The following is a 144,179-nucleotide window of genomic DNA, read 5'->3' on the forward strand; positions in this document are numbered from 1 at the left end:
CAGACCATATAACTCCAATTAACAAAATGTTGGTGAGCTGCTGCCAGCTATTGAGAACAGCTGCTGTCACCATGGAAACTAAGTGTGTACATATATATATATATATATGTATGTTTGTAACCTGAAGACTGTCTTCAATAACGGCGTGTCTCTCTTGTGACTTGTGCTCATGCATGAGTTTCATCAGTTCTGGCGTTACAACTGACCTTACACTGAAGTTAACCTGGTTGTGTATATTTAGTGCTATTAGAGTTTACTTGTCTGTCTGTGATACGCTCCCTCGTCCAGAAACCATGTGATCTCTTTGGCTGCATTCATGTCACTGATTGCTGAAATCTAAACATGGATTTCCATTATTGTTGTTATTATTATTATTATTATTATTACATACATACATATGTGTATATATATTTATTTATATGTATGTATGTGTATATGTATATATACATATACATGCATATACATATATACATATATGTGTATATATAATAATAATCTTTTCTTTAGATATGAAGAACAAGCCACTTGTGTTTTTCTGTATGTTGACTGGTTGGATGCAAGCATGCTTCATAAATGTGTGCTTTCAAGATTACCAACTGTTGTAATGACACCGGGATGCTAAGCACAACAATAACCACTGGTAGAGATTAGAAAGTATCATCCAAACTCACAGTGACATGACAACATAATGGGAAAATAAAGCACGTTAATGACGGCAGATGACGTGCACTGACGCCTTTATAGAGGATTGCTCTTCATGATTATGACACAGCAGACGAGCAAACCACATATCTCTATTGGACCATTCTCTTATCTACTATATAGATATATATAGATATATATATATATATATATATATAAAAATAAATCAGGTAGCACAATCTCGAGGGTGTGTATACATTACATCACCCATCGGCATTCGCACTCTCATACATGCGTACGCACAAACAGACACACCTCTGAAAATGTCAATGACTAAGGCTAGGTTTGGGAATGAAGGGCATAAGTGAGTAGCTTATAGGCCTCTAGGTCCTCTCCTGTATCTCCAAGACTACAAAATGAACTGGGACTCTGTAATGGGACAGTGAGCAGCTGGGATTTTTTTTTTTCCATAGAGAATATAGAGGCACACCCTATGTTGCTAAGACCACATCATTCAATTGGGTTACACCGACGTCAACCACAAAACTATCTCTCTCTGATGACTCTGTTTCCACTGGGATCTCCGAACAAACCTGTCAGCAACATGGGAGTGCTCCTTTTGTTTTGTGGTTGTGGAATACTGCTAATAGGAATGAGCTGAAGGAGGGGCAGTGACATTCTCCCATTTGGAAATGTTTTTCTTTTTTCTCCCAGAGTATTCACCACAAGTGTTTGCTTGGAGCTTATTGCCCAACGGCATGCTCAGGTCATTTGTGAAATGTCATGGTGAGACCCTTGTTTCTCCTTCTTCCACTGTCTCGGGCCTATGAAGTGTTTTTAGTCCGTCCAATGTCCTTACCACAAACACTCCCCCCGTTAGTCTCTGCTCCTCGTACCTCAGAGGCCTTTATCCAAAGTGTTTTGTCGCCCTCTCTCAACCTTTGGTCTGTGTGTCATTTCATGACTTATGTGATTCTCATGCGCTAACCCACGAATCCCTTCAAGGGGGAACAAGCAATTCTGGCCCAGCATTTTCTGAGCTGCTTCTAAATGGTTGGCGCCCCTTTGGTAATTGATGTTGATGCTGTGTTTTGGGCTCGATCCTGCCAACAGACGATCCGAGGGACTTGCATCGGAGATGTCGCGGAGGTGCTCGTCGTCGTCTGTGTCGGCGTCGATGTATTTGTTGATGGAGGAGTCGTGGAAGGTGAAGACACTGGGAGCCAGGGTGGTGCTCTCTGGTGACTTTGGTGGGGTCCTGCTGCTGGCAGTGGTGTAGATAGAAACTTCAGGACTTAGCAGAGAGTGGTCTGACAGGACCGAGCTGTCTGACAGTGGGGACCGGCCTGAGTCCCCATCACTGCGGCAGCCTACTTTAGGGATAAGGCTTTTTGAGGAGTTTCCAGAAAAGAAGAATTTCCTTGCATTCTCTGAGCACGAGGGCTTTGTGACAGACATGGGAGTCAGCATGGGCTCAAGCTCCCGAGTGGTCTGCTGGCCTGTTTTCGCACTGCCGTGCTGAGACAAAGCTGTAACTGGACAGTGGGAAAGTCGTTTGCTCTCCTGAAGGCTGAGGTCCATTGCTGGACTGTGAGGGAAACGTGTATTCTCCTGGAAGTCTGTAGCACAACTGATGTAGCTGTCAATGCTGGACAAGCTTTTCATATCCCCTACGCCCTCTCTGGTCCCTAGCACCGGTGGCCCACGATCCTGAATGGCGCCTAGCTCTATCTCATCCCTGTGTTTGATGACTCTGGAGGCTCTGTCTTTAGAATTAAGGTTCGGTTGTGACTGTGTCTTTGCCATCTGGTTGTACATCTCCTCTAGCTTCTGCACATTGAGCCTCTGGGGACTTGTAGCACAGGCTTTGCTGGGAGAACCTAACTCGTGGGCATTGAAGGAATGATTTGAGCTCGTCTCGGACGCAGCTCTCTTCGGCGTCCATTTCCAACGACTTGGAGATAGGTGGTTGTCATGAGGCCGCTCACTTTTTTCGATCACCACGTCCATCAGCTCTGCGCTCCGAGCAAAAGCCTCTTTCAAGTTCATTGAGACAATGCTGCCGTTTCGTTTTGCTCTCTCGAGTGCCTCTCTTCTTTTAAGTGCTTTTTCCTGCCTCTTCTGCTCCTTATAGAATTCAGAGAAGTTATTTACAATAATGGGAATAGGCAGAGCAATCACCAGCACTCCCGCTATACAACATAACCCTCCCACAATCTTGCCTAATAGAGTTTTTGGGTAAATATCTCCATAGCCTACAGTGGTCATTGTAATAGTAGCCCACCAGAAAGAAGCTGGAATGCTTTTAAACTTTGTATCCTCCTCGTCCTTTTCAGCGAAAAACACCAGGCTGGAGAAAATCATGATTCCCATAGCCAGAAAGAGGATAAGCAAACCCAGCTCATTGTAACTCCTCCTCAAGGTGAAGCCCAGAGACTGAAGACCCGTGGAGTGACGCGCCAGCTTCAGAATGCGCAGGATCCGCATGATGCGGAAAATCTGAACGACGCGGCGGACGTTCTGAAACTGCAGCACACTCTTGTTGGATTCTGTCAGGAATATGGTGATATAGTACGGCAGGATGGCCAGCAGATCGATGACGTTCAGTGGGCCCTTAAAGAACTTCCACTTGTTGGGGGAGGAGAGAAAGCGGAGCAGGTACTCCATGGTAAACCAGGCAATGCACACAGCCTCCACGTGGGCCAGTTGCGGGTTGTCTGTGGACTGGCCGAACTCATCTGTGCCCTGCAGCTCTGGGAGGGTGTTCAGAGACAAAGCAATCGTTGACAGCACGATAAAGAGGATGGAGATGATGGCCAGGATCTGAAAGACACATTTAGGGTAATATTAGTAATGATTTCAGAACCAGACGCATATCAGGTTAAAATCAGACATGCGTTGCATATATTCTCATTGTAATTAGACGGCTAACATTTACAAGGAGATTTGAATACACCAAGTAAGCACGGACAATCTGTGAATTCCAATAACCTTACACTGTGAGGGAGCCTTCAGTAAATGCCAGGTGACGTGTGGGATTGGCTGAGAACAAAATGGATTGGATTGACTTGAACCGCTTATTTATTCATGACTCGGTTCCATGTGAGTGACTGTGCGCTAATGGAGATTAATGTTTAGCAACCAATAATGAAAAGCAAAAACACAAAATGTACAGTATCCGTGGCTTGATTTTTCTGTATCTCAAACGGCCAAATAAGGAAAATTGGACGGATGATAGAGGGTTTTTAAAATAAATATGAATATAATTTACCAAACTGCAGTCAGGACATTATTAAATTGACATTTTACAACCCAACAACAAATGAGATCATTCACTGGAAATGATGGTGCTAGAAAAATCAAAGTTACTTCAGTGTATCCTGCAGGGAACATGAAGTACATCCAAACCTCATGGTGGCGCTAGACAAGAAGTCAGGCGATCACCAAAGTCACACTGGGGTAATTAATAAGAATACAGTATTTGTTGTGATGTTTTTCCTCAAATCTGTTCTCACAAAACAACTGAAAGACGTTCTCAACACTTCCCTCAGCACTCCAATTAGCATTAAGTGGCTCAGATAATTAGCACTAATAATAATAATAAACAAGCCCTCCATTATCAGGCAGAGATGACCTTGCAATCAGGGTCACGATGAACATTGTTAGTAGTCAGAGACTCTGGGGCTGTGATCATAGAAAGTGGGATTATGAAGAAGGTTTTCCTTGTGTTGTTTCACTCAGATTTGGGGAGTGGAGGCGGTCGCTGTGTATTTGGTGCATTCCTCTATCGTGACAGCAAGTGACACAAAAACATGCAACAGTCAGAGGAGCAGGACGTCCCCGAATCCACTTCACGACACGGTGCTTGAGAACAGGGAAGTCTGACACACACACACACACACACATTTATACACATACTGCCCCACCCACAATCCACCAATCTTTCCCAACATGCAAGAGCGTAGTGTTAGACTACACCTCTTTAGGGGAAAACAAATCCCCGCCTTTGCTTTGAAGTGTATTATTCGGGAGCTTGTTTGATCCGAACAAGCGACTCCTGCTGTAAACCACGACGAGAGATAACGGAGGGAAAGTCGCACTCTTCTCCGCTATCCCATCAGCATGCACAGCGCAGATGAAAGACTCTTAATAATATCCAGAATTCATTTTTTTTTTCACTCCAGGTGCCAAACAGCCCCGAGCGTGGTGTAAAACGTATTTGCTGGTTTTCAGATGTAATTTTCTCATCCAGTGCCCACGTTGCTCACAATTTTACTCATAAATAAAAACACACCTTGATGGGGGAACAGTATGTGACACAGCACAGTTAACATTTGCATATCACTGGCTGTTTGTTTACTTTTTCCTCACAGGTGAAAGCCAAATGTTGGAGAACGGCTTCTGTGGTGACTGGTTTTGTTATTTGTGGCCTAATGGCCAGTAGCTAAGACTGTGGTCAAGACATGATTATTCTAAGGAGTCCTATTGTGCTATTATGCCATATTATTGGCTATTTTCTTGAAATGACCTTACGTTATCTGGTCAAAAAGTGGCCTCACACTGACTTTGCAATAGAAAAGCTGGCAGGGGAAGAGTCCTTTTAATATCTAGTTCATCTTCAGCAATCTCCACCCGGGAATCAATAGTATTTCTGATGATTCTGATCTGATTTTGAACAAGTCTAGAGAAAAGTTCAAGGTCGTGTGCATGTATGAAAACAGCTTTCTTGTTTCTCTTTCACAGCCTCCCTCTGGGTAAAATAGTGTGGTTCCAGTAATAGAAACTGCTCATGCCAACTTCGGTTTAGAGCTTAACAGCCAAAAGAGAGCGCTGCAGAGATGAAACATTTCACTCTGTTTCACTGAGTAAAAAGCCAATGACAACTTTTTTCCACGGGCCACTGATGAATGTAAAACAACCTTTGAGCAAACTAAAGTTTGTGACAATAGTCTATGAACAAACAAGACCAAGGCTGCAAAACTTCATTGTCACCACCAAGTTTCCTTCCTGTAGTTTAAGGGGCAGAAAAACTTTTCTCTAATAGTAAATAGTTCTAAAAATAGTACAAGTTTGGACGAGTGTAAGGAGAAAAACACTCGAGCGAAGGCCGTAGTCTGACTAAGACAGGCAATCGGACAACTTTCCGAGTCCACGTATACATGCGGAGGAGAACATCAATTTATTGGTGGCGTGCATCATGAAATAATTTAGATGGAGCTCTTGTGGTTGTCACATTGTCCGAAGAAAGACACCGCATGATTTCCAGCAACAGCAGTTTACACGTCGTCTCCTTCTACTTCCGGGTCAAAGATCGGGGAGGACATTTTGGTACATACACAGAACGCCAAGTCCGACTCTAGTCCGACTAAGCGCACACATGCAGGAGTAATCAGACTATGAATCACATTATCCCGGTATGTTAGTCCGACTAAGACTAGCTCTATTTTAGTCAGACTAACTTGTTAACATACAAGAAAAACTGAATTTTCCTCTTAGTCCGACTAAAATCGGACTTTTAACATGCATGTAAACACACTGACTGAGGTTGTAGATCTGCACTCTCATTTACTGACTTGATATGGCATTTATCTTTTACAAGACAACTTAAAGCAGAAAAACACACAAGTGGGTTATTTACTGATGATGTATTTAAAAAAAAAAACCTGCAAGTTTTAGGGTCCTTTTTAAGTCTGTCTGTACAGTATGGCTATTTTAAATAAGACTGAATTTATCAGTTCATTTTCCAATTGTTTCGCACATTCGATGATATTTGAAAGTTACAGACTACAGCTTTAAGGCCTCATACTGTACACAAATACTTCATTTATACGTTACTTTGCACTTGTTTATGTTCACCCTGAACGACTCTTGAAAAAAAAAAAATCCACTTTGAGGATGAGTAGGAGGCTGTAGCTGCAACACAGCCTGTTTTGGCAAAAGCCCACACAGATGAGGTTTTGCTATATGATAAAAGATATCACGTACTCGTCGAAATACTTTCCTCTCAAACTGAGTGCAGCTGAGCCTTAAGCTGCATCCTGAAAAGGCATGAGGCTTTCATAAGACACCCATGTGACAGGACAAATGGGAAAGAAATGAATTATTTCAGTGAGATTTGGTCATCCATGAACTGGATCTCCATGGTTAAACACAGGCATCTGTGTAAACAAGCAGAGCAGAGCACACGATGCAGGGTTCCCCCCCTATAAGACTCCCAGAGGAAAATAAGGCGCAGAAGGAGAACAGGACAACAGGAGGTGACTGACAGCGTGGGCCTTGACAACAGCCTAATCATTTGAAATCCACTCCCAAGAGTAAAAGTGATGGCTAAAGAGGCAACCTTATCTACAACCAATCAGAGCAGGAGGACACTGTTTCCATAGCGTCAAGGCAGACATGAATAATGACCCTTTCTTTTTCTTTTTTTTCCCCCTCCTGCTCTGGAGGAAATCTATTTGAATCAAACACTTCAGGAGCAAAGTGTCGGAGCAGGGGAGGGGAGGGAGGGAGGGTGTTGCTGAGAACACAAAAGTGATGAAGGGAGAGGAAGGAGGAGCAGCACTGTCGAGAATGGAAAATTCTGACCAACTGTACAAAGTAAATCGCTGTATATTTATTTATTTATATATATATACTGTATATATATAAATAAATATATATATACATATATATGTATATATATCTATATATATATATATATATATATATATATATATATATATATATATATATATATATATATATATATATATATATATACATATACATATATATATAAACAAGCCATTGTACAAGACACAATGAGTTGCTGACAAATCACAAACTTATACAATGCTGCCACAGGACTGAGGTGCTATAAAAAGATGACAAATGGAGACTGTTATTTCTGACAATGGTTATGAGGTCAGGTTCCAACATGTACATTTCCCACTGGGCTACTGTACGTCCTGGTGGCCTCTGCCGTCACTTCAACTTGCTGTGCTTGGCTTGACCCCCTTTCTTTTTTCCCTGTTCCTGTTTAATGTCAATCAGCATAAATTTAATCAAACTATTGCACTGACAGACACGGAGATTGCACGTAAAGGAAGAGAGAGAGACAGAGAGAGAGACAGAGAGACAAAATCATGTACAGAAGAAGGTGGGGCAGGGTAACAGACACGACCGACCGTAATGTCATGAACACATTTACAGGCTATTTATGGGATCTGTGTGGATGCAGTCGCACAGATAAAGAAACGGATGTTGATAGTGGCCACGCAGACGTCGTTTTACACGAGCTTCTCTTTGACAATAATGGAATGTCAAATTTCTTTTTGCGATTAGTAGTAAATAACACACACTTTTTTTTTGTGCGTTATTTACGACTGACGCTAAACAATAAAGGCTATATAGTAAAAGTTTCCCAACACTTTCTGTTGAAACCACACATTTAAGGAAGCACAAAAGGAGAGGAGATATTTATATCGAGATGACGAATGTGTAAGAAATGGACAGAGGGAGTAAATGAGACAGGAAATGACTGTGGACACAATCAGATCACATTGGTTGTGGAGCATCATTGTGTAGCTCAGCAGACATAACCGTCAGTAAGATTAGATTAAATTAAACAAAAAAAAATTAAATTAAAAAAACAAATTTTGTTTTTCTGTGATTTCCGTGTCTCGATCTGAGCTAAACATTGTATGAAAGATGCCAAATTTAAAGTATTTCATATGTGGAGGAGAAATGAAGCTGTCAGACGTGACATTCACGGCACACACAGACACTTTTCTCACACACTGGGGATTTGGCGAGGTGGAAAGCTTGTTCCTGGGTTTCTCGCTGTCGTTGTACTTGGAGTTTGCTCCAGGAGCAGCAGCAGCAGCAGTAGAAGAAGCAGCAGCAGCAGCAGCAGCAGTAGCTCTTGCTCATTTACGATGACCTGATTTTATGTTGGCTGTGTTCCAACAGCTTTGATTAATTTTCTTTGTGGTTCATCACGGTCACGGCGATTAATCTGTTTACCCAGTGCTCGTGTCACGAGGACGAAACCTTGAACTTTGCACTAGACGGTTTTAAAAATAGACTTTCTTTTTAAAATGCGGCCGATATTTATAAATCAGACGTTTGTCACCAAAAATGCGATTTTGCACATGGACCAACATGAAATTGAAGGTCACTGATCATTAGCAAACAAAGAATAAAGTAGACTTTGTAAAAAAAAACAAAAAACTCCATTAACCTTAGCCTTAGAAGCAACGTTAATGGATTTTCTTCGCCACTCTTCAGCTCATCGGGGGAAATATTCCACTTTTTGCCTTCTAATTGAATGAATTATTAACATAGTGGATTATACTGGACACAGCTAATTGCTGCAGCTGATTAATGCAGTGATACTGAACTGAAAGGCTACAAGGACAAAATAATGAGCTGAAAGACACTTAAAAAAAAGCTTGGAATAATGTGTCATTTGAGTCATTTACAGAATTCTAAATGTAATTCTCTCAAATCAGCCACTATCGCATGTGACAACTGTGGAGTTAAGATAACGCCCTAGTTTTAACCAAAATGTTTCTTCACCTCCGTGTTGGTGACAGCTTGAGTTGAGGCTGCAGGCCTCATGATGTGCTGGACTTGGTTAGGTGCAGATATTGACTCTCACACTGGCGGCATCCCATGTGACTAAAGTGGAACTCCCCGACTCCCCGTGCTCCGCCTGGCACCTTCCTCATTAGCAGCGACGGGAGCGTCGGGCATGCTCCTGTGTTTTAGCAGTGGACGTTCCGGTTCCTGCGAGTCCTAACACCATTGTCCGCCGAGTCTCCCGGCTCTCGCCCGGGGAAACACATTATATCTGCGTCACAATGTTACTTAACTCCTCAATAAGCACGCGTTGACAAGGTTTTTTTTTTTTAGCAAAAATGTGCATCGTGTCAATAAATCCTGGTCCTTTTTTTAGTCACTAAGAATCCATTGACTTGCTGACTATTTTTTTCCCCATCATCCCCTGAGCCACATCCGAGGCCACAGGGATACCATGCAACACTTTCCCAACCTCGATTGCCAGCCACTGTCACCATGACAACCCCCTTGAAGCTCGACAGGAGGTGGCTACGTGGACCTGCTTGTGAAAAGCAAGTCTGACAGTCTCCTTCTCTCCATCTTTCACACCCCCTTCTCGCTGTCTTTACGTCAGTCCCTGACTTCTACCTCGTTTGAAGCTTGGAATCATCCGCACTGTTCTTGTCCCGTCTGTCTGTACGCGTCTCGCTCATTTGCGTCAGAGCTTCAGTTGCATTTTGTGAACAACTTCTTTAAAGTGCCATCCTTTCGGTGCAGATGTTAGCGCACGTGACCACACAATAATTGATTTTCGCCTTTATCACAATGTAACGGTCGGTGGTTTGGTTTGCATGCGAGTCATGCTGTGAGCGTTAAAAAAAAAAAATGTGTGAAAATTCACACCTCAGATGCTAATTGTAAAAGGGCTCTGCCTCTCTGCCTGAGAAAAGAGATGGGGTTTCCATGGAGACGGGAGGAGACTGTGTCTTCCAAATGATAGCTTGAAACACACACATTTGCTGGAGTGGCTCAGCTGTAATCTCCCCGCATCGCCTCCGCCTCTAACTTTGAATCGCAGATCCTCGTGTCACTCAGTCTCCTACTTCTTGCCCAAATGAATAACGGCCCTGAGATTGAAAGTGGTCACCTGTGATTGTGACCTATGACCTATGACCGACGTTGCTGTCTCCACATTAAACAAATCACTTCCTGTAGCGATGTCGTTGGCCAGCACGCGATCTGAACACCACAATACAGAGAGTCGTGCGGAGATGACAGACGATCGGCTTAATCGTTTGTTTTCATTGAACGGTAAAGCGCCGCGGCTTTAAGATGACAGATTCTTAGCCTCAGCTCTAAGTGTAATGCACACCAGTATAATAATGTTGGTAATCTATCTATTTCTTAATTCAGGAGCAGATAATCTCTGTGCGGTCCATCCGTCTCTTGAATGAATCCCACCTCATCTCCTCTCCCGCTCAATTATTCATGCATTTCAGATGAAGAAGAGAATCCAGACTCAGCATCTATATTTAAACTCTGGCTGGTCTATGATGGCTGTATAAATAGAAACAGTATAGGACCTGGTTTTGGAGCACCAGAGGACGGCCTTTTGCATTTGGAGGACACCGCGTTTGTGACGCGTAGAAAGGAAATGGAACACCTTTGTCTGCGTAGTGAGGCATTTCTGTAACGGGAAATATAAATGCTTATAATAACCATTTGTTTCTCCTGTTTATTCATGGCCTACAGAAGCCACACGCACACACACACACACACATACACCCTCGTCTTGGCAAAAACATAGTCTGCCACATTATTACGGAGTTTAGCTTCCATATTGGTAAATAATAAATGTATGATGCAATTCACACAACAGTCTTGCAGTATGTGATAGTTTATTTATCAGAGAAAACTGGAGAATGTGGCTGAGGAGGAGTCAAAGTGTAACTGATCCTGAAGAACACAACCCGGGCCCTGATTCCTGTGTCGTTTCTGTGTGAACGGGACGTGTGAGCGACGGTCATAGAGCGTCACTGTACATGCACACGCTTAATGCGCTTTGTAGTGTCATTTATCATTTAAAATGTACACACTGCAGACAACGGCAGGAGGAAAAACGAGTGGAAAAGATGGAGCGCACACTCACAAATGTGTGCGGCTTTCCTTCCTAAACATACAGCTTATACAGAGGCTATAAGAATGTGCAACATGGAGTGTCTTATATCCTTTTTTTTTCAGCACAACCTAGAAAATGTATTTTTCACCAATGATACAAACACACCCTGAGCAAAAAGTACTCAAAATGTTTAAAATTGGATTGAATTTGTGAAATTTGGAAAGTTCAATGTTCACTTGGCTCATTTTTATGAACAAAAAGCAAAGAAACAAACAAACAAACATGTCTATTTTGTGACCTTTGCACAATTATTGCTACTTTATATCACTATTTGCTACTATATAACCCATTAAGACTTACTCTAACCTTAACCATAATTACTACAGGCCTAATCCTAATCTTAACCCTAACCTCAGCCTAACTTTAAAACATACTGTATCTTCACCTTAAAATGTAGTAATTTACATTATGGGGACTTGCTTTTTGTCCCCACAAGGAAGAAAGTCCCCATAATGTGACTCTGTAAACAGGTTTAGGTCCCCACAACATTAGTAATACCTGGACACACACACACACACACTGTCTCCGGCCTTCACACTTTTCACACAGTCATACGTTTACCTTTCCACACGTCTCGCTAAGTGGACTGAAATCCCCCTTAATGAGGAAAGCTGCATCAGCTTGTTCCATGTTGTTCTCTGTACACACGTACACATACAGTGACAGAAGTGTACACTGTATTTACTGTAATCGCGACGTGGTCGCTCTGCTGCGTGGTAATGCCCTCGGGGTCAACTCCGCTGTGGTTGTCTATAGTACATAAAAAAAAAGGACTCACCTTTGAACCTAATTACGTGTTTTGTGTCCGGTAAATGACTGTGTGTGTGTGTGTGTCAGATGTGAACCGTCATGGTGTATAATGTATTAGACTGTATTTCAGGAAGATGAATGGGTTTGCATCACGCGTGGCAGAGGTAACATATTTAACTTGCAAATAGTTGACAGTTTCTTTAATGGATTTCTAAAAAAAACAAACCTTGGTTTTACAGTGTCATTGCACTCTATGGGTGCAAATGGTGACTGTTTTCATTAACATATTGATCACTTTCTCCAGAATAGAATACATGTCCTCTCTCTCTGTGCACCACAAAGCCATTACAAGTGCACAAATACACTATTTTCTTTCTTTAGAATGGATTAGTGGTGTTGTTGAATCTCTTAATGCTTTGGCATCATCTTATCTGTCGGAACGTCTTTGTCTTTACGCTCCATCCCGAGCTCTGAGGTCTGATAGTGTGCTGCTTTTACATGTTGCTAAATTCCCTGACTAAAAACCCAGGGCCTTTTCTGTAGCGGCCCCTAAACTTTGGAACGAGTTATCCATGGAAATGAAATCCGCGCCCCACCAATGATCATTTTAAATCACTTTTAAAGACACGCCTCTTCTCCTTGGCCTTCACTTCGGGATAAAAATAGTCAACCTGGACACTTCTGTGTAGTTTTTTTTACCATTTTATACCATTTTAATATTCTATTTTGTCACTATTTTACTGTTTTACTTCTATTTTTAATTGATTTTATGTGCGCTTTGTGTTGCTCTGCCTTTGCTCATCCTTGGTTGTTTTTTTAAATGTGCTCTAAGAATAAAGTTGACTTGACTTGATTAGATTACATTCAGCAGCGGAAGCGTTCATTTAACACACAGGTCTCAAACTCAGTTTTTCTTTTTTTTAAGTAATAGATTCATTTTGCATCATAAACACTTTTTTTCTTTTATTGTGAAATATACATCGTTCCATGTCAACACAGGCGCTTTTAATTTGAAATTCTGTGAAATATCTATCATTGGAATTTTGTGGTGTAATAGTTGGCCCCCGGGGCCTCATTTGAGTTTGAGACACCTGATTTAAAGGAAGTATTATATATCGGCAGTGGGCTCGAGCATAATTAGAATATTCATACAGCATTGTTGTACTCAGACTTCCATTCACATCACAATTATCCAGACAAAAGGGAAAACTATTGCTGCCACACTAACTTTCCAAAAGAAACCCCTGCAAACACTTTAAGTTTTTCCACTTTGGACATGTATTTCACATCTGATTTATGCCTAAAACATTATTCCTCTGTCCTCAAACTCCACGGAAAAGCAGCATCAGTGTTTTACGGCAGTGATTCACAAAGACTTAGAAAGAGCAAGCAGAATAGTTTTAGTAGTTTTTAATAGTTTTTAGAAATTTTATGTCATTTAGCATATGTCATTTTCGGAAAGTATTTTAGTTAGTAAATCACAATTTGCAATGATTCATTGATCAATCTATTATAATAATAATAATAATAATAATAATAATGATAATGATAAATTACCAATCTAACGTTGATTTCCATGTCTAGTAGACACAGAATTACTGTGATGTAAATACACTGAAAAAAATGGGACTAAATATAAAAATGAATTCCATTTTTCCCTAATAATGAAATATAATAACAATAAAAAAAGATCCCTCTCTTCATTTTCTTGTTCTCTGGCTCAGATTCAGCCTCCACGTCTCACAGTAATTAGTTTACGGTCTCTGACTCTCCAGATCTCTCCAGATCTCTCCATCTCAGTCAATCTCTTCATCTGTCTCTGTTTTCTGCTCCTCAGGCTTCTCGCCCTCACCAGCGTCCCAGTGCTCGCGTAAAACAGCTCGACTCCATAATGAAGGAACAGAGCAGCTCTGTCTTAGCAGATGTGCAGCGCTGTACTAAACCCTGCACTATTGACGTCTGTGAAATAACTGCCTGGACTTTACGCCACTGACTCCGCCCTTAAGTCATGTACAACACACCTGTAGATTTGGAACTGCAATAGTGGAGAAACTCAGCTCAACCATTTACATCAGGGGTGTCAAACTCAAATGACCTGGGGGCCAATGAGCATCTAGTCTGGTCAAACAGGGGCCGACATAGAGGACAAAAAGTGGGAAAAACAACTATTTAGTAGCTGGTGAGCAATATAAGAAATTCATTATGATATTAGACAGAATTGCAAAGTAAAAGTGCTTGTTTTGATACAAAATGATTCACAATAAAAACATATTTATGATGCACAAAAACTGAGAATTAAATTGAAAATTTAGTAAATAATGTCGAGGATAATTGTGATTAAAACAGCTCAGATATATGTAATTTCATGTTGAGTGTAATACATTTAAAAAAGCAATGATTACAACAGAATGTCTTATTACTATTATAAAAATATTGCCGGCAAATACATTTAGTCTTATATTCTGTCTGGCACAGTGATGGGCGGGCCGCGTGTAATCGATTGGAGGGCCACATGTAGCCCCCGGGCCACCAGTTTGACACATGTGATTTAGATAATCGGGCCGTTGTACATCATCACAGTATCACAAGAGCAGTGGAACGGTCATTCTTTCCATATACAGTTGCAAGAAAAGGAACGTAACTGTGAATGTTTACATGTTGTGTTCACGTAATAAACACGTAAACATATAACTGTTGGTGAGGTATTAGTTCAAGAAGACTGTGTTTGTCTGTCTTTGTGACTTAGATGAAGATCAGATCACATTTTATGGCCAATTTATGCACAAATCCAGGTTAATTCCAAAGGCCTCACATAGTTTTACTTGCAAGTGTACAGAACAACCGTGACCACTTAAAGGAAAACTTCACTTCAGTCCTGACTGCGGAGCGCTCTTTCCTCGTTAGACGAGCGTCACAACCTCTCAGCGGCGTTCTGTGCTCGTGTAATAACCTCTCCAGCGACTTCCTCCGCTCTCCAGAAGCCGCAGCCTCACTCCGACACCAACAACGGGGGGTTTTAATCCAGTTAAAGTTGGACATTTAATAAGGAAAAAAGTTCAAATGCTCGTGTGTCTGACGCAGCTCTCTCTCCCTCACTGTACAGAGAGAAAAAAATACTTCACTAAATTAGTCACTAAAAATGAGAAATTATTAATGTGGCTCTTTCAACCCGCGTGTTTGATGACATGCGACTGGATTTTGCAAAACAAATCGGTCGCCTTATTTCTCAGGAAAAAGAACTGCGTACGTTTTGGAGCCGCTGTTCGCCGCCACTGACCACAAATATTTAACTATTCAAATCAGAGTGTCTCTTGACCAAAGCATTATGTTTGTGATGTTCATTCATGCAGCCAACGGATAGATTAAAACTAAAATAAAGAAAGAAATCCGTCCAAAAATAGCTGCTTGTGTTCTGAGGCTTCAGACATCTTACGGTTTCCTGCCTCTGTTCTTCATCACAAGGATACATTTCTGCACATTGCAGTAATTCATAGAGCTAAATAATGTGGTTCGACTCATACGGACAGTGAGTACGTGGTGGAGACATCGGCTAAAATGCTTCTCATTTACTTCTCATACACCTGTAACGTTCAGGTGAGGCATTAGTGAAGGTCAGCATGTCCTCAAATGTCCTCAAACGCAAATTAAGATGCAAATGACCTTTTTCTCACAATGGCCTTGTGCGAACTAGTTGTCCTCACGGTCACGTGGTCATAAGCCTGATCCCAAAGAAGCAGAACCTCAACTCCTGAAACTCGAGTTACATTTAACCCTTAGAACATGGATGTTGTATAAACGTACAGTTTATACAGAGGCTATAAGAATGTGCAACATAGACTGTGTTCTATCCTTTTTTTCAGCACAACCTAGGCAATCTGATGAAAGAAAAGCACATTTTCACCAACTATATAAACACACGTGAAATTTGGAAATATGTCACAGTTCAAAGTTCACAAAAAGCAAAGAAAAACCACTCTATTTTGTGACTTCTGCACAATTATTGCTACTTTACATCACTATTATAAAATGAATCATAACTTTGACTCAACAACACATAAGAAGACGGAAAAAAACCATGCATTTTTTTAAAGCCTGAATATGTGACCTATCAACACACACCCCCAGGATGCCCATATAAGGAGTTGTGTATTATTCCCACGGCAAATTTACCATGGGTGCACCTGTGGCACAGATCCGTGCCGCAGGCGAGCACTAAGGGTTAATAACACATTTGTGCCGAGTCATTTAAAAGATCATATTTCTCCAACTGTGGAAGAAGAAGTGAACAGGCCAAACACGACTCAGCTAAAATGCTTTTGCTGTTTTTTATAGACATTTTTTTTTTACAGCATATGCGATATATAGTTTATACTTTTAGATTCTACATTTTTGTGTCCGATATCCGATCCAGTGATTTTGACCAATTCCTAGTTTAGGGTTGGATTTAAGGTTTTGGTTAGGGTTAAGGTTTTATAGGTTTTTGGTTAGGGTTAGGGTTAGGGTTAAGGTTTTATAGGTTTTTGGTTAGGGTTAGGGTTAGGGTTAAGGTTTTATAGGTTTTTGGTTAGGGTTTTATAGGGCTTTGGTTGCAGGGTTAAGGTTTTTAAAAGGGTTTTGGTTAGGGTTAAAGGTGAAGGTTTATAGGGCTTTGGTTAGGGAGGGTTAAAGGTGAAGGTTTTATAGGGCTAGGTTTTATAGGGTTTTAGTTAGGGTTAAGGTTTTTATGGGGTTTTGGTTAGGGTTAAGGTGAAGGTTTTATAGGGTTAAAAGATTTTGGGGTTTTGGTTAGGGGTTAAGGTGAAGGAGTTTTATAGGGTTTGAAAGTTGGAGTTAAAGGTGTGAGAGAAGGTTTTATAGGGCTTTGGTTGGTTAAGGTTTTTATAAGTTAAGGTTTTATAGGGTTTGCTTAGGGTTAGGGTTTATAGGGTTTTGGTTAGGGATTAGGTTAAAGGTTTTATAGGGTTTTGGTTAGGGTTAAGGTTTTATAGGGTTTTGGTTAAGGTTTTATAGGGCTTTGGTTAGGGTTAAGGTTTTAAAGGGTTTTGGTTCAGGGTTTTAGGTGAAGAGGTTTTATAGGGCTTTGGTTAGGGTTAAGGTTTTTATAGGGTTAAGGTGAAGGTTTTACAGGGAGCCCAGTTGGGGTTAAAAGGTTTTATAGGGTTTTAGTTAAGGTTTTAGGGCTTTGTGGTTAGGGTTAAGGTTTTAAGGGTTTTGGTTGGGGTTTAGGTGGTTGGTTGGTTTTATAGGGCTTTGGTTGGGGTTAGGTTTTTATAGGGTTTTGGTTGGGTTTTGCCAGGCTTGTAGTTGGGTTAAGGTTTAAGGGTTTTGGTTAGGTTTTATAGGGCTTTTGGTTGGTTAAAGGTTTTAAAAGGGTTTTTGGTTAAGGTTTATAAGGGGCTTTAGGATTTAGGGTTAAGGTTTTAAAAGGGCTTTGGTTAGTTAAGGTAAGAAGGTTTTTAGAGGGTTTTGGTTAGGGTTAAGGTGAAGGTTTTATAGGGTTAAGGTTTTATAGGGTTTTGGGTTAGGGTTAAGGTGATGGTTTTATAGGGTTAAGGTTACATTCTCTGAATAAATGGAAGTCAATGCACAAAGCTGTATTTGCATGCACACATGCTTTGTGTATCATAGATTTGTGTATCATATTTCCACATTTAACTTTTTCATAAGAATCAATTATTAACTGTGAGGATGTTGCACCATGCAAGTGCAGATCGCTGTGTGTGTGTGTGTGTGTGTGTGTGTAGACTCTTCATAGTGAAAAAAATCCCACCGTTCAGAGCTGCTAATTCGCTCCTCAGTGTCCACAAATCTACTCTACTAACAGACATACTGTATGGACTAACAGTACGAGGTGTAGGACTTTATTTCAACGTAACATTTAGAGGTCACAGAAGCTTTTTTTTACTGCTGCGTTTGAATGTGACTTCGGGCCGAGTTAGAAGAGACGTAACCACTCGGAGGCACCGCTGTCGAAGAGGAGACAGTGTGACGGCCAGAGAGAGAGAGCGACCGACATGAAAGCCGGCGCTGAGGCACTCGGTGGCTGAGTGCACATGATCCCCCCGGTTTATATCTGTGCCGCACACAAACCCAGACATAATGGATCAACAACCTGGGGAACCCTGATATGATATTTCCCCTTAATCCGCCATCAAGTACACATTTTTGACTTTAGTGATGTCTGGTCACACTGTAGCTGTCTGCCTGTGAGTTACTACACAGCCTCACTGTGTTACTGTCACTGTGTTACCAGCGAATGAGGACATTTGATCCAGCCCACACAACAATTCATAACCACTCAACCGTTCAAAGATAAAATCATAGACTAACATCCCTGGGATGTGTCTTCTAGCGTTAAGTCTGTGTCAGGTCATGATCAGGGTGAACGTGACCGAGAGAGAGACACAAGGTGAGACTGTGTCCCCTGCTTTGTCTGCAGTGATGACAAAGACAGCTGTCACGAAACAGGAAGGAGGACAGGAACAGGAACAAGAAAATGTTTATTTCAGGAGACGATAGTTTGACTAAGCATTTAGGCAATCCTGTTTTTCTAAGTCATTCAAAAACATCTTAACCCACTGTAGGAGAAAAAATGCCTTTATGTATTATATGGTGTTGGTCTCATGGGTAACCAGCAGTAATTTGACTTTTATTCTATCAAATCAAAAACTGTGTTTTGGGAAATATACCATTTTAGGTACTAAAAGTGATGTAGGGGGTACGCGAAGACAAACATGGCTGGAGGTCAAAGGTCTGAAGGCTTAAGCCTTTAACACCGAGCGTAACACAGACGACGACACATTTGCACAAGTTGCATTACTGTAATGACGCTTTATACGTTTTATAAATGCCGACGATTTCTGAAAGGTGAGAAGTTGCACGTCAAAGCCAACGTGCGCTTCTTACAGTAATTTCACTCGCCGGCGATTCTCCAGCAACCGCCCAGCGTTTCACATTTGGCGGAAGCATAGCCAGCGGAAGCTCGCTTTGCAAATGAGGAAGAATTAGATACAAAGGCTACTGTCGTTCTCTGATGTACATTTAATGCGTCCTCATTAAATGTGAAGGTCATATAAAGACGAGGGGGTCAAGTCTTCTCCGGGAATTCTCGAAGCACTTGCACGCACAGTTCTTCATGGGAAGGTACAGCGGCGTCCTTGAAACTAGGACACCTGTCAGTGACTGCAGAGCGGGACGGTCCGGCGTCCAGCTGAGACACATCATTGTCATCTTTTTGTACGACTTTCCCATAGATCATTATCCCTTTGACAGGGGCCGTGACTTTCCAACTGTCAGACGCGGTGACGAATGCTCGTCTGCGAGTGTCGCGTCTCGGATTGCGCCGCAGACTGATTTATGAGCAGGAATTCAGCCAAACCACATTTATATGTCATCTTAAGTGTGACATGAGAGGAGGATAATTGGAATGTGTTGCCTGCTGTCTCATGCACAATGCCCACTGATGGAAAAAGGAGGTGGTAAATCAAAGTCTTTGGACGCATGTAGGGCGAAGAACGGGAAACATTCGCGCTCAGCAAACTACGCAGATACGGAATTATATTTTGTCCGTGAAGAAACAGATGCCGTTCCAAATACAAAAAAACATAAAAGGACATATTTTGACCAACACACTTGATATACAGGCATATTTGGGTCACATTAAAATGGTGTTTCTTGGCACCACGCGGTGGCGGTTAAGTACGCCGATTTGTGCGACATCAGACAACCTAGTTTTAGAGCGGCTCGGATTTGATTAGTGCAAAAGACAGACACAAAGGCGGCGGTTTAGGGAGGAAAAAAAAAAAGAAAAACGAAAGAAAGGTAAACAGAGGGAAGCTTTCAATTGGCACCGAAGTCTGTGAGAATAATTAATGTGACATTTCCTTGACATTTTAGTCTCTGCTATAGTGGAAGAGCTCTGAAGACGGGAGGGGGGAGGGAGGGAGTGAGGGAGGGAGGACGCAGGGATATGAACCAGTATCTATGTAAATCATGACAACGCGGCGTGTTGCTCTTTACAAACATTAAAACACTGGAACCGAGCAGCAAGTGTGATTTCCCACACACACACACACACACACACACACACTTAGAGCACAGCCTACTTCAGTACCCACTCGTTCAGTGATAATAAAGCTGTATTTTTGTTGCTTGGAAACCATTTGTTTTGTGCTCGTCTCTCCCGTTCACCATCTGTTTATGGGGCTGTTACACATGCTACACATTTACATCTCTGAGCCAGGACAGGGCAGCGCAGCACACACCTGGGACATTCAGCGGTCAGCGACCGGCCACTCTTCTTTCTTTTTTTAGTAGTAGTGTTTGGTCTGTGGTTTTATATTTCCCTTTGAATTGGATTAGGTACTGATTAACTCGGTGTCTCACCGTGTTGTGGTTGCTCTTATTTCTGGCACGCCATTCTTTGCTGCAGGCTCGTGACACACACACACACACACAAAATAACCCCAGAAAGTTGTTGGCTGCTATTTTTAATAGAAAGCACTCACCCACTCATCAACGTGACTATTGAGAGAGCTATAAATCTTCAGGAAACGATTATGCACACACGCTGTGTCTCATTGTGACAACGTGCTAGTGGACGTGAGCATGTCAACGCTGATCTTCACACACTGGAAAAAAAAGGCCAAAAAAAAAATGAATACAAGATATTTCTTGCTTGTAATAAGCAATCCAATCCAATCCAACCTTATTTTTTAAGCACTTTAAACAAACCACAGTGGACCAAAGTGCTGTACAGAATAAATAAAAGTCCTAATAAGTAAAAGGTTCAAAATGAGATAAAATAGCTTAAAATAAATTTAAGATCATACAAAACACAAGAAAGAGCAGCCATACAATAAAAAAAACAATAAAATCAATTTAAATTAAAATAAATAAAAATCAACTGACAAAGTGTCAAAGGCCAAAGAGAAAAGGTGGGTTTTAAGGAGGGATTTAAAAACAAACAAGGACGAGGCCTGTCTTATGTGCAGAGGCAGATCATTCCAAAAGAATCTGCCAATGGAAGATTTCTTGAAATAAGACATTATATTTAAGCCTTACAAGATAAGGCTGATCTTGAAATTAGTTAATTTTTGCTATATTTTACTATTATTGTGATGTTTTGTGTCTCATAATAAACTTGTTAGTATTTTCCCCTCAAAAGTAGCATTGTTTTTTGTTTGTTTCAAGTATATTTAACACATTTTTAGTTCTATAATTGTGACACTGTTCTAGAGTTAAGTCCACCACCTACTTGACACAGTTTTCAATAAAGCAGATGTGTTGTCTCAATTCAAGTGAATTCTATTTCATCGTTTGCAAATAACACAGCAGCTTAAAAACCTTATGACGTGTCAAAAAAGCTTGTTTCATCTGAGATATGACTGTTCCACTTAACAAGAGTCTAAAAACAAGCCCCTTTATCGCACTTAAATCCTACTCTTGTGTGTGATGAGATATTTTGACTCGAAATAAATCTACTTTTTTTTGATTTTGAGTTCCTGCAGTGCAGAAATGTACGACAAGCCGCAGACACCAGGATGCAATAATGGACGCTGCAACCCTGAGTGGTCATCTCCCTTTTGTAGGCTACAGCACTTTCTTAGCTCTAACACAATTAAAATTGATTTTACATCTATTTGATTCCTATGAAGGAGATATTTCACTGACAGACTTGCAGCACTCATCTCGGCCTCTTTGTGGGTTAGCGCTGACATTTTCCCCCTCAGATCTTCTCAGCATCAGCATCAGCATCAGCCGGCGCTAAGAATCTGCTAAACTCCATTTCCATTTTTAATTGCCGATCGCTGCGAGCCAAAACAAGGCACGGCGCTTCTTATGAAAAAGGATTGGAGGGGGGGGGAGAGGCAGCCACCTCTTTGATCCCATCCAGTCCAACCAAGAACGGTGCGATCAAAGGCAGCTCGTGTTTAACAGCACACCGGCGTGGTTTCCCAGGGTTTCAGTTGCAGGTGTGGCTCCCTGAAAAAAACCCCACTAAGGGCAAGTTCTGTCTTTGTGCGCAAACTAAAGCTGGGAACGGCTGATAGAAGTCAGCAAATATTGCCTTCACAATACAGAGGACCTCACCATCTGCTGGTCTCAAAAGCACATGGCGGTCGCATGTAGCGTTACAGGCTTATCCGATGACACTGTGCACAACAACAGAACACAAACACTCACCGAGCACTTCACTTACTTTACACATTAACAACTTAGCCTCAAAATGTCTCTCTGGACGTCTTTTTTTTGCTTTTTTTAACCATAAAAGGACCAGAAAATGTCCTGTGAGTAAGTGCTTTTGTCCATTTTTCCAGAACAGCTTCCAATATGTGGCAGTTATTTACAATTTACTGCATGTTAAAATAGTGGTTTAACGATTTAAAATGAAGAAAAACAAAAAACAGTGTTCTTTATCGAGAAGAACACTGTAGTTGTATATGAACAACACATTTTGTGTGTTCAGTTTGAAATTGGAACAGTAAGAAACATTTCCAACTCTCTCCTCTCTGGTGCATAAAACCTCCTAAAACTTTGCATGGTGGTCAGGTCTGGCAAAAAATGTGATATTGGCACAGTTCCCAGACTAGTGTGTTGTTCAAGGGCTCTGCAGCGCCCCCTAAAGTGAAAACAGAGGTGAAATTGACTTCCACCGAATTTCCCAAAACTTGATGGGAAGATGTTAAAGACCAAGACGAATGAAAAAGTCGACCGTAACCATGGCCTCAACTCAACAGGAAGTCGTCCATTTTGGCGACTCGCATCCTACGTAAGTGAGGCGAAAGGTTGTCAAAAAGGTTTCGCGCAATCGCCACGAAACAGGAAGCGCCCCATAACTTCGGCATACATTGACCAATCGCCTCCAAACTTTATATGTGACACAAGAGACCGACCCCGACCACATCTACGGACACAAACTTGACCCAACAGGAAGTCGGCCGTTATACATTTAGCTGCCATTTCGCCACAAAACAGGAAGTGCCGTATAACTTTGGCATACATTGAGCGATTGTCTCGAAACATCATACGTGACACAAAAGACTGACCCTAAACATGTATACATTATCATTACTATTCCGTGTCATTTTGGAGTAAACATAAATAGTGTAAAATAAAAAGTGAAGACAGTTGAGTGAGCGAGACAGTGAAGTTGGGGAACTGCTGCACTCCCCGACTTGCATGGGGGACACTTGTGTGGGGACACGACTGTGAGCAGTCCTAGTTCTTCTTCTCGTGCAACGACGGCAGATAATGTTTCACCTTTATGTTACCCCCTATAATAAATGAAAAATATTCTAGCCTTTGTGAAGCTTTAGTTGTGCCACTATGCTAAAATCAGCAGGCAAACATGCTCACAATAATAGTGCTAATAGTTTTAACCTTGTGCCTCGGGTTGACAGCCACTCCGTGAAATGGGTGAAAAGGATTTGTTCCGTATTGGAAAGATAAAAGACACAGCGCACGCACTTTGTTCCTGATTATCAAGTCAGTGCAAGACCATGACAGAGCGATTATGCTTGATTTGTATGTGGGAAAACAAAAATCCTCCTCCTCCTGCTGTCAGGCCCTCTCCATCCGTCTGTCATTCATTCATTACTATCCCACAGAAAATTGGGCGCTTCTAATTGGTGGTCTGATTCACCGTGAGTCTGTATCATAGCAACAGAAATGCAGCGAGATGTACAGGTACAGCGGTGACAGGAGGATACTGTTCGGGCGAAGGTTGCAAAAATTGAAGAAAATTTGTTCAATTGATTATTAAACTCATATTTGGTTGAATAGAAAGTTATAAACCCTTTTCGAAAACGGTGAAACTGCAACTGTGAAAGTGACAGTGTGTAGTTTGTGTCGTAGTAGTGTAATGTAGCCTAATGTGTATAAAGTGCAATATGAGAGAGAAAATCCTAATCTTTAGCCAACTTTAAGTTTAATTACTCACACATTCTTATAACCAGACCTGATGTTCAATATTAACAGCCATATCTTATGATAAGACACAAACTAGGCACCTTTCATGGTTCCCTCACTTAGATATCAAGGCGTCAGGCATCTGGATACACTATCTCAAGCCTCACTAACTATATGTATCAGACCTGGCACGCTGCGATGATGCCTCACTGTTCAGACGTCTAGAATAAAATCTGTCAACTTAAGTCATCATGGACTCCACAGGTTGTCTCACCTGAATCCAGACAGACCCACACTGTCCTCCGTAGAATGATAAAGTGTTTACATGTCACTAAGTGCAGGCCTCTGTCATCACACTAGAGTGAGGATTTCCTCAACCAGTCACACATTCATCATCTCTCTCTCTCTCTCTCTCCCTCTTACGTAACCTCCCGTGATAAATACCTTTGCCGCGACAGACGAGCTGGGCTTTTCCAAGAGGTCCCAGAGTTTTTTCCGCTTCTCGGCACAGCACGTGTTGTCAAATTCTTCTCCCTCCCGGTCTTTCAGATTGTCCGCCTCCCGTTTCAGCTCCTCGTTCATCTGCTCCTTTTTCTGGTGGTATCTCGCTTGGCAACAGGACTCCAGGTAGATCTCATCGATTCCCCAGTAGTCGAGCTCTTGGCTGAACGAGAGGGCGCACATCTCCTCCATCATGTGCAGCTTGCCCGTGCGGTAGAAGTTTAGGATGGACGTGAACGCCCCCGGATGGCGGTCAAAAAAGTACTCGTTCTCCTCGAGGTTGTAGTCGTCGCACACCTCCATCAGAGTCTCGTGGTTGTTGCAGTCTCTTAACTTCCCCAAGCGTGTCCTCGGTAGCCTGTCTAACGTTCGCCACAGGACCTCATGTGGAAGGCCCCCGACGTTCAGCCGCACTCTGCGGAAGCATGTCTTGCTTCGAATGATGTCCACTGGCTCAGGTGGCAGTGATGATGTTGAGCGGGAGCCAGCTTTGTTTAATTCTGCCAAAGATTTCTCCATGATGACTTTGTGACGTGGCAGCAGGCAGACGTCCAAGGCTACGGACTACAGTTGGTCCTGTTTTCTTTCATTACTGAAATAAGAAAATGACATGATTAGCATTTGGCAGTGGCCATGAGACCCTGAGCTAATATGTTCAGAATACTGCACCCTTGTGATGTGGGCAAAGGGCAAGAGCCCTAAAACACATCTAACATGTAAAAAGTAGAAGGGAAATGAAGGAGGAGGAGGAGCCACAAAGATTGTAAACTGTAATAAAAGGCCACATTATTATGAGGCTTCACAAGCTCTAAAGACTGATAAACACTGGTGTCGATCTGGTTTCGATGGACTGACTGACTGGAGATTAGATTAGATGTTATAATTTCAGGGTATTTGCTGATGTTGTCATTCTTTACCAGATCACTAATCTACTCTTGGAATGAAAACATATGCAAGTCTGACTTCAGGTAAGACAAATGTTACAGAATACCATTCCCCCATAACCATTTAAACTTTTACATACAAACAAGCGTCAAAATTCAAATGAGTCAAATGAGTTATCAGCTTATCAACTAAAGCTCCTCAATATAGCAGTGATTTGTTTTGTGTCTGTGGAGACACAGCGATGCATTGTAAGTCATCACTGAAAAACAGTTGGAATTTGGACGGAGTCGTACTTTGAGAAAGCTCTGAGGGCGAAAACAAAAACTGAACTGTAAATCCTAATTTCCTAATATCTATCTATCTATCTGTCTATCTATCTATCTATCTATCTATCTATCTATCTATCCATCCATCCATCCATCCATCCATCTATCTATCTATCAGATATTGGTGCAGTTTTGCAACCTGTTCTCGATTTTAAGTTGTATTGTTTTTTTTTATTTGACATCCTTTGTCTCGTTTGTTTTCCTTGTTCATTTTTTTTGTATAGTGCTGTGATGTTGTTCTGCGGGAGCACCCTCGACCTCAATTTCGCTGTATACTTACACAGCACAATGACAATAAAGGCTATTCTATTCTGTTCGATTTTACTCTAATTAGCTGAACCACAGCAGCTTAAAATTGGCATCAAATAAAAAAATAAACAAATACAGGCCTTAAAGTAAATCTACAGTTTGTGTGTACAAGACCAGAAGATAGAGGACCCATACTGCAGTTCATAATGTATTGACTGATTGATGTGGATATGAAGTCAATTTGGGGACAATTGTTTTGGACCCCTGGAGCTTTCAGGGGCCCCCATGGCACCTGAATCAGGCTTGATGGCATTTTATTTGTAATTATTATATCGAACAATCATAATCACAATACTAGGTAACACAAGGTGCCCTGTATCTGTGTTTATTTGTTTGTGCCTCGTGCTTGATCTTTGCTCATTTTGATGCGCGTGCAGTCAGTGGGTGTGGACGCAGGACACCACCGAGCAGAGTGAGCGCTGTCCAGGCTAATGGTGCTGAAACACCAGGAAACGCTGATCACTCCCTGAATCATGGCGCGCGCGGTGGGGGGGACACACACACACACAACACACACATACACACACAGCTTACATTCTTCCTTCTTCTAACAAGCAGCCCAAAACATCTCATGGACGATTTTGCGACCGTGTGAATGAGGGCAAAAATTGCACATTTTCTATGCATATATATTTTGTGTGTTTGTGTATATCAGGGAGGCCAGTGACACCCCAGGCCTGCAGATGTGAGCACTGATCACTGATCTCACAAAGTTTCTAACACTTAGCAAAGTATTATGTCACACACGCGCAGATGATGGACAGACGAGGATGATGGCAGTGTTATGTCAGATGTGGGCCGAGCACACACGAGCTGCGGAGAAGCAGTAAGAAAAAAAAAAGGAAATGTAAATTTGAGGCAGCTTCCACCCTTAAAGTCAAGGCGTCCATGAAATAATGTAGCATTAAAGGAACCACACACACACACAAAAACCAGCATCTCCTCCTGCAGATTCACGAGAACAACAGGCTTTGGTGGTGTTTAATCATCTAAAGCTACAATGTTGTGAATGCTCAAATCCTCCATCGTTAAGGAACCCTCGCGCAGCTCAGAGGCTCCATGTTGGTGCAGTTTGAACGCACAGTGGAGTCTCCCATATACACACAGCACACATGCCACTGACGATCGAGCACAATGCACGCGGGCACACACATGGAAACAAGTTCAAAATGTAAATACCTGTGTGAGTTGTTGTCATCCTGCATCGCATCCAACTGGCACGTAGCGCTCTGTGAACGATCAATCAATCCGCTCACACAAGCGGAGATGAAGCAGTGGCATTTAAAAAAAAAAGGAGGCGCCGTTATTGGCTTACTATTGCCACGGTCTGAGCCAATCCATTTCCCCCTCTTCTGCCTCCGACATGGCAGAGAAATCCTCAGTGCGATCGAGCGCCTATGATAAACCTCTCCGGATCGCTGCTCCGCACCACATCGCCTGCGCTCTTTGTCCCCCCGGTGATCAACAAGTACTACCGGGACTACCTGTGATTCCGCGGCGGTCAGCTCAGCTCAGCTGTGCGCGGAGGCACCGCCGCATCTCTGTGAAGCAGGATCCATGGCAGCTCTGCGCCCTCTCTCCTACAGCGGATTAACTCCTTCAGCACCGCGCCTTGATGCGACGCTGCATCATCATCATCATCACCATCATCACCGCTGGAAGACTTCACGTGAGCAAAGACAGCTTCATCCAAACACTGCGAGCATAGTGCAGCGTTAGTGCATCAACTGAACACAAGCAAACAATCAATTACAGTGATTTATATGATGAAAAAAAAGACCTAATGTGGAACTTTAAGTGACTCTTAATTGGGTGTTAAGTGATGTTGGGAAATGTAGCCTAATAAAGATAAAGAGTCAGTGTGTCACATTTAGGAAGCTCATTTTCCCAAGTATGTTTGCATGAGTGTTTATTCGCTTTGAAATACTTTTTTTTTTTTTTAGCTTTGAGGCCCTGGTGATTTGCGTCATCAGAGCGCAGATTTTGGAACCCCGTGCAAAGAGCGTGTGCGGTGCGGATGGACAGCGCATGCGCGAACAGACTTTCTGCCCCACCACTAGGTGGAGTATTAAGTCAAACTCACCGAGCAGAAAAAAACACGTCAACAAGAGAAGGAGCAGTCGCCAAAGATAGTCATGCGACCCTCGACCTTTCAGCCACTTGAACCAGATGTGTCTGAGGCATGTGTGGTGTCGTTCTCTTCTTCTTTGGTAGGAATGCGTACTATTCCCTGCGTCCAGACTTGTGCTGCCATCCGATGGTGAAGTGAGATACTACAGGAAACTGGCGCCTTTAAATGAAGCCTTTCTTGCAGTTTTGACAAGGGCCTTGCGCCACAGACGCCGCCATCTTTCACCGCCATGTTTGTTCAGCAGCCCAAACACTTTGCGTTTTGTAGCAGAATAAGAAAGTGCGACGGAGGATTGGGGCCACGCATGAAGAAAAAACAATCTTATTTACTATGACGAGATTAAAGTTGAAATTTTGAGAATAAAGTTGAGTTATCACATGTCCATCAGAGCGAGTGGCCGTCACTGAATCCAGACTGTCAGTCTCGGATGTTTCTCTTTTATTTTCTTATTTGTTTTAGATTTTCTAAAAACCTAAAATGGTGGCAGCACAGTGGGGTCCGTGCACCTCACAGTGGTGGTGTTTGGCTCTTTGCCCAGCCTGAGGTTGGGTTTTGGCTCCTTGCCGAGGTGCCAAGGTTCTGGGGGATGGCAGCTGGGGGCGATTCTGTTTTTATTATGTAAAGCACTTTTTCGTACAGAAAGTGCTTTATAAATAATATTCTATTCTATTCTATTCTATTCCATATGCTGGTCCTAGCTAATACAGTATGATGTGAAGCATCAATGTTTCTCTTTCTGTCACTGTTGTTGTTCTTTTGGTGTTTTACAGCATTTGGTATCTGTCATGCTCCATTACTGTCGTCGTCTGGATTTAATCATCAGTTTCTTCTTTGTGGCCACACAGTTAACACCGTTAACCGCAGTTAACACTCTTGCCTTTGCAGCAAGAAGACCTGGGTTTGTGACCCGGTCAGAACAAGTGCCTTTCTGCCCAGAGTTTGCATGTTCTCCCCGTGTGTGTGTGTGTGTGTGCGTGTGTGGATTTTTCTTGCCACAGTCTCAAAACATGGTTGTGTGTCCCTGTGATGGATTGGTGTCCTGTCCTGGGTGTGGCCGCGCCTTTCACTCTATGTCAGCTGAGATTGGCACCAGCGCCCCCTGCGACCCTCATGTAGAGGATAAAGCAGCAGAAGATTGATTGATTGATTGATTGATTGATTTCAGTTGATTTAACTTAAATCCATGGCAGCTACTTACTTGAATCTCAACATGATATAATCTAACTTTATTCTCCAAATTTTGAGGTTTAATCTCGACATGTCAAGGTTAATCTTGTCATGGCAAAAAAATATGTTTTCTTCATTCTAATACGTCTTAGGAAAGGGAGGGTGTTGCAGTCTACAGTCTCACCATTAGATGTCACTAATACTTACACGGTGGACCCTAAAGTATAAAAACACATCAGACCTAGGTAATCTGCTAAAAAAGAAATTCACCAACTATATTAAACACAAATTGTTTAAAGTAATAAATATACATGGGGGTGAAGTCCAAAATAAAAAGACCTTTCGTTGTGTATCAAACATGTGAAATGTTTTTTTAATGAAAAATATTAATAAAACAAAGCAAAATTAAATATATACAGACATATCAGGAAGAACAGGGTCACACAGAGTAAACATAACAGGATAAATAGTGCTACAGTACATATGACAAAAAAGGTTGAACAGTATTTACACAGTAACATCACATCTCATATGACTTCGTCTTCAGACGGAATCGAACCCGCAGGTCTCCGTCCGGCTGGAGCATTCCGAAGCCGTAGCGCGTTGGATTTACCGGTGGCAACTTATCCCGCGGGTCACACATCTCCATGTCGAGATGAGTCAAGAGTAAGAACACGAATCTATAGACACAAGAGGGCAAAGTAATTTAGAACACAACACAACACAGAGCGTTTCAGCTGCTTTTTTCCATTACTATGTTTAAACATACAGTTTATTTAGAAGCTACTGTGCAATATAGAGTGTCTTATATCCTTTGTCTCAGCACAACCGAGGCAATCTGAGGTAAAAAAGAGTCATTTTCACCAACTATATAAACACACCTGAGCATAAAGTACTCAAAATGTTTCAAATCGGATTGAGTTTGTGAAATTTGGAAATATGTCACAGTTCAAAGTTCACTTGGCTCGTTTTTATGAACAAAAAGAAAAGAAAACATGTCTATTTTGTGACTTCTGCACAATTATTGCTACTTTATATCACTTTATATCACTTTAACTGAACAACATATAAGAAGATGGAAATAAAACGCGCATTTTTTAAAAGCGTGAATATGTGACCTTTAAACACACCCCCCCGGGATGTCCATATAAGGAGTTGTGTCTTATTCAAAATTTACCACAGGTGCACCTGCGGCACAGATCCGTGTCACGTGAGCACTTAGGGTTAATGTGACTGAAAATCACATCAAGTAAGTAAATAAATAAATAAAAAATAAAAATACCCTAAAGCCTTCACGTCAGTTTTCAATAATCTGGTCCTTATTTGTGTGTATGTCATACAAGGATTGACGTTTAACCTCTGTAACTGGATATGATATGTCTAATATTGACATGCTCTCTCTCAACTGTCTGTCCTTTATTACCCTCAGCCGCTCTCATCCAATTCATTTCAGAGTATGAGCCATTACCGTGTTACAGCTAGTTGCTAATGATGATGGAGCACATGAAAGCCAGATTGAAAAGATATATTATATTATGTAGAGATGGATTTTTGCCGGGTCTGGTTATCCGTAATCAGGGTGAAATTGCAGGGAATGCTTTGATCGTGAATGCATTTTTTTTTTCATATATACTGCATGTACGCACCATCATATATGGACATATTTGGGGGACTTACTGTTTAATGGCTGTGACGGCAAATTCTTTCCCGATGCACATGTTTTTCCCGGCGCCCCAAGGCATGGTGTAGTATTTCAATATTTTTCCATCCTTGTAGAATTTGTCCTTCGGTGTATTATCTTCGTTTAAGAAGCGATCGTACTTGAAGATCTGAAAGAAAGAATAATGAATGCATGATTTACATGTGTGCATTATACTGTATGATCAGCACAAGCTTGATCATACTGTAGTGTATTGTGTAGTGTTCCATATTTTGTTTAAAAAAATAGTAATTGTTGAAGACAAATAAAAGGAATTCACTTTGGGAATTGATCTTAAAGATGCACAACTCATCTGTAGTAAGTCATGTATTGCTATATGAGGTAGTTTTACTTTTGTTCGCAAATTTTTTGTCACAGATTCCTTTTTTTTTCACTTATTAATCCCCTTAGGGAAATTATTCCTCTGCATTTAACCCATCCTAGAATTAGGAGCAGTGGGCTGCCACACTGAGTAGCGCCCGGGGAGCAATGGGGAATTGGGTACCCCCATTTAGTTTGTAGATACAAACTAAAGATATTGAGGGACATTAACTGCTGACTCTATTATTTTACTTTTAAGTTTAGCATAATTATCATATAAAAGACTGTGGAACTGAACAGGAGGCAGTGTCAGTGTCTGTGAGCAGTCAGTTTGTGTCTTGCTGAAAGAAATAAACTCTACTGCATCAAACTCTATTGATTTGTTTGTGACTATCAGAGTCTGTTCCATGTCAGTGTAAGAAGCCCAGTGACACATCTGGTCCAGTCCTGACCTTCGGGTTCTTAAAAATGGTCTGCAAGAATTTGGAAGAAGTTTAACGCAGAGGGGTTAAAAGGTCCAGTGCGTGACATTTTCTGTTGAGACTGCAGAGTGAGACAAACGGAGGACGGACTCCTCCACTCAACTCTCCCTTTTCCTAAAGTGTTGGTTACCTATAGTGAGTGGCCTTTGCCGACCAGGAAGGTCATTTGGATAGAAAGCCTTTGCTTCAAAAAGGAACCACACACACTCTGCCTGGTCTGTCTGTCTAAAAGACTCATTTTAGATTTTACGGCAAGTAAAATCATAGGGAAAAGAAAGATGCAGCTCAACAAGTTTATGCCGAGGATCAAAACGAATGCTGTTGACCTAAAAAATGTGCCTCAACCACCGCACTCCCAATGGGAACACTCTGACATCCACCAAAAAGATGGTCTACAAGAAATACTTCTTGGTGCCTAAGTGGTCAAATGGTTAGATTAGGAAGTTGTTACACTCCAAGTGCTCCCATTTATACCGTCTCTTTTTGTTTAAAATTGCTGTTTGTATTGTGGAACGGAAAGGAAAGGATCTTTGTCATTATACACAACTGAAATTGCACAGTTTTTGAGGTCAGATGAACAGTACATCTACATGCTACCACATTCTCATTTATTGCCGCACAGTATACCTGTGGGTCTTGGTGTATTTCTGGGTCCATTTGAGGGCTGAGGAAGGGGAACAGACACACTCTGTCCCCCTGTCTGAGGCGGTATCGCTGTCCGTTGGACATAAGCAGTGTCTTCTCCTGCACCACTTCCCTGTTGATCATTACTGCCGCTGTGAGCCGCAGGGTCTCACTCAGGACGCTATCTGCAGACATAAAGGACAGCAGAGTGGATGATCTCAGAGGGGGGTGTCACTGTTTGTTAAATCAACAGTGCCCGTGGGTGCAATTTGGAGATGCACAAACATTTGCACAAATATATGAAGAAAGCAGTCATTGTTTAATTGAATCAAAGGTCAGACTTTTATTGTCACTGACACTGGGTTCGGCACGCTTATCTCGTAATTTCCAACAAATCGAATGAGTCACCGTTTCCATCTCCTCTGAGCAGCTCGACCCCAAGGTGGAGCTGCACGAGGGGAGCGAGCAGCTGTTACTTACCCAACACGGGTGTGCTGTGTGATTCCAAAGGGTTGATGGTAGGATTCTCCTGGAAATGAAGACATCTGAGCTCTGATTTAATAGCCTCCATGGCCTCGGGGTGAGTGAGCAGGTAGCCCAGAAGCCAAAAGGCAGCAGGTCCGGCATTACACTGAAAACAAAGGTATGTGTTTGGTATACGTGGGCACGATTAATGCATGAACTGTGGATATGTTTGAGTGTTTAGTGCTGTTTCCATGGGTAAAGAGAAATAAGTTATTCAATCAGTGCTCTGTAGACACCGCTGTCACCCTCTGAGAGACACCCGAGCACCTGTCAGATAATAATTGCTGTGGGTTGAGGGAGCTGCTCCTCTCACCACTGCATGTCTCAGGTCAGCTCTCCGCTGACAGCCAGGGTAAATGCCCTGTAGAGCAACTAACGTTGTCATTGTGCCCTCTTCACATGCGTCACATAATGTGACATAAATGATGCAACATAATATGTGTCTGCTTAACCATATCAGTGAGTTTCTCAGAGTTAAATCTGATCCAATCCAACTTTATCAATCCAGCAAAACAAAAAACAAATTAAAGAATTTTAAAATGCGCTCGTTTTTTCATACCAGTTAAAAGCCGAGCAGCGGCGCTTTGAGCCAACTGTAGTCGAGCAAAGTGATGTCTGGCTAAGCCCAACACATGTACTAGTCCCAGCAAGTTGTGATAAAAGCATGGATTAAAATCTGATCTCTAAAAAGTGATGCAGAGGAAGAAGTGGTTTAGCCTTGGTGAGTTGTCTGAATGTGCATTTTCCTTTTTCATCGGCATGAAAATGGAATGCGATACAGTGTTTTCGTAAAATTGACAGGTAGAAGAGAAGTGGGCCAATAATAGAACCCTGAGGCACTCCACAAATAAAAAGACTGATTCCACTTGACAGAAAGTATGCTAAATATTTAAAGTTACTTAGCTTCTTGGTTGATTAAATATTAACATAGTTACATATGAACGTTACATTTTATGTTTCTCTCACAAAACTTTATTTTTGTAAGGTGTCTCCATTATATCACATGTCAGCATTTAAAGTGCACGTAGTTTTAAACAATCAGTACTTGAAATATGCATGATGTTGACTTCTTGGTGTATATAAATGCTTTTTAAATATATATAGTATACTGTATATAGTTTAAGATACCACTGGTGGACTTCAGACACTGCAGGTTTTGTCTATGGGTAAGATCTTGTTCTCATTCCATGTTAAGCGAGGAAACACAAGTGGGATTGCTTTTTATAGTCTTCTTGTGTAATCTGAAATTACCCAATAAGCATGTTTTTCCCCCCACACTGTCAAACTATGTTCCTTTCACATATTGATTTCCTGGCAAAAGTGCCATTTACTGAGACCAGCAACGCAGAATTCACTTATGTGGAAGTAATTGACCAGCTCCACCTGCCATTATGTCCGTTTCTTATTATGAGATGTCTTTATTTCTATATTCACACAATGCACTGAAACCACAGCACATGAGATCATCAATTCTGCTGCAAGGAAAGTGACCGATAAATCAATTTCAGTGAATTCCAGCTCGATAACGATTGAAAGAGTAAGAGGGATGGTAAGCGCTGGCTGGTGCAGGACTCATAATGAGCTTGTAGAAAAGAACCTACAACTGCATGACAATCTGTAACACGTCTGGAAGCCATGTTCACTCACACCTAATCCCTCTATTCTCTGCAGTGGCGCCCTATTCTCTTCAGACTGAGACTGTGCTCTCCAACATCCCTGCAGCCAGAATAATGCACAAACAAATATGCTGGAAGACTCGTCTGTCCTACGTCAGCAGAGAGGCTGAAAAAGCCTGCAGTGTGTGGACAGGAAAGTGTTTTCTTCTGGCTCTTTAACACTGGTATTACTGGCAGAGCTATCATGGTTCCAGGGAGCCAGGTGGGTTCACAGTGTTACAGCTACAAGTAATAACAGCAGTGGAGATGATGATCAGACACTAACAATGAAACGGCTTGCTATCTCCCCCACCTGGCAGCACAGAGCAATGACACCATGGTGCTGTACCTGTATCGTGAAGATGTGGCTGTAATATCAGTACTTTACCCTGTAACATGTATAAAATAGCAATCGTTTTACAAATACAAAGCAAAGTAACACTAGATTTTTATTTGTTTTGGTCCTTCAGAGCAGGGGTCTCAAACTCAAATGACCTGGGGGCCACTGAGCATCTAGTCTGGTCAGAAGGGGGCCGGTCAAGTGAAAAAAAAAATCTAACTTTTTGAGAAAAAACCACTGTTTAGCAGGGGTGAGAGATAATAGCTTAGAGTTGTGTCATGTATTGTATCATGAATTTCAAAATAAAGTTTTCATAGTTCACAATAAAACTACTACTAAGTAATGTTTCTCATTGCTTTGAATAACATGTATTCAGTAAAGTAATATTACTACTTATGATATGTCATAAGTTACTTGTTACACAATCTGAGTCATTTGCATCTTTGTGCTCTAGATAATAAATATTTGAGCAACATTCTCTAGTTTAGACACAACTAAGAGTGCATAATACAGGATAATTCAGCACAATATCCATTTCTGGCCTACAAACACACCTTGACTGTAGGCCGTGGAGGCACATACTGATCCAAAAAATAAACTGACTGAAACTGTGACGTAGAGAAAACAGGAAGTAGCTCCAGCTGACTAACACATTTCTTGCCTGAAACGTAGACATGTATAATTACCAAACTTAGCTAAAATAACAAGGTGTCAGTTAGAAACTGATCCACATGATCAAAACTGGTAAAACTGCCATGTACGTGTTGGAACAGGCAACTCTGAGAATGAAGAACCCACTCTGTGTCGTTTTGACACTGTTGGCAGATGGAGCACCGTGGCGTGGAATTCAGGCATGCAGTCTGGGTGTGGAGGGTTTTGTATGTTTTAGATTCACTACTTGTGAGTGTGTGTGTGTTTGTGGTTTGTTCTGTGAATGGGAAAGAAGCAGACAATAGGTCAGCGCTCACCTGTGTGGTCCACAGCTGCAACAGCAGAGCTCTTTTCTGCATTTCTGCATCGACTCCCTGCTCCTGCAGGAAGAGGCTGTAGCTCTGCTGCCAGGAGCTCGTCTCTGACCCTCCGCTCAGCCAGCTCGGGCACAGCAGCTTCCACAGTTGCTCCCGGGATGAGTTGACTGTTTTGCTTTCCTCTAGATGAAAACCAGACACGACATTCATACGTATCAGACTGTGCTGTAAAAAAAAAAAAATAATGGTTTACTGTTGTGTTGTTTACCTCGACTGAGTGAGTCGCGAGCAACTTTGTTGAGGAGGTTGTCAAACTTGCGGAATTCATTGTAGACTTCTTCAGCATTATCTCTCCTCTCAAACAAAGTAAGATATCCAGCCCTGAGAAGTTCAGTAGAGGAAAAAAAAAAGATGACATAACACTGACGTCATGTGGTTATATGCATACAACACCTAAGTTTAAATGCTGGCTATTACTTGAAGAGTAGGCTGTAGCAGAGGCTGAAGAGCCCGCCCTGTCTCCATTCTGAGGGGCCACAGTCCTTGTGGTCACTGAGCAGCAGGCTCTGGAGGTGACCGGTCATGGAACTGCTGAGCTTGGACAGACAGAGGCCTCGGAAATGCCTGAGGAAATACCAAATACAGAGGGTGTTTTTGGTTCACAACGCTACATGAGGAGTACAGAGCTTCTGCTGTCGATTACAAATCTAAATTGATTTACTGTTCCATCCATCTCCTCTGTGCTGTGGGTTCCATGCTCGGCAGCTGCAGACCGAAGATCTGGCGGAGGTGCTGCTTTCTGGTGCGGGCGAAGTCCAGACGCACGGTGTCATTTATCACCTCGTCGAACGAGTTTGGGTCCAGCAGCACTGTCACGTAATGACCGGCAACACGGACCTGCAGGGACATCATTTCAGATGTGAAAATGTTCCAGCTTCAAGTCCTGGTCAGTGACACAAAAATAACTTCTGATTGCATCTGCAGTGCTACTTTCAGATAGAATGGAACAGACTAGAAAGTCTTGTTCACAGAACATGCAGACTGCTACCAGCTCACCTGAATATCAAGATCTTGTGAAATATGAGATACTTCCTCTTTTCAAAATTGCACAAAGGAAAATGCTTTATCATCAAACTTTGAGCAGCTTCTCAGTTAAAGTGTCAGTCGTTAAAACTCACAGTGAAGATGTCGCCGTGTTTTGCTTTCATGCGGCTCAAAAACTTTGCCGCGTCTTTCCCAAACTCGAGAGCGTGGCCCAGCCATGGAACGAGACCTTTGTCCAGGGGTGGCTCGTTTTTCCGTCTGCCATCACACATCAGGGCAAAATTATTAGGGTAGCAATAGATAAAAGAATTGGCTTGTTCATATTTCACTCATTCATGAATCTCAACCAACAGGTTTGGTGTTAATCTGAACTCACGCCAAAAGAAATTCCTCTGTGTGCCTGTGACCTTACACAGCATAAAAGTCACAAAAATGACAGAGAACGTTTCATTTTAGTTTTCATTTTCATTAAAACAAAGCTCTGTGCAGAAATAATGGAGTACACATAATGTGTACTCCATTATGTGAATGAGGTTGTATCCCATAATGTGTTAAAATACATTGTATGTATGCATTTGATTACCACCTAACTTTAAAAAATCATACTTTTTAAAAAAGCTCTATCTAAATTGCAACACATGCTTTTTTTTTGCAGCATTTCCCAAATAAATAGCAACTGAATCTCAGCTTAAATCAATATATCAATTTGATTTACCTCGTACGGGTGGAATAGAGGAGAACCAGAATAAGCAGTCCATTAAGCAATAGGAATATTGTCCATAACATGTTTCCGTGAAGTCTGATGTCCCGGCTGTCACACAGACAATGTTCTCCATAACTGCTGGAAACTCCCCTTATATCTGTGAGCCTGGCTTGGGTTTAACTGCTGCCTGGGAGACGGAAAAAAAGGTGTGGCCAGTGAAACAAAAAAAAAAGTGTTGCACCATACTCACACAGCAGACACTCTCAGACAGTCACACAAGCTGGAAATGACTCAAAATGACACTGAGGTATTTCCGATAATAAATACAGTGTGAGGCAAGATCACTGACTGAGAGGCTCCAACAAAAGCTACTTTCATTTGATGACACTTCATGTGATGCCTGACAAAACAAACAAAAAACAAACAAACCTGCCTTTGCATTTCACACCTGTGACATCACTGTGAAGGGACTCGGGTTTCAATTTCACAGAGGGAGGCGTGAGTGCTTACTATCAAGTTCTCAGGGTTTATGCAACAACATCTAAAGCAGGGGTGTCAAACTCATTTTAGTTCCGGGGGCCACACACAGCAACAATTTTGATCTCAAGTGGGCCGGACCAGTAAAATAATAGCATAATAACCTTTAAACAACAAGTTTCACTTTGTTTTACATTTTAATGAAGCATCTTTTTACAAAACATAACATAAGTTCACCTTTTCATGTTCATGACAACGTACAGATCACAGTGGATCTACAAAGGCAAAAAACCTTTAGTCACAGCTTTCTGCAACTGAAAAGTATTGTATAACACATTATGATTAAATTCACAAATTCATCCTGCGGGCCAGATCAGACCTCCGGTGGGCCGGTTCTGAATTTGTGGCCATATGTTTGTTAAATAGTGTGAAATGTCTATTTTGAACCTCCTTTAAGCTGATGCACACACCAAGTATTTAGTCTGTACACAACAATGTTTCACCTGCCAATCTGAAACCGATCCTCTTTTTTTGTCAATGTCTATAAGTGATACTACGGCTTAACAGTATTCTTACAAATAATGGCCACTCAAGTCATGTGGGCTTTAACAAGAATTAATCTAATGCCTGTACTTTATAAACGGTGGTATTGCAGGAGAATTCTGACTTTAGAATCAGAATTCCGACTTTAATCTGAGAAGTCTGACTCTAATCTTTAATTTTAGGAAAAAGTCTGAATTCTGAGATTAAAGTGAGAATTCTGACTTTTTTCAAATCTCAGAATTCTGACTTTAGTCTTAGAATTCTGACCTTTTTCTTTCAGAATTCTGACTTTTTGCTCAGTTTTTCCCAGAAGTCTGTCTTTTTTCTCACTTTTTCCCAGAATTCTATCAGAATTCTGACTTTATTCTCAGAATTCATGCTGTTTTCTTTTTTTCAAAAGTATTTTGTATATGTGGCCCTAATACTCTTCCCTACTTGTTCATCCACAGCTTGTATTAAGACTGTTTTCACCAGCAGAGGGTAGTCATGTCCTTACCACAGTCAAGGACGAACAGTTCAGAGGTGAACACAGTGAAGTCATGTGAATCTGTTAAATTATACATGTACTGTACTTCTTGACAGCTGGACAAACACCTGAAAATGACAAGAACATACATTACTGCCAACAGCAGGAATACATATTCAATAATTGACATGGGACAGTGTTTTATTCAAGAGGACACCACATATTTATGTTACACTGCAATGACATTGGTAGGTAAATGAAAAAAAAAAAAAATATATATATATGTATATTTATATGTATATTTATACATATATATATATATATATATATATATATATATATATAGACATATATAAAAATGTTCACCATAATAAAAGCTAAAAGTAATGCAGTGAGAAGTATCAGTCGCCTGTAAAAGGTAACAGATCCCATGGTGATTCGAAACAAATAATGTACCCTCAGGTATTACTACGTTTTTTTTGTAAGAAGGAATTCACTGACTAATGTTTTCTATTCAAATGGACATTAGATATTTCCCCAGGGAAGGGAAGGGACCAGCAGCACGGACGTCAGCCAATGAGAGCAGTGGCTCGGGTTTAATGCTGTTATCATGTTAATGAACCTCAACAGCCTGTTTCTTAGAAGGTGGGTGTGGTGGACTGGAGATCATGACGTGACTATAAAAGAAAACAAAAAAAAAAACAGCCTGGAGTAACACACACACATTTTTGTGCGTAGGCGTGTTAGTGTGAGTATTTTAGTTCACGTTGTTTACAGTAGACTAAAAATAAAAAAACACTCATAAATGCACAACCTGGCATACATGTGTAGCAATATGCATGAAAAAAAGGATGAAATATTCTAGAATTCAAAAGCAAAAAACACAAAACTGTATCGAGGTGGGTTCAAGTTATTTTTCATTGCACTCTCATCTTTTTTTCTGGTCAGATGCTAAACTGCATTTTGTTGCCCTAAAACTACCAGTACTATGTGCAATGACAATAAAAGACGCACTCCCCTCTCTGTGGCCAACGATTGGCGACTCACATTTGCTCAGGAAATCAGAAGTTGAAGTGAAGACAGCGTGATGAGAACTGCGTGGTTCCCCCTTCACATTTCTCCCGGGCTCTCGCCCAGCTTTAACTGTTGTCACAGGCTGTGACAGACAGTGTATAGCCCACAGATTTGCTGAGATTTGTCTCTGGACACAGATTAAAAAGCAGTCGTGTCACGGATAGACTCGAGAGAAAAGGTGTCCCTGTTTGTTTACTGGTCAAGATTCCTCAGATTATCTACATGAGTTAACATTTCTGTGAGGCAAAAAACACAGATTTAATGTGCAGCTGCACTCGAGACGTCACAGGAGGTGGTTTGACAGCACTTGAGGTGCACTGTGGGGGTAGAGTGACACATGGAGCCATCAGGACTGTCTCAGGATACGTTCTCCATCATCTTCATCGTGGTGTTGCCATTGCAACAGTGTAGGATGGGATTAATATCTTGATTTGTCGTTCGCCAATTAGAAACAAAGCTGATAGAAACCTTTAATATTGTGGCTAAAAAGTAAAATAGAAAACAGTGTTGCTTCGGTGTCACATGTCAACATGTTGTGAGGATCATGGCTGACACACACACACCCTCTCACTATGGTAGTGTGAGTGTTAAACTGGTTGGAAAGGGCTGTAATGCACTATTTATCAGTCAGAGTCACGCTTTTCTTTTCTTTCCTATGTATGTCCATGTTTGTCTGTTTAACTTTGACTCAGAAAGTAATGAATGGATTTTGATGAAATGTCATGGAAGAAATCATTTAATTTTGGTTAACTGTCAATTTGTCTCGTGTGTGAAATCAAGGGCCACACATAGTGTTAGTGGTTAGCACTCTTGCAACCGGTCGAAACAAGGGCCTTTCTGCATGGAGTTTGCATGTTCTCCCCGTGTGTGCATGAGTTTTCAACATGCAAATTTGGGGATTAGGCAAATTGGACACTCTGAATTGACTGCAGGTGTGAGCGTGAATGGTTGTTCGTCTCTATGTTGGCCCTGTGATGGACTGGCACCTTCCTTTCGCCATATGTCAGCTGGGATTAGCACCAGCGACCCCCATGTGGAAGATAAAACTGAAGAAGACGAGTGTGAGTGTAAAATCAAATATATGAATGTGCACAATTAAATATGGTGGTTGTCTTTTCAGCATTGGGAACTATAGAGGTGACAACATTTCATCGTTTGTGCTGCTTTCTTCTTGGACACCTCACCACAGCAAGCAGTCACTTTTAAATCCTTCATATAACCATGTCCCCAAGGTCCAAGCTGGATTTGGGTGTGGTGGGAGGGGCAGTGTTGTGTTGTGTTGTTTTCTTTCTTTGTGTACTTTCATTTTTGTTTTTCTTGTTCGTACTGATGAATGTGTGTGCATAGGTTATTATGTTCTGATTATTATTCTAGTTTCTTTTGCTCCTCTGTGACAGTAAACTCAATAATAATAAAAACACATTCTCATTAAAACAACATACACAATAAAACAGTACAAGATAAAACACATCACACAGTAATGAAGGCCCCGGAGACGATGCCTGACTCGAGATCCTTACACCAAAAAAAACAAGTGCGTCTTAAGCTTCGCTTTAAATACATCAGCTGAACATGGCCGTCTGATCTCAAGAGGCAGACTGATCCAAAGTGTTGGGAGCATGAAAAGCAAAGGCCTTCTCACCCACGGTCCTCTTTCTTGACCTCTTGGACGGACACAAAAGACCGGTCCCCTGTGAACGCAGTGACCTAACCGGCACATGTGGCTTCACCAGATCACACAAATAAGAAGCTGCCGTCCCATTTACTATTTTAAACATAAGTGACAGCACCTTGAAGTCGGCTCTGGTTTCAACAGGCAGCCAATGAACGGCATCATCAATAACTTGATAACTTAACAAACATTGATTGGAGGTCATCATCATCATCATCAGCAGCAGCAGAATGAGATTTGGCAATTGACATTTTTCTGTATTAAGGATGCAAATGGTCAATAAAACTAGTAAACAATCGTACGAAAGAGTACGATGTAAAAAAATAAAATAAAACAGCATGAATTCTGAGATTAAAGTCAGATTTCGTAGAAAAAAGTGAGATTAAAGTCAGAAATCTGAGAAAAAAGTGAGATTAATCCCAGAATTTCTGACCTTTTTCTTAGAATTCTGAGATTAATCTCACTTTTTCTTTTCTTTTTTGAAAAGAAAAATCCAGATTTCTGAGATTAGAGTCAGAATTCTGAGAATAAAGGAAAAGGTCAGAATTCTGAGATTAGAGCCAGATTTCTGAGATTACTCTGATTTTAATCTCAGAATTTTGATTTTACATGTGGCCCTAATACTCTTCCGTAGAACCGACAGGTTATCGGTTATAATAAAATGATAGTAGGTTGCAGCATTAACTAAGGAGGAGAGCCTTAAATCATCCAGGAGAAGAAGAAGAAGAAGAAGAAGAAGAAGAATTGTTGAGGGACAGAAAGGAGGGGCTGTGGGCGGAGTCTCATCTTGACTTTGAATCCATTCAGCCTTTTCTGCAGCACCACTGAACTTGCTGAGAGACAAACGCAGACTCCATAGTGTTGTGCAGAAACCTCTCACTGCTGCTACTGCTGCTTATTTTTTTGTAATCCACCCCCTCCTCTTCTTATTCGTTTGCTTCTCCAGGCTTTTTTTGTGAAATGTCCACCAAACGTGACTTGCTGTCGGATTCACCGCGGAGTGCTGCTGCTGCTGCTGCTGGAGAGGAGGAGGAGTGGTCAGGGACGCAGATCATTGTGTACTTGTAGATCGACGGCGCCCCTGAACGCATCATCGCAGCGCCTCCAGTGCCTTTGATCTGTGAAGTTGTGCTGAGATTGGCGATGATTGGCGTCTAATTTGCTGCTCAGTTTTGTGGAGAGGACTGACGGACGGACGGACGGACGGACTGACTGACTGCAGACAGCCAGGCAGGGGAGCCAGCGCTGCATTGTAGTAACTGAGACGCCGATTCCTCCCCGAGGATTGCACAACCCCGTCCGCTCAAAATGTCATCTCAGGCCAAAGTCAAGAAGGACAAAGAGATTATTGCCGAATATGAGACACAAGTGAAAGGTTGGTACCGTGCAGGCCTGAGCCTATTCTTTGCTATTCGGCATGTCGAGGCACTATTGCGTAACTTTACCACAACCTTTTTTTTTTTCCACTGCTTTCCCAGTGCAGTGCTGTTGTGCTGTGGGGTGGGACGAAATGCTATAACAGTCATTATCATTTCTTAACATCATTCTGTCTTACAGTGTCTACGTCAGTGTAACTCAGCGTTCAACTCTGCGCGGCTATTGTTGTTCAATCAAAGATGCAACTTGGCTGAACCGGTTTTGTTTTTGAAGATGTATCCCAGGGCGATAACATGCCCAGCCCTGCTGTGTTCAGGGCCATGTAAACCAGTGGAGCTTCATAATTTCTCTCCAAGTGCGGCTGGTGTGTCTGTGAGACGGTGCTCATGCTTGTACACCCACTAAGGGAATGTGCCAACTCACCTTGGACACATTTTCTCCTCCTGACACACTGGAGGTCACGCATGCACCTTTGCTCATACAGTACAAGGTCCTGGCAGGCGGCTTTTTGGCACCAGGACCTGTTTCATAAAGTGAAATGAACTGATTTAAGCCCATGCATAGCCTCAGGGAGGTTAAATAACATCAGACGTCTCTGTCAAAGTTGCATACACATTGATTGGCCACTTAAAAGAAAGTCAAAATCAACAGGGGGAGGCACAAAGAAGCATTTTCTATCATCTCCTCGCTGTTACGTCCATAGACTGTGTCTATATAATTAAAGGATGCTGTTTCATTGCAAAACAAAGGCCAGATTTTGTGATTTGACTGGTCAGTTTTTAAAACTGGCCATTCACCAATGTCATCCGGTACTAGCTGCTGAATCACATGGCGTCTACTCATGTGAGCTGCAGTGATTTATCCTCTATTTTCCCCTGAATGGGAAGAGAATTTACAAAACTGGCATCGCGTGCCGTCGGAGAAGAGCTGAAACTAGCTGTTTAGATCCTTAACTCCTCAAGAAAATGTTTACAGACATTACAAATCAGATGAGAAGAAGGTTAAGAAGGTTTTCCTGTAGACCTCCATTCAAACAGAGTTCATTTCGCAACCACAGGAGTCGCCCCCTGGTGGCTAAATGCCCTTCCGTCCTACTTCCTGGGCTTCACTTTTACAAACCAGTCTATAGTCACATGTAGCTTGATTAACTTAGCTTAAACTGGGCTAAGAATGTCCCCCTTTTGAACGTTTGTAGAGATTTGTGTTGGTCATAAAAACGGGATCTGGAGTAAGTGTTTTCCTGACACCCCTGGACAAAGTAGTAGGATGAGGGAATGCTCGGGGAAGGTCACACAGCAAACGGTTAAGAAAGTCCGTAAATTATGTATACTGTCTGTATGAATTATGAACCATGAAAGGATTTTTACTGTCTGCCACCAAGAGAGGGAAGGAAGTCAGGGACACTGACACTGTGGGTCGTCTTCTCAGCCTTTAGAGAACCTTTTCACTGCTCTTCATATATATATATATCTGTCTTCATAGAGATAAAGCGTATTGGCTTCCTTTTACAACACATGATCACTTTGAACCAGATAGAGCTCCCAATTCTTTAGTCCATCAACTAAAGAATTGGGAGCTCTAATTGGCTAATAATTGGTGTTTTGAGTTTTGCTCATATGGGCTTTTGGAAGCTGTAAGAGTGTCTTAAATACTGATGTTAACACATGAGCTTTAAAAGTTGGTCAAGATCGTTATTAACACTTGAAGTATATAAGGTCACTGGGAGTCTGGATCAACAACAGACTAAACTTAAATCTGTATTACTGGGTAACTCACAGTGGCAGAAACCACAATATTAGAACTCTTGTTATTTTACTTGCAAAGTGAAGTTTTGGACAAAGTATATTGTTGTCTGTAATCTTGATCCATGGGCCTCAAATTTTTCATACCAAGTATCACATGAGAAAATACTGAGCTCGTTATCTCCAAAGTTAAAATACAGTGGTGTGAATACGCCGAGCAAAGTCAGATACAGACTTTTCACAGGAGGCAGATTTATCCCCAATAAGATAATGCCCATTTCATACAAACATGTGAAAATGGGCGAGGAAGTGATTTGTTTTAGGTTAAGACAGACAGAGGCAGCAACAACAACATTGCGCTAGTAAAGTGAGGCAGTTGCAAACCGCTTGTAGAGTGGCTGAAAACATAAAGATGTGCCCAGGAAAAATCTCAAAAACCCGCTTGCTTAGCAGTTTAATGGGATAAACGATTCTTTTTAAGTGGCTTGTTGTGGGGAGATTGTGGTTCTGTCTCCACTGAGCTTACTGTCTGTCGGGGGGAGCTTTGCTAGATCAGGGCCATCGACCTGGAGTCCTCAGTATCAGGAGATATAGGGTGATATATAAAGTTTTCAGGTCACAAACTGCTTCACTTGGCTACACAAACACAACCCCCTAGGCAGGTACAGACTATAAGATCTAGGCAGCGACAGACAGAGCCTGTGGAAAAAGAAGGAAACCGTTGGAAACAAGGATGAGGAACTTTGGACCAGCACATATCACTTCAGACACTGGTTTAGTGAGATTAGAGGAAGCTCCACAGTTTGAGAACCATGGCTCTAGATCAGGGGTGTGAAACATAACCCTAACCCTTCACTTCAAGATACCTGTGACTAAATGTTTTGTGCCTTTAGTAGATCCACTGTGATCTGTAAGTTACAATACACACGTGTTATTGGTAAACTTAGGCATCATATTGTTGAAATTGCAATCATTTTTCTCAGGTTGTTCAGGTTATATGTGTTTTGTAAAAAAGATACTTCTTTAAATGAAAAACAAAGGCAGACATTTGGATTTTTGTTCAAAGGTTATTATGCTGTTATTTTATTGGTTCAGCCTACTTGAGATCAAATTGAGCTGCATGTGACCCCTGAACTAAAATGAGTTTGACACCCCTGATTCTAGATAATTGAAAGCATCTCAACATCCAATTTTAGGGTCTGGATTTCAGTTGTCCAGATAAACCAGTTTACCTCTGTATTAGACTAGTGTGTCTAATGTAGAAAATGGAATGGGCGTAGCCACCTTTTACATCTTAACTGAGCTGTACCGCAAGAGCTTTTATTTAATGCTTGTTTATTGGATGAGAGAATTGACTCCTCTCTAATGCAAAGGTGTGCCCACTAAACATGCTGCACTTAGAAGCCCAGGTAGAGCTTTTCTTAAAGACTGCAAACAGGGAGAGGCACTTTGCCAAATCCTTGGCTCGATGTAGTAACATCCTCGAGTCAAGTGGCCATGGTTCAGGTCATAAACTGCTCTGAAGCCACATCTTTGTTTGTATGGTATACAAACCACACGCAACATGTTAATTAGTGAGGTTTAGCGGTGTTAAAGTTTCTACACAGCCGCCACTTGTTTACATTTATCTACACGGCTAATCGCTACGGCGACTTGTTTAGATTACAGATACCAAAGTGGTACTAATCTGCTCGTTTTTCACATTTCACCGGGATTTTACTTCAATTTATTTATAGAAATGACGTAATTTATTGGTATAGCTCTGCATTATTTGAATATACAAGCTCCACAGTTCAGCAAATGCCATTTAAATGTCCGCCGAAGCTCTGCACCGGCTCCAATTCCATTTTAGAAGTCGTTTAAAATTCTGCTTTTTTACTGATAAAGCCCAATCTTACCCCAACAATCTTTTACCCTCACACTGTCTGTCCCCCCTCACTTCTCCTCTTTGGCATTCCCTCACCACGTATAAGAGTTGGCAGTTTTATATATATATATATATATATATATATATATATATATATATGAAGTATATGTATGAGTATATTGTTCAATTGACCTTGTTTCAATGTTTTATTGTTTTATATTCCGCTTTTATTATTCTCTTTATGTTGCTTTTCGTTTACATTGTTTCATATCCTGTCTGTTTTATGTATTTATGCGATGTGCAGCACTTTTGGGTTGGAAATCTAAAGCCACTGAAGGTGGCCGGGCTTAAGTTAGACCTCACTGTTGCTGCAGGGAAAGAAATAACAAAATATTGTGAGTGTGTTTGTGGAATGAAGGGTATGATTAGCGTTATGGCGGCGACAGAGGTGCGGTTTATTTATTGGTTCCCTGTCTTTGTCTGTTTATTTGTCTTCGTCTGTCGCTGTCTGGTCCCCACACCGGCGTTGTGGCTGGGAGAGAGAGAGCCATCACAGCCCCCATCGCTCGTCTCAGTTTCAGGAAAAGCTTTTAAGCCGACATCTTAAGCTCATTTGCAAATTGGGCTTAGTTCACTTCTGACACCGACACCAATGACCAATAATGCTGAGTTGCCAACGACACAGACATTCAAATGTAGACCTTAATGCACTTGGCGTCCGGTGTGTTTTCAGGTCACGGGGGTTTTACAGGTCTGGACCTCTGTTGTCACATGTCAAGTCTGATTCATCAATGACTGAGCAGTTGCTCATGAGCAGCAGATGAAGTCATCAGTTGGTCATTATTTTAGTTTTTTTATTTATAACCACAGCAATGTTTTCTCACCAGGTTTATTTCTGCAGCATTTTATTTCTTGTGGCTGATCTTTGAGGGAAAATCACTCTAACACGGTGTAATACACAGCATTTATTTTAGGTGTTGTTGTTGCCGAGGGAACACAGTGCCCTTCAGAAATTGTAGCGATCTTTAAAGGATATTTGCCAGCTGAGATCATTTTTAAAAATCGTGTAGATTCTTTGGATGTGAGTGATATGATAAGTGTCACTCTTAAGAAGGTAGGAGCTCCCACTGCTACTGTACCCTCTGCAGTGCAGACACACCCCTTCTGCAGGTATTCATCATAATGAAAGAATGCTCGGACTGAAACTGTCTTGAAACGTCAGCGTTACAACAACGAAACTGTATCTTTGTTGCCCGTTGCACTGGCGACACGTATGACACATTGCTGTGTTGACAGATTCATATTCACAGCTGAACATTCTGAGATCATGAGCATTATAAAGAAAACAATGTCTGGTATTCTGCCCGTCACAGCACCTTCCGGATTTTCCTGTCCTGTGATGCCCCTCTTCTTTTTACGCACATCTGCATGGAAAGAGCGGCAGAGATGTGAACTCGTGCAAATAGACGGTGGAGACACACCGCGGTCATTAACGCATTCAGAGGACAAGTGTTCGGAGGACGCAGTCTTGATTTGTGCCAAATTATGTCAACATGTCGGTCTGGGTTAGGCCACGTGTGACTAGCCACGCGTGGCTAACTGCAGACACGGCCCCAGAGAGAGCTACCGGCCTCCGCAGTAGATGTGCAAGGCTAGTTGGAGCATGCTGCCGTGGTGACAATGACTTCTCACTATGTGATATTTGGTGCTCTCTGCTGCAGTGATGATGCACGAGTCTAATTAGCAGCCCTGCAGGGCGAAGGCACACAACCAGACCCGGGCACATAACCTTTGCAGACACGCTGCATTTAAACTCGACGGATCGACGCGTTGGTCACCTTTTTAGGGATTCAATCACACGCGATGGTAATAAAAATGCTAAAGACAAACCTCTGCAATCGTGCAATTGCACAACAATATCCTGTTGCTGTGCTTCAGTGTTGCCTTTACTGTAGGATGTCCCTGGAAGGAAGAATGTTCATTTATCCTTAAAGTGCCGCGTCGTCACGAGTCGCGTCGGTTTGGACGGATTACCAGTACAAATGGTCCTATTGGCGTGATTTGTAAAGATCTTTGGGCGTGGACCGCTTTATTCATGTCGGTGACATCCTGCTCCCGAGTTGGTCGCTGCGTGTGACTTTCTGTATCCATCAAAGGAAAGCAGTACCACTGTGAGATCAATAAAAAAGATGGCAAAAAGAGAGGCTGCATTTCGCCCCGTGTGGCTTAATTCTTGGTGTATTATTCACTTCTTGCCAGCTTCCTTGTAATTATGCATTACTCTGCTCGGGCTTGAATCATTCATTGAATGTAATGCAGTATCGCCCTGTCCCTGGTTGTGACTGTTTAAGTTCTAAAAATAACACGCTCTACAAGAGAGGGAGAGAACGCAAATATCACAAGTCTACTTGATGCCTCGCTGATAAAGTGATCCATTTGAATCCATTTATGTTATATTGTCTGCTCATTCTTTCCCACTGTATGATGCTGAATGATTCAGCAGAAGTGCAGTACATCGAGCCTCTTCCTGTCTTGAGCGTGATTGCGGCCATGTTCGTCCTCACAGGCTGTTTACTGTGTATTTCGTCGAGGGGGGGGGGAAAAAAAAGAAGAAAGTTGCCCTTGTCCTTGGCCATTATGCTAAACAGACTGACTGATGTCAGAACAGGGAACTGGCCAGCTCCCACTGAGATGCCTCCAGAGGCATGTAACCAGGCAACCGGACAACTATGGAGACCACGAGGGGTACTTCTCCAATCGGCAAAGGGACTACTTATTTACTCTCCCCGTTGGTGCGCTGTCATTCATATTTTTCCCTCGCAGATGATGTGGGAGGCATTTTTTCGAAGTCCTTTTCTTCGAGATACAGAAAGTGCATTTTCAAGTGGACAAAGGGCCGTTTCTTCCCCGTGGGCCATCTTCTCCCATTGAGAAATTTCAACTGCTCGACAATCGCATGCATGGTTGAGACGGTCAGTCATCATGGAAGTGTCTCACACAGAGAGAGAACAGAAGCTTTGTTTAACCCCGCCCCCACACACACACACGTGTGCGAGAGCACGGTGCACATATATGCAATCATTTCACATGCAGTGTGTCATGGAACGTATCGGCGTTTAGAGAAGAGAAAGTTATCGGGCGCCGCGTCACTCGCTGATAAACGGCTGCAATCACACGTCCCGGAGCCACTTAGCCACTGGATTGACGACGTCCCTGCAATAAACGGTGTATATAGATCAAATAAAACGTGACCTGTATTCCTTCTCGGTGTTAATGTACAACCATAAAAGTGCTGTTATTACCTCTGTGGACGTGTTTATACCTGAACTCCCTGAGGTGTTTTGGAACAGTTCTCTACAGTAATAACACTGCACTGCTGCTCAGATGAAAGTCATTTTTGTGGTCATTGTGGAGAAGAAAAAACAAAACAACAAAACATGACCACACAAGATTTTCAGTAGAGTTATATCCTATTTTTAACTTTTCCTTTTAAATGTGGTTCGATCAGTTCAGTGTTGGAGAGCGTGTATGGTACACTCAGTGTTACAGAACATTAGAGCTGAAACGATTCATCGATTAGTAATCGATCACTAAATCGGTTTGAAGCTTTTTTCATTTTTAAAACCAAGATTTCTGATTGTTTCAGCTTCTTAAATGTTAATGTTTTCTGGTTTCTTTGCTCCATGTAACAAAGAAATCATTTCATCATCTGAGAAGCTCATTATTTCCAGGTTTGACAAACACTGATCAACATTTCTTTTAACGTTTTCTGACATTTTATGGACCAAACGATGACTCCATCCAGTTGCAGCTCTACGGAACACGACGCTTACCCAAAAGTAAAAGATATTGGTTATATATTGTACACATTATGTATCTATAGATCTGTATTCACAGATTTAAATCCAACAATATTTAAAAGTGCAATCGTCTCATCAGACGAACGCCGGCATTTTGTTTTCATCGTCCAAACTTTTCTAAAGGATGGCTCAGCACAAAGCATTTTTAGAAGCTGACCTATTTTAGATTTTCCGAGCTGTCTGCTGCAATCATCAGACGTGCATCTCATGCGCACGTGTGCTACCCCAGCACTTGGACACCCCCACATTCCCTCTCTCCCCTCACACACACACACACACACACACACAAAGAGCAGACAGATGCAATTTGACAAACAGTTTTATCCAATTATGATGATTTTGTTGTTTCGTTAGCTCTTGCGCTGCTGGCTTTACTTCCTGTCCTTACATAGTTCTACTTACTCTGACTGTGGGTTAAAAGCTGACCTGTGGCTCTATTTGGCAGGCAGACGTGAGGCCCAGCATGTAAGCCCACTCCCCCCGGCTGCCTCTGTTTGTTCTAAAGGTGGTCTCCCATTTTTTTTTTTCTTTTTTTCACGTGCAGAGATCCGTAACCAGCTGGTGGAGCAGTTCCGTTGTCTGGAGCAGCAGTCCGAGTCCCGGCTGCAGCTGCTGCAGGACCTGCAAGAGTTCTTCCGTCGGAAAGCAGAGCTCCAGCTCGAGTACTCCAGAGGCCTCGACAAACTAGCCGAGCGCTACGCTGCCAAGATCCGCACCTCCAGAGAGCACCAGCACTTCAAGTGAGTCCTGTCACTGTGTGTTTGCTAAGCACTCCGACGCCTGCATCATCACATGTGTTTGACAAACAACTTAATACCGATCACTGACATAGCGCAGAGATGGAAAGAACAGAGACGGAGGAAAAGAAAGAATGGCCGAGCAAGACAAAAGGGGAGGGGGGGGGTGGATGAAAGCAGAAGAACTGACCTGAAATGAAGCCAGAGCTAAGGAAGCTTGTGGCCTCCGGCTGCTGTGTTTTTCCCCAACTAGGTCAGACTCTTTATCCCTCCTTGGTCTTTTTTTCTCCGTGGCTGTCGTTTCATTTCCATTCTCAAACGGCTTCAGATCAGACGGCTGCACTGATACTTCTGTCCTGTCAATAGACACAAAACAATAAATAAACCACAGCTTGTTTGGATTCTGAGGAAAGGAACAATAGAGGCCACCGCGCTGTATTCCTTTTTATCTGTTTGTGTAACAGAGACGTGTAGTCATGAGGCAAACACCCCGCAGCACATTGAGGAATAACTTCTCAGATGCTCTGACCAGCCTGCAGCATGCTGTGGCTTTTTAGATCACGCTGTAAATGTAAACGCAAGTGTGGACGATCATAAATAATACATCGTTACAAACCCTGACACGCGAAGACTCCACGATCAACGAATTCAAGTTAAAAGTGTGTAGTGTGTAACTTTTAAATGAACCCACTGTCACACATTCATGCTGCTCCACACAACTCTCTCTCTCTCTCTCTGTCTCTGTATTCTTTTCTCGTGTCGCCTGGCAACATTCCCCGCGCTGCTGCACACGGGGAGTGATTTCTTTTATGTCGAGACACACGGAAGCAGAGGCAACATCGCACTGGTAAAGCTCCATGTCTTTAGACGGGTCGGAGTACGAGTGAAAAGAAAGGAAGCGCCCACAAAGGTCTTCAGAAGTGAATTCCACAGATGAAAAAAACACGCAGTTTGACTGGATGAAGGGTTCAGTCAGGGCGAATAGTATAACCTGGCAGAACATGAATGACAAATAATGTTGCATCGTTTCTGTCCACAAACTCCAAACAGAGGCAAGTTGAACACAGCTGCTTTAAACTTTATTTGTTTCACACCTGTCACTGGTGCTTTATAGATAAATGTAAAATGTAAACGTATAATGAATGGATTATTTACAAATAAGATAATTAGTGACTCTGTAAGAATGTGATAAGATTTATTTGCCAATTACTCGCTGAATCGATTACTAAATGAATCGTCAACTATTTTGATCACCGATGAATCGATTACGGATTGTTTCCGCTTCTTAATTGTGAATATTCTCTTCGTTCTTTTGCTCCATACAACAGAGAAATCATTCAAACTGAATTGTCATTGTGGTTCGTGTACAAAAACGAGACACTTGAGAACGTCGTCAGTTCCAGGTTTGACAAACACTTTTACGGCGCAAACGATTACTCGATTAATCGTGAAGATAATCATGAGTTGCAGCTCTAACCAAAATGATTTATTATTTTAATTTCTCTCACTATATTCGTAATGAAGTAGCGGTGTAGTATAATGTATTATACGACAGTGGAGAAAGTGTAATTGACATGTAGGCAGTTGTACACCCTACTTAGCTGTGTCAGTCATGCATAACAAACATTGGTTTACTTCGTAGACGTCTTTCTGTCTTTCTGTCTTTCTGTCTGTCTGTCTGTCTTTCTCTTTCTCTTGGATATAAAGTGTCATAATCATGGCAGAGAGCTCCCTCCCATCACTAGGACACTGATTAATGAAGCATTCCCTGGAAGGGAGAACCCTCATTGCATGACTTCCCTCCTCACCCCGGTGTCCCAGATTCTCTCTCTCCCCCGTCACATTAAATAGTCATCGTTTTAACTGACTGTCAGTGACTACATTCATACTCGCCTGTGACTGCGACGGACCAACTACTACGTCTGTAGCATTAATCATCCCACATCCACGTCGTCGAGTCATCAAGTCTTTTTTTTTCCTGGATTACCAGAAGCATGACATCTCATTGACGCTTTTCAGATTGCAATTGCGCTGGGTTTTGTTTTGTTTGTTTTTTTTTTTCCCCCACATCGTACTTAGTCATTAATGAAGCATGAAGCAGAGGAAACTGACATTTAACTGAATGTGAGGAACACATCTCGTGAGACTGTGTGTGGAAACTGCTAATGAGTGAGTTTGTTATTCAGATCGCTTTCTGATTTAACAGCAGAGACGGTCGCATGCATTGTTGTGCACAGAGTTTTTGCCAAAAATAATCCCCTTTTGAAATGAATATGAAAGCATTTAGAAAATGTCCCAGAATAAAAACAGTGTCGGTGTTTTTAAAATAATCCGACAGGAAACAAGTCAGTAGCACTCTTTCAATTTGAACTTCAAAGCTAAATATGAGACCTAGATGATATTGACACAGTTATACAGACAAACAAAGATACATATTTTGCATATAAGAGGACTTGTATTGTTAATTCTTTATAATCGCATAGGTTCATACAAGTATCAATCGGGGTTTTAGTCCATGATCACGGAACAAAAACAATTCTGTCCTCATTTCTACAGGATCCTGACGGAATTCAAATTTCCATTTTTTATAAATCCAGACTTTCCACGTGTTTATTCTGGTTTATAAAATGGAAGTCGTGTTTGTTTACATTTGCTGTGGTCGAAAATCAATTGTGTCTGTGATCAAATGCAGGTTATCGGCATTTTAATGTCTCGTATCACATGAACGTCTTCAGTGCGTGGCTCGGATAGTAATGACTCCATTTCAAGTAACAAAAACAAACAAACAACTGGAATGTTTTCTAAAGACAAAGGAAAGACCAAAGGAAGAAGACAAACAGACTCTTTGGTGTGAGGATAATTGAACTCACATGCTTCTCTGAGCAAGGAAGCAAGTGCAGTCAGCTTGCCCTGTGTGTGTGTGTGTGTGTGTACTGTTACCTCCTTTTTCCCTCTATCTTCACCACATGTGCAGCGACCTCTTGACCTCAGTGTTTTTTTTATATTGTGATCGGGAGACGGTTATTAAACTTCTCCTTTTCAGGTTCAGAAAATCCCCCACTTTTCTCCTGGGGAAAGCATGTTCTTTATGGTCTGGATATCACAGATGCATTGATGTAGACGCATCTTAAACCAATGAATCAATGTTTTTTTTCAAATAGTGACAGTAACTAAGTATTTCCCCTTGGCCGTTTCAGAAAGGACCAAAATCTGCTGTCCACCGTCAACTGCTGGTATTTGGTCCTGGAGCAGACCAGACGGGAGAGCAGAGACCACGCCACGCTCAGCGACATCTACAACAACAACGTTATTGTGCGTCTGGCACACGTGGGCGAGGATGTCATCAGACTTTTCAAAAAGGTCAGCATCGGAATTAAAGGGACGAAAGGCACGTCACGCCGGCCGTTACTAACGCGCACAGTCACGGGAATCATCTGCATGAACTGACGCCCACAGCTCAGAACTTGATGCCACGACTCCCTGAAGTCAAACGATCATGTGTCAGGACTTAATACGGATCCGTTTTCATGTACGTGGAGCATATTCATTCTGAACGCTAATCCGAGACTCCTTGATTTGCCATTGTCTTTTCATGTGAGCAGTCAAATTTGATTAGCCGCTAATTATCGTACACTTAGAACAGCAGCCCCTGCCACTTCACACTCCACTTAAAAGCGGCTTATGAGCATTTATCCTTCTCGTTGATGGTTGATGCTTGTTACTGTGAGAGTGGCGAGTGTCTGCGATTAGATGTCTTCACTTAGACCTCTTCCACGCCGCGTATTGTCATGCTCAATGTCATGCCGTGCTTTTCACACCTTATCGCTCCCGCTGCCCCTGCTCCTTACTCGTTTCATTTCACACCAGATTGACATTAACCCGGCGTTCGTTCAGCAACGTGCCGACACAAGCGTGTTACATTTTACTGACATAGAATGTGTTTTGCGTCTTTGGTTATGCTCTGATGCTGCATGGCTAATGCATGATACAGCGGAGTGCTCGTGGTCCATGCAGAATCTGCCTCTGGGATCTTGAATCAGTGGGAATCTGTGGTAATTTATGCCCTCTAGGGGGCTCTCCACTGTCATGAAGGCAGCCAGAACCAAAGTGCCTGCAGATAAACTGTCTCCCTCTGCATGAAGTTAACTTGCGTCGTGACAACGAGAATCCCGTTAAGCTGCGGCGTTCCCGGTTCAGCTGCAGCGCAGACTCCTGGTTAATAATCTAATAAACGTGTGGCAGAAAATAAACGTTGTATGAAGAGATGTTTCCCCACGTTTGATTCTAGTCACATGGGAAAAAGTGCGCGGTCACTGTTTTGGTCGCGTCCTTCGTCAGTCTGGTTTATTTCCTACGGGACGCGCTGAGTTCACCGTAGGCTCTCGGCCGCTGTAACTGAGCTCCGGCCTCCGCTCCATGGAAAAATGCTTTGCAGTTACAGCCCAGTTCTATTTTTATCCACGTGTGCGCTGTATTAGATCTGTTTCTGCTGCAGTGTAATGACAGCGTTTCAAATCCTGCTGCTGACATCCCTCACGTATACAAAATAAAACTGACGCAGCCTTCAAGCGTTTCATTTTGCGGGGAAGTAATTGTTAGAAACGTTTAGACGTTTGGCCTATTTCATTATCCATGTGTCATTTTTGATCTCATTTGGAGTTGAACTGTTGTCTTTTTTTCCCCTCCTTGGCAGAGCAAAGACATCGGGGTGCAAATGCACGAGGAGTTGGTGAAAGTCACCAACGAGCTCTACACTGTGAGTGAAACGCATGTCTTTGTCTTTTTTTATCTCTGAATATACTCAACACTAACGCTGAGCCTTCCGTTTTTGAACGGAACATAATTAGGCGCCTCGCGAGTCGAGATCATGACTTCGCAATACGCGCTTTTTGACCCAGCTGTAATTTCCCCTTAAGCTTGAACCGATAACCTGAGAAGCAGCTGGCACTGACGCTGCACACGGCAGATATGCCGTATCAGCAAGTGCAAGCCTCTTACAGGTCATTTATTTCTTCTTCAGAGGTCTGGAAAGGAGGAAATTTGCATTGTGAATTTCTCCATCAGCTGGAGCTGGAGAGCGGTTCTTGCCACACTGGCTGAGTCAGCACTCTGTGCTGCAGAGATTCACTGTGCTCCCTTCAGACATAAGCTGCTGTAACACACACACACACACACATCTGTGTGTTGCTCCACACTGCACTCACATGCAGAACACTTATCTGACATTAACTGTAGTCTAAGTGGTCGTGCCTGCGTTTACTCTCGATGCCTCATCGTTTGGCCGGAGAAACAAAACGTGGCGCAATGAAATCACAGTTCCTCCTTCAGGGTCTCGTTACACAATCAAAGCATTATACCAAACTATATTTAAACAGCTAATGGAGCAATAAAAGCTCACTCCATGTTGAGAAGGAGCCAAAAAATCCTACATCACAACAAAAAGTTCATGAATGAATGAATGAGTATCTATATTTCATATAAAAAGTAAACAAAAAATTAGATCATTAAGCAGTACTACTAGTACTAGTAGAAGTACTACTATTTGCATTGTAAGCGGCATTATTTTACGTTTCAAACTACATTCCACAATCTACATTTGATCTTTGTTCTCGCTTTGATCGTTTCAAACACAAATAATCCTCCTTCTTAATTTAAAGAACGTCTGAATGTGCAGAGGATCACAAATGGATCTGAAGTAAAAATACAGCCGTGGTACGAACCACATGAGAAATACTCTCACATGTAACATTATACAGCACTTAACTGCTCGACTCATATTGATTTTCCTTTTTCTTGGATTCATCCATTATTAAATGTCCGTCTGCAGCTTCCACAGACACAGCAGAAGGAATCGCTGTTGTCTGTTCGCATTCAGAACGCTTGGAATTTGGACCGAGAGTTGCATCATTTGTTTGATCAGATATCAGTTATCATTTTATACCTTTTAACGCTTTAATTTCAAGGGATTTCAAAGATTACAGCTGTCTCCAACTGTGTAACAAATATAGTTCTTATATAAATATTTAAAACAGCCCACAACATGACTCGGCGAAAATGCTGTCACTGATTTTTATTTACATTTTTTTAACATTCTCTTTGTCGTGAAGCACAAATCCGACCAAGTGATATTGACCAGTGTCGGGATTAGTGATGGATTATTATAGAAATACTTTAAATTGAACTAAACCGTGACAAAAGATCACTTTTTCTGTCGCCAATATTAGTTTGAAATTCTGTCTTTGAATAATACTATAGTGGCAGCCGAGTTATGATTGATGCTGCTATCAGAAAGATTAAAAATTCATATTGATATCAGCCACAGTGTCAGCCACACAGAGGACTGCACTGTAAACAAATCCAAGTCATTTTTTTTCCCTCTCCTGATGTGATGCGATGTATTTTATGCTCACAGGTGATGAAAACCTACCACATGTACCACACGGAGAGTCTCAGCGCCGAGATCAAGCTGAAGGAGGCGGAGAAGCAGGAGGAGAAGCACATCGGCAAGGCCAACGACATAGGCTCCAGCCTGCTTCGCTACGGCCACGACGAGCGTCCACAGCGACGGAGCTCCGTCAAGAAAATGGAGAAAATGAAGGAGAAGGTCTGTTTGTTACAAACCAAGCAATGTGAGATTTTCAGCACAGAAAAATATGTTTTGGAGAGAAATAATACGCGAGCAAACATAATTTCATTTGAGCAAACAAAAATATATTCCATGCTCAATACATGTATTTGCATGTTTGCAATTATTCATTTTAACATGCAATAATAACCCCTCTCACTCAGTTTTACTCATATGCCCTCAAACTCAAATCTCTCACTTCTGTGTACGCTCAACTTTACCCTAGCGCTCACTCAACTTGGCACAGCGTTATTAATGTGTCACAACATCAACCAATCGGAGACTATATAAATTTAGATTGGCTGTTTCGTCTCCAATCACAATGCTTCCATAACACACCAAATTATTAGGATACTCAGCTTCTTAAATGTGAATATTTTCTACTTTTTGTCATATTTCATCTTCTTTAATGTGAATATTTTCTACTTTCTGTCATTTTTCAGCTTCTTAAATGTGAATATTTTCTACTTTCTGTCATTTTTCAGCTTCTTAAATGTGAATATTTTCTATTTTTTGTCATTTATCAACTTCTGAATGTGAATATTTTCTACATTCTGTCATTTTTCACCTTCTTAAATGTGAACATTTTATACTTTCTGTCATTTTCTACTTTCTGTCATTTTTCACCTTCTTAAATGTGAATATTTTCTACTTTCTGTCATTTTTCAGCTTCTTAAATGTGAACATTTTCTACTTTCTGTCATTTTTCAGCTTCTTAAATGTGAATATTTTCTACTTTCATTTTCAGCTTCTTAAATGTGAATATTTTCTACTTTCTGTCAGCTTCTTAAATGTTCTACTTTCTCTCATATTTCAGCTTTTTAATTTCAGCTTCTTAAATGTGAATATTTTCTACTTTCTGTCATATTTCAGCTTCTTAAATGTGAATATTTTCTACTTTCTCTCATATTTCAGCTTCTTGAATATTATCTACTTTGTCATATTTCAGCTTCTTAAATGTGAATATTTTCTACTTTCGTCATATTTCAGCTTCTTAAATGTGAATATTTTCTACTTTCTGTCATATTTCAGCTTCTTAAATGTGAATATGTTCTACTTTGTCATATTTCAGCTTCTTAAATGTGAATATTTTCTACTTTCCGTCATATTTCAGCTTCTTAAATGTGAATATTTTCTACTTTCTGTCATATTTCAGCTTCTTAAATATGAATATTTTCTACTTTGTCATATTTCAGCTTCTTAAATGTGAATATTTTCTACTTTCTGCTAAAAAACAGTAAACTAGAAAATATTCACATTTAAGATATATATATAAAACGCCATAGCACTTCCTATATTCACGGACGAGAGTGGCACAGTGAAAGCTATAAGACGCCTCAGTTTCCACATTGTCTGGAGTCGTAACAATATGTAAATTGATTATAAAAGATAAAGTCTGTTTACTGTCAATATGCATTCGAAATCCATTTTCTGTTCTGCTTTTAATGGGATCTATTTTCTTGCCCCCCCCCACTCTAGAGACAAGCCAAGTACTCTGAAAACAAGCTGAAATGCACAAAAGCTCGCAACGATTATCTCCTCAATCTGGCAGCCACCAATGCCCTGGTGGCCAAATACTACATCCACGACGTCTCCGATATGATAGATGTAAGTCAATAAAGAAATGCTTATATTGATATGAACCATCGCTGTATCTTTGTATTAACTTTGTACGATCTTGCGTCTCTATTTTACATTTGTCCCTCAGTGTTGTGACTTAGGTTACCATGCAAGCTTGGCACGCAGCATGAGAACCTACCTGTCTGCTGAGTACAGTCTGGAGACGTCTCGCCACGAGGGCTTAGACTTACTGGAGGGAGCGGTGGACGCGATGGACATCAGAGGAGACAAGCTGAAATTTATGGACACGCACAGCCAGATCTTCTGTCCTCCAGCACGCTTTGACTATCAGCCGCACATGGGCGACGAGGTGAGTCACCGCAGGAGAGGGACGGGCCTGTAAGAGCGGCTCGTCTCAAGGGTTTTACAGTAGCCCTCGATTCAACGTCTCTCTCGTCATGTTTGCCGTTCAAATCCCTCTGCTAATGTTCCTTCTTTTATCCAAGGTGTGTCAAGTGAGTGCACAGCAGCCTGTTCAAACTGAGCTCTTGATGCGCTACCACCAGCTGCAGTCTCGCCTGGCCACACTGAAGATAGAGAATGAAGAGGTGAGGGGGCCATTTATTTTTCTCCTGAGATAAATAGGAATGACTGGATCTGGTAAGCTACGTACATGAGCTATGAATTGGAGTCTCTTTCGCTGGAGTCGCCAAGATCTTTAAACGCGCCAATTAGTTTGCGGATGACAAACTCAACAAAAGCCGTGTGTGTGTGTGTGTGTGTGTGTGTGTGTGTGTGTGTCTTTTGCTGTGTGCGGTGACACATCTGCTCCTCTTGACGGAGCGATGAATGATGATGACTGTATGATCTCGGTGTTTCCTGCGAACTTTTCTAAAGCGGCACAGTCATTCAAATGAGCCGCACCTACGAAACCGCTGCACATAATCCTAATTTAACACACACACACACACACACACTCCTGCACATATCCGTTATTCCAAAATACACATATTACTGCACATTTACTCTGCCAGGAAAAGGAAATAACATTTTTTTTTTAATGTAAAATAGTCCATAAAAGAGCACAGTGTTAAACACTGTTCTGTGAGCTACGTGTGATACGATACCACAGTATTATTGGAACCGTTTAATTTAATTTAATACTGTAATTAAAAGAGGAGATCAAAACCATGATCGTATTCTGTATGCATGTGTAAATGTGCAGGTTGTAAGTTTTTTGCTAGAGCTACAGAGATACCAATGATGGCATTAGTGCAATAGAATTAATAAAGTCGTTCTTAGGGCTGAAACAGTTACTCGATGAATCGATTACTAAATGAATCGTCAACTACTTTGACATCGGTTTGAGTGTTTTTAAGGAATTAAAACAAGTTTTCTGATTTTTTCAGCTTCTTAAATGTGAATATTTTCCGGTTTATTTGCCCCACGTAACAAAGAAATCATTAAAACATGATTTGGACAAAACAAGACATTGGTGGACATTATCCTTTGCAGGTCTGAGAAACACTTATCAACATTTTCTGGCATTTTCTGGACCAAACGGTTACTCGATTAATTGAGAAAATAATCGACAGATGAATCGATGAAGATAAAATAATCGTTAGTTGCAGTGATGGTAGTTATTAGCTGGTATTTGTTGGCATCGACCACTTGCCAAAGAAGCCACAAACTGATGTTTTTACATTTAGTTTGCTCGGATTCGGCAAACAAAAATATGCAGTGTTTATTTGTGTGAGCTGTGTGATTGTCACCCTTGCACAGTGTTCCCCTCATTTCAATATTTTGAGGGCAACAACAATTGGAGTGTGTGCTTGTCATTTCGTCCGTCTCGCCCAGCACTCGTCGAGTTTTGCTGAAATTGGATGCGCTTGTCTGTGCACATTGCTCTCCACTGGGACTTTCTGCTGGAGATCACTCTCGTATTACTCATTACAGCGACTACTAACTCCATGTTCTTTGCTATATTTAAAACTGGGGGTTGGCAGCCAACACCCTCACTTGTCTCCCATCTCATCCTCCTCTTGAGTGTCTGTGTTTTTACGATGTTGTGTAATCTAGCGCTGACCTGCGGGGGTCTTCCTGCCTCCCATGGGAAGCCTTTGCAGGGATCTACCTGGCCCGCTGCCCTGGAGTCCCCAGGCAACCGTGACTCATGCAGACCTGTACTAGGATGTGTCGGGGCATGATTAAGGAAATGGCACCCTCCATTTCCTGTCTGCGTCACATGGCAGGGTTATAGTTAATCTTCCATGTCGCGGTGCGTCATGCAAGGAAGATAATTACTCTGTTTACGGTGTGTCAGTCAAACTGCTGTGCAAATGGCCTGCAGTGGTATAATCTTAGGCCGCGTCGCGCTGTTTACACCGTACAGCTTGTTTGTGATAATGCATTTAAGTATAAATACTTTACTTGCTGTTGTTTTGATGTATGCAAGCCAGCGATCTTCAATTTTACAAGGATTTCATGCGATTGTACCGTAATATATCACAAAGCCGTTTCTGTTGTGCTCACGCCGCTCTTTCTTTCAGGTGAGGAAGACGCTCGACGCCACAGTGCAGACGCTTCAGGACATGCTCACCGTCGAGGACTTCGACGTCTCGGAAGCCTTTCAGCACAGCCAGTCCACAGAGTCGGTCAAATCGGCTTCCTCCGACTCCTACATGAGCAAGGCCAGCGTCGCCAAAAGGCGAGCCAATCAGCAGGAGACTGAGGGCTTCTACTTCACAGTGAGTTCTCAGGCAAACGCAGACGCGCCGCCGTTCAAAATGCATTCGGTGCAACTAACTTTTATCCATCTCGTGTGCAGAAATACAAGGAGTACTTGAATGGCAGCAATCTCATTGTAAAACTGCAGGCCAAGCATGACCTTTTGAAGCAGACACTAGGAGAAGGTGAGACTTTGGAGTGAAAAGTATTGGATCTGTCTTTTTGCCCATTGTAGTCTGAGTGTAATGGGAGTAAAGTAGCAATACTAGTCTTTGGAGATTTCTTATTACAACTGCAATGAATTTATCTCTATGCAGCTTTGTATCAAAAATACCTCGGGCCTGAATGACTAATATTCAGTTCAACATTATCTGTGTGGAGTTGTATTATTTTAGGAAAGTTAAGTTTATTACAAGTTTTTATAATTTGCTAAATATACACACAGTAGCACATAAGATCAGTGATGCATTGTTTATGATAATACACAAGTTGCCCTTATTATGACACATAGGACTTTTTTTTTTTTTTTTAACAAATGACATCACTCGTTATAGCATAAAATCTGAGCATCCATTTTGTGCCTTGCACCTGCACCTAGAAGGTCACACAAAAGACAGGAGCTAATGCTGTGATTTGCTTATTTAAACCACTATGAACATAGGACTAAATAAAGTAGTTCCATGCCGTTGTGTTGTGCTGCCCTCACCTCATGACTGGAGTTGTTGTGCGTTTGTCGGAGGCGACTGGTCAGTGTGATAATATGATAATATGAAGTCATCACAGTGTGCGACGCAGCTCCCGCAGCCTCCCACTCTTGTTGCCCCTGGATACATTTTCACTTTGCAGAGTGAGTAGACAGGGGCCGTGACCTTTGGGGCCTCTTGTGCTGTTTCTAGGGTGACCACTAAATGACCGCTGCTTGGCAGTGAGTCAAACGCAGCCATGTGAGTCTGTCTGAATAGATGCCATTTTCTCATAATGCCCCTTCTGCCAGCCGTGTATATTTGGCCAGCACACAACTGTACTGCTAACTTCTGTGATTGTAAAAGAGTCGTAGACTCATTTAGTCTCTTCCTTTGCTGTTTTTTTTTTCCTTTTAGGGGAAAGGGCTGAATACGGAACAACAAGGTAAGATGAGTGAGAAGAGGGTGAATAAACTTCCTTCTTAGTTTTTTTTTTTAGAAATGGATTGGATACTATTTAGAGAAAGTGATGCTCAGAGTTCTTCCTACGTTTAATCTATAAAATATATTACGACTAAGAAATGAAATGTCAGTGAGACGGATGTTCTGTCAAAACATAGTAATTCAGCAGAAGCCAAATATTGATAAGGCAAGGCTTATAACTAATTGAATGCAGGGGGGTTGGCTTTTACTTGATTTGATCGATTGTATATTTTTGCTCCAACAGAACTACATTTTTGACATTTTGAGAAATATGCTTATTTGCTTTCTTGCTTAAAGTTTGATTGATAAATAATTTATACGACATACCGCACTTCATACTTAATATGAAGCCGTTGCTAACAGAGCAGGTACTGAAAAAAGTCGAGCCGTGCTACAACTGTATAGTGGAAATGGCCAATAGTCATATTATTATGGCTGCCTCTGTAAAGCAAAGCCCTTTCCTAAAGTACATATAAAAGGTTTATTCCATAGTTATAAAAAAACTAATTATTTATAAAGTGATTTCACACTCGTACAAACATATTTATGGGTAGTATATTCACTTGACCTTTACTTTACATTTATCCTAAGCAGTCAATTTTATCGTCTTCCTCGCAGCAGACAGCAAATAAGCAGAAATGTTGGTTAAAAAAAGTGATTTATTTTGTGTTGTGGTAAATAAATGTCTGTACATTGATGTATTTACAACTGCATTATTATTTATTCTTTTTTTTTTATTTACAAATGTACCAACCGTACACCCCCACCATCTCCCCAGGCCCCCACTCTTCCCCCTAAACCCCAGAGAATGCGGAAGTCTAGACCTCGCTCCATTTATAACCATAAGCTGTTTAACGGCAATATGGAGGCCTTCATTCAGGTATCAGCCCATCTGTGCTCTTTGTCTCTCCATGAGCTCAGCTGTCTCACAAGCGGTCCTTGGGGGGGGTTCCTTTTGCCTTTTGACCACTCTTTTTTTTTTTTACGCAAACATTGGCTCACTCATGCGCTGACTTTCCTCTTGCTCATTGTCTTGTCTTCCAAATTTTCCAGTTTGAAAAAGACAGGGTCCGATTCAAAAACAGAAACCTGCAAACTTGTTAAAAAGGTGGTTGGATTCGAAAGCACCCACAGCCTCCAGACACCGAATGAATTTGACTTTATATTTGACGTCTGGCAATTCACCAGATGTGTTCAGTCTATGCAAATTAAACACACGGCCACATCCACTCGAAACCTCAATCCGACCCGGGACAGGCAGACATTGTGCTCTGGCGGCAGTGGAGATAAATATCATAATATTGAATGTTTCTCAAACTTTTGTGGTAGTTATTTTAAAATAAATCTGTGACAAATGTTTCCTTTTATGGTGTTAAGAGTAACAAATGACAGTATGACAAAACAAATGTCAAATAACGAATCCTTAATTTTACAAAACAATTGGCGGCAAATATGTGAAATATTTGGAAATGAGAGTCTTTCAAAGAAATGCTTTACGCAGACCCCTCCCTCCCTCCCTCCCTCCCCTCTTTATGTAGCACCCTCTCTCCCACACACTCCCCACTGAGCCATGCCTTCATGTCTCACACCCCACAAGGCACTGATGCTTCGACTGTTCTCTCAAGCCAGGCCTCCTCTTTTTTTCTTCTTCTCTGTACAATCTGTCCTTCTCACTAACCTGTTGTGGTTGTTGTTGCTTCTCTTCCTCTGTCTACGTGCCTTACTGCTCTGTGCCCAGGGGAAGGAGGAATGTCCGTGCCAGGAGTCAGGTACTCTGTCTTATAGCGGGGCGGGTTCTTCGTCACACTTGTGGTTCGGTTGATGCTTATGCGTACATGTCTGTGCCTCTGTCCTGTTGGGATTCCCGATGTGTGAAAAATAGTTTTAACCTCATTAGTGGTGCAACATTTACATACTTGCTTTTGCTTTTGCAAATAAAAAAACAAACAATTCAATCATTTATTCTGTCTATAGACCCTTTTTGAGAGCTACGTGCGCAGTTTGGGGTCAGAAAACACACTCAAAGTCCAACACATAAGTTGCCTACTTGAAAATAGACCAGCAAGTTCTTCAGAATCCCTACAGGATCTGATCCCTGTCAAAAAGAATAGACATCGTCTGTGGCTCCAAGCATTAAAGGTGACATCGAATGCTTGTATCGCACATATATGTTAGTTATGGAGGTCTACTTACATATATTAACTTGTTTTCATGGTTAAAAACCTCCTAATCGCTGCAAACGAGCCGATCAAAATATCTCCTCACTGACGCTCTCGTCAGCCGCGCTGTTTCAGACCAAAACCACACCCCTAGAATGTGTACTGTGTTGTGATTGGCCAGCCAACAAGAGCTTTCCCACTGTCCTGTTATTGGCCAGGTACCTGGAAGTGACGTAATAGATAGGCCAGCTCTCAGATACACAGCTCCCCCTCTGGCACGGTGGATGCTCTGCATCTCAGCAGCTACAACGAGAGTAGTTCTTCTTCTGTGGTTGAATGTACGCATGTTGTGGTCTGGGGCGTAGCTAGCTTGCAGTTAGCTGCCGGCCAGCTAGCACGTTCACAAGTAAACATGGTGTGCATAGACTTTCTCATGTGTACGGGCTAAGTTTATCTATAAGGTAAGAGTGGATATCTGGCCAGACTACTTCCGTCGGCTAGTACTAATTTATTCAGGTATTGTTCGTGGTCCTTAATTGGCAACGAAAGAACATATTCAGAATTATTCGGTTGACGACCGTGAACATACATAAGATAGCTTTTATTTAGGAAAGAAATTATTTACATATTTATATATATATATATATATAAATATACATATGTAATAAGGTGCAGTTTCTCTGTAGTAAAAATGCTCTTCACTTACCTGTTGTGACGTTTTCTGACCCCAAATTGCGCGCGCATTCTCGCTAGGTTTGGAGTATTTGTATACAATGAAAGGGTCTATAAGCTGATGATTATTTGTTCTCAATGATATGCTATGTTATTCTTACGAAGGGTTAACGAGATTCTCTCTGCTTCTGTAGGATTCAGGGCAGCCTATACCAGTGGTGGTTGAGAGCTGCGTTCGATACATCAATCTGTATGGTATGTTCGTGTCATGCTTTCATATCGTCCTTCCACAGCTTTATAGTGTGTCCCTACATATTTGCATACTTTGTGCCACTCTCAGTCAGCGAGCCAAGCCCCAGTTATCAGTGCTTGTATGTTTGCTAGTAAAGCAGGGGTTGCACATTAAAGCCAACATGTGGTTATTACGGTAATTTCACCCGTGCTTTAGCAGGAAGCCGGAGAATCTGCGTCTTTGTCATCAGAGAGGAGAAAGTTGGAAAAAGTTCATAGTTTGCATATTTTGGCCTGTTTTTACACATTGAGACAAAGACTGAACAATGTTTTATTGTAAATATGTTTTATAGCGTTCTAAATTCAAATTTAACACGCACAACGTTTGTTTTTCTTCATTTTTAATTGTAAACACACTCGTTTAGCATGCAGTAAATTGTAAATAACTGCCAGATGTTGGAAGTTATTCTTGACAAATGGGCAAATACTAACTCACAGGACATTTTCTGGCCTTTTTATGGTTAAAATAAGCAAAAACAAAGTCCAGACAGACATTTTAAGGATTAGCTGTTAAAGGGTTAAACAAGTAACTATAGAAACAAGGAGGTTTGATAGTCTCTTTGAAAGAGAAATGTTGTGTTTATAATGTCATGCAAGTGAGAGTTCATGATATCCTGTTCTTTCTATGATGATTTGTATTGAAGTGCTGCGCATGTGAATGTGAATAAGGGTCAGATTGGTCTGAAAATGCAATTAACCAACAAATAACCAACTTAAAACTGAAAAGAAAAGTCAAGAAAGAATGACATTTTCAACCAGTTAGTCAATAAATCCTCCTCATGGTAAGCATGATTACTCTTTATCTGTTAGCTTTCATATTCAATCTCCCCGTGCTGTTTTTATAAATGTGAAAGAATAATTATGTGTTTCATACGCGAGTGTGGCGTTAATTACTCGTACTCACTTCTCCACAGGTCTTCAGCAGCAAGGTATATTTCGGGTTCCGGGCTCCCAGGTCGAAGTCAACGATATTAAAAATGCATTCGAGCGAGGTTAGTCCCTGTGTGTTCTTGGCCATTTCTCTTGATTGATTTGATTGATTGGATCACATTTTTAACCACTTCAAAAAGCCACCGTCGCTCCTGCTGAGCTCCAAAGTGCAGCTAAAGAGCTTGAATGTCACATGCAACACTGTAATGGACATGTGACCCGTTTTAGATTCATAATGCATTAGATTTCTATCTTGTTTATTTCTGTAGGAGAGGATCCATTGGTGGACGATCAGGCTGATCATGACATCAACTCAGTGGCAGGCGTTCTAAAGCTCTACTTCAGGGGGCTGGAGAACCCACTGTTCCCTAAAGAGCGTTTTCTCGATCTCATATCTACTACCAGTGAGTCACATTTCAGGATTACATCTAAAAAAATGTTACGGCTTTTATTTACTATAGTTTTCCACAATATTGTTTTTGTTCTCTTCTTGTTTTTAGAGCTTGACCCTGGAGCAGAAAGAGCTCATCACATTCAGCAGATAGTTGTGACTCTTCCGCGGCCCGTGATCATCGTCATGCGATACCTGTTTGCTTTCCTAAACCAGTAAGTCCCGTCACAACTCGTAAACATAACAACTGATATCGCGATACTTAACCGCTTCTTGTCGCTCCAGTCTTTCCCAGTACAGTGATGAGAACATGATGGACCCCTACAACCTGGCGATCTGCTTTGGCCCCACGTTGATGCCCATACCGGACGAGCAGGACCCTGTGGCCTGTCAGGCGCACGTGAACGAGGTCATTAAGACCGTTATCATCCACCATGAGGTCATTTTCCCAACGCTACGAGAACTAGAGGGACCCGTGTATGAAAAGTGCATGGCCGGAGGGGAAGAGTACTGGTGAGTACTGGACAAGATGTCCGACATGTGCCAGTATGTAATGTGTGCATTGTAATTTATAGTGTAGAACACATTAAGTGTTGGTTTAGCGATAGACAAATGATCCTACATGCTTTTATCTCATCTCACCTCGACTATTGCAATAGTCTTAAAGACTTTTAACTCACACCGGCAAAAGAACGTATATCTCCCCAATTTTAGCATTATCCCTTCACTGGTTACATTTGTTTTAGGATACATTTTAAAGTCATTGTGACTACTTTTAGAGCTTTAAATGCCCATGTTTCTTCATTCATACATTCAGAGGAAGTACAAAACAAGAGGAGACCGTTTGCACCTAGACTTTGGAACGCTTTACTACTTACATTGCTCTGACCTGGATTTATAAACAAGCTTTTAGTTGAACGAGGATTTTAAATGTTTTATTATTTTATTATATTTTTATTTTGAATAAAACTAAATAAAAGTTACTTACTTACTTGCTTGGATTAAAAGACATACTCATATAGTCTCTTTAAGTATTATTCAGCTGGATGCTAAATCAAGTACAGTATTTTTTACAAGTTCTTATTTTTAGTGTTTTGAGTCATTTACATTGGCAAAAAATATTTCCTATTTATATTATTGGGTGCATATTTATTGTGCATAGAGCTGCAACTAATGATTATTTTCCTAATCTGTCGATTATTTGCTCCATAAAATGTCAGAAAACGTTAAAAAATGTTGATGTTGAGTGTTTGTCAAACCTGGAAATGAAGATTTTCTCGATTGTCTTGTTTTGTCCACAAACCAAAGTGATTCAGTTTTAATGATTTCTTTGTGATGTGGAGCAAAGTAATGAAGAAAATATTCACTTTTAAGAAGCTGCAACAATCAGAAATCTTGTTTTGATAATGAAAAGAAGCTTCAAACCGATTAATCGATTGTCAAAGTAGTTGACAATTAATTTAGTAATCAGTTAATCAAGTATTTCAGCTCCAATTGTGTAAAAATGTTAATAATGGATCACAAATAGTCATTGCGGTTTGCTCTGCGTTATGTCGTTGAAGCTGTCGCTATAAATGGAAAACACCAGGACAACTACCCCATAATCTACGCTGTATCCTGATGACATCAAACTAGGTCTTTTGTCTTTATTGTTCTTGATGGAGAGGCCCCCAGTGACAGAAATTACATATACATCTTAATTCTGCATTGTTGTTGAGATGCTTTTACAGATGAATGTTAGATGAGGAACAAGATACACAGACTAAACAGGTGTCAGCAGTCTGAGTAAGAGAAATGCTGCTGTCGTCTCACAATGTCTCTTAATTGCAAAAATCCATCTCACTGGTAATGAGTTCTTTGACTGAGAGATAACCCCTGTCAGCTGCTTGTGTAACGAATCTGAGCATCATTCTAGTGAAGAATTAAATTAAAAGGGAACCTTTTCTTTTTCGATAATGAATATCGCTTTAGGAATTACAACACGGACATGTTTCTGGAGCAAATAATGAAAATGGAGCATTTACGTTCCTTCAGTCAGGGCCACGATGTCAAGCTCAGCCGGGTACATTATTAGCCGACAGCTCGGCTGATTCCATTCTGTGCATTCATTTGGCAGACCCACCTCCACCCCGGCACCTCTTTGCACATGCTGTATCTGCTCTGAATCAGTGTCCTGTGGTGTCCTTGATGCCTGCTCTCCTCTGTGATATGATGGATGAACAGAAAGATCGATGGATAGATACGATCCCGAATAACTTGGTGCCATTAACATTAACTCAGCCAGGGATCCACAACGAAGATAGATGGATAGATGGATGTGCATTAAAGTGGGTTTATAATATAGTATATAATATGGTCTATAACTGCTGCTCTCCCTGCCTTAGAATAGAAGGAATGAGTCCTCTCTCTATCTTAGGCTTTCCGCAGACCCACGCCAAAATTAGAATAAATGATATCATGACTAAGGTGTTCCTGACTGGAATAGAACACATTTCGTTTCTAGCCATTTCACTGTTTATATTTAATTTCTCATTCAGTGAAAGCCCCCACAGCGAGCCCGGGGCTCTCGATGAAGTAGACAACGGTACTGGGCCTAACACGAGTGACGAAGGTGAGTCACCCGAGGACACGCAGCATTACTGTACATGTGCTGTACTTACCTGCTGAGAGTTGACATAGGAAACACATCATTGTTTTGCAGAGGTGGAGCAGATCGAGGCCATAGCGAAGTTTGACTACGTGGGCCGGAGTCCTCGAGAGCTTTCCTTCAAGAAAGGAGCCTCTCTGTTACTCTACCTGCGAGCCTCTGAGGACTGGTGGGAAGGCCGGCACAACGGTGTCGATGGGCTGATCCCACATCAGTACATTGTGGTGCAAGACATGTGAGTTTGGTGCTTCTTTTTTTTTTTTCCTGTTTAGTCTGTTCTATGATCTCACACAGACGTGTATTATTTTTGTGTAAGACTCCTTTAGTAATGCAGTCAGTCAGAGTGAGCATCATGGTTTTGCTTCAGGACAAAACAGAGCTCCTGTGGGCTTTGTTTTTTACTAACTCTGCTCTGTTTTACCTAAATATACAGTATGGCTACTATATTCTTACTGTCCCAAGTAAGAATATTACCTATTATCTAATATTACTATCCCAAAAGGATCTGTGTAAATAAAAGTGTATAAATCACCCTTTTCCCACATGTTTTCACGTCATTCCTGATGAAAACAAAACAAACAACCTCCAACAGGAATGAATGTGTTCATTTTACCAGAATTGTTCATGATTGACTGGGTGTGCGTGTGAGTACCTGAAGTTTGATGGATGGATGGATAGATAGATTGATAGCTCGTATGCTAACTAGCACGCTAAATAGCACGATAGATAGCTTGTACGCTAACTAGCACAATAGATAGCTCGCAAGCTAACTAGTACTTTATTTTGAACTTTGATAAGAAGAATGGCAAAGAAGGTTGAATTGAATTGCATGGAATTTTATTATTTTATAGCTTTAATGTGGTGCACTTTAGGTTTCATGTGCTTTGGCCTTTTTATCTCATTGGTTAGCAAAATTTAGAGCTAAATTGAAAACTGTGATGTGAAAAGTGATGCATCCGTAGTGTGTTTTTAACAATTTTCAAACAAATTCAGCTCCACGTGACTCGGTGTGATTCTCAGTGATTTGTGATTTGTTTGCGAGTCCGTGGTGATGTGTTTTACGTCACAACTGACGGAGGGAAGGAGCGGAAGCATAACAGCTTCACAAAGACAGAGACACTACCATACTTAAGGTTAAGGAATTATCCCTGATTCTCTGGAACAGGATCTAGGTAGTGAGATACTGAAAAGAATGTTGAATGTTCCTTTTAAGAAAGCTCTGCAGACTCACCTGAGAAGTGGGGTAAAGTCTGGAGAAGGTAGCATCGCCAGCAGTGTTTTGCCGGCTAAAGTTACACACTGGAGCTTTAACGAGTATCATGTGCTCCACGAGATCGAACACTTGGGAAGTTCAGTCTGAAAACAGAGAGCGTTTAATTGACGTTACCGCTCTACTGTCTGTCTGTGTCTGTGTCAGGGATGATGCATTTTCAGATGGTCTTCAGCGGACTGACGGCGAGGCCAGCAGCGGTTCACACCGAGACGACAGAGCCTTGACTCGAGAACGCCCAGCTACATGTGAGCACACACCGGAGCACCGCTTTAGAGCAGCAATGGGAAGGTACGGGCTTGAAAAACGAATGCCACGACACATTCTAATCATTCGGAGTCAAGGAATCCATACCACGGACAAAGTATGACTCCATGTTATCACTTTTTCTGTCAGAGTGAGAGTGCGATCAGATGGAGCAGCAGTTCCACACCACAGGAACAGTGACACTCACAGCCCCCCCAGAGCTTCAGACCAGCCCCCTAGGGTTATGCCTCGGCCCTGCAGCCCACACAAAATGGCTGTTACCAGGGGCGCAGCAGACAGTCCAGAGAAACGCCGTCTCACCACATTTGGCAGCGCAGGCTGCATCAACCACCCGGACAGAAAGGCCTTCATGGACAGCCATTCTCAGCGATCGTCGCCCAGTACGACTCGTCATGCAAGTTTGGGAGACCACAAAACTCTTGAGGCTGAAGCTCTTGCTGAGGTCAGAATAAACATCATAGTTTGAGACGGGATATTATGCAAAACCATTGTTTCATTGTTCCATTGTTAATGAAATAAACCCACCTAAAATCTTATGTTTTGTTGCCCTATTGCTCATAATATTTTTTAGATAATTCAATACTAGATCTGCAACTAACAATTATTTCCGTAATGGAATAATCTGTCGATTATTTTCTCGAGTAATCGAGTCATCGTTTGGTCCATAAATCAGTGTTAGTCAAACCTGGAAATGATGACGATGATTTCTTTGTTATATGGAGCAAAGAAATGAAGAAAATATTCACATTTAAGAAGCTGAAACAATCAGAAATCTTGTTTTAATCACGAAAAAAGCTTCAAACCGATTAACCAATGATCAAAATAGTTGACGATTCATTTAGTAATCAAATGAATGGAGTAATTGCTTCAGCTCTATTCAATACTATCATGTTTTTATAAATGTATTGTTTGTTCTTTGTTAACCAGATGATAATATACAGCAGAGGTCAAAGGGACAACCACCTAAACTATCCTTTTATCGTCTATTGTTCTATAAATGGTAGCATCATTTTCAAAATTGATATTACATGCTATTGAAGAAAACCCGAAACTAACGACTAAGAGGATAAACTCCTCAGGAAAATGTTAACTGTTGTTAAGTGAGAAATAGAATCTCATTTCCCTATAGAATGCGACGTTGTCCCACTCCCTGTGGAAGTCTACGTCCAGTTTTAATTGGTTGAGACCAGCTTCAATGTAATTTCCCCTCTGCTTGTGTGTTTGTCAGGACATAGAGAAAACCATGAATACAGCTCTCCATGAATTGCTGGAGTTGGAGAGACAGAATGTAGCCAAACACGCCCCCGATGTGGTTCTGGACACTCTGGAGCCTCTCAAACACCCAGGCGGAGGAGCCCAGGATCCGCCCTGCAGTCCTCTCCACACCATGGTGATCCGGGACCCCGATGCCGCCCAGCGACGCAGCAGCAGCAGCTCCTCCTCCGAGACCATGACCACTTTCAAACCTGCTCTGTCAGCGCGCAGACCAAGCGCTCCTCTAAGGCCCCCGCCTGTCAGACCCGTTCGACCTGCTCCGGTGATCGGACAGGGGCAGGGACCGCACCGCTCCAGTAGCTCTAGCTCCTCCGGCCTCGGCAGCCCAGGCATCACTCCCACTGAAAGGGTCTTCCCCAAAGCTCCCTCCCCGTCGCCGTCCACCTCCTCCTCCTCTTCAGACAAACAAGGTAACATGTAGCCCCCGTCTGTCACAAGTCAAGTGTTGTGAGAACACTGAATACGAAGTGAGACTGACTTAATTCACACCTCACACTTCTGTTTGATAGCAAAACAAACACTGGCACCTGGTGTTTATGATGAATATTACCACTAATCCGTGTACTCGATTACAACAATGAGAAAAATATTACTCAGAGAGACCTGTGATGGATTATGAGCCACTGGGGCCCCTGGGCACAGACTGGAAAAGGGGCGTCCCTCCCACACACACTTACACACACACACACCAATCCCGCACTCATGCACGAATCGACAGCGGTACAAAGATTATTAAATGGAATATTTTGGTTGTAATGTAAAGAATCTCACAGATTCTCCTTCTACCACTAGCTAAAGGTGCTTTTTGTCAGGCAACACCTGGCTGCTAACAAAAATAATAATAATAATAATAATGATGATAATAATATGATTGCGGGGCCCCTATTAGACATATCACATAACCCAACCTTTTGTTAGTTGACTGAGGGCCCCGTCAAGACATCAGGGGTGGATAATATAGCCTTAGGGGCCTATAAAGATGACATAATTACTATTGTTTCTTGGCTGAAGGGCCATATTCCGATATATGATTGAGGGGCCCTATTACAATATTTCACCTAACATAACCACTGTTATTTGGCTTGAGAGCTACATTTAAATATCAGGATGAATAGGCCCTTGGGCCCCAGGGGCCCAGGCCCATTCAGTAATCCATCCTTGCATGAGATTTATTTTCTAGATTAGCACAGTGCTGAATAGTCATGCTGGATTAAAAAAAAAGGGATGCACTGGTGTGTTTATTGAAATCTGTCAATGGAACATCTCACTCAAACGTCATTAGGTTATGAAGCTGTTGTGAGTTTGGACTTCTGTGCCTGGTTTCCTGTTCCATTACGAAGGAACACTTAAGGGATTATCTTCACCCACATCCTGCAGACGTCCACTCTCGCGCCGGGTGGTTTCGTGTAGTCTATTACACGAAGAGGATTTTCTTGGACACCATTTAAATTAACGGGGGAGTTCACCTCAGAGGGCCCGCACCGCGGTGTCACTCGACCATGGCTGAGTAGTTATTAATTAAATGCAGTTCTCCTAATGGCCACTAGATGCAGTACCATAATAGACTGTACATTTCATGTGAGAGGCTTAGAGTGTCTCACCATGTGTGGTGTCAGGTTTCCGTTTATTGTTCATGGCTTGTGTTTTTCTACGAACAAGCGTACAGCACCAGACGGATATAAGTACGGCTATATTTTTCACACGCACACAAAAACAAATCTGTATACGTTTTAATGAATTTTACATAAGAAAGTAAGAAGTTCAGCAAAAGAGGAAAAAAAAAAGTCCTCGCTGCTTTACTCTGGTCACTTTGTATCCAATGATCTTGTTTGCACTAGGTTAGCTGGTGGTAGTTCAGCAGTGCTCATACGTATAAAAAAAAATGTGAGTATTTAATGACTATCAACGCTGGCAACCAATAACATAACATCCGTCTCAAGTGTGATAACAGGAGACGAGAATATGAAATGTGTCTCAGTCAAAGCCACAGTTTCCTCCTCAATACTCTAATAACGAATACGTGGGAATAAATATTAAAAATCTGCAACCTGTTTTCATTCTATAGCCACCAAAAAAAAACCTTGAACAAGCTAAAGCCTCCCCTCTCTATTCAAGTGACGGATGCACTTCTAGGCACGACAGGAAGAGTGCGCTGCACCTGTGGCTTCCGTGTTTTCATGTTAATGAAATTGTGCTAGGAACGACGATCGTATTAGCACGTGCGAACAATTAAAGCTTACATGATTATTGTCTAATGATTGCACACGGTCAGTTCAGGGCGGTGTGCTGTTGTAAAAATGAATTTGTTTTACTGTTGGATGTTTTTGTTGTTTTGTTTCATGGGGATAATAAATATATCTTTAAAGTGTAACAGGAACATTTGAATGAATATAAAACTGCTAAAGGGTAACTGTATAAATAACATTGTATGATAAAAAAAGAATAGGATATATTATCATCGATAGTGTGTAGATTTTTTTGTAATTCCTATCCTTGCACAAACATTAACAAAAACAATAAATAAATGAAGCCTCGCACAAAGTTCTCTTTTTGTTTTTGTGACTCAAATAAAATATATACAGTGTATATATATACTGTATATATGTATGTGTATATATATGTGTGTATACATATATATATATATATATATATATATATACATATATATTTATATTTATACAAATATACATATATATATATATATATATATATACTTCATCAACAGGTGTTGATGAAGGAACATTTAAGCACATGTTTTGTTATTGTGACACTTGATACTTATTCCTTTTACTTTATCATTTCAACACTCAGTGTACAAAAGATACAAAGAGTGGTTTTACAGTGCCACCTACTGGTCATCCTACATTTTTGTCAGATTCTATGAGAAATCACTAAAGAATTTGTATTTGATTTATCTACTCTTTTAAAAATAGTAATATAAACATTATCTCGCAATCTTTACACTGAGGAAGAAAAGTGATTTTACTGTCAAAGGTATCATGTTCATTTCTGAAGTTCTGTCTGTAAATGATTTGCTGAAGATGAATAAGTGTAATATTGTTTGGTTTGAATGTAAACAAATCACTGAAATCCACCCTCCTCCCCTTTTAGATAACGTGTGAATCAGGACATCTGTGGTTATTGCTGTTGATGGGTTCATGGTAGTGATTCATGTCCTGGGTCAGTAATGTCAGCTGTGGGAGTCTCAGATTAGCTTTAAACCATAAACTGGACCTTTTTTACAAACTGTAATGTATAAAAATATAAATAGCTCAATGTCTTGTGACCTATTGAAAGCTCAAATTAAATATCTGGCTGAAGTATAGTTAATTATTTTTAATGTTTGTATAGGAAATATGGAATATTTCAGAATGTTTAACATATGCAAAGATAAACTGAAATTATGGAGATCATAGAAAATATAGTGGATAAGGAAAATGCAGACATTGTTTGAATTATGGATTAATATTTAGTGTCTGTGTTCTGACAAGAAATCTCATTATGTCAAGTTTTAAAGATGTTTTTTTTTTCCCCCCACAAGCAACAGCTTGTCAATGGATTAAGCTCTGTCAGCTCTGACATAAGGGTATTACTGTACCACAGAAGTGAACGGGTTCACATTTCTAAACTGTAAATCAAGATTTCCAGTTACCACTTGTATCCTGTAGGTGGAGACATTGTCGTCCATAAGTGTCAGGATGATGAAGAAGAAAGACAGGAAAGAAAGAAGGAAAGAAAGAAAGAAAGCAGGTCAAAAGGCTAAGAAAAGTGATAAAGGACACTCAGTTGTAAGTAAATGTATGTTTTTAAGAGTTTAAAACACAAAAAAAGGTGCAATTCAGCCTAAATAGGATCATTAACCTGATGCAATAATAGCTGGATTAACTGCTGATATGTTATTTGTATCCAGTTACTTTAGAGTAGTTTTATCCTCTGGTTCTGTGGTGAAGGTTGGACTATTTTGAGAACGATAACGTACACAAATTTAGACTTTGTTCCCTGAAATGAGTGGAAGTGCCTTTTTTTTTGTAGAACAAAATTACAGATTAATTATAGAAGTATTCAAAACATGAGGCTAAATTCATTCACCTTTTGTTTTGCATGACATAAACAAAATATCCTCCCTGTGGCATCAACGGCCAAAAACATCATCGAGTTCCTTGTTTTCAATATCTCGATGAGGGTAATTCTGCTGGACTCTTTCATTTCTTCCATGGCCAGCAATCAGAGTCGGGTTAAATTCATTTCGCTGTGTTTATTGAGATTAAAGTGGGACACAATCAGATTATGACTGTAGCTCGAGGCCTAAACAGATGGCGAGTGGGAGCGGGACCACACGTGGACTCGCACCTAGCGTTCTTATTGTTGTTGTTTGTCCGTTCAAAGGGCCTTTTTCATTCATGCTTTGATGTGATTAGTGTTGGGCCACCAGGCGAGGCTGCAGCTCGTGTACTTCAGTGTTTCCAAACATCGCACAGGATTAATCTTCTAAATATTTGAATACATTTATGAATAAATCAAGAATATGCCGTATATTTATTTCTCGTGTCATCTCTTGACATGGAACAAATCATTGTGTGTAAAGCAATTGAGAAAGAGCTGTATTTCTGTCCTGAATTCAACAGCTACTGTGTCTCGGCTACTTTCTGTGTTTGTTATTTGGTGTTTGAAGTGTTTACCAAAGCTTTGCTGCAGGAAACATGACTAAGGGTTTCCTGCAAGATAAAAAAAATCATGAATCTGGATCTGTGGCTCTATCGAAACCAAAATCTTGAGTTCTCGTTTGCACATTTCCGTTGCGGCACATAATTATGGTCTGTATCAGTGTATTTGCACACCTGTGGTCCTCGAACATGCAAAGAATCGATCGCTTACCAGTTTGTTTGTTTTTTTTACATTTGATATTTTTCCAGATCTTTTACTCACTAAAGAAACACTAAAGAGCAGAGTAGGGCTTTTATTTTCTTTCTTTTTCTGTTGTTGTGGGAATGAGACATTTATCGCAGATCCTCTGTCTCATGATCAAATAACACATTCATCTCTGGAAATGAGTAAAGAAAGTTTAATTGCTGTTTGATCAGTGCAAGTTCAGTAGTAAATGTGTAGTTAAACTTAAACTTACAACAGTGTAAGAAGGCTTGTTCGGTTGTTCTTGTTCTCTGACTCCTGGTACATCTCAGTATCCCGTCTTCCACACCATTAGGTTTCCCTAGAGCGTATAGTTTCAGCTGACCTTCACTAATAGTTGACCATGGATCATCGATTCAGACATTTCGACCTCACATCGAGCATTAACTGACAAAATGCACCATCAGCAGTTTGAATATCAGGAAACACTTTGTGCTTTAAACACTTTAAACACTTGTCTCTTGTTCTCAACAGTGATGGGTTCAGGTGCTTTTTACAACTGGGCGGGACCAACTGTGGTGCCAAGTTGAGTCGAGGTCCTGAGAGCAGCCACTTACTTCAGTCTGCAGTAATGAGAATTGGCCAATTCCACTTTCTACTAAATCCTTTGAAACTTTGTGGGGGCCCCATGTCCCCTTTTCTAAAGGCCCTTGTAAAGCCCCTGGTTGGGTTAAACAGGTTTTTGGTGACTTTTTTGAATTGCTATCATCTTTAATATATCAAATTCCACAGAGTAATTTACTTTAATTACCTCTAGTTGTGTATTTCGTGTGTGGTATTATAATTTCCCCCTTTTCCATGTACAAAAATTATAGATTTGTTGTTTTGGCAATGCTATAATGACCATGCAGTACAATTATTTATCAAATACTTTGTTGGAGCACATCCAGAAAATGGGAATCATGTATGCAGTTTTAAGATAGCACATTTTTCAGAGAAAAAACAACAACTTCTACACTTGGAAAATAGCACAAAACTAATGAGGAAACCTAATTAATGTCACTGATGAAATGAAAAATTCAACTTTCAGTCACATCATTTCCATCCAAATGTCAATGATCTCAGAATTAGACTTTAGCACCATACTGTAAGCGTGAATGACCTGAAAGTGGAATGCAGACTTATATATATATATACATAGTGTAGATATAGTTTTATATACATTCCCTTGTAAGGCTTTCATTTGCACAATATGGGAGGTCAGCACACACAGCTGCCATCATTTGTCTTCTTGTTAGCTTGGATTTTGTTGTGTGCTGCAGTCGCTGCAGAACTGTACCTGAATACATGTATGCTGTTGCCTCTTTGTCTCCCGTCCTCCACCTTTCACGGGCTGACTGGGGTCAGCCTTTTAACGCGAAGCTGCTGTTCGACAAGTGAATAACTTCGTCTGTTGTCTATCTGTTTGTTTAACTTCCACTCAACCAGGCATGGCAGCAAAAAATATGACCTCAAACTGCAACAGTGAATTAAGCAAATCTGCTTTGAAGCTTTGACATTTGAGCCAGATGGAGAGAAAACGTGCAAAACACGCAGTCAATTCGTAGCACGGAGAGAAAAACACCTTCACACAGGTACCAAGTATGTACATTTGTTATTATTATGACACATGTGTCATATTAATGCAATCATATTCAGTGAAAAACTAGAGCTCAGTCTAAACATCTAAAAATCAAGTCATAATTAATAAAGCGGCAAAAATCACTAATAATGTCTTTCATCAAATGGAAAATTATGGACGTTCAACAGTATTAAAGACTTGATTCCTCCAGTAAAATCTTATTGAATTAAACGTGATTGGAGCGAACACTGCCATGGAAGCCTCTGGAAGACACAAATATCCAGGTGTCTGTTTTTAATCAGAGGAACACGGCGAGATGAGTCACCTCCCCCTCACATCTGCCCCCTCCGTGCCTCGGTGAGATATTTCCAAAAACAACAACTAGAAGGCGCTGATGTAACTGACAGGAGACTGTAGCGCTCTGGTCGACTCCGTTTTTTCAGAGGGGTGGTGGTGGTGGTGGTTGGGGGGGCTTTTAGCCCCACAGGAAGTTGGAAAGAAAACAATGTGGTAGTAAGTGAGGATTGAAGTGTGGATATAGAAGTGCTAAAATACTCCTCGCGGGTCCAGAGTGATTAATATTTCACCGGTGGAACAAATTCTCATATTGGAAAAGATTTACTCTGAGGGATAGAGTCCATTTAGAGAAAATCCTTTGCTCCAAATTAAATAGAAACATATTTCTCATAACGTGAGGTGATTTCAGACATGGGGTCAACGTTTCACACTTTTCTGAACCCTGCGGTTTACATAAGTGCAACACTTTTCTGTTCCTTGTCCACCACTGTTGTTCTACGCCAGTGCAAACTGTTCGACCGAATTATTCCCCAACATCAAACCACTTTGATTTCAAGCAAGTGATTTTAGTTGGAGCCTTTGGCAAAGGTTAAAGGTCAAATAATATCTCAGATCTTATTCCCATTAAGAGTTTATAAAGTGGAGACTAGAACAGAATCTTAAGTTTAGTTAATGATCCCACTTATTTCATGTGTTTACTTTCATTGAACAGGGAGCCTGTTTGGTTTGCACTGCAGTCCTTATTTAGAAGTTTGAAAGATCTTTCTCTGATTGAGTACCAACCAATTTTTTTCAAACATCTTTTCCTTCTTAAGTTGATCTGAAGACAACAACAAAAAAGAAAAGAAAGAACCAGCACAAAATACCTCAAGTTAAGACTTTAAAGATAAATAAACATGTTTTACATTCATAACATTGTGAGGTGAGTTCAATACTGGAGAAGCATATCAGCTCCACATGACGGCTCTCTGTATTTACAGTTGTTGCACGGCTCGGCACGGTTCTACTCTACCCAGTTGTTTTGCTTTTCCATAAGTGATAATACGTGGTACTTTTTTAGTACCTGCTCTGGTGAGGTTCCAAGCGTTGACAGGCTGTCGGCCACTGATTTGGTCAGAGAGTGTTGTCACTGGAAGAGTCATGAGCCCGACGTCCGACACCGGAATCAAACCGAACGATGCCCAACTGCAGATCAGTTAAAAAATAATATTTTGAATGAACTGATTCCAATGATTCAGTACACAGGAGACTCTTTGTTTGTGTCGCGTATACAACGACGTCTGACACCCGTCCATGTTGAGGAGGTGCTATGTTAATGGAAAATGAATCAAACCGCGTCGAGCCGTGCCGTGCTACAGCTGTATGTAGTGGAAAAAGTAGTAAAATAGCAACTGGACGGTTGGAATATGATTTAAAACACAAAGAAAAAGTTTGAGAAGTTAAGACGTTCAGCAGTTTGACTTGATTCTGACTCCTGCGCTGCGCCTGTATACATGCAGGCGCTCCCTCTTTGTTATTATTGCATGACAGAGAACTTTTTCAGATGAAGAACACAGCATATAAATAATGTTATATACTGTACTGTAGTTCTTGTTCATGATGACCAAAGAAATCACCAAACGTTACACACTGCAGCTGTAAATAAATCATATTTCCATCTCACTGTGAATCTACTGTCTTACTTCAGTGAATGGTTTATTTGCTCTTCCAGCACTGTTCAGGTGTGAGATGAAGAATCCAGCACCTTAAAAAGAGTTAAAGTGACGCTTCCTCTGGTCGGTTCAGGGACACACACTCATCTGAGAGGCCAGCTTTCGTTCTACACTCAAACCGTTTGACACGTTCTGAGACGCTGGGATAATCTCACTGCATGGGAACTCACTGAACTCAGTTTATGTGACATGATGGAATTCCTGTCCTCCAGGAATAAGTGTTGTGTAAATGGTCCGGGGCATCACAGATTGACGTTAGATATGGATAAAGTCACATGAATCTCACAATTTGCCTGGAGCGTTGATTCTATTTTGTCACAATGCTGCGAGCTCCTCCATGGGTATCATCTGCTTTTATTTAAAATGAAACATACATAGATGTAAGATCACTTTCCCATATTTGAGATGCAATGTGATACAGTTATATACTATAGTGTGTGTGTGTGTGTGTGGGGGGGGAGTGTTTGTTTGCTTAGCCTTTGCTCTTCCTGTGGACAATATAGGCAGCCACAGTGGACACTGGCATCAGGCTGCGTGGATCACATGTGTATGTAATACGTCTGTTTAGACACGCAGACCTATGGTCACTCATGGAAAATAACTTTACGAGACCATTTCTTCTATTTGCAGGGTGTTTGAATCTTGTTAAAACAAATTTATGTGTGTTTTCTTGATAAAGGAAACTGTAAGAGTCGTGTTGGGTGGCAACGCCGTCTCAAGGTCAGAGTGAAGTACAACCACTTGTGAAAAAAGTGCCATTCCCTTTAGTATATACACCCAACGATGACGGTGATCCCATGTCTTTTTACTGCCACAGCAACTGTAGGTGGGAAGAGTACTGAAATATTCTACTCAAGTAAAAGTTCCACTGTTTTGATAAAAAATGTACCTAAATACAAGTAAAAGTACTGGTCTAAAAAAACGTACACAAGTTAAAGTAAAAAAGTAGCTTGTTTAAAAGTTACTTAGTTACTTTTTTTAACAAGGTTGGGGTTCTTTCTTGTGTCATGCAAAAAGGACAAGGGAACACAAATCTCATGTGAATTGTTTTTTTTTTTAATTAAAGGCAAACCTTTACAATTTAGTGCTGACAAAATAAAATATGTAAACACATCATCACACATCACATCGTCAGTCAAAATGGGTCAAAGGTCACAGATGCTTTAACTTTCTCACCTTAATTAACACCAATTCACCTGTCCTCATCATTTACTCAGTAACGGATGTGATTTGAAACGTAGTGAAGTACAGTACTTCCCAAAAAACATACTTTTAAAAATGACTTTAAAAAGTGCAAGTAGACAAAAAACCTACTCAGCTACAGTAACACAAGTAAATGTAATTCATTACTTTCCACCTCTGATCTGTATGTCATTATAACATTAACCATAACATTATTAAATAGCTCAAACTAGTTTTCTTTTACATATATTACTGACCTACATATACAGTATATACAGTATTACTTCCTCTTTTTTCCTTCAGATAATCCATCCATCTTTCTTCTTATCCTCCACATGAGGGTCGCCGGTGCTGATCCAAGTCGACATAGGAACGATGGGCGTGGTCACTCTCTGGACAAGTCGCCAGTCCATCACAGGGACACATAAAGACAAACAACCATCAATTCTCCCTTACATACCTAATTTAGAGTGTCCAAATGATCTAATCCCCAAATCTGCATGTTTGCAGGACTATGGGAGGAAACCGGAGAGCCCACGCAAACATGGGGAGAACATGCAAACTCCATGCAGAAAGACCCTTCACACATGCTGCAAAGGCAAGAGTGCTAACCATGTCAGATTTTATTCGACTGCTAAAAATAAAATGTGGCATAAGAAGACTGACGTCCACTGGACGAGACGTTAGAAATAATCCAAAGAATTTGATTTCAGTTGTGGTAATCCTATAAAAGAGTTGATCCCATTCAGCCTGTAAATATTTAGAATCTGTTACAACAAAACGAAGGCAAAAAAAATGCTACACAGCTTTCCTTTATTCCACTGCTCCTCAAAAATGTAAACGTCTTCAGTAGAAACAGGGGTTGCGGGTGCAAACAGTGTCCAAAGTCTGTCCAGAAAATATTGTGAAGAGAATTAAACTCAACTTATGTAACAGCTGCAGCTGCTGTGATTTAGTTTGGAGCTGATTTGGTAACACGGTAATGAACTAACTATGTTTTTGTTTTATATACATTATAGGAATCTTATTTTTATTCAAGGGTGCAGAGGTGGAAAGTAATGAATTACATTGACACTCGTGTTACTGTAATTGAGTAGGTTTTTTGTGTACTTTTTAAAGTCATTTTTAAAATGTGTCATTTTACTTTTATGTATGTTTTTTTGGAAGTACTGTACTTTGCTACATTTTAAATCACAAATATTACTGATGAAAAAAATGTTGGTCTGAGTTAAAAAAAAAATTAAATTAAAATTCATGCATCGGAAACTTTAGCAGTGAATGATGTGGACAGGTGAATGATGAGGACAGGTGAATGGTGAGGACAGGTGAATGGTGAGGACAGGTGAATGGGAGGACGGGTGAATGGTGAGGACAGGACAGGTGTGATGAGGACAGGTGAAGATGACAACAAGTGAGATGAGGACAGGTGAATGATGAGGACAGGTGAAAGATGACGACAAGTGAGAGAGATGACGACAGGTGAATGATGAGGACAGGTTAAAGATGAGGACAGATGAAAGATGAGGACAGGTGAATGGTGAGGACAGGTGAAGATGACAACAGGTGAATGATGAGGACAGGTGATGATGATGAGGACAGGTGAATGTTGAGGACAGGTTAAAGATGAGGACAGGTGAAAGATGAGGACAGGTGAACACAAGAACCCCAACCTTCATAAAAAAGTAACTAAGTAACTTTTACTCATTTTAAACAAGCTACTTATTTACTTTAATTGAGTACATTTTATATCAAATATATAGAAAACAATATTTTCCCTCCATTTTCCCCAAATCAAGTAAATATTGATGCACTTTGTACAACCTTATGTAAGAATCCTAATTGTATGTTCTCTTGAAATTTGAACAGAAGGCACTTTGGCGCACTGTGTGGCTCTGTTTGTTGTCCAAATTAGTTTGTTTACATCTATGAAGGCACATGTATTAGCTTGTTTACTGATATAAATGAGCAGTCTGCAGGGACACGCTGGGAGACACAGAGTATGAGCAGTAACAAAACAAACATGCCGTGACTTTTCTCATGGCGCAGGGTTGTTGCATGTTACCAGAGGGCGGTTGTGAATTAAAGAAGACCTTTGCTTAGATCTGTGACCTGTGATGCTGATTAGGGCAAGGTGTCTGTTGGAGTTTGGACAACTAGGAAACACAAAGAGAAACGATTAGTTCACTGAGGTTAAATCTCTCTCCGGTGCCTTATATGGACACGTTTTCTGAGGTCCGTTCTTCTGTCTGCAGATCATTTTCACTACTTTGCGCAGTCTGTGCCACGTAGTGCGGTGTTGTCGACACTTGACGTCATGAGCTGTATGATTGATTCTCAGCCTCTTACGAAAGGGTGGACGAAATCAGCTGATGTAGCATCTGTGTAGCTCCATCAATCAATATCAGCTCCGTAAATGAACACCGATGCAGTTTTGACGTTCTGATATTCTTATTATAACAAAAAGAAAACCCTGTTTAAATGAAAATGTCCTGCTATAATTGTTCATATCTGTGACATCAACTCAAGTTCACATGTGTTTTTTTTTTAAAAAACCACACTGCTGTAAATGAAAGATAAGAAAAATGACAGATATTAATGATCCTGTTGCTTTCTGTGTGGACGTAATGTATGCGGCATGTTTTTGTTTGACTTTTTTTTGTGTGGCCTCAATAAATTTTATCCTATGCAAAATATTTTCCTTACACATTTATCCACATCCCATTAGCGGCATAGAAAAACATCCCATCGGCCACAGAGCTAATTCTAGATGTGCTGACATGTGAGAAGACGCAGGCTCAGTTATAATTAGTCAGTTATGTATTGTTGCTTTGATTGTGGCTGTACTTTACAACATTTCCTTCTCCTTATGCCACGTTGTCCTTATCAGTGTATTGAGCGAAAGAAAAACACATGCGTGGTGAAGCAGTGAATTAGCCTCAGCTACAACCGAGTATTTACATTTCATGAATGAACTTGTGACAGATCCAGCAACAGTGTGTGTGTGTGTGTGTGTGTGTGAATGACAGGTAAGAACACGTCCATGTTTGTTTACATATCTCTTTGAACGCACTTTGTAGCAGTGCGGAGATTTTAATAACTCAAGATGTGAGCGATCGCGTTGAAGAGCACTTCAAGTAAAATTTAGATTTTCCCCTATAAATACATGAAGTGTAATTTCCTCTGTGCACAGCGGTGTGATGATATCATAGTTAAGTCAGTAAACACAACAACAGTCTGTGATTAAAGACTCATTTCCTCTGGTCTGGCACGGTGTTGTGATAAGTAACAGACAGAAAATTAGCCAGACAGATGTTGATCAGAGTAGCGTTTGTGTTCAGAAAAGTTTAGTTTAGTTGTTTAGTTGTTTAATATACATAATACTAGCATGTATGTGAAAAGCTAATTTGCGTCTGTGGTCCCTGGGCAGCGAGTTAAAGACAGCAACAACAACATTACAGAAAAAAAACATCATACAAAACTCATAATAAAATAATAATAAGTAAAACTGAGTAACACTTTCTTTGTTTTTTTTTGTGCGAAATGTTGATAGGTTCAGGTGATTTTAGTAACTTTATCTGCTACAATATGTTATATCCTATAAGACCAATGGAGATGGGAGTAGGTCACAGGCAAAGTCTTAACCTTCAAATCTCAAGCAATGCATGCATTTTAAATATTATATAATATTAATATTAAGGCAAGTTTCAGTGTGAGATTCAAATAGCAACTAAGTGACTTCCTGTCTTACCTTCCTTTGTGGGATTTGAAGTCTTGGACACAAAAGCAGACGGCCCATGTTTTCCATGATTCAAAAACAAATTGTGACGATATTTGAGAATGAAATGTTAATATTGCATAAGTCGAGTCATTTTTACTTAAGTCTTAAGTCGACTCAAGCCTTTTAAAAATACATCCTAGACTAATTAGTTCCCTATGAAGCACCCAGAGCTCTAAGCTCATCAGGAACAGGTTTACTGTGTATTTCCCAGATGCAGAACCACACAAAGTGGAAGCAGCATTCAGTTATTATGCTCCTCACCTGTTCCTGGACACCTGAGGCTCACACTGTCAACTCATTTAAATCACATTATCATTCACTGCAGCCTTTTCTTAAATTCTTAACTAATCATCTTAGCTATCAGTTTATTCTTAATTCATTTCTTAATTCATTTATTATTATTATTATTACAATAATTATTATTATTAATTTGAATGTTTTGCTTTTATTCTGTGATTTCCTCAATGTATTTCTATGCCCTTGTAAAGCACTTAGAGTTGCCCTGTGTATGAATAGTGCTACACAAATAAACTCGCCGTGCCTTTTACCTTTTACCCCTCCCTTCTTCGGACTGTTCTTTCACTTCAATTCACTTCTCGCACTACCAAATATGACTATTTGCACTGTACATCTTTTACACTCATTTTATTTATAAACTACCTCAGTACTGTTATTTAAATTTAAATTTAAATGTTCTTATTCTATTCTCTTTTAATCCTTTTATAGTGACACAATTATTCATTTTTAATTTTATATTTAAGTTTAAATTTGGGCTGACCGGGTTGTGGAGGGACTGCAATTTCATTCCCACCTCACTAATCAACAGCACTGTGTATATAATGTCCATGGCCATGCAGATGGCTACCTTTGCCATTAACTACAAGGTGCTCATTTGTAATTCTATTATACAATTAGTTATCCCTGCATTCATTTTACTGAAATAGATTTACAACATATGTTGTTGTGTCTGGCAGGGTCACCCGTTCATGGAGTCTCTCACTGAAAATCGACCACTACTGTGGAGTATAGCTCTGTCAGGTTTAGCAATTGTGGGCCTTCTGTCTGGTTCCTCACCAGAATTCAATGAACAGTTTGCCCTTGTTGATATTCCAACGGAGGTAAGCATATGTTGTTTTAACTGTACTGTTTTGTCATTTACACTTGATAATAATCAGTCAAATGTAGTAAAAATGAAATGGCCATTGAAGTAATCACCCTTCTTGTACTCCTTTGCAGTTCAAAATGATCATTGCCCAGGTCCTGGTTGTAGACTTTGTTGCGGCTCTTCTGGTGGACCGTGTCCTGCAGTTCCTGTTGGGCAAAGGAGCTCTCAGGCTGCCTTCTTGAACTCAGTGCCAATAGCTACTGCTGCCCTTACCAACCGAACTGTAAAGGGAGAGAAGACTTTGGATGAAGAGGACAATTAAAGCTGTTGTGACACAAACATAACACTTGAGACGGTCATGGCAAGCGGTACTGTGCTCTGTGTATCCCTTCCTTTATTCCACTCCACCCTTCTGTTACCATCTGAGTTCCTGTGTTTAGATTCTGTTTTCTTCAGAACTCCTCAGTTCTTCTATATTTCTCTCTTTCTCTTCATCTGTCCTTTCCCCGCTGCTACAAAAGGCCATGAAGACAGCAGTATTGAGTGGAGTGCGAGACTGTGTGCCAGCCAGAGTGAAACACAGGCACACTAATGGGCATTCTCTGAGAGAATTGCAGAAGTGTTTTTGATTTTTTTTTGACCCTTTATTTTGTAAAAAGTGAAAAACATCTCTAACAGACTTATAAAGACTTACAGATACAAATGATGATGTCTGTCAAGTGTTTTTCAAATACAAATATTGGTGTGTCTACACAAGGAAAGGATGCTCATTTCCAGTCGAGCAGGTCATGAACTATTTTCGACCCAAAAAAGGTAAGTAATGACGAGTATCTGATGAGAGATAAGAAAAACATCCCTCTATTGAAACCTTTTATGATATGGGACATGTTGCATTGGCCAAGCCAAAATGTAGGTTAAGTCTTTATTTAATTACCAACAGGTTTTAACTAACAAATGCTAAACTCAGTTATAAACAGCTTTGTTATTTTATCTCTGACATAAACTTACACAAAGCTTTGTTTGATAAGGTAAGCTTAAACTAATGGCCATTCCATATATAAATGCACTCCCTTGTGTTTCAGTACTATATGAAGCATTTAAGAGCTATGGAGCAGATGAAGGTCACTGAAATACAAAATATGATAAATCTCTCAGATTTTTTCCACTGTGCTCTGAATGCTGAATTTGTGGAACTTGGCCTTACCAAAGAGCAAAAGTAATATTTGTGATATTGATATGAAGTCAAGAAGATGCCAAACTTGCTTGTTTAAATGTATGATTTCATCGTTAACTAATTTTCCAGGTAATTTGTCAGAAAACAAAATTACGATAGCTCTCAGTGGTACCTTCACTTTTTCATTTCCATTAAACTTTTTAACTGCATAATGAGTTTTTATGTATTGACAACTCAAGTAAATGACCAAATCCATGAAATAAATGCACTTAAGTCTATTAATGTAACATCAGTTGGGGAAATACATGAGGGAGAGATAAATCAACTTCCAGTGCACTTGGGCTGGATATCAGAAAATCCAACCAAAGTGTACAAACAGAACTTAAAACAAGTCAGTCAAGACGCTGTCTTAATTTGTATTTTATTGCCACCTGAGGCCCCTTTGCCACATAAACTTCTGTCAAAAATATGCATTTGATCTCCTTGAGAATTTGTTAAAAATCATAACCAAAATAAACTCAAGGGCATGATATAATATATTATGTTTTAGTTTATTTCGAACAAGACCAAAAAGCAGACATACAAATCAAATAATTCACATTATCTTCTTCTCATGTTACAGGTGCACATAGTATTGTCCTATGCTCTGTGTTTAAAATATATAACTCTTAGGTTTATACATGATCTATTTTCTTTGTGAAGAATTTTACCATCAACAGTGCGATCAATATTCAAAAGCAAACTACTGCTCTGCAAGTACAATTTGTCCCATTATGATCATGATCACACTACAATTCCCATGATTCTTAGCTCAACGGAGGGGTTTGGCTTGTTGGGCGCGCGCTGCGAAGTAAACTATTTGAAAGGAAAAATGGCGGAAAAACATTCGGAAGCTGGACAAGACGGGTTTGTATCTTCTTTCATTCTGAAATGTGCCATGTATCGAGATAAGTAAAACATTTTTGTTAAATTGGTTTGTCTGTTTGAGTTATGGCCTGAGCAAATTGCTGTTGTGATGCATGCCATAAACGGCGAAACGTTTTCTCTTATATTCTGTACGTATGACGTTCGTTTGTACATTCACATTTCTTGCAGTTTCGGGTCTATCGTCGTTGCAGGAAATCCGAATGATGTAAGAATTTTGTCATTTAATCTAAACTTACTTGCTACCGAATGACATCAGACACATACAATGCGTAATAAATGTATTAGACTACCACCCAAGGTAGGGTTTATGCCACAGCTGCCCTAAATTAACAACATAGGTATTTATCAAAATTGTTTTTTTATGTTTTTGTAATGGCTTACACACTCGTAATATAAGCTCTTGAAATTACATTTTTAATGCTAAAATATAATTATTGTTGTTGTCCATGCATTTTCAAATGCTGTTTTACATAAAAGACAGAAAACATAGTGAAGCACATTATTATTTCTTGATTGTTAAGTTAAATTATAGTTATTTAGTTGCATTCCTGAACTGAGAAAAATATTTTACAAAATGTTGTACAAATAGGTGAATTCAGATCAAATAAATAGTAACAATTTTAAGTTTTAAACAAGTTTTTGAAAGATTCCTTAAAATATTTGTTTTCTCATTTTTATGACAGGTGGTCTAATACATTTGTTAAGCACTGTACATTATCCACAAGCTAATCCTGCCCCAGATGTTTATTGGTACTTGTGTTATTCTGTCTCTGACTTTAGGTGAACTCGGTTACACAGACATCGAAAAGATGCTCCACAAGCCCCAACACGAGCCTCAGCATAGCACCTCCACACAAATCTCCTCGTATGGAGCCCCTATCACCAGGCAAAGACACCGCAGATGCAGAGGAAGCACACCCAGACACAGAGAAACAACAAATGCAGATAGAAAACACAGAGGAGCTTTCAAGTGTGCCTGACAGTCCGAGTACACGGAGGAAATCCTGGAGGAGAGCCACCATAACCCGACGCTCTTTGCCTGCACTGCCCAACCCTTATCAGGGTAAGATCTATGTCTGTGCTGCCCTTTACGGTCGCTCAAAATTGTCATGGGGTGTTTATGTTCTTGCAATATTAATATGAATGTATGATTTATGGTTTACTGTAGTTTTGTGCAGTGGCATAAGTACATCCTTGTCACAGCAAGAGAGGCTTGAGAAATTGATGGAGGCTTCTATGATGGTGAGTGGAGAAAATAATTGCAAATTGTCATCACAAACTTCACCAAAAATTAAGAATGAATTTATTAATAGTCATAGTTTTCTTTATCTTGAATTGCATTTACCAAACACATACATTGTGTCCAATATGACAGTTAATGTAAGCATCAAAAACAAAATGAACAGAGATAAACAATAAAGCTTAGATCTTTAACATTGGTAGTGGGGATGCACAATGTTGGACTTGTTGCTCATATCTGTTGTGGGATATATCAGGAGTGCCTGGGTTGATTACTGATTTTCCCTGTGATCAACTGCAGAGGTCGTTCAGTCTCTGTAGTGAAATTACATACATTTGCAGCAGATGAAGATGTTCATTATTGTGCAAAGAAATAAACAAAAAAAGTTGAGAAGAACGCACTTATAAAAATCAGCCTATTTAGCCTACTGTTTCGGACATTACTCATAGTGGGGGATCTTGGCATGATTGTCTATAACTGATAATACATTTTAAAGCCAATGTTGGGCGATGCCAATAAGACTGTTAATTATTATATTTATTTCTTCTATTCAGCACTTTGGTCAGTGATTTTTAAATGTGCTTTATAAATAAAAATTACCTAGTGAGCATCCCTAATTAGATGTGCATGCCAAAGCACATCTAGAATGATCAAAACTCAATTTAAGTGCAGCATTATACAAAAACCAGACACAGTTGGTGTTAAAGCTGGAACTTTGTGGCTGACTTAAACTTGTCATTATGATGTTTAAGTACAGTGTAATGGCAACACAGAAACACCATCCATGTTTATATTCATCCTTTTTCATGGCAAATATTTTGATGGGTCACAGTAGGAAAGGTACAGGTGAAAATATTTAAATTAATGCTGGCTGAATTCCACTGAGCTGACTCAGTTTTGAGTTGCATGTGCACTCATTCTCCTCATTTATTTGAAGTGAACAGAGCTATCATTAATGTAATTAGTTAGACCTGTGCTCTGCTTTTGAAATTGTCAAAATGTTAAACATTTGCATTGCATTACATTACATTACATGTCATTTAGCAGATGCTTTTATCCAAAGCGACTTACAATGGAATTGACTACATTACCTTTAGTCTTTCACTATCAGATGATCTGTGACAGCAAATCAGTTTATGATAAAAAGGGAAACCCTCAATATGTATTTAGAGCACTGCATAAAATAGCATTTACTTAATAGCATTCATCTGATACTGTGTCTTTACAACAATGACCAAACGGGAACATATATGGACACCGACGTGTGTATGTTGCACAGACTCTGACTTTTTTGTTATTCTGGAGTATCTATCTGCTGTATACAAGCTTTTAATGAATGTGTGGGTTGTGAGGAGCATGTTTGGATCATATTTGTATGGTTAAGTTTTAAACACACATTTCAGAAAGTCTAATCACAGCTGCTTTGTCTCCAGCTGGCAGTTGAAAGAACTCAAAATGTGCTCCAGTCTGTGCCCAACACCTTGCTGGACTGTTTTCAAAATCAAGGTTAGTGCTTGCACAGTGTATTTTCTACTTCACATGTTCCAACAACATTTTATGAGGAATGTCATGTTTAAGATTTTCTTTTATGTGTGTGTGTCCTGTTTTCTATGGTACAGTTGAGCACATAAAGAAAGATTGGGGTTATATGACCAAATGCATGCACAGTGAAGCTCAGGTGCATCCATTCACTACTGCAGCCAGGTATTCTAGCTTTTTTACATATTCACCAATTTGCATCAACTATATTAAAAATAATTTGAATTAGTTTTGTCTACATTTAAGCCTGTTATTTTCTGTCAGTTCTTGTGATCCCACAGTGCGAAGAGCCATGGAAAAAGTCCAGAAAACCATCAACAGGCATGGTGTTTTTAATATACTAACCACAATATGTTCATACAAAATAAATATCCACATTTATGTGAAACTTGTGCTTTAACCTATCACACAAAGTTCTGTTTTTTATGATGACATGTGTTATGTTTTAGGCTTCAGGCTGAAAGTGAATCTTGGGGGGCACTGTTGAACAAACACCGCGATAAGGCAGCGGAATTAAAAAGGTGGACATATGTTGTAAAGTGAGGAAAACTGTGGCAATGAGGTTTTCAGTGTGTGTGTATTGGTTTTGCAATTTTTATTTTTTTTTCATAATTTGTTTCAGGAAAGTGGAGCAAGGCCAGGAGGGAGGTGTATCGTTAGATGCTACATGTGTGTCCCAGTCATCACAGTATCTTGTCATCCAGAGCAAACCTGATTACCATGGTCTTCTCTCTAGACAACAGCCCAAACTTCATACAATAGCAATGATTGTACGTAATGATTGTATTAAATTTGATGTTGACCTAAAAAACACAAATCTATCAATACTATGAATAATATGGCTATAGTCTGTAAGGTTTTGAATATTATGTTCTATACCATCTTGTAAACTACTAAAATAAGTGCTCTTTGGCTGTCAGAGCATTTAAGCAAATGCTAGTTTATGAGCAGTTTAAATGCTGAAGAAGTCGGAAGATATTAACCTACCTCAGCTACATAGGTTAATAATTACACAAATTAAATGTGGGATAATACAACTACATTATGCGATGTGTATACTCTTTATATATCCTTAGCTGTATTTTCACTGCTGCAATGTATTTAGTGCTCCAAAAGCCCTGAAAGTACTTGCAGTATGTTGTATATAAGTAGAAATATCTTCTCACAAGAATCCTTTAAAACCAGTAGTTTAAATGTGAGTAAATTTTTGTTTTATCATTAGTGAAGCAGGTAAATATAAGAACTGCTTCACTAATGTATTCACTAAAATATAAGAACATTTGCAGTATGTTGTACACAATACACATTTGACATTGTGTATTTACATGCTACCTTTAGTTATCAATTTGTATTACTAGCTATAAAAGTTTAACCTTTCATGTTGCTTTAGGAAATGCCATTAAAAATCTAGAGTCTTAAATACACCAACTACTTAAACAGGACATCAGACAGTTAACATTTGTTTTGGAATGTAAATTTCCATTTTTCTTCTAAATCATAAGATGGACACTCAGTGTAAGATGGTGAGAGAACTTCTGTCTATCAAGGAGCAGTCCCAGTTATTGGTGAAGGAGACCAGTAGCCGATTGGGTAATGATTTTATTCTTCTCTGTGAAATTTTGTTTGTACTTTCATCAATTTAACATATAATTTGGTTGTTTTCTACCAGCGATGGAGGCAGGATTCCAGGATCTCTTATCTGACCCCATCAGGAACCTAATGGCGGCACCTTTGCCCTCTGCAATCATATAATTACTGTGGCAGGAGGCAAGTCAGTCTAGCGGACTGGCTTGCAATGAATTGCACATTATATAAGTATATACTTATATACATATGTAGTTTTGCTGTTATGTGGAAGAGTAAATTAATTTTTTGCCCAGTTTTATTATTTTCTTTTCTTTTTTATATTTCATAAAAATGCATGTGTAAAAAGTAAATTCACGTTTCCTCTTTAAAATAGTCTGCAGCAAGACTCGCAATATAATTACTGCAAGTAATCCATATGCTTGACCAGCAGGTGGCAGTGGTTACTTTTATAAGTCTATGACAGGTTTGGTTTATGACTTTGTTGTTGTTTTTTACTTACCTGACATAGACACATTTGCACCTGTAAAACCTGATAAATGATTAGGAATTGGGCAGTTGCCAAATATATTTGTAGGCCAACATTCTGCAAAGTAAAAATATTGGTCTCTCTTTGAATCATAAAATAAAGACTGAAATAAATTCCTTACCTCTTTGATCTGACCTATTAAGAGTGATCATTTGTTTTGAATTATTCAGATATTAAAAAAACAATACTGTTTTGCTTTGGTTTTTTTTACACATTCATTAATTCATGCATTTGAGGTGACATTTAAGCAGTTTGATTATTGCTATCACAGGTATGTTAAGTGTTGATCTCTTGGTGCTGTGTTCATAAAGGTTGAGTTAAACCAATTTTCCCATTTTTCTATTGGAATTGACTTGCACAACAGAACAGCATCAACTATACAAAAATCATGCTACTGAGTGGTAGAGTTAAAATTCTGCTCTGTAGTTTGCCTGCAGTCCTCTGGTTTAAAATGCTGTCACCAGAGTCCAATCCACAGTCACTTTTACTCTCTTTTTGGTGCTGCATCTATTTCACTTCATCTGTGTCCCCTGACCATTCCAGAGGAGGCCCCTCCCCCACAGTGACTCACCCCCATCTCTTGCTTAGCTCGGTCAGTGATGCAGAACGAAGCTTTGACATTGTACCAGTCAGTCAAAGCTTTGTTCACCATCACTGTTATCTCTTGGACCTAGTCACTCATTAATGCTCAGACATATTTTTTTTCATTCTCTGATGATTACAGAAGGAAGGAAAGCATCTTCTCTGTTGCCAACAGAGTAAATAGGTCCCTGCATTTATGATCTCCAACATGGAGTAATGGTGTTTTTTTTCTCTCCTTGTGATTATATACAAGGTAGTGACTTGGAGAAGAGGATGGAGAAGTGAGGAAAAGACAGGCAGGGTTGTGACCATGAGAGTTGTGAGTAAAGGAGGATGGTGCACAGCAGGAGAGATCGATTCTTATTTAGATGAAAATGAGGCTTGATGCTTGTGGGGTGAGAGGAGGGCAGCTTTCGCATCCAAATGAATAGAGGTTTCACAGAAATGATCCTTAAATGAATCACAAACAATAAAACTAAGAAGTTCACAAAGCCACTGACACTCTTTTAAGGAAGGTCTATCTTGACAATGATAGACATTGACTCAAGGTTTGGGGGTAATCCCGGTAGCTGCTCACTTAAATCTGTATGATTGAGTGTTGTTTCAAGCAGCCTCAGTGCCCCCAAGTGTTTAATTTGAATGCAAAGCATATTTAGATAAAGGTACATTTGGATGCAGACAAATACAAGGTTTTCAACTCCAATTACATAAGTGAGTACTTTTTTTTTTTTTAATCCTAATATTTGTACGACAGGAGTGTTAGTTGTGGGGAAACTTAGGTAAAAACCACAGCTTGGAACAACAACCAAAATCCCTGAATTGTGACTTGTTCTATAATGCACATTCAATGAACAATTACTGTTTACATTTACTGTGTTCTCTATTCGCGATGTCTCTAACTTTAGATTGATTAGCCACAGATTGTACGAGATGGATGTGTGGAGAGTCAGCATAAACCATTGCCAGTTTGGTCCTACTCCCTCATGCACACCCATCATCTCTTCTTGGTACAGCTAGACTGGCTGCAGCTCTCCTCCACATCCATTCAGCCAGCCATTCGTCTTGGAAAGCTGTCTCTCTGATCTGAGTGATAAACTACAGCAGAATTGCCCAGTTTGCAAAAAACAAGGACACTTGTTTTCAATCTGTGCTGTCAACATTTTCATACTGAAAACTGATGGGATGTTTCATTCATCAGGGTCGTAAGACAGAATGATGTTCTTAGGTCGGGCTGTTCTGCTTTGAAATTACACATTCCTCTTGATATTGCCACACTGCCCACATAGATGGGCATCAATGTGTTTATTTAATACTTAACCAGAAGAGATAGGGCTTGAATTGTATTTGACATTGTTTTCAAATAGTTGTTTTGTTTTAAGCTCAATCAAGCCTCTTCTAGGTGTGCATACTTTAGAAAAACAAAACAACCCTGGTATGTAGCTTAATCTAATTACTTTAGGATAACCTTGTCACCTGTAGATGTGAGGCAGCTACAGGGTCTGCAAAAAAAACAAAACACTAGAGGTCAACCAGAGTGGGATTTTCTATGGCCTATACCCATCTTGACAGATTTGTGTCATAGCATATATCTCTTTTTTGTCAATATGTTTGGTTGGTGTTATTTTTATGATGACAAATTACCCCCAAAATTGCATAATTTATATATTAGTAATTATTGAACAACACTTCTGTCTCTCCAATCTGCATTTTGCGTCTCACTGCGTGGCACTTGCATGTTTGTATGTTTTAAATAAAATAATTGTATCACCAAACTATTATATAGGCTTCAAAATGTAAAAAATATTCAAGTTTCTGGGAACACAAATGTGAAAACTTTCATTAACAATAGGACAATAATTTGGATTTTTCAAAATGCATTAAAATCAGAACAAAACATTTGTATAATTCATTTTACACTGTTCAAGAATTACAGCATTACATATGTGAAGACTTTGCATACTCATCAAATTGAACGAGTAAACGTGCATCCAGTTATGAAGAGAATGAATGCCAATTTGTTTCAAATGAATGCAGTGTTTTAAAAAAACAAAACAAAATGAAAGATCTAAAACACGTTTTACCTCAAGAATTGCAATGTCAAAGAAAAGGCAGGTTTATCTAATTATAATAGGACAAGCAACGGTGACGTAAGGGGTTTTCCATAAGGAAAGATTGAGGAGATTCTTGTCACCTGGAGAAGTGAGCAGTTACATTGTCTCCAAAGCTGTGTGTAAAAATACCAAACACCAGCAAATATGGAGATTGTGTGTCGGGCTTGGTAGCTGTGCCTTTTGTGGCGCGGATCAGCCAACCCGTAGGCTCGCGCTCTGTGTGTGCTGGTGATGAGTTTTAATATTACAACTTTTTCCTATAAAATTACGCCTTTATTCTCGTAATATTGCGACTTTATTCTTATAATATTACAAATGTATTTTCATAATATTACAACTTTTTCATGACTTTATTCTCAAAAGATTAAGTATTTTTCTAATACCACTTTTCAGACAACAACAACAAAACAAACAAAAAAGAAAATCCATTCCTTTTTTGATTCCAAATATTGTCTCTTGACTTATAATTCATAACACAAGGGTTTAATAGAGTCAGGTAAGTGTAAACATTGGTTTCAGACATTACAATTTCTAACAGCACAAGTGATCTGTCTATTTGCTGAAAGTGAAAGGCACTGAAACCTGTGTTAATGAAACTCTTGTGTGGTTTGATTAAAAATGCCATGTCTTAATTCATTTTGTAACAGAAGCCGTAAATGACACGTCATTACAGAGGCTTCAACTCGTGAATCAGTTTCTGAAAAATTCATTCCACTGTTTTATTATTTTATCTTTCATATTATAACCATTTTTGAAGAACCGTCGACTACCATGCAATCGAGAATCACGCTTGAAGAGCGATCCTTTACGCAAAGAAAGTAAGATGGAAACAGATAATGAGCAGGGACTGTCCTTCAGTACTCGCCCGCGGCAGAGAAACCGAAGTCGGCAAAGTCCCTGACATGAGGGAGAGTGTTGATTAATTCATCAAAGTGTGCTGTTTCCAAATTACATTTCGTTGCTGTTCTGCAAGCGTGGGTCACTTCTATGACAGGTGATAATTCACACACAATGGTTGTGGGCAGACAAGCTGCCTTCAGTGTTTAGGGACTTAAGGTAGTGAATTTGGATAATTCAGTCTGTCAGGTTGGGGGTTGTGGCTCAGGCTGCAGGGACGCGGATCAATGGACGGAGACATGTGTGTTTAAACATGAGTCTATTGGCTGTGGAGTTGCAGGGACTGATGACGGCGCCTGTGAAATGCAGACTGATGATCGTTGAATTGACTAGAACCATGAGACACATGATGACAATTCATTCATTGCCGTCTTTGTGAGGATGAGTCAAGAGCTCTGCAGTGGGCTGTAATAGAAAAGGAAATTATGAACGGTGGATGATCAACGTTCAACCACTCGACCCGCATCCTACATAACATACCAAATAACTCACATGCATGCATAACAAGATCCCCACTTGTTACAAGGACCGAGGTCAAATCAAAACTCCCCCATGCAAAAGATGTCCTTAGTTTTTTTAAACTTCTTCTTCCTCTTCTTGCTATTCAAACCAACAGAACAGTTGCATAGTACTTATGATTCTGACTTGACCTTCTGACAAACTCTAGACTTCTTCTTTTATTTATTTGAAACTTATTCATCTGGAAAAGGTGAAAGTTCTCCGAGGCGGCAGCTGAGCATGAATTATATTTACTCTTTTCCTCTGCTGATCCTTAAATCACAACAGCAAGAGAAATGGTTTCAAGCTAAACAATTTAATAAACATTATATACTGTATATATATATATATATATATGTGTTTGTATCTGGTCAAAATACTTAAAAAACAGTTCTGACTGTTACCCTGGGCTTAAATTGTTATGTATAACATTTTTAAAAAAGGGATTTTGCCTCAAAATCGTAGAAGTGACTCCACACTGACAGTCGGCATCATTATAAACCGGTGCTTTGACCAAAAATAATCTCTAATTCTCTGGCTTTATGTAAGCAGAATTGTTTTTTTTCCCCCCATTTCACCCTTTAACATCGAAGCCTCAAAATGTCCATCTGGTCCCTTTATTTTAACCATAAAAGGGCCAGAAAATGTCCTGTGAGTAAGTGCTTTTGCCCATTTTTCCAGAATAACTTTCAATATCTGGCAGATATTTACAATTTACTGCATGTTAAAATAGTTTATTAACAATTTTAATGTTTTTATTGAGAAAAAAACACTGTAGATGTACATGAACACTTTTTTACGTCTTAAATTTGAACAGAATAAAGTGAGTCTTTGTGTCAATGAGCAAAAACAGGCCAATAACTGGGAAGTTAGTACTGGCTTTTTTCCAACGCTCTCCACTCTGGCGACAAAGACGCTGATTTACCGGCTTCCTGCAACAGCGTGAGTGAGATTACCGGAATAAGCACACGTTGGCTTTGACCTGCATCTTCTCAGTTTTCAGAAACCATTGCAATTTTTCCAATAGCACAAACCGTCGCATAATTATGGTAATGCAAACGCCTGCGATACGCTCGGTGTTAAAGGGTTTTTAATGGCAGAGGTCAGTGTCTGTATGTTTGGGTTTATAGCTGTGGAGGTGGACTTGGCACTGTTCTCTGTAGCTTCTTGCAAGATAGCTTTTTTATAAACATCTGCAATTATTTACTTTTATACCTTCTTTTGCTGATTACTTCACATGCTGTAATCATTTCAACTCGAGTTTAAAATTGGTACTGCAATCCAAATCAAACATTTTGGGAAAGAACTGTTTCCCCAATCCCTGATTCCTGAGAGACTCCAAATTGCCGAATAGTTTGAGGAAATAATCCTGTATGAATGCAAATCTACAGATCTACTGTGTGTGGAATTAAATTTATGCTACAAACAAAACATGTGCCTCTGAAATGAATCTACAGCGTCTTTAATTAATACATTAACTCCAAATGCAAGTTTTCATATGGATAATAATTTACTTTATTATTTATGTTCTAACCGCACATTGTCCTATTAAAACAAATAAATGAATAGATTTAAAATAAGGTCTCACAAAGATCTCTTTTACTCCTTTCATCTTAAATGCTGTCCTTCACATTATAGTTTTTAAAGTGTTTTGATTTAGAAAAGGAAGAAAATGTGTCTGGTCGTTTTAACCCCTTCACTGAAGCATTGCCAAAGTTATGTTTCCATGATCTGTGTCATTGACTTTAGATGAAAACTAGAATTATAAAAATGATAATTTATTGTTTACGACACCTTCTTCTCTGTTTCTTCTCTCAGTACGCTTTGTGTCGTTTCCATCTGGATGTGGCCAATTGTCCAATTTGCCTAATCCCCAAATCTGCATGTTTTTGGACTGTGGGAGGAAACCGGAGAACACACGGGGAGAACATACAAACACAAAGGTCCTTGTTCAGACCAAATTCGCAAACCCGGGTGCTAACCACTACACCAGCCTTGTGGCCCTGTAATCCCTGTTGGTCATTTTAATTTAATTTGCTACTGAGCATGAGGCATTTGCTGAAGCAAGCTATATCTCGCACATGCCTGCATATAATAATGTCCAGTCCACTGGGGAAATTTATCCACCGTAATATGCTTGCATTGCCAGGAGCTAAGATTATCTCATGTAATATAGTTATTCCTAAGTGGTATAAAGTTGTGTAAGTAAGTAATAACGCATGACGCACAAGTCGTGACTAAAATAAGATATTAAACATGACCAAATATGTCAAATGCTCATCTTGTTGTTATTTATGCTACAAAGAAAAAGTACGTGATTCTGATCACTTTTATATAATACTAAATATAAAAATTAGGACAATTTTCAGTGTTTTCTCTGCGACATTTTGTAATCCAGCCTGAAAAAAGAAAATAAATCAGTAGAAAGTCATTCATTCGAACAGGTTTGCTCAAATGTTTAAGTTGATGACATAGCATAAATCCATTAAGACATAATTAAAATTTCATACCATGTTAATTATACAGTCACTGGCTTTGCTTCCTTCACTTCACAGCAGTCTGTAATATTACAGGAACATCGCTGACTGGCCCATAGTTAGAGAGGTTTTTCTCCACTTTAAAAAATTGGGATGACCATGGCCACGTTCCAAACAGAGTAACCTTCTTGGCATTCACTGAGTTCATGTATTTTAATATTTAAGAGCAAAATGTTCAGAAGGTCTGACTTCTAATGAGTGTTCAACACAAAGATCTGTTTTCATTTTGCACCTGGAACTGAATATTGACTCAGAAGTGACGGGAAGTTGTGTTTATAGTTTAGTTTAGTTTAGTTATTTCGTTTCATTCACAAATAATAATAATCATTAAAAAACACTCTCATATAAACACAAAATTGTCCAAGTCTTGAATGAAAAGCAGGAGCAGAAAGAAGAACAACCTTATTCACTCTCTTTAAGTAATCAATTTACATAGTATATAAAGCAAAATTATAATGATATGCACAAAATAAAACAACTATATAACAATAAAACTAAAAAAAAAAGCCACTCACTTTTCTGTTGTTAAGACAAACAAGCAAATTACAAAACATCCATTTGTTAATGTGCAAGTTATTCAAATTTAACACGTTTCATTGTAATGAAATTACAAGGTTATTTGTGTCATTTAATTCTAGATAATCTGTACATTGATGTCTATATAGACGTCACACATAATAAGCTCACTTAGAACCTCGCCAGAGCACGTAATAAAAAGGTACCTGGTACCAGTACGAGGCTTGTTCCGTGCCGTGCCATGCCGAGGCGAGGCGAGGCGAGGCGGTGGAAACACGCCATAAGACTTAACAACCTAGATTGTAGTTGTCATGTGTCTGACGGAAAAGTAATTTCAGTGAAACATTCTGTGTGTAATCTGCTATTTGACCTCGGACAGTAAACGCTCCTTTCATCATTAACCTTCTTCCTGGCTTTCACATAGCTGCATAATAGAGTACGGTGATCTTTGACTTTGGCTTTGGGGGACCTTATGCACTCCATATATACTGTAGTTCACCTGTCTCTACAGTTTTAATAGAGAAAAAAAAGAATCATTTAAAACACAGAGCGATAAGGCCCAACAGAATCTCTACTTCACAATCTGGGAGTCGGAGAAATTACTTTCCGGCATATTATCTTTTTTGTGAAGGGGAAAAGTTCTCTCTGGACGACACTGCACGTGAAACTTGATGACAATACCTCAAGCTGTGTGAACTGTAATAAAAAAAGAGATTAATTTGTCATCGTTTTATATTAGCGATGCAAATGAGGGGGAGTCGCCCTCCTGCAGCTGCTGAAGGGTTTAAGGCCACATGGTTGACAATGCTCCCGCCCCTGCAGCCATAACGGCATCCTCAGATCTGCCTCAAAGTGACTCATCAGCCCGTGGGCCCCTCCAACGCCGCTCCTCATCCTATAAAGCAGCGAGTCTGCCTGTGCCAAAGTCTCTTCTGGGGGATGGAGATTTATCCCGAGCTCCAGAGCATGACTGCTCTTTTACTCCAAGGATGTTTTCTTCAAGGTACGGGGAAAGGGAAGGTCATCGCTTTCGCCTGCTGTAGGCGCACAAAACACCCTTGTGCTCACACCGCGCACCACTTTAAGTGATCCCATGGGCCATTCTTCAGTTTACACCGTACACATAGTGTAGTTAGGTGAAATAAGTGCCGGCTAAAAATAGCATGAGGGGTTTGAATCAGATATTTGTCCTCGTGTTGATGTTATTTGTGTATATATATATATATATATGTCCATGGTCGATGAGAGTCATAAACAGCTTACAAAATTCTTTTGAATATGTTTTCATCGACTGTTTTATCGCCATTATCTTTCTCCTTTGTTCAAAAACACGAGAGCAATTGGCTCATCGTCGTTCTTTGTAGAACCAGACAAACAGCTATTAAGTGTTCTGTCTGTAACTAGAATGAATCATTACACCAGAAAGAAAAACACTACACACAATGCCCGTGAGAGTTGCTTGCCATCAATACGTAATATTATTTCATACCTTATCTCACGTTTGTTTTATTGACACGATAAAAGGCGGAGTGAATATCTCCTGTGTAGTTTTACAGGCTGGATATTTTTACACTGCCCCACACACAGAGCAAAGTCAGCAATGTACTCATATTCAATCTTTATGCTAAGCTTTGTGGAAGAGACGTAAGACATGAGAATAATACAATACTTCTTTTGTTAGACTGCGTGTGAGTAAGTACAAAAAAAAAATGTAGCTGTAACAGGTCACAATAATTCTTACTTTTTTCTGGCTCTCTGACATTATTTTGATCTCACCGACTCTCGTGTCCGGCCCTCTGTGCAGTCGGCTCGTTCCCCCTCACCTTGTGTTCCACCTGGCGTTTCACACTTCTGCTCAACTGCAGCTCATTAGCTCCACTGTGTGCACACACACACACACAAATATATATATATATCATATATTATATGAAGTCACATTTACACATTTACTTCTGCCAGACTATCTTGTGTGAATTCCAAACTGTTTTATAATGTCTGGATTCCTTCCAGAGGTGGAAAGTGATGAATTACATTTACCACTAAGTTTTTTTTTGTGTACTTGATGAGGACAGGTGAATGATGAGGACAGGTGAATGGTTATGAGGACAGGTGAATAATGATGAGGACAGATGAATGGTGATGAGAACAGGTGAATGATGATGAGGACAGGTGAATGGTGATGAGGACAGGTGAATGGTGATGAGGACAGGTGAATAATGATGAGGACGGGTGAATGGTGGTGAGGACAGGTGAATAATGATGAGAACAGTTGAATGATGAGGACAGACAGGTGAACAATGAGGACAGGTGAATGAATGATAAGGACAGACAGGTAAATGATGAGGACAGGTGAATGATGAGGGACAGACAGGTGAACAATGAGGACAGACAGGTGAATGATGAGGACAGGTGAATGAATGATAAGGACAGACAGGTGAATGATGAGGACAGGTGAATGATGAGACAGGTGAATGATGAGGACAGGTGAATGATGAGGACAGACAGGTGAACAATGAGGACAGACGGTGAATGATGAGGACAGAATGAATGATCAGGACAGACAGGTGAATGATGAGGGACAGGTGAATGATGAGGACAGACAGGTGAACAATGAGGACAGACAGGTGAATGATGAGGACAGGTGAATGAATGATAAGGACAGACAGGTGAATGATGAGGACAGGTGAATGATGATGACAGGGTGAGACAATGAGGACAGACAGGTGAATGATGAGGACAGGTGAATGAATGATAAGGACAGACAGGTGAATGATGAGGACAGGTGAATGAATGATAAGGACAGACAGGTGAATGATGAGGACAGGTGAATGATGATGCAATTCGAGTGAGATTTGTGTCCCCTTGTTAATTATGCACGACACAAGAAAGAACCCCAACTTTGTACTTTAAATATATTTTAAACAAGCTACTTTTTTTTTTTTTTTACTTTAACTTAGTAAAAAACGTACTTACTTTTACTAGTACTTAAGTAAGTTTGTGATCAAAATAGTGGTACTCGAATAGAATATATCAATACTCTGCTGAATGCTTACCTGATGATGATGATTGGACTTATCCTCTGGTGTGCTAACTGACAGTTATGAGCCTGGGTCATATGTTTTTGGCATTATTATTTGCAGTTCTCTCCTCCTTTGAGCGTGGTGTCTCTGTGACTGTGAATCAGTCTCTCAGGTGGATGTCACCAATCAGGTGGCACACTGTGAGTGTCTCATTTGAAGAAGATTGGCTCACCGTGGGTGGATGAAGGGACGGGGGCCTGGATTAAACCTGCACTCTGGGCTCCCTCCTCACCTCTTTCCAAATGATAGTAGTAGTTAGTTATAGGTAAGTTTTGTGAGTTAAGGTAAACTAAGGAAGCTGTTTCCGTGTAAAGGCCCTGGTATACACAATACGCACAACATGCAGGCCCAGATTTTGGAACCACATGCAAAGAGTTGGAAATTGCATATCTGTATTAAGCCCCGCCCAACAAGCAGAAAAATCTGCTCGAACCAGATGTGTACGAGGGAGCTGTAACATTGTTCCCCTTCTTCTTTGGTAGGAATGCATCCTATTCCCTGCGTCCAGACCTGTACTGCCACCCAATGGTTAAGTCAGAAACTACAGGACCCTTACGCGTGAGTATACCAGGGTCCGCGATATGTGACGCACACTTCTGAAGTATTTCAGGGCCTCAAGGTATTAAAGTTAAAACTTTGAAACACAAGTAGTTTTTGCTCTATAGTGCTTGTTTCTTTGTTCGTTAGTCAAATGTAAACCTAAGTATCGAAAACAACCTTCCAGTTGCATGTATGCGGCGCTGCGACAACGTCACACCACCACGAGTCTCTATTCCAGACAATGATCATAAATGATGCGATGAGATGACAAATGATCTGGAACTGATGTAGACTTACTAAGATTTACCAAAGCAAAGTAACAAAAAGAAAAAGAAATAACAGATACAGAAACAAATAAAGCCATCGCTTTAGGCTGAGTTCTAAATAAAGGAGGCGTCGTTGATGCCGCTAAATAGTTTTCATTGTGACTCTGTGCACAGTCAGGCGAGAAACAAGAATTTAAAGAGATAACTTGAATCTGCTGAAGGAAAATATCAGCTTTACAAGCTTCACAACAAGATATTGTAATTGAGTTTATGGGTTTTTCCAAAAGCCCTCCTACTCATGGCAAAGGTGAGATTTTTATCTTGAATTATTCAATGCCGTGTGAAAGCTTTAAGTTAAATTCAAAAAAAACAAACGTATGCAATTTCTATCTGCTTAGGAAAGCACATTTATAATATAAATTCCTGTGGTCTTTTTGAACGTCAGTGGCGTTTAGGTCGGATTGCTGGATGAAAGCCACTGACGAGACCTTGACAGCATTGTGTGCAGCTAAACATCATGTCCTCAATCAGGTAACAAAAGACAACATCGCCGACGAGTGTCCTCAATGCCTCGTAACGAGGACGTCGGTGCCGTCACCGCGAGTGACTCTGTGTTAAATGAGGCAAGATTGAGGTTATGAGATGACATGAAATGCACATTTCTTTCACGCATAGCCAGGACTCTGAGGAAAGTTTGCTTTTTTTTTTACTACTGTTTGAGTGAAAGAAATAATAGGATTCAAGTTGTATCACCTGTATTTAAAAAGTCTTGGTTGGTCACATAATATAATGATGTATCGCCTAGTAACTGATGAGTAAAGGGACAAGACAAGCCTCATTTTGTAATATAAGACTGCCACATGTTAGAGAGGATAATTGACCAGATTTCGGTCTTGATCTGGCCCTTCTTACAACCGTGGGTGTCTTCTGACTTTAGGCTGATTTTGAACCGATTATCCTGCAGCGTGAGGATCTAACAGACATGATCATCAGACACACCAAAGTCTTTTCTGCTTCAAATCCTAAGTATTCAACATTTACAGATAAAGGATACTGATGATAGGACAAGGTGGTGCCGGATCCAAGAGCAGGCAGTTTAACAGTTTATTGACAAATGGGTTGCACTGTTGCCTTTGCAGCAAGAAGACCGGGGTTCGAGCCCCAGTCGGAACACGGGCCTTTGCATGTTCTCCCTGTGTGTGAGTGGGTTTTCTCCGGGAGGAGGTTCTGAAGCACAGGAGTTCACCAAACGACGAGAGGCCCGGAGAACCAGGAAATAAGAAGAGTCTTGATGATTAGATTGGGAGCAGGTGTGCTCCCTCCCGCCGCAGGTGAATTGATTGCATGCTGTGGCGAATGCAGGAAAGGGAGGAGATGTAGGCGGAGAAGAAGGCGGAGCATGACAACTGTCGCCTATTTTGTCTTGCCCTCCCCAATCTTTGTGATCCTTGTTTTCCCTCACGTCACTGCAGTAAGATCTGCTCGTCAGCTCCTCTGAGTTGTCCCAAAAACATCACGGACGCTTAGACAAGACAGTTTTCTCTATTTCAGATCCTGTTTCAGTTGATATGAGGGTGATATGAGCTCCGCCCCACAACTCTTGTCTTTAAATGTCATTTAAAAACACATTTATTTATTTCCGTTCTCTGTTTTAGCCTAGTTTTATGCTGACTGTGTCTTTTATGTGTAACTTATGTTTTTTAGTCTTCTTATTGTTGATTTTGTATCACGTGTACTACACTTTGGTCCACCTTGTGGTTTAAAAATTGTGGTTTTAAAAATTAGATTTACGCCGTCATGTCTGTTTATATTCTGGAGTCACGTTAAATCACGCGAGTTCCTGTGAAATCCCTTGAATTCATTTGATTAAACAGCAAGTGTGTGGTCCTGTGTAGTCTGTGCTTTCTCTGTATTAAAACACTGGAAATGGGTTACAAAGTTCCTTGTGTCTTTGGTCTCCTACTTTTTTTTTTTAAAATCAAGTCCGATTTGAAAACCCTCTAACGTGGGCCAGGCTTTAAACGTGACTCCTCATGCATCATCGTGAAAACCAGTCTCTTCCCCGCCCTGCTCTGACACCTGCACATCCGTCATCCATGAAACCTTATTTTATTGTGTTTTTTTTTTTTGTTTTTACTAAAACATGTTAAACCCTCCCATCCCATAACTCTTTCCAAACTATGAAGCATGTACAGTAAGAAGAATCCAACCCAATTTGTTGCGCGGTGCAATTCTTGTAATTAATTTCAAGGAAATGAGGGAAACTGTGCCAACATCTGTTTGTCTGAATAATGATCGTGACCTGATAAGGGTGAAGAAGATGATATAAGCCTATGTTTGCTTTAATTTATGACAAAATACAAATAAATAACACTTGTATTTTACAACAGTGAGGAAATAAATGTGCCGTGTGGGTATGTGTGTCGTACACTGCTGTAATGAAATAGATTAACTTATTTGCATAAAATCTGCAAGTGCTTCAAACAGAAATGTAATTATGAGTCTGTGTTGAAGGACAAGGAGTGAAACGAGCTCACAGTCATATACACAGTCCGTGTTGTGTGACTGCTGCTGTATGTGTAAGCACTGTTTACCCAGCGGTTAATGAGGGCAATCAACTCACTTGCGTCACTAATCACTCTCCAGTCACATGTTAGGCCTTATAGAGGACCCTGGTGCCTATGTAACCTCCATAAACAACATACCGGTGCGGTGACCAACTCCATCGCCAGCTCCCAGAGGAAGACAGGGAGCTGGGAGAAGGGTATCACACACACACACACACACACACACACACCTGCAGATGTGTCACACTGATCCCACAGTCATTTTGATTTGCCTAGTTTTTGAAGTGTTGCAGCTGCAATTTATAGCAGCTTCCCGAGAAAAACCAGCCACGGTGAGCTGCTGCCGGATTTGCACGAGTCATTTGAATGTCGGAAAAAAAACACATTTGATTCCACACAGATCTGATTCACGGCAGATCGAATTTGATGGTTCGCAATCGTCACTACCAGTGTCGTGCGTTTGAAAGCGACACGTTTTTGTGAGACCACTCGGTATTGCAGCAGGAGATATTTTTTAAGCTTATTTAAACCATGAAAGGGCCAGGAAAATGTGCTTTAGCCAGAATAACTTATTTATTTACAATTTACCGCATGTTAAAATACTGTTTAAACAATTTAAAATGAATTTGTTTGAGTCTTTGTCTCAATGGAAAATATGTTTTCCAACTCTTTCCTCTCTGCTCCCTGAAACAGTGCGAATGAAATTACCGTGATGATCGACCATGTTGGCTTTGACGTGCAACGTCTCAGCTTTCAGAAACCGTTGGAATCTTTCCGATAGCACAACTACATACGGGGCAGCCTGTGGCCAAGCGGAAAGGGGAAGTTGGCTTGTAACCGGAAGGTCGCCAGTTCAAGTCCACACCAGGTCGAAAGGGTACCCAACCCCCATTGCTCCCCGGGTGTCACTCAGTGTGGCAGCCCACTGCCCCTAATTCTAGGATGGGTCAAAATGCGGAGAATAATTTCCCTAAGGCGATTAATAAAAAAAAAAAAAGTACGCTTGTGCAAACTGCAGAACAGCACTCTCTTCAGTTTTTGTTGATTGATTTGCAGCATTGATGCAAATCTGGTATGAAAATAGTTATTGTCTATGGGATTTCTGTGCCCACACCGCACAAAATCAGCTCTTATTCACATCGATTGGAAAAATCGTAGCCGCATCTTTGCTACAATCAACCAAACACTGAGATTCAGCTTGAATTAAACCATTTAAAAGCTGGACAATCCCACGTCACCTTCATATGTGCCTAAGAAGTTGTGCGTTGAGCGATCACATCTCACCTCCACGCTCTCATTTATAAAAGCCATAATGTAGCATAATGTCTTTTTAACCCGCATTTAAACTGTAGGCAGCTCAGCAAGCCAAGCTGTTGGACGTGGGATTACCATAAAAAAGTGGTCTGAATAATCACGTCTAATGTGTCACGCCTGCGCCACACCTGCACCAATCCACTTGTGAATGGATCACCCATGATGTTCATACAATAGACCCGCTGCTGCCGGCTGCAGAACCAGCGGAACTGAGAAGTAGACGTTTTAAATGACATAAAGGTGTTTTAAAGGTGTAATTTCCACAACTTAGCTCCACTGGCTTTTAAAAATAGATGCGTCTCACATTCGTTGTCACATCCAGCAGAGATTTTGATGCCTGTGTTCACTCTCTCCTCAAAAGGTAAGTCTCCAAAGCACTGGCTGTCTTTTTATCGGACCACGAGAGTGCTGTCTGTGATTATTAAAAGCATTTGTTTATTCAGCAGCTGCAACGGAGGCTGATTAGTGTATATTCATGTCTGTGGTCACTGTCCCTAAGCGGATTCTCTCAATTCCAACTGTCACTGGCTGATTTTTATTTCCATAGGCTCCTTTCAAAGGGACTCTGGGAAAAGCGTGCGTCCAGCTCTCGCTCTTCATTAAACTCCCAGTGCACATTCCCTTCATTTCTACAGACAATCCATCTGCCGTTCCAAACCCTGTTTTGTCAAGAGTTGTTAGCTGCTTAGCCCCAGGGATGAGCACTACAGGCTATTATTAATCTTGTTTGTTTCGTGTTTCTCTGTGTCTGTGCAGTAAGTGGGATTTAAGGCCCGGTGGACGTTCTCTTCTATAGACGTAATCAATGATGTAAGTAAGTGCAGATTATCATTCAGACTTTTGAAAGAGGGCTGCCTCTGAGGTCTGCAAGTGTCACCTTGAGAATCATCAGCTATTTGTTCAGAAGCTGTACAAGAACAAACATTGGGGGAAAGAGACAAATGAATTCAGGAATCATGTGCTGACTGTGAAGAGTTTCAGTGAGATTAGGTGTTGTGAGGAGATTATTTGTGATTATAAACTGTTTTATGACTTTAATACCAGGGGAATGGTTCTGCAAAATGTTTTAGCTCAGGTATATTGAACATTCATTGATTCCAACAAGCGAAGTGTGGGAAAACCTGACAGTCACATCCTTGAGAGTCATGATCTTCCCAGAGAAACGTGGAGATCAAGGAGGAGAATAATGTCTGAGCTTTAATCTCGCCAGGGGCATTCAGGATTTTCTCCACACCTATAATCAATACATTAGCACCCATGTTTCTCGTGAAACTGAGATCTGGTTGGTGACTCTGATGTCAAATGGAACCATACATGTTTGTTTGTGACTAAGTGCTTTTGCCCATTTTTCCAGAATAACTTTTAATATCTGGCAGTTATTTCCAATTTACTGCATGTTAAAATAGTGTATCAACAATTTAAAATGAAGAAAAACAAAAAGTCTTATATAGAAAAGAAGACACTGTAGTTGTTCACGAACACCAGTTAAATTTGAACAGTATAAAACACAATTAAAATCGTCGTCTGCGATGCTATGATACACCAGGGAAGAGGACATCTTTTCATCCATATCATTATATATACTTTGTATACTCTCTTGTTATATGTTTATTTATCTTCAATATTCCACATTTGTTGTGATGGATATTTATTTACTTTGTCTCGCACACACTCCATCAGAAATGAAACAGAAGCGTGTGCGGTCCAGTCCTTGTTTCTCCTACACAGAGTGTGTGACACCACCGGCAACACTATGTCAAACACTGATGACAAGAGTGTCTCTACTGTAGGCAGTTCTAATGAGTAAAGGGCTTCAACAGTACAACCTCACAGCTGCAGCCAACGTGACTGTTGGAACAAAAACACAGATATACAACTGGAAAGCGGTAGTGAGTGCGGTCGTAAGTGGTCCCCACAACCTCCTGGAAATGACCCTGGATTTGAGTTTGTTATTAATCAGTTATATAGAGCGACATCTATCAAAGCAGTGGGCTATAAATGTGTCCTTCTGTTGAGAAAGGCCGGGCCTTGTGTTGACAGAAACAGTTGCATGTTCAATACAAAATATTCATCACTGACTGTGAAATAGTGTTTAAAGTGAGGCCACTTGGTCATTTATACATTTCTAATATATTCTAAACCAGAGTTCAAACAACATGCATATTTGCACATATTATTCCTTTTTGTCTCTTCAATGCCAAGATTTGTGTGTGTGTGTGTGTGTGTGTATGATTACATTTGACTATATACTGTATATAATTTTCCTCTATTTTATTTCCCCTCATCCTTTGTGGCTGATGGCTGAGTGCAGGGGAATTGGGCTTATGACCGAAGGTTGTTCCCCGGGTACAGATAACCCGGTATTTGTGCATTGCATAGATAACTAGCATGCTAACTAGCAAGCTAGACAGACAGACAGATAGATAGATTCTAGCTTAGTAGCTCACAAGCTAACTAGCAAGAAAGCTAGGTTCTAGCTTAGTAGCTCACAAGCTAACTAGCAAGAAAAATAGATTCTAGCTTGATAGCTTGCAAGCTAACTAGCAAGATAGATAGATAGATAGATAGATAGATAGATAGATAGATAGATAGATAGACAGACAGATGGATACATTCTAGCTTAGTAGCTCACAAGCTAACTAGCAAGAAAGATAGATTCTAGCTTAGTAGCTCACAAGCTAACTAGCAAGAAAGCTAGGTTCTAGCTTAGTAGCTCACAAGCTAACTAGCAAGATAGATAGCTAGATAGATAGACAGACAGATAGATAGATTCTAGCTTAGTAGCTCACAAGCTAACTAGCAAGAAAGATAAAGTCTAGCTTAGTAGCTCACAAGCTAACTAGCAAGAAAGCTAGGTTCTAGCTTAGTAGCTCACAAGCTAACTAGCAAGAAAAATAGATTCTAGCTTGATAGCTTGCAAGCTAACTAGCAAGATAGATATATAACAACATTAGCAATGACAACACATTTACATTTACCATAAATGTACCTACCCAATTTGTATTCACTGTCAGTGTGTGAAAAGGATGGTTAAATGCAGAGGTCAAATTCACTATATCACTAATTGGTGTGTGTGTGCAAATAAAAACTTATGCTAATTCTAATTCTAGAAGCATTTGCATTACATGTTGACCTTTTCCATCTAATTCTCTCTCTTCCCAATGCTACTGTAATATTTGTGTTAATGCATTAAATTGGACCTCGATTAGCTCATCATTATTATCACAGAGTTATCGCCATAGTTGTAAATTCCCACGTCAAAGACCTTGCTCGGGGGTTCCGTGAACAGAAATTGTTTTTTCTAGTGGAGTTTGACGCGCGGAGTTCAAAGGTGCAAAGTATGTAGATGCACACAGCATGTGATGAGCCACATCTGTAAACCATGTACAGTACCTGTGTATATAACCCGAGGCATGGTTTTAATGAGCATTTAGAAAAAAGAACGCAACGCATGTTAAATGAGCAGATATTGCCCCGTAAGGAAGGAATTAATTGTTTAAAAGCATTTGACATTAAAGATCATAATCAGTTCTGAGGGATAAAAAACAAAAGTTCTTTTTGAGTAAAAATGATTAATCTGCATGGCCTTAGGACACAAACTCAAGGGATGATGTAGCTCAGGCTTTATGTAACCAGTCGACATCCTATGTTAAACAATACACTGAAGTTTGAATTTTGTGAAACAAACTTTAACAATGTTGAGCTTTTCAAAAATATTCGTTTCATAGAAGAGTGTGGCCTAAATGAATTTCCCTCCATCACTGACTCCGAGCGCTTCACATGAGACATAAAAAGTAGATTTATATCACGTCCCATCAAAGAGAGATAAAGACAGCCAAGAGAAAAGGATGCAAACACAACATCATTTCATTATCTTGCTTGTGAGCCCTGACTGATCAGGACATCACTCAAATCAAATCAATTCAAGTAGAAACAATCCAATTAATGACAACTGTGTTCCGTGTGGAAACACAGTATTTTAATAAAGCTAATCTTGATTTAAAAGTTTGTCTAAATTGGGCTGTGGAAGAATCGAAACAATGTTTTCATATTGTGCAGAGTCTGTTGCTCACACAGATGAGCACAGTTGCCTTCACATCACAGCAGGATCCACATGAGTTAGTTTGAAGGCGCATCCATTCACACTGTGGAAGAATCGCTTTAGTAACATTATCCATACACTTCAAGCTGTGGTGTGTAACTTTACAATATGAACAAACCTATCAGCTCCACACAACGCTCTGTGTTTTCCTCAATATGTCCTTGTTTTGTTTTCGTGTCTGTGGAGACACAAATGCGTTTTGAACCATGGCTGATGCACAACTGTCCCAGTAAAGCGAGACAGTGGTGAACTTTAGGAAACGTGTGAGGTACTGAAACGAGAACAAGTGCAATATGGATCCAGATGTTTCAGATGATTCAGTTTATGACCCTTTAAGAGCAGGCAGGCGAGGAGACGTGGCACTTCAAGAAGGTTTAACAAACGTGAGGCGAGTAGTAGTGGTGGTGTCGCTCGTGGAGGCGGTGATCGGTTCCAAACAGCAGTGAGGATCAGCGTCAGAAAGCAGCATACACACAGGAGAGCAAGGGATGAGCAAAAAAAGGCAAAAATAACAAGCAGCCAGTAAGCACTAGAGCAGAGTACTCTCCAACGAGTGCCTCCTGAGCTCCCAGGAGCTCCCAGTCCCTTTCCAAGAAGCTCAGCAAAGGTTTCAATAATGAAACATACCCCAGCTTACGGGCCACACGGTGGTGTAGTGGTTAGCACTCTCGCCTTGCAGCGAGAAGACCCGGGTTCGAGCCCCCGTTGGAACAAGGGCCTTTCTGCATGGAGTTTGCATGTTCTCCCCGTGTGTGCGTGGGTTCTCTCCGGGTTCTCCGGCTTCCTCCCACAGTCCAAAAACATGCAATGTGGGGATTAGGTGAATTGGACACTCTAAATTGACCGTAGGAGTGAGTGTGAGAGTGAATGGTTGTTTGTCTCTAGTTGTGTGTGGCCCTGCGATGGACTTGCGAACTGTCCAGGGTGTACCCCGCCTATCGCACGATGTAGCTGAGATTGGCACAGCACCCCCCGCGACCCTCTGGTGGAGGATAAAGCGGTTAGATGATGACTGACCCCAGCTTACATTATTTCATTATTATCCAATCAGACTCAGACGTGTCCCACCCCTTCTCACTCTAAATGATTGTTTGTCAAACAGTCATGTGTGTGATGTGTGTGTGTGTGTGTGTCAAATCAAAGTTTAAATGACACTTCAGTGGACGCACTGCAGCACACAGTACACCTTACTACATTTAAATACCCAGTATACATCATGCATGTGGATTCTCTTGTGACATGTGGGCAGATAATAACACAATGAAAAGTGAATAAGATAAAGTGATGATGTATCTGTAACGGCATTGTTCTGTTTTGACATTATTATTATATTAATGGAATAGTTTTGAGTTTTTGTTATGTTCAGGCAAAACAAGCGCATTCAGTTTGTTTGGGTTGAAAGAAGCATTGAGAATAATATTAAAAACAAACACGAGTAACTCTCGGCCAAAGGTTGGCGACCCCTGCTCTAGAGTAAACGAGGTTTTTCATGAGTGACTGCAGGACCAGCAAATATGTAGGCTGAGTTGATGAGTGAATTGGGAGCAGGTGTGCTCCTGCCGCAGGTGAGCTGATTGCATGCTGGAGGTGGAAGCAGGAGAGACGCAGGAGACGAAGGCGGGGCTAGAGCGCAAGGTCACCTGAGGCACGCGGTAACAAGAAGTTAAACACTGGAGCTTTAAATAAGATATTATAGAGTGAACAAGTAGATGGACAGGATTCATTTAAATAATAACAAGAGCAGGATACAGCCAATGACATACTGTCAAGAGTGAGGCCACTTCATTTATTTGATTAATGCAACGACAGCCTCTATAACAACATGTGAACAACATAGGGACCAAACTGTAAATAGCGACATACTGAGGATCTGTCAAGAACAGTCGAAGATGAGGTCATGACACTGTGTGAAGCTCTGAGGCAACTCAGAAGTAGGAAAAACACAATAATGACGAGCTGGATAATGTGAAGAAACACAGCAACGACAGTGGCTCGTATCTGAGATTCACAGCGAAATCTCAAATTGGAACGACAATTGTCTTCCTCCTTGAGCTTCACACACGCTCGGCGTTTCATCCGCATAAAAGCGCGCGCAGAATCAACAAATAGAATGTTGGTGGCTCATAAACACACACACACAACACATTTAACTACATTTTGTGACGTCACTGGGAGACCACAGTGTCAGAACTCAAACAAAGCCCGCAGTATTTGGAAAAAATGCCTCATTTGATTCCTGCCCTTAGGGAAGCCGTTGGCACAAAACAATATTACAAAACAAGTTTGTCAATCGTAAACTCTTCAACTTTCCACGATTATTAGAGCATTTCTATTAGACTGCATGTGAACATTAGTTTGTTTCCTTTTGTAAAAGGTTGTGCAGAGTGAATCGTTGTTTTGCGGTGGTTTAAAAAAGAGTCATGTTGTGTTTGAAGTTTGCTTATAAACAAATCACTTATCAACAGAAAAATGTTCACTTAGATAGTTTGATAAATAAATCACCTTTTTTAATTTGAATTTGATTTAATTTAATAGTTTTTTCTTTATGTCAAATACGCTTTTAAATGAATTATCTTTCATGTGTCTTTTTCCCACATAAAAATGCGTAAAAATGAAAAAAACTGCGTGTGCTGAGTGGATTTGCCAATTTCACTGTCGATGATTCATTATACATGCAAAGAGATATGTGATTACCATTTAGAGTATCAGCCCTCCCTTAACTATCCACCCACATCCTCACCCACACACACACACACAAACGAGGGGTGAGGGTGGATGGGGGCACATGCAAATTGAAGGTCAGTTATAAAGGACAGGTTTGCAGTTTATATATATTTTTAAAAAAAACAAACCTTTTTACCGTGAAGATCGTGTTTCTGACTAAGTGCTCAACATCATATGGTTGCGTCGCCGGTCAAAAACCCACAGTCATGGGCTCATAATCAGGGTGGATTTCCATGTCAATGTTGCTGCTGAAAAGAATTGATAAGAGTTCTGCGCTCAGTGACGACGCTGAAAACAGTCACACCTGCTCTCTGACGTGAAGCCGCTTTATTTTCTGTGTTCAGTGGACACTAAAAAGCCATCTGTCAACGCATCTGTTCCTGTGCCTGTTATTATTATTTTTAATAAGGCGTTATTTCTATCAAACAAAGCGTATGAAAGAAACGTTCTCTGACATGATATGACAGCGGGGATCAATGGGAACAGGCTGGCAAGCGTTCTTTAAATGTGTCATTCACGGCCTGCATCTCTGTCTTTAATCTGACTGGGTCTGCACATCAAAGCAAATGCTCCATTTTTCTCTTTCTTTTCAAAACTGGACTCCAAAAAAAAAAAAGGAGCTTCTCTCTCATGTCAAAATCATGCCTCGTTTCTCAGAAAGCAGCGACAGGTGGCCCTCGTCTCCTGGCGCCGCCCGCCACTGTCCGCTTATGGCTCCTCCCCCTTCCCTCACTCACACGTGATGTGTGAGAGAGGCCCTGTCAGCTGACTCGTCGGTCGTTCATCACAGTCTCCTTGTGGCCACTGTATGCGGCGGGTGACTCAGCAACAACCTGCATATCAGAGTGTGAGACCGCGCCCGGAATCCGGAGGATGACTAAGTACTTTGTGGTCCACAGGAAAGTGGACAGCTGTGCTGCTTTTGGCATGCTGTCAGACATCGTTGCCCGCCCGCCTGCCCACCTCTGACCCGGCTCTGCGTGGCTACATTGCTAATGAGAGCAGTGCAGGTGTATTGTCATTGGCTTGTGCTCCAAAATGCCATTAGTGGAGGGGCTATAACCTGTGCTAATCGCTAGGATCTTGAAAAGGCGGATTCTGACGCCGTCGCTCGCGATTGGTATCGACTCACAGGTGGAGACGCGCCGTTCCAAAGCACTATCTCACGTCCAGTTGGAAAAAAACACGCTTTTCATATCCTGATTTGGTGAATAAGCGATTTGTCATACCAAAATCCTGCTCTGCCGGGGCGGCTTATTCACTAAAGACTCGCCTAACTTCCATAAACCCCTCGTTGCACCTCGCACGGAATTATGTTTGCAAATGAGCGTTACATTTTTATTCAAAAGCAAACACCTGCAAACGACAAATAACTTCCATTCCGCTGTCACACGGTGCATATTGCTGAATAAATGTTTACTAATTAGCGGTTTGGGAACAAAAGCGAATGCATTGGATTCTTATCAGGTGTGTTTCAATAAAGATTAGTATTTTGGCTTATGCTTTTGCACAACAACAAACACCGGTGTGGAGCGGCACAGCGTGTTTTGGGGTTTTCATACATTACACATCACAATGCGCGTCTCGTCCTCCATTCACACGGACAGGGACACAGGGACACTTTCACACCCTCTTTAGGATTCTGGATTCAAACGAGGAACCCGTCTAAATTACTCTGTAAAATGTGAAATACCGTGAATTGTTGTGAAAATGTCATGATAAAGCAGGGTGAGACTTCGACTGCAACAACTCATGTTTTATCAGTTTTTCTTCTTACTCACACACCCCTTCATACGCCACCTGCTTTCAGTCACACGTCTAAAACAATAGTAGTTTCAAGCTGTATAATAACCTGCACCAAACACCATCATTCTCATTATAGTAACTGGGATGGTTCAGGTATTGTGCAGTGTGTTTGTATCAGGTGCTGGCACATCATCACCACGTTCTTGGCCAAGCGCAGCGACGAGCGCGCCGCCGTCGCCAAGACCGAGCCTGTTACACTGTCCACCCTTCCTGCCAGCAGCCTCACACACAACAAAGACTTTAGCCACTTAGGCCTGGATCATACTCTCTACACATTCCACGCGTGCACAGAAGAGTCCACTACAGTCCACGTGGACTGTGTTGAGTTCACGCCAGCTGTACCCACTGACACTTGTTGACGTGCTCTTGTTTTGGTCAAAACAGACTACGAAGAATTCACTTCAAAAAACTTTATTTGTCACCGGGGGGCAATTAAAGGCACACAGGGCAGGTACACATAACAACACACAGACGAGGTGTAAGATATAATTATAGTGCAAAAGAGAGAGAAATTGTATAAACACCAAGAAGATTGTAACCATGGAAACTTGCCTGAGCTTATATGAAGTCCGCTGGTACCTGCATATGTACATACAGTACAAGCACAAACAAAAGAGGGCAAATAAAACTGGCGTGGAATGATAAAATCCAGCATATTTTAGTATGTTGGTTCATTTTCATTGTCCCTGATGGGTTGAAACTGGGTTTATAGACTCAGGCGTACACAGACATCACATACATCCATCTTCTACCACTTGCTGGTGCCAATCTCGGCTGACATAGGGCAAAAAAAGGCGGGGTAACACCCTGGACAGGTCGTCCGTCCATCCATCAGGTCATTACACTAACACCTATACGGTCAATTTAGAGTGTCCAATTTGCCTAATCCCCAAATCTACATGTTAATGGCCTGTGGGAAGAAAGCGGAGAGAACTCACGCACACACGGGGATATACTGTTGAGGTGAAACTGTGGGCCACACCCCTTCCAGCCTGAGCGTACCAGCTGAGGGCGATCTGCTAATCACCTGGTCTTGGAGTCACACACTCACAGCGGTGGGAGCAAGCAGTTTGACGAAGAATGAGGATCCAAAACCGCTTTGTGCAGAACCGAAGCCCGTTCAGACAAGGGAGAAGCAGCCGGTGAGCTTTTGCCTGTTTTCTGGGGTGTAACTGGGTTTAGTTCTTGCTGCTCGTACGCCATTTTAATCTACGTTAACCCGCAGAACACAGAGTATTTCGGCTGCTTTTTCCCATTACTATGTTAAAACATACAGTTTATACAGAGTGTATAAAAATGTGCAACATAGAGAGTCTTATATCCTGTTTTTCAGCACAACTTAGAGAATCGGATTCACTCAAAAAGTACTAAAAAATGACCATATAAGGAGCAAAGGGTGCACCTGCGGCACAAATCCGTGCGCGTGGGGTTAAAACCATGTGAGCTAAACACAATGACGCATTTGAAAGACTTGCCTTAAACAATTGTGTACTTAAAATCTTTAAATCATTAGACTTTAACCATGTGTTTACAGTTTAAATGCTTTGATACTTACTTACATGATGCGTATGTGGTCATTTAAACGCCAAGCATTTAAATCTCATGTGTGTTGTAAAGGTTTTCCGCCTGACCAGTCGAGCACTGCATCAAAGATTCAAAATCAAGAAGCAAAGAAAAACAGAAAAAAAGTCTGATTGATGAGTGAAATCCAGAGAAGACTTCCTGACACAAGCTGACCTTTCAAACGGGGGAATTTTACACATTTAAAACCAAAACCTTGCAGCAGCGAGGGACCACTCGACATATGCACTTTACAAAACACTAAAATGGACTAAAATCACCTATACTTTCCACTTTCCACTGTAAACTGCTCTCTCTCCTTCACTTTAGTCCACAAAGAAAATAAGTGTTTTGAGCAGGCGAGACACAGGAGCTGCTCGTCTACTGCTGCAGTGTTTGTGCGACTGAGATAAATCTGAACAACAACAACAACACTTCAAACACCAAAGTCACAAAATAATACAGTGAGAGAAGCAGCAGTGGATGAACGTCTCCTCTGTGCTGTGATGCAGTGGTGCAGAATAGATTCTTAAGATCTCAGAGATTCTACTCAAGTAAAAGTACCACTATTTTGATTACATTTTACTTGAGTACAAGTAAGAAAGTAGAAGTACTGGTCTGAAAATGTACTTGAGTTAATGTTAGGAGTAAAAGTTACTTAGTTAAGGTTGAGGTTCTTTCTTTGTCGTGCAAAACGGACAAGGGGACGCACTCAGGGACCTTAATTAACACCAATTCACCTGCCATCATTCATCCACCTGTCCTCATCATTCACCTGTCCTCATCATTCATTCACCTGTCCTCATCATTTACCTGTCCTCATCATCATTCATTCACCCGTCCTCATCAACTTGTCCTTGTCATTCACCTATGCTCATCATTCACCTTTCCTCATCATTTACCTGTCCTCATCATTTACCTGTCCTCATCAACTTGTCCTTGTCATTCACCTGTCCGGATCATCATTCACCTGTCCACATCATTCAGTCTCCTCTCCTCATCACTCACCTGTCCTCCTCATTCCCTGTCCTCCTCATTTACTCACCTGTCCTCATCATTCATTCACCTGTCCTCCCCATTCACTCACCTGTCCACATCATTCATTCTCCTCTCATCACTCACCTGTCATTCATCAACTGTCCATCTATTCATTCTCCCTGTCCTCATCACTCTGTCATCATTCATTCACCTGTCCTCATTTACTCACCTGTCCTCATTTACTCACCTGTCCTCATCATTCACTCACATGTCCACATCATTCATTCCTCCTGTCCTCACCCACCTGTCATCATTCATTCCACTGTCCTCCTCATTCACTCACCTGTCCACATCATTCATTCTCCTGTCCTCATCACTCACCTGTCATCATTCATTCACCTGTCCTCCTCATTCACTCACCTGTCATCATTCATTCACCTGTCTTCATCATTCACTCACCTGTCCTCATTAAGTACAGTACTTCCAAAAAAACACATGTAAGTAAAAGTAAAATTACAGAATTTAAAAGAATGACTTTAAAAAGTACAAGTACACAAAAAAACCTACTCAATTACAGTAACGTGAGTAAATGTAATTCATTGCCTGTGGTCCTTAGTGTATGTAACGAGTAATATTGAGGCAAAGAAGAGGAGGACACTGGCAGGTCCTTATTTTTATGCATGTCAGTCAGCTGGTGATGGGAGGCCTGTGGTGCCCTTTCACTCATGCAGAACATTGCTTGCAGTGTTAAATTATTGCTCACACTGGTTGTGTTGATGCTCATATAAATGAAGTGTTTGGCTCTTTTTAATTGAGACTCCTGTTGCCTGCCATTTTTGCCCTGATTAAACTGAGCTGACAGCGGTGACGCGTCCCAATGAATCCCAGAGACACAGTCAGACGCAGCACTCTCAGCTACCTATCAGACATTTTTTTGTTTTGGAATTAATTTCACCTCAAGGCCTCTATCAGAAGGATGCATCTGAATAATTGATTGTATTATGAAAACGTGTAAAGTTGCAAATCAGCGAGAAAGAAAAACAAGGGACGGAAACAAACTATTCTAATTTGTGTTTCTGACGGCGACATTTCCATACATTTCCCATTATATTGCAATTACCACTGCGACATCATGCCATAAGTTAAAGTAGCGATATCAATCTGTACCAGCTGCATTTACAGCTTCTCTTCCATGACTGATTGTGTGCATGATTAGATTTTAATGTTCCAATCAGCTAATAAATACTGACGTGTTTACACGAGGTGGGCTTAAAAAACAGGCTTCTCCACTTCTGCGCTTATTCTCTGTTGTCGGTATAAGTGTGCTCGCGTATGACACGACACACTCGGAGGAAAAACAATCTCCATCTGCTGCGGTAGCAAACGAATACAAGCTGTTTTCGGCTCAACACATCTAACTCTAACACCTGGCACTGGTAGACAGACTAAGGCTCCTCTTGGCAGTTTTCACGTTATTATAAATTAGCTTCCTGTTTCCTCCACTAAATATAAATCAAGCTACATCAAGTTCTACTAGTGCTTCATTGTACTGCAAGTCGAAGTATCTGTAAACCTTTGCTCAGCGGCAAACTATCTCCACTTCCCTTCTGTTGTATTAGAGACACATGCGTGGGCACCGTGGGCATCAAAATTAAAATGAACCCTTAGAACACGGAACATTGACTATGTTTAAACATAAAGTATATACAGAGTTATAAGAATGTTCAACAAAAAGTGTCTTCTATCCTTTTTTTCAGCACAAACTGGGCAAAATTCCCCAACTATATAAACACACCTGAATAAAAAGTACTCGCAATGTGTATCGCAATCTGCACTTAATTATCGCTTCTTTACATCACAACTAAAAATGCGATATAAAAGGAATCATAACTATGACTCAACACCACATAATCTTTTTTTAAAGCCTGAATATGTGACCTATAAACACACACCTCCAGGATGCCCATATAAGGAGTTGTATATTATTCCCATGGTGAATTAACTGCAACTAAGGACTTTTCCCCATTTTTCCCAGAATAACTTCCAATATCTGGCAGTTATTTACAATTTACTGCATGTTAAAATACTAAATAATAAATATATATTAAGAAAAACAAAAAGTTTATTTGGTATTTATTAAGGTTTATTTAGAAATTTGTATTTGTAACAGTATAAAAGGTAATTTTTTGAGTCTCTTTGTCTCTCAATGTGCAAAAACGAAAATGAGGAGAGAGTGGGAAGAACACCTGTACATCGTTTCTGTTTTCTGTTGTTCGTGTACAACTGCAGTGTTTTTGGTTTTGTTTTTATACATTTAAAAAAAACAGTATCTTAACATGCAGTATTTTTTTTTTTATATATATACATTTAAAAAAAAACAAACAGTATCTTAACATGCAGTAAATTGTGAATAACTGCCAGATATTGGAAGTTATTCTGGGAAAATGAAAGCGATACGTTCGGCGTTAAAGGGTTAAAGTAGTTCATCTTCACATTGATTTCAAAGCCGGTCAGATGTTGTCATCTCGTCCCGTTAATATTTTATTTGTCGCAACATTTATTTGTTTTTAGTTTCAATTATCGCCCGATCAGATTGAGCTATATTTAATCCGTGGGCAACAAACCACCGAGCCGCAACCTCATCTGTGTTCTCGCGTCCAACAATAGACTCATTAATGTTTCATAATCATGTCTAATTCTCCACAGAGAGACACTTATCTTTTTTGAAAGTCAACAGAATCGTTTTCTTCAGAGAAACCTTTTATCGCTCAGGCCAAATTCCTGCGCTTTGATGTGAGATAAAGCATTTTGAGAATCACATTAATACCAAAACATGGCTGCGAGGATTTATCTCAACTAACTAATGAGCCTGGGAATGTTTCCACTGTGCATGGGAAAATAGAATACGCTATTAGCATAGAACAAATACGTGTTAAGACAAAGGAACAGGTAGACTGTGACAGAACTGGGGAGATTACAGAGGATTTACCAGGGTACATATGCACTAATGATATTCTGGCATTTCTCATCAATATTTATCATTATTTTTAAAAAAATAAAAGCTAAAGAAAACAGAAAGGCTTAGCGCTCATTTGTAAACGTATTGTTTTTGCATACAGCCCAGTCTGCAAGATTCATTAGAGACGAGTCTTCAGTGTGAGAGGCTGTAAAATAGTTTGGACTCATATTGATCGTTCTGGACTTGATTTAAATCAGTTCTGATGTGCTGCATAAACTTTATTACTACTGTATGACCCTGACACTTCATTATTTTACCTGTTGGCTGTTTTTCAGCATCTTGGTCCAATAATGTGGTCTTTGCCGAATGTCCACACGCGTTTGTTAAAGTTGTGTCTCTAACCCATGGTAATTTGCCGTGGGAATAATGCACAACTCCAAACCAGAGGTGACCTTGCTTTGAGTCTAAAAACAAACTGTTCATTAGACAAGCTTTTAGTTGACTGGATGCCATGGTTATAATATTTTTTGGTATGTTTTTCTATTTTAATGTTTTAAATATTTTGATGTGATGTATTTATGATATGCTATGTTGTGTTAAATTGTCCTTTTATGCCACTCTGCACTTTTATTGTAACGCATTTTGTGGTTTTATCTGTGAAAGGTGCTAAATAAATAAAGTTGACTTACTCCTTTATATGGGCATCCTTCCGTCTTCTGTATTTATGTATGTTGAGTCAATGTTATGATTCATTTTAATTTCATTTTATATCACATTTTTACTAGTGATATAAAGTAGCAATAATTGAGCATTTCTCTTTTCTTTTTGTTCATAAAAACGAGCCAAGTCACAAATTCAAGTACTTTTTGATCAGGTGTGTTTATATAGTTGGTGAAAATGAATTTTTGTTCATCAGATTGCGCTGAAAAAAAAGGATATAAGACTATGTGTCTATGTTGCACCTTGTTATAACCTCTGTATATACTGAAATGGAAAAAAGGAGCTGAAATGCTCTGCTCTAAGTGTTAAGACTAGATTTTCATTGTCTTTTATTGTTTTTAAAATACATTTGCAGTGTTTAGTGTATAGTGTGTGCAAAGCAAGTGCAAAGAGTCTCCTCTTCACACATTATAAATGTTAGAAAATAGTGTCTGGGAACATGTGAAAAAAAAACACAACTACGCCTATGGAGTAAATAATTATAGCGAGCTGAGACGTCGTTGTCTCGATGCTGCCTCTGATGGCGAAAGAGCAGCAGCTCTGTTTGTGTACAGCGTGCCTATACATTTGTATAGTGAATCATGTGATTTATAGGATTTTCGGATTGCATTGGATTTTATATTATTATCGGTATGATTTTTGACCAGTATCTCACCGATACTGACCGATACCTATTCACATATCTAGTTGAGGACAGGTCGGTTTTCAGCTTCTCCAACACAGCAGAGACTGTTTTTCCATGATTAGATTTTTTTTGTCTTCATTCAAACACACCCCGTGGGTTCGTATCGTCTTCCCTTTATCAGCTTTACACGCGCCTTAAAATTCCCCGTCTAACTTATTGTGTTCCTTGCAGTTTGATGTCTTTAAAAGACACAGTTTCATCACAGATCTCAGCCATTTCGGTTCAAAGTTAGATCACTGAAATAAGGATGAAAGCTTATCGATTAAAAAAAGAAATTCAGCCCGAGAGGTGAATAACTGAATAGGAATTATCCACCGAGCATGAATCAGAAGGCCTCCCTGCTGAGTCTTGGTGTGAGCTTTGAAAAATACAAAGAAATCAATATGTTGATTACCATAACAAGGCAAAGCTCGAGACATTCTGCTTCTGAAAAATAAATAAATAAATAAATATATCTTTCAGCAGGATAACGCCAAATGAAAGAACTTGCGCACTCTTTGCTCATTAATCACCGCCACAATTAGTGGCTCACACTCGTCGCACACTGCTGTCACAGCGGCGGCTTTAATGCAGGCTGTCAGATCACAGCTAACTGCCCGCTGAAGTGAGAAAACACTCCCAAGATATAGTAATGATTAGATTAGTAGCCAACTAAATTACAGAGAAAATCTGTCTCTCAGCTCGGCGTCAAAAAAGATGCAGCGAAAACGCTCGGAATTGCAGATGATTCCAACGAAGGTAATTAAGCCGTTAGTGCCGCCAAATGAGCTGGCTAAAGGGTCTAAATGCAAGGTTGCTGTATGTAACTGTCATCTTTGCACAGGGCTGTGATTATCTAAAGGCACCGGGGGAAAAAAAAAACAAATTACAATGTTTGCACCATTGTTTGAAATAACCTGCCACAGGTTTTCACCACATCATTTATCTTAAATGGGAGCGGGAGCCGAATCCCGGCTAAATCCTTTGTTAATTTTTTGCACTTCTCTTCCTGATTAAAAACAATTAGATGTGTGATACATCAAAAAAACATCACCCCGGTGATTTATATCTCCTTGCTCCTGTCTGGCTACAGTATTGATGAACAATTTGTATATGAAACAAGAGCAAGATTAATGGCCCCCTGATGGTAAAATATGGAGTTATCCAGATACAAACACACTGTGTGGCTGTGGCTGCTTTTTGCAATTCAATCCAAGGGTAAAAATTAGACTTGTAAAACTTCACCCATACGAGGGGAAATTACTGTGAGACGTAGCCTTGCTTTTAGAGGCAAACAACAGGGAAATAAAACATGCAGAAAAAAGGAGGGGTCCATCCATCTGGGGTGGGGGTGGGGGGGGGTTCTACTGTAAATGTCTCTGCATTTCAGTGCGATTGCCATTTCTCACTGGGGGATTTGTTGATGGTGGAACAGCTTTCAGGCGCTTGCAGTGGGACTGCAGCTCTCTGGATCCCACAAAACAACCAGCACTGTGTGTACAACTGTCCAATGAATGTCCAAAAAAAGTGATCATTAAAAAAGTCAGAATTATATATATATATAAGATATTTCTTTTTGTAAAGTCGGAGAGAATAAAATCTGAATTCTGAGATTTAAAAACAAGTCAGCATTCTGAGAATAAAATCTGAATTCTGAGATTTAAAAACAAGTCAGAATTCTGAAAAAAAGTCGGAATTCTCAGAAAAGTCAGAATTCTGAGAATAAAATCTGAATTCTGAGATTTAAAAACAAGTCAGAATTCTGAAAAAAGTGAATTCTCAGAAAAGTCATAATTCTGAGAATAAAATCTGAATTCTGAGATTTAAAAACAAGTCAGAGTTCTGGAAAAAAAGTTGGATTATCAGAAAAGTCAGAATTCTGAGATTTTTTTTTAAGTCATAATTCTGATTTTATTCTCAGAATTCTGAGATTTAAAAACAAGTCAGAGTTCTGGAAAAAAAAGTTGGATTCTCAGAAAAGTCAGAATTCTGAGTTTTTTTTTTAAGTCAGAATTCTCAGAATAAAATCAGAATTCTGAGATTTAAAAACAAGTCGGAATTCTCAGAAAAATCCGAATTCTGAGATTGTTTTTAAAAAGTCAGAATTCTGAGAATAAAATCAGAATTCTGAGATTTAAAAACAAGTCAGAATTCGGAAAAAAGTCAGTCTTCTCAGAAAAAAGTCAGAATTCTGATTAAAACAAGTAAGAACTTTAAGTTCAGAATTCAAGCTGTTTTTTTTCTTTCTTTCATTTTTTTTACATGTGGCCCTAACACTCTTCCATAGAGTGGTGGAATTCAGAAAAAAGAACCAGACTTACTTTCACAGTGACTGTGTCACACGACTAAGTGTGCTCATTAAGGAGATCTGAGGCTCACTGTGATCAACTCATACCAGCACGAGGTGAACGCCATCAATCATCTATTTTATTTTAAATAACATTTCTGACTGAGAAAACTAAACGACCCCCGAGCATGACTTCTTGTTAGAATTCAGACACATGAGAAACAAGAGCAGTCATACAGTTTGTGCCGGGGGAGGAGTGGAAAAAGGAAAGAAAGTGGAGGGTTGGATGACGAATTTGCGGGAGGAAATAATGTGATTAGTGAGACACTGGCAGCATTAGTGAGACACAAAAAAATAAAAAATACAGCCATTCTTCTGCAAACTCCCACCTTCTCACAGCCGGGAGGAGACGGTGGAGAACGGGCTGGAGCTGCTTCCACATCATGACAGACGGTGAAACACGTTTGATCGCCTGACCTTCGGACCACTTGAGATGACAGCTTACGTCGCCTGTGCAGTCGCGTCACGTCACACGAGATGAAAGTCCAATAACCTTTGCATCATTCTTGCTCTCAGCTACATCCTAGGAGACATCCGAGGAATGAGATGTCTGGGGAAAAGTGTTGGTTGATGAGGAGGAGGCGAGGAGGCGGGAGGCGGGAGGCGGAGGGGTCCACTGCTTGTAACATCTGTTGGAGTGAAAAACATCAGGACAGACTGGATCTGAACATGTTTCTCTTTTTCTCAGCTTCAGTCCCCAGTTAATTGTCACAACTTTCTCAGATGTTAGCAGACTCATCTTTCTTTCATTCATGCTTGCTTTCTTTCTCTCTCCCTGTCTTCTCCGTTCTTCCTCTGTTTTTGTGCTCGCTCTGCGTTTCATTTCAGTCAGACAGGGAAACCTTCTCTGGCATGAAGACGGATCTTGTCAGGACCAGTTGTCCTCTCGGAGACCATGGTCCTATAATTATGACGGGGGGGGGATTATGGGATTATGCTTTGTTTAGGATGTCCAAATGAATAGAAGTCTAGTCCTTAAAAGTATAGCTGTGTGTGTGTGTGGAATATTCTGTATCTCTACATACATTATTAGAGAGTGAATTCATTATTACCATTATTATGTATTGCTGGTGGTTCGGACAGTTTTAACTGCCTTATACTGCAACTGATGTTCATTTCAGAAGCAAACTCTGCCATTTCAGAAGCCGTGATGTGAGAATATGCTGAAAGTCTGAGGTCACATCTACATGGAAACATCAAAAAATCCTTCCTTTGTAGTTTTCAAAAATATCCCAGTAAAGACGGCGTCGTTTCAGGAAATATCTCCGACCGTTTGTGCCGACGAGCGACAAATCTAGCGACGTTTCTGTCATAAACCATAATAATTTAGGAGGAGAATGCACAATTCTGCTGCACGAATGAGATCCATCTAATTGGGGTGTTTTTACAGTTGTTTTCCTGCTCACTCACTGATGTCCTTATTTTTACCGCTTTTTTCTGTAATTTAGGAGGTAATTATGGGATTTTTGTTGTGAAATACAGGTGAGTAATGTCAATGACATCATCTGAGAATTTGTATATCAAAGGATTTCACTCTCCTATGGACACACAACTTTATAATGCATTAATATGGTTTTTATGGAGTTATTTTACTAGTGGTGGTCTATAATAAATTATCAAGCTGGAAATTCCATTAGAATGAATGGTTTCACTGGTCGCTCGGTGGTAAATGGTAAGAATGAGTCCGCTAGTTTCCTGCGCTAGTCCAAGATACTTAACCCCATGTTGCTCCTGATGGCTGCGTGTGAAAAGACTGTAAAGTAGCTGTGAGTTGTCACTGAGACTAGAACGGCGCGTTAATATGACTTCCCTTTTACAGATGATTACCTTGCTGCTACCATGTTGTAACTGCATTGTAATGGTAAGTATGATCTTTCTTTCTTTGCTTTTAATGGCACAGACGCAGATGTCATTCAAACACACAGCGTTCTCTTCAGTAGAAAAGCGTTTGAGCGACTGTGAGAATGAAAAAAACCGAGCGCCCGCACCAACTGTCGAGCCGTCTATATAACAGCAGACGTGTTTCTATTGTTTTCATGCCGCCACTGCTGCAGTGGACAAAGGCGTGGACAAGTTTTCAGGTTGTTCATTCCCTTCTTGTGAACCCGATATTTCATGAACACCCTGAGGGAATTTCTTTAAATTTAAAATGGTCACTTGAAATATAACTGAATGAAATGGGTTCTGTGACCTTATGAAACGTGCTTGTTGTGTGCAATGTCTCTCTACCTCGAGGGAGTTTCTTCAGATTCAGTCCAAACTTTCACTTGGACTCTCAAATGAAGACTGAGAAACAATTTGGTTGTGTCTTCAGAATGGGAGAACGTTCCCTGAAGGTCCCTGAAGGAAAGTTTTCCTAATGTTAGTTTTTGGTTGCACATTTGGTTCCCAGAATGTTAGAACTTCTCTTTTACGGGGAACCAAACAGGAAGTTTTCCGTTTTTGGTTCCCTCAACGTTTGGGGAACGTTAGGCTCCTACCTTGCCCTGAGGGAATGTTCTCTAAACTTTGGTTGGAACTAACCTTAGGAGAACCTTAGGGGAACGTTCTTTGAACGTCGTGGGTTAGTATAGCAGTGAAAATCATTTCAAAATTGGCCCAAATATTCATTTGGACTGACAGAATTATTGTTTAGAAGACAGTCCAACGTCGCTGTGGCCTCTGATGTTTTCATGAACATAATAGTTTCAAGTCAACACAGTCCAAAAAAAAAATGCAGATTTGGGGATTAGGCAAAATTGGACACTCTAAAAGTGTGAGAGTGGGGGGTTATTTGTCTCTGTGTCCCCGTCCCTGTCCTTTCGCTCTATGTCAGCTGGGATCAGTACCAGCGCTACCCTCATGTGAAGGGTAAAGCAGTCGAAGAGGAAGATCTCAACACTTTTCTTGAACTTCCTACTGAGCCCTGAGCTTCATGAGGCTTCATAGCCTCATTTGCTAGCCTGTTGCCACATATTGGCGCGTGACAATCACCTGTCGCAATAAACCTGTATTTTAAGTAGTCTATAAAATGCTGCTAACCTTTTCTTGGAAGTCGAAGGCTCGTCGTCTTCTGTGTCCTCCGTGGGCCTTTTTCCCTCCAAAGACGTTTTGTTTTTTACTAATTTTTGCTAGCTTGTAAGCTACATTTTTGACGTACCGTATCACATGACTGCGAGGAGCGTTTGTTCAAAATAAAAGATCTTTCAGACTCTGATAATCAATTAAAAAGATTTATTCTGTCTTTCTCTGGGCTCGGTACCAAACGGCCGTGGAAGTCTGAGAAGTAGAGACTAGAGAACTAGCACTTCCAGCAAAATCTAGCGACTCTTGCAAAGCTCCATTTATGTCAACTCCCCAAAGCAGAATAAATACTAAAAGCTGCGCCGGTGTTACTTCACAATGCATATAATAAAGTCTGAATGTGAGTGTGACTGCCGTGATGGTTCCCGTCAGAATACTGAGGCGACATGTAAAATATGTAAAAGGAGCTGTGAAGTCTCTGCATGGTGCGCTCTGTAATTATGCTCTTATGTCTGTCTCAAAACATGTGTATAAATACAACGTTAAAAATGCACTTTTTTTCAAGACATGTCATGTTTTGTAAAAAGATACTTTTCATTAAATGTAAAACAAGGGGGAAAAAATTGGAGTTCTTGTTGTTCATTGTGCTGTATGTGGCCCCTGAACAAAGAGTTTGACACCCCGACATCAGACATTCAATCAAGCGAAATATCACTTTAGAGTTCGAAATAATCCATATTTAAAGTACATTATTATTTTTTTTTTTTGCAGTTTTCAGCCTTGCAAATGTATTAAGACTATAATATATTTAAAAAAAAAGCACATTCATTACCTTGAAATGTCGAAAAGACCGGTAGTTCAGTGTGAGAATCTATGAAATAAGTATTATTAACTCGGGGTGAAAACGTTCCGCTTCTAACATCACTATCAGAATCAGAATCAGAAAACTTTATTGTCATTGTCCAACTCGCATTGCACAACCAAATTTAAAGTGTCCACATTCAGTGCCGGTGTGGAAAAACACGTATAAAAGTAAGGAAAAGTAAAAATAAATACAATGTAAGAGAAATGTAAAAATAAAAAGCAGAAAAAATATAAATACAAATACAATACTATGACCTGTGAGAATGAACGGACGAATGAATGAAGAGAATATTGCACATTATTATATTGCACTGTAGTGGTACTGAAATGATTGCTCATTATTTAGCAGAGATATGGTTGACGAGTAGAAGCTGTTTTTGAGTCTGTCTGTGCGTGACCTTCATGCATCACTATTAATATTTTGTATTAGTGCTCACGTGGCATGGATCTGTGCCACAGGTGCACCCATAGTAATTAGCCATGGGAAGAATACACAACTCCTTATATGGACATCCTGTTGAGTCAAGTTATGATTCATTTTATGTTGCATTTTTTAGCCCCAATAGTCACAAAAATGACCGTTTTTCTTTCCTTTTTCTTCATAAAAACCAGCCAAGTGAACTTTGAACTGTTGGTGAAAATTACTTAAAAATAATCAGATTATCTAGGTTGTGTTGGAAAACACACACATGTTGCACATTCTTATAGCCTCTGTACCGTATGTTTAAACATAGTAATACAAAAAAAGCAGCCGAAAGTTTAAATTTTCACCAAAACACTCAAATAAAAGGCGATAAATTAAAAACAACAACAACAACAACGACAACAAATGACCTGATTATCTTTACAGATTGTTGCATTGCAACACTTTGCAGCTCTTAGATTAGTACACAGCGCTAATTGTTGCTCCTGATGCATCTTGATGATGGTGTATGTGTGTGTGGGTCATGAGGGCTCACATCCATAATTCATTGTGCAGTCTATATGTTTAGATCCCATGAAGAAACATAAATTCCTCCGTGAGCGCCGCACAACAGCTAATGCATTAATACCTTGAACACTTTGTGCAAATTGAGTGTCACAGAGTTAAATGAGGAGATGATTCATTGATTTGACATTTTGCACCGTTTATAGAAAATACTAATTATTCTGCACATGTTTTCCTCACAGTGGAAGCTAATTATACACACGCCCTCGTAAGTGTGTATAATTACTTTGACTTTGTTGTACTTTGTTTTCTTGCCCGTGTGTTAATGGACTGCACTGTAACACTGTAACTGCGGCTTTTTCTTTGTTCATCAAAAGGAAGAGACAAAGGTTGACGATTAAAAACGTACGTTTTCTGTTTTTTAACAGTGTGCGAGCTACGAAAAATTCCAACGATTTCTGAAAGCCGACAAGTTGCACGTCAAAGCCAACATGTGGTTATTCAGGTAGTTTCACTCGTGCTGTTGCCGGAAACCAGCGAATCACCTCTCCGGTGACAAAGACACTGTTTTTGAACATTTTGAACAAAGACTCAAACAAATGTTATTTTATACATGGTTTATACTGTTCAAATTTGAAATTAACATGTAAAAATGCCAGATATTGAAAGTTAGTCTGGAAAAATAGGCATAAGCACTTACTCACAGGACATTTTCTGACCCTTTTATGGTGAAAATAAGCAAAAACAAGACTACTAGATGGATATAAGCTTGCTGGATTATGTCACAATAAGTTCATATACTACTGTCAAAACTTAAGAAGCCTAAATATCTATCTTTATTCCTTAACTGACATATGAATAGTATTACATTATATAATATCCACATCCACATTTTCAAATACTTCACATTTACACATAATATAAAGCATTATTGATTAATGACTTTTTATCATTTTAATGCTACATTTTAGTAATGTTATTTTATCCATTTACATTTTATATATGGGCCATTCTACCGAATTCGTGCAAAGTCCAGAGTTGGAAACACATTTTCAAAAGTTGTTTTTTTCCAAAAACCTTGTCCATACATATATTGTACCATATGTCTATGGTACATATCTAGTAAAGGCGCAGTCAAATTTCATATATTAATGTCTGCCTGTTCTTGAAATGTTTTTCAACTCCTAAAATTTGTCACTACCGTAACACAGCAACACACTGCAATAAAAACCATTATATTAATCTGTTAATATTGTGTGTCCATACACCCTCTAAAGAATAATTTTAGTAATTTATTATGAAGGGTTTTACAACTAAATCAATTAAAATAATTTTTTTAACAAATTTCAAAGTTTATTTTCTAAGACTCATCAAAATTTAAATGCAATCTTTTTTGTAAAATGAATTACACTGATCATAGAGATCTCAGAGTTCATTAGTTATTACATTGAATGTATATTTAACCAATAGTTATCATAAAATGTTATTTAATTACTCAATTCTTATTTTATTTTACAAAACATTCAGTGTTACGGTAGTGACCGCACTGTTACGGTAGTGACTGCACTGTTTTGCTCATGACCACAGTATTTTGTTTGCAAGGTTGTATTATATCCCCTCAACCTTATTGCTTAATATTAACTCATAACCTGCCTTTTAATGTGAATTTTACAAACACAAATGTTATGTCTCTGATAGGTGAACTTTAGATGTGGGTTGTCTGCAGTCGTGTTGAGAGCTGCCTGTGGGAGCTGCCTAGTGTTTCTCTGAGCATAGAAACGAGATTGTATTTTCTGAGCAACCTGCTTGTCAATGCGCTTCTTAATCCATGTTTCTCTTTATAATTGGCAGACTTGTATTTTTTTCTGCAAATTGTGCATGAGTGTGTTATGAAAAAGAAGGGTCTTTCTGCTATGCACAGGAACTCTGTGCTTCCATACTTCCTTCTGAGTTTTTGTTCTTGCGGAACATTTTGACTTCTCTGGCCTCACGCACAATCTATGGCACCGTTTTCTATATTTTTCTTTCTTCCATTCAAGTTTATTTTTCTGTGGTCACGCATTCCAACGTCTCTTATTAGTCTCACTAGAAGTGCGTGGAGTAACAGTCTCACTAGAAGTGCGTGGAAGGTAAGGCAGCATGGGAGAAGGCGTGGCAGAGGGTGTGGGAGGTGGCGTGGAAGTTGTGCACAATCTCTCCATCTCTCTTTGACTTTTCACCAATAGCCTGTGATGTTGCTGTCTTTTTCGCCATGATCTTCTGACCTTCCTTTGCTCCCTGTCAGATAAATCACTGATAGATTTGATCTTTCCTCCTTTCTTTCGTTTCTAGTTTCGTTCTCTTTCCTTCTTTCCTTATCATATCAAACATTATTTAGCACTCTGAGATTCTTAATAATGAAATGTGCTTTACAAATCAAATATAATAACAATATTATTATTATTATTATTATGTTTTAAGAGTATAATGTAATAATAATGATGAAAAATCTCCTTAAATATGTGGAACATTACATGTTGTCACTACCATAATGATTATGTCACAACCGTAACGTTACAATTTGTTACGGTTGTGACTGTTACGGTTGTTTTTTAGCTAATTCCTAGCATAACTCAAACATGCTAACAAGTAAATGGCTAGGAACAGATGTTTGAACAGTTGTACACACAACAAAACATAATATTTTGTTTTGAGCCCCCAAAAGTGTATTTACTTGCAGATAATACGTGTACGGTTGTGACAATTATTAATGTAACATGCTGATTTTCAGACTTTGGAACCCATTTACTTAAAAATTATGAGAGGTAATATCTCACCATGCAGCCATGAGGGACAGGGATGCAGTGTCATTTCTTGGTCAGAAATTCTGGGGTGTGACTAAAACCAGGCTCCACCCATGTGGTAAAACAACTCGTGTTACGGTTGTGACATGAAAGTGTGGGACAGCATTTTTTAAAGCATGTTTTGTAATTTTAAAAAAAACTTCAAAATGAATCTAAATGTTTTACATTCTGTTTAAAAGAAACCAAACATATATTTTAAAATACACTATTGGAAAAAATGACAAAATTCTTTTAAGTATTATTTTCATGGATTGAAATTTAGGGCTTAGAGATTGGGACAACTACTTCCCAATAGAAAGTACCTAGGAAGGTAGCATAAATGATGATTTTGTATATATTTAGCTTAATTACTAAATAGTTACAGTCTTGTGTTTAACTAGATCATAACATCATCTTAGTAAATATTGAAGGTCTGAATTCTTAATTGTTTTGTTAAATAGTTTTTTTATTGTGGGACAGCAATTTGCACGAATTCGGTAGAATGGCCCATATAGGTGTGTAACTCTATAATCACTGACTGTTTGACCCTTAGAACACAGAGCATTTTGGTTTAAACGTGCTGTATATACAGAGGCTGTAAGAAAGAGTGTCTTATATCCTTTTTTTTCAGCACAACTTCGGCAATCTGATTAAAAAACGAATAATTTTTACCAACTAAGTAGCAAAGAAGTACTTCACACTTCAAATTTGGAATTACGTCACAGTTCAAAGTTCACTTTGAACGTTTTTATGAACAAAAAGAAAGAAAAACGCGCCCATTTTGTGACTTTCTGCACAATTATTGCTACTTTATATCACTACTAAAAATGCGATATAAAATAATTCATAACTTTGACTCAACAACACATAAGAAGCATTTTTTGAAGCCTGAATATGTGACCTATAAACACCCCCCCCACCCCATGTCCATATAAGGAGTGTATTATTCCCACTGCAATTTACCATGGGAGCACCTGCGGCACAGATCCGTGCCACATGAGCACTGAGAGTTAAAGTCGTAACGGCGCCAGTTCATTACATTTCCATAAACGTCTAATAAATAAATACCAAACTCAAAGTTCTCAAAGTTCAGCGTGATCAGCTCACAGTTTCCACTGTTATCAGCGGCACCACCTAAAATACGCCTGTGTCGGATCTCGTTGTTCATTTGTCAATATCACTTGCCATTTCTGCTTTCAGGGGGAGCATAAACAAAAGGTTGAGCACAGACACCGAACTTAATTATGCTGATGGCTGTGGTTCTCTAAAAGTCGCGGGTCATTAGCTCTCATAAAGGTCTACACGCCGTCCCCTGAGTGACGTTCTGCTGAGGACAGGGAGTCGCATCCGATGCATTTTTATTATTGACTGTGCGGCGGCTGCAGGGGGAGGCTGGTCGATAAAACAAAGGCTCGGGGAGCATCAGGAGTGTATTGTTTTTTTTTCTCAGCTGTCACGTCTGCCATCACAGATTATATTGAATCTATACTCAGTATGCAGGCCTCTATGCAAGCCTGCAGACGAAGGCACTATACTTTTTTTTTGTGTGCAGCAGCATCAGCAGGAACGTGTGCCTGACTTTCTGCTGTGAGAGGAGCTTGAACACGGAATAGACGTGTTTGTCTTTCTTCCTGATCACATTTAGAGTTCTGCTTCAGTTGGAGGAGGAAGTTGCAACAAAACAGGACGATATTAGAGATTTTTTAATGCCCAAAAAACTGGAGCATTTTAGTAATTGTCCTTTAACCCTCACAGATCTGTGTCAATGGCGCACCCTTGGTAAATCGCCGTGGGAATAACACACAAGTCCTTATATGGACATCCTGAGAGTGTGTGTTTATAGGTCACATATTCAGGCTTTAAAGAAATGCATTTTTTAATGAGTTCAATACTAAATTCAATCTGATTTTAAACATTTTGAGTACTTTTTGATCAGGTGTGTTCATATAGTTAAAAATGAAAGAAATTCATTTTCATCAGATTGCCTAAATTATGCTGAAAAAAGGATATAAGACACTCAATATTGCACAGTCTAACCTCTGCATATACTGTACATTTTAACAAAGTAAAGGAAAAAAGCAGCTGAAAAGCTCGGTGTTCTAAGGGTTAAACCCGGAGTAGCGATACTTGTGAAGAAGTCTCAAAATAGAGGGTTTTTCTTTTATTTGTGTTCATAAAAAGAAGGAAAGTGGACTTTGAAATGTGACACATTTCCATATTTCATAAATTCAATGTGATTTTTTTGTACTTTCTTGCTCAGGTGTGTTTATTATATTATAGTTGGTATAGTTATATATGTTTATTATAGTTGGTGAACATCACGTCACCAGATTGCCTATAGGTTGTGCTGATAAAGAGGATGAAAGGCACATTCTTATAGCCTCTATGTACTGTATGTTTTAAAAGGAAAAAGGCATTAAAACCTGAATCACTGTGAGTGTCATCACATTTAGATTTCTACTTCAGTTGCGGAGGCTTTTTCTGGAAGCTCATTTTACATTAAGTGCGACAAAATAGGATGGCATTAGAGATTGCAGCATCCTAGTAGTTTGTATTCTTGTGCGTGGTTTGTACTCAATACACAGTACAATAGAAGCTTGATTTAGTCTCAGTCTACGACTCTGTTCTTTCAATAATGTAGCTTAAACCCAAGGTAGAATCCTGGCATGCTGATAAAGCTTCCATTTGTCAACTCTTTGGATTTTGGATCCCTCTCTTTTTTTTTCTCTGGGACCTAAAACAAAGCATGTGCTGGACGTGAGGCACAACACACCAGAGGAGCTCAGGAAATCGTCGAGGCACCTAACCCTAACACACCGAGGTGTTTAGATATATTACATGTGCAAGAAGCCTCATATTTGTATGTACATATTTTAAATATAAAGAGCAGGGTGGTGTTAAATCATACTGTTCAGACATCACTGCATAAAACATGTTGCAAAAAAGGTCACACGCATAGATTTCAATTTGTTTTCATTAACCAAACTAGTACACCGCAATTTATGGCTTGTAAAACAAAACAGTCAAAGCTGCACCGATGGTAGAATGGATTTCTGACCTCCTAAATGACATCACATGTCCCACATACAGACGTCGAGCAGCCTCACACTTCACTGCAGTGAGTGATCATATCATATTATCCTTCCTTCGCCCTTTATATACAGTAACACACCAGCAGGAAGCCATGAAGAAAGAGTGCAGATTGTTCCACAGGAGATTATCGCATGTGAGGAAGAGTTTCTCCAGTTACCCATTTCCTCCAATTTCAGGGAAACATAAAAACCACAGTCAAGACACAATTGTCAGTTCAATGTAAAAATGTTTTATTGACTTTAAAAAGTTTCCGAGGGATTCAGCCGAGATTTTATTTCCCGTCATTCTGAGGATAATATACTGTGGGAGTCAAAATCCTGTGGTCTCAAACTTTTTACTTTCACACTGTTACTACAGTGTACAGTTACACAATGGACTAAAAAAATATCCCAAATAAATTAGACATAAATATACGAAGGTGATCTTTAAATCCTAACATGATTGATGTGGGTAACGTCCTACAATAATTATCTGATATTCCTTAAAAAAATCCCACAGCATGAAGTCAAAGGAAGACATCAGGAAAACTATGAATTACAAAATATGCATATCTATATGTATATATATATATATATATATATATATATATATATATATATATATATATATATATATATGCCAAATTGAGTATTATGGCCACATAAGCAAAAAGCAATCTCAGAAATCTGACTTTAAACTCAGAAATCTTTTTCTTCAATCTCAGAAATCTAACTTTAATCTCAGAATTCTGACTTTTCTTTCATCTCAGAAATCTAACATTAATCTCAGAATTTAGATTTTTCTTTAATCTCAGAAATCTGACTTTTTCTTTAATCTCAGATTTCAGACTTTTTTTCAGAATACTGGCATTTTTCTTAGAATTCTGGTTTTAATCTCAGAAATCTGACTTTAAACTCAGAAATCTTTTTCTTTAATCTCAGAAATCTTTTTCTTTAATCTCAGAAATCTGACTTTAATCTCAGAATTCTGATTTTTTTTTCCTCAGAATACTGATATTTTTCTTAGAATTCTGACTTTAATCTCAGAATTCTGACTTTAATCTCAGAATTCTGACTTTAATCTCAGAATGCATGCTGTTTTTTGTTTGTTTTTACACATGACCCTAATTTTCTTCCGTATGTTAATGTTTTGATCATTTTAAAACATCTCCTGTGGTTTGAATATTCAAATTACACAGAGACACAGAGAGATTACAAAGACAGTTTGGTGTCCAGACATTTGACAATTTACTTTAATTAAACACAACAGAGAGCGGAAGAGAGGAGAGAAAAAAGATAGATGGCTTCATTATGAGACTTAAGAGTCTAATTCATACTCATATAGTTCCGTACGCAGTTTGACCTTGTCTTTAATACAAAGGACGGCCAAGTGTGGCCATTGTCCAGAACTATTTTAATTTTTTTTCTTTTCTTTTAACTTGATTGGGTCGATTATAACAGATATTTCACGTTATGTCCAATTCACACAAACACAGAGCTGCCGTTTGTACCGGATGCTTTTTTCCCCCCTTTGTTTCCTGTTGTGCACGATATGAAGAGATGATGATGACACATTTCCCAACAGCAAACCCCCTTTTGTTCATCTACTTAACTTCAATTTTCATAAGAGCTTTGCGCAAATGGAAATCCAGGAACCTGACCAGCAACACTATTTGGCTGCGGTGGCTTTGTGCTCAGTGATTTGCTGCGTTCATATTCTGCCGGAGCGTTTTTAACACTCAGATTAGTGATTGAAAAGCAGACTTTTTAAAATATTCATCACTCAGTTTTACATGAATTACTTCTAATTATTCATTATGCATACAGCTGTATACTTTTCTGGGGTTTTTACGAGGACGGGACTTTCCGAAATGGTGCGTCACTTTGAAATCATTTCCCTACACTTTCCTCTGCATTTCAAAGGTCCGGCATGTCGGAATCAGTATCATCATGATATGGGTGAGAGAAACAGAGGACTAGGTTCACGGGGGTGAGGTTTCAGACAAAGGGAGGGGCTGAAATGATGTCAGAGACCAAATGTGATTACCTCCATTTAGACACATTCATAGGGTTTTTTGCTGGAGAGGCACATAAGAGTTCAAAGATGGAGGCTTGTTCATTTTTGAATGACTGAATAATACAATCGGTTTTTTTTTCACATTAAAATGAACTTGAACTTAAAAAAAAATCCATTAGGGTATCACTGTGTGTGTGTTATAAGAGATTAGAATGGTTCACAGCAGATGTGCTGTTTTAAAAAGAACACAGAGCATTTAGGCTGCTTTTTTTCTTCCCATTATGATTGATTATGAACATACAGTATATACAGAGGCTATAAGAACGTGCAATAGTGTCATATATCCTCTTTTTCAGCACAACTATAGGTAATCTGATTTAAAACATGTCATTCCAACAACTATATAAACACACCTGAGCAAAAAGTACTCAAAATGTTTAAAATTGGATTGAAATTGTGAAATTTGGAAACACACCACAGTTCAAAGTTCACTTGGCTCGTTTTTATGAACAAAAATAAAAGAAAAACCCAATCTTTTTTGTGACTTCTGCACAGTTATTGCTATTCAGTACTAAAACTAAAACTTTGACTCAACAAAAAAAATACATTCTAAAGCCTGAATATGTGACCTATAAACACACACCCAGGATGTCCATATAAGGAGTTGTGTATTATTCCCACAGCAATTTACCATGGGTGCACCTAAGGGTTAAATAACATGTCAGGATTTGTGGTAACTTTTGTAAAATTGTCAGTTTAAGATTGCACTTCATTCAGTCAGCGTAAACTCCTGCATGTGCACACACGTGAACATATGAATGAGGAAAAGGAACGACACGTTTATGTAATACGTTCATATCCTAAGCCCTCGTACTAGTACCAATTTGTGCTCGTGCCGTACAACACAGAGGATGCATCTCCGTGCTGTGGTGCTGACTAGATGATTTCCTTTATCAGGACACATTTCTCTGACAGCTTATTTTGTTCACCATTGTGTGGCCTTGCGTCCAAACATCTGCCAACTCCCGCAGTCGCCCTGTGCCTAAAGGGAACGCCAGCGAGGAGTGCCAGGAGGAAGGTAAGCGCAGCAACTTGTAAATTATTGACAAAAGTCAGACGTATCTTAATTTTAATGACTCAAGACAGGAGTGGGTTTGGGGGGTTGTTGTCAGTGCTCTTTTCAGCCAGAACAAGGACATGAAAGTAGCTTCTAATTTAACAATGGGCCAATCCCATGGCAACGAAAACCAGATTTTATGATGAAAAACAACCCTGCTTTGATGACGACAGTGCAGGAGCCAGAAGATATTAGTGCTGCAGCCATCATTTAGAATGAAAGTGATGTATTACCTTGTGTGTGCAATGGCAAAAAAATGTGTATTATTATCCTCTGCATGGATAATAAACATGTAGCATACTGTGCATTAGCTTATGAATTCAATTAAACTGAACATCCATGCACACGTGCTGGTTTCCTTCAAAAACAAAACAAAACACTGTCTTTCTTCCCGCTCTCAATTTTCCACATTAGTTTGACTAGTTTTTTGATAAATGACGGTAACGTTCAACAATCTCTCTCTGACTTACAAATTAGCGAGTGAAATGAAAATTGATCTCAGAGCTTTGCTGATCCTGGTAGAAATGATCCGCAAAGGGAGGACGGGAAAAAAAACCCAGACAACATTGATGTTTGACTTCACAAAGTGAGAGTCTCGTCACTGAGGTTTTCTGGGATGCTTGTTTGTCTTCGATGTTGGAAAAAGGACAGAGCGGTTGCCAAGTGCTGAAAATTGGTTGCTATGTCTTGAGAACAGCCACAAAGAAAATTGGTGTCTCACAAGCCCAGTATTATAAATAAGTCCCAATAGAAAAGTAACAGTGGTTGTTTTCTACCAGTGTGCGAGGCCTTGACGAGAGCAAGTAAATTATTGTGACTTCACTGTACTTTATTAAATGATTCTGACGACAATTACTGGATAGAATCGGACGTCTTTGCAGGGATTTATTGCCCTTTTGGTGACAAATGAATCTACTATATTCTTCAGGAGCTTCACTGATGGTCCTCAGTGGTTTGAACAACTGCAGTGATGAATGGCAGCATGAATTTTGCAGACACCCTCTACTGGCCTCAAATAGTAACAACTACAGCCTTAAATAATTCAAGTCACAACTCACTTTCTCTCTTTTACCAAGTGTCTTCTTCTTCTTTCTTTTTTTTTTACATTTCCTTCATTTCCCAAACCTGACCACCCAATTGTAAAACTTTCCATGTTTCTCTCATTATCTCAGCATGACAAAAAAATTATTTTTCCATTCTCCAAAATGAGGTCAGCTGCACCAGCGCAGTACATCACGACAAAGCTTCTGCCTCTGCACTTGAGAGTTCTGTATTGCTTTAATAAATGGAATGATTTGCAAAAAAATGGAACAACTGTAAGATCTTACAACTATTTAAAAAAAACAAAAAAAAAAACGGAGTGGCCCGGGGAGAGACGGGTGATAAATAGAATATTATCTGTAATCAATAGAAGGGATTGTAGCCGCGCATAAGGAAATGTATCCTATTATTTACACAACAACTACAAAGGTATTATTGCTATTGACTCCCTTGTCACTAGGGGCAAATTGACATTCAATTTTACAAGCACAACCCTGAATCCTCAAGAGGAACCCAACAAAATGAATTTTGTCATTTGTACAGAACCTATTTACCTATTGATTTTTCACTTCTTTCCATCTGCATAATCATGACTGCTGTCCAGCTCGGTATCTTACATCATGTTTAAAACAGAAAGACGTTTCATATTGTTTCAAAAAAAGTCAATTTGGACATCAGATCAATAGTATTTGTAATAGATCATTCGAGGTTAGTGTGTAGAGGTGTGGGGAAACACGAATATATAATGCAATTTCCAGATCTGATTCGGTTCAAAACGGCACAAATGAATATTCAAAGCAAGAAATAATGTACTTCCAAATAAAATAAAGACGTTGTTTTCAGAGAGTGTTTCAATCTTGGGGGTTAAATTATACAGATGAATTAAAGCAGAGTAAAAAAAACAAACAGAAATGAGTTTAAAAGACTATACAAAATACAAATTTCAAATAAATATAATCAAATAAATGTGACGAAATGTAAATGTCAGTGTAAAGTGTCACATCTATCCATCTATCGCGCTTGTTAGCATGCTAGTTAGCATGCGAGCTACAAAGCTAGAATCTATCTATCTATCTATCTATCTATCTATCTATCTATCTATCTATCCATCCATCCATCCATCCATCCATCCATCCATCCATCCCATCCATCCATCCATCCATCATCCATCCATCCATCCATCCATCTATCTATCTATCTATCTATCTATCTATCCATCCATCCATCCATCTATCTATCTATCTATCTATCCCATGTGCAAAGTATATGTGAACAGTAACTGCCACAAAAGTATCTTAAATGGTTGAGTGTAATGTCACGTTTAAATGTGATTCTAGTAAACGGGCACAAGACAAATATGGCCCTGAAGTCTTTCAATCAAATACCTGTAGTCACACTGATCATAAACTGAGTATTTTCCACCCAAAATGCTCGTTTTTACTCTCCATAATTAGCTGGATTCCAAAACAGCTAAGCCTCCAAAGGGAGACCATTATTTTTCATTATGTTGCTCTC

At 40.1% G+C, this 144,179-nt stretch overlaps 5 protein-coding genes across 8 annotated transcripts; 3 read left to right on the top strand and 2 right to left on the bottom strand.

Annotated features, from left to right (window-relative positions):
• Positions 1 to 456: 456 nt before the first annotated feature.
• Positions 457 to 27,287, bottom strand: kcnb1 (potassium voltage-gated channel, Shab-related subfamily, member 1). The gene is made up of 3 exons (XM_044022976.1): positions 27,223 to 27,287; positions 24,467 to 25,115; positions 457 to 3,465 (listed from the first exon to the last, which is right to left on the bottom strand). The coding sequence occupies exons 2-3, from the start codon at positions 25,040 to 25,042 to the stop codon at positions 1,540 to 1,542; spliced, it is 2,502 nt and encodes an 833-aa protein (XP_043878911.1). The 5' UTR covers positions 25,043 to 25,115; positions 27,223 to 27,287; the 3' UTR covers positions 457 to 1,539.
• A 2,425-nt stretch (positions 27,288 to 29,712) lies between these two features.
• ptgis (prostaglandin I2 (prostacyclin) synthase) lies at positions 29,713 to 51,977 on the bottom strand. The gene is made up of 11 exons (XM_044023767.1): positions 51,708 to 51,977; positions 37,715 to 37,889; positions 37,134 to 37,257; positions 36,677 to 36,852; positions 36,433 to 36,579; positions 36,224 to 36,336; positions 35,956 to 36,137; positions 32,948 to 33,098; positions 32,471 to 32,652; positions 31,019 to 31,170; positions 29,713 to 30,021 (listed from the first exon to the last, which is right to left on the bottom strand). The coding sequence occupies exons 2-11, from the start codon at positions 37,783 to 37,785 to the stop codon at positions 29,862 to 29,864; spliced, it is 1,458 nt and encodes a 485-aa protein (XP_043879702.1). The 5' UTR covers positions 37,786 to 37,889; positions 51,708 to 51,977; the 3' UTR covers positions 29,713 to 29,861.
• On the top strand, positions 42,547 to 75,504 carry LOC122768062 (SLIT-ROBO Rho GTPase-activating protein 3-like). 3 transcript variants are annotated; one of them, XM_044023753.1, is made up of 23 exons: positions 42,572 to 43,309; positions 51,325 to 51,520; positions 54,715 to 54,877; positions 56,211 to 56,273; positions 57,930 to 58,121; positions 59,622 to 59,750; positions 59,851 to 60,072; positions 60,209 to 60,310; positions 62,252 to 62,449; positions 62,530 to 62,614; positions 63,530 to 63,557; position 63,650; positions 64,374 to 64,475; positions 66,621 to 66,681; positions 67,632 to 67,709; positions 67,917 to 68,051; positions 68,148 to 68,253; positions 68,324 to 68,551; positions 70,576 to 70,649; positions 70,740 to 70,920; positions 72,103 to 72,246; positions 72,352 to 72,664; positions 73,451 to 75,504. In XM_044023753.1, exons 1-23 carry the CDS (start codon positions 43,243 to 43,245, stop codon positions 73,916 to 73,918), a joined length of 3,336 nt encoding a protein of 1,111 aa, XP_043879688.1. In that variant the 5' UTR covers positions 42,572 to 43,242; the 3' UTR covers positions 73,919 to 75,504. The 3 variants fall into 3 exon arrangements, 2 of the variants coding, with proteins under 2 accessions (XP_043879688.1, XP_043879687.1); XM_044023752.1 differs by lacking the exons at position 63,650; positions 64,374 to 64,475 and adding an exon at positions 65,334 to 65,364 and having other exon boundaries at positions 42,573 to 43,309; XR_006360270.1 differs by lacking the exons at position 63,650; positions 68,324 to 68,551; positions 70,576 to 70,649; ... (2 more) ...; positions 72,352 to 72,664; positions 73,451 to 75,504 and having other exon boundaries at positions 42,547 to 43,309.
• A 12,252-nt stretch (positions 75,505 to 87,756) lies between these two features.
• LOC122768088 (endoplasmic reticulum transmembrane helix translocase-like) lies at positions 87,757 to 88,743 on the top strand. The gene is made up of 3 exons (XM_044023787.1): positions 87,757 to 87,819; positions 87,910 to 88,053; positions 88,172 to 88,743. Exons 1-3 carry the CDS (start codon positions 87,775 to 87,777, stop codon positions 88,280 to 88,282), a joined length of 300 nt encoding a protein of 99 aa, XP_043879722.1. The 5' UTR covers positions 87,757 to 87,774; the 3' UTR covers positions 88,283 to 88,743.
• Positions 88,744 to 90,045: 1,302 nt separating this feature from the next.
• LOC122768074 lies at positions 90,046 to 95,162 on the top strand. Of its 2 annotated transcripts, none has more exons than XM_044023769.1 (11): positions 90,046 to 90,120; positions 90,310 to 90,346; positions 90,922 to 91,204; positions 91,310 to 91,383; positions 92,815 to 92,887; positions 93,001 to 93,085; positions 93,185 to 93,241; positions 93,370 to 93,459; positions 93,543 to 93,690; positions 94,423 to 94,510; positions 94,590 to 95,162. In XM_044023769.1, exons 1-11 carry the CDS (start codon positions 90,086 to 90,088, stop codon positions 94,670 to 94,672), a joined length of 1,053 nt encoding a protein of 350 aa, XP_043879704.1. In that variant the 5' UTR covers positions 90,046 to 90,085; the 3' UTR covers positions 94,673 to 95,162. The 2 variants fall into 2 exon arrangements, with proteins under 2 accessions (XP_043879704.1, XP_043879706.1); XM_044023771.1 differs by having other exon boundaries at positions 90,047 to 90,120; positions 93,370 to 93,441.
• Positions 95,163 to 144,179: the final 49,017 nt, after the last annotated feature.

The sequence above is a fragment of the Solea senegalensis genome, linkage group LG4, assembly GCF_019176455.1.
Source record: "Solea senegalensis isolate Sse05_10M linkage group LG4, IFAPA_SoseM_1, whole genome shotgun sequence".
Taxonomy (NCBI): domain Eukaryota; kingdom Metazoa; phylum Chordata; class Actinopteri; order Pleuronectiformes; family Soleidae; genus Solea; species Solea senegalensis.

Bases quoted from the DNA above. Each gene is read 5' to 3' on its own strand.
- LOC122768088 (XM_044023787.1), top strand. From the start codon at position 87,775: ATGTCCATGGCCATGCAGATGGCTACCTTTGCCATTAACTACAAG. The intron at 87,820-87,909 runs GTGCTCATTTGT...TGTGTCTGGCAG, and splicing joins CCTTTGCCATTAACTACAAG to GGTCACCCGTTCATGGAGTC. The intron at 88,054-88,171 runs GTAAGCATATGT...ACTCCTTTGCAG, and splicing joins TTGTTGATATTCCAACGGAG to TTCAAAATGATCATTGCCCA.
- LOC122768062 (XM_044023753.1), top strand. From the start codon at position 43,243: ATGTCATCTCAGGCCAAAGTCAAGAAGGACAAAGAGATTATTGCCGAA. The intron at 43,310-51,324 runs GTTGGTACCGTG...TTTCACGTGCAG, and splicing joins ATATGAGACACAAGTGAAAG to AGATCCGTAACCAGCTGGTG. The intron at 58,122-59,621 runs GTCTGTTTGTTA...CCCCCACTCTAG, and splicing joins TGGAGAAAATGAAGGAGAAG to AGACAAGCCAAGTACTCTGA.
- ptgis (XM_044023767.1), bottom strand. From the start codon at position 37,785: ATGTTATGGACAATATTCCTATTGCTTAATGGACTGCTTATTCTGGTT. The intron at 37,258-37,714 runs GTAAATCAAATT...GTGTGATGGCAG, and splicing joins CTCTATTCCACCCGTACGAG to ACGGAAAAACGAGCCACCCC. The intron at 36,337-36,432 runs GTAATAGCCAGC...TGAACTTCTCAG, and splicing joins TGCTACAGCCTACTCTTCAA to GGCTGGATATCTTACTTTGT.
- LOC122768074 (XM_044023769.1), top strand. From the start codon at position 90,086: ATGGCGGAAAAACATTCGGAAGCTGGACAAGACGG. The intron at 91,205-91,309 runs GTAAGATCTATG...GGTTTACTGTAG, and splicing joins ACTGCCCAACCCTTATCAGG to TTTTGTGCAGTGGCATAAGT. The intron at 93,242-93,369 runs GCATGGTGTTTT...GTTATGTTTTAG, and splicing joins GTCCAGAAAACCATCAACAG to GCTTCAGGCTGAAAGTGAAT.
- kcnb1 (XM_044022976.1), bottom strand. From the start codon at position 25,042: ATGGAGAAATCTTTGGCAGAATTAAACAAAGCTGGCTCCCGCTCAACA. The intron at 3,466-24,466 runs GTATTTATCACG...TGTGTCTTTCAG, and splicing joins GCTCGTCTGTCGCGGCAAAG to ATCCTGGCCATCATCTCCAT.